This window comes from Ceratotherium simum, chromosome 9, assembly GCF_057802395.1.
Source record: "Ceratotherium simum simum isolate JZ-2026a chromosome 9, ASM5780239v1, whole genome shotgun sequence".
NCBI classification, from domain to species: Eukaryota; Metazoa; Chordata; class Mammalia; order Perissodactyla; family Rhinocerotidae; genus Ceratotherium; species Ceratotherium simum.
This window is the reverse complement of record NC_141908.1, coordinates 76969910-77080422: the sequence shown is the minus strand read 5'-3', so window position 1 is coordinate 77080422 and position 110513 is coordinate 76969910. Positions and strand designations below refer to the sequence as shown.

Sequence of the window (110513 nt, the reverse complement as noted above, 5' to 3'; positions counted from 1 at the left end):
TACAGCAGGAACATGCGATGATTTGGTTGTAGAAATGTTAACGTAGTTTCCACTACATCAGAATTATGCATAGGTGTTTACAGTTTGGGAGTCATAAGGATGAAAAGAGCAATTATTTAATGCTTACACAGTAGAGATGTCTGAACACATAACATACAGTTACCACTAAGTATTAATATGGAATTTACAAAAGAATAAAAAATTAAAAAAGAAGACTGACCTAGGTAACCTAAGTGTAAGGATGGACTTTATTTTTTAAAAAAGTCTTTTGAGGACTACAAATTACAAAGTAAAAGCAGATCACTATGTAGAAACCTAGTGAATACATTTTGCCTGTGCATGAAAACTTTATCAAAGTTATTCACTTAACAATTTCACCCCATTCACAATGATACCAGTTATAATGCTCTTCTTCATAAGGTTACTATACCTTTATTTCAAATTATATTACACGTTATTCCTCAAGATGAATTTTTAAACACCAAATTCTTGGCTCACAAGAATGGCACCTTTGAAAGGGGCAATTTCCACTGAGTCTCCAGTGGCTTTATTCCAAGCTAGTTTCTTTCACCAATCAAAAAAACTTTCAAAATGTTCACTTTTAACATGAAGTCTTTCCACGAAAAAGTGTGGCCACATTTTATTTTCTAATGACTACATATATAGATGGGTAGCAGCAAGAAAAGAAAGATGAAAATGAAAGAGTAGCCATTCAAATAAATGGATCAATTCTCTAGAAGAGATATGTGGCTCATGGCAATCAAAAAAAAATGGCAACTAGGTTTATGTTAGTAGCCAAATGCTTGCGTCATAAGTGAATATGTTAAGAGAATGAAGCTGGGATACATGAATATATCATTATCGCTGCACTTCATTCTTTACGACAAATACTCTATGCCAACAGGAAATATGAGTTATATTTAGAGTCCCAATTAGAACATGCTGACCACTTAACATTTTCAACAATTCACTCGTTATAGTACAGTCATTTCCTTTACTCACAATACTGTATGAGTCCTTTCCTATCAGTCTAAGTGTATGACAAGTGCAAAATACTTTAAATGACAGGCTTTTCCAAGGTACATTTGAAAATGGTTGGATGAAAAGAATACCCATTTGTTTTGCCCAGAAAGATACAAAGTGAATGCAGAAGTTTCTCAATGGGAAAAAGCTCAACTTTCTTCTTCCCACCACCTCTGCCGCATACCATTTCCCAAAAGACCTCACTTTCAAGCTTGTTCTCCATGGCTTCACTAAGGAATGAAAATCAGACAGCAAACAATTGAGCTCAAGGACATCTGAGGTTAAAAATGCAACAAAATATTAACATGCAAGCAATGGTCCAAATACTCAAGATTCATGTTAATGAACTCAATTACTGTCTATGAGATTTCCACTGATGAGCAGGGCTCTGGGCATACCAAATTATCACACAAATCATTGCTTTTTGAGACTTTGGATACTTTTTTTTACAGTTTAATTTGCAAACAGAATTTTTATAACAAATTATTTTTAACCAAATCATATCTTGAAAACTGTTTATATAGAAAACCCAGGGAATAAAATGAACTGTTCATTGTGGAAGGCTTAAATTACATTATTACAGTAGAAAATACAGGAGGTAGAAGATAACTGAAAAGACTAATGCAACATTAGATTCAAATCTACAGCTCCTGTAGCTACTTAAAACATGGTTTTAGAAACTAAACCCAACATTTCCAGTAACTATAGAAACAGTTAAAATAAAATTTGCCATGAAAGCCCTTATATCATGCTTGATATAGGGAGGTAGGAAGATGTAAGAACCAGGACACATGAGACATGACAATTTATCTACAACTCCTGTTTGCTTTACTGAGGGTGTAGTTTCAATATTCAGTCACCTTCTTCAGCTTCAGACTCAGATTCTAGAAAAGGGGAAAAATGCAGTCAAGCATTATATAATATCAGAAAGCAAAAGTTCCCATTTATAACTTTGAGGCTTTTTATTATAGTTAAGGAATTTTATTAATAATGTCCTACTTAAATGAGGGGGATATTCAAAAGTATTCACTTGTAATTCTCGAAATTTATAAATATTTATTAAATATTCTCAAAAATTCCAATTTTCTTCCTAAGAATGTTTAATATTATGGCTGAACCATCAAAATACTTCATTAATTAAATTTTAGTTCTCCTCCCTTGCCTTAAAGTAAATGAGGATTTTCAGGTCTATCATAAATAAACAAAAACCTGTACTTCAGGTACAAAATGGTATCTGAATGAAAGAAGGTAGCATGTGTGGACACATTCTATGATCACATTAAAATTAGTTCTCAGGCTTTACCAAACAAATGGCACAAAGGCAAAGACTTACCTTCTTCAGCATTTTTGAGCCACTCTACAAACTTTTTCATTTGCTCAAGGAAGACACTTTTCCCCTTTGCAACATGTGCATCTTTATACCACTTCAGAATGGGCTCCTCACTCAGGACTTCAGCTATAAAGAAGAGAGCGACCGTTACATTCAGGGAGTCTTCAGATACTCCTCTAACTCAGGCAGAGTTAGAACCCGCCTAAGGTGCAAATACCTACACGACAAAAAAGATCCCACTGAAAGGTTAAGTAAAAATAAATCTGTATTCAAAACTCTCTCAACTAGTTTCTTCAACAAATTAATTTTTAAAGAAAAATAGAAAAGATGAAACGAGAGCCCTACATTAAGAAACTTTTTATCAATTTATTGCCAACATATAAACCTACAACTAGGAACAAAACTTATTAAACCAGTGATTCTCTCAGTTGAAGGCAAATTTACCTCGTGGGGACACCTGATGATGTTTATAGAGACCTTCTTCGTTGTTTCACTGGGAAGAGGTGCCACTGGCACCTACTGGGCAGGTGTCAGGGAAGCTGTTACCCACTCTGCAATGCACAGATAGTCACCTCCAAGAGTTATCTGGCCCAAAATATCAGTAGTACCAAGGCTGAGAAACCTTGTGATAAATGATCAGAGATATCTGATGGATAATTTGTTAATTTTTTTAGGTTTGAAAACAGTACTGTGGTTTTGTTAAAAAGGAAAAAAAAGTCCATGTACTTTACAGATCCATACTGGAAAAATTAAGAATTAAATGAAGATTTCTAGGATTTTCTTTCTAAAGAATCTGAGTGGGAGTAAGTAAGTGGGGGTACATACACTTTCAAAAAACCTAACCACAAACTGATAATCACTGAAGCATGGGCACTCAGGAGTTCATTACCATATTCCTAAAAAAAAAATAGTAGTAATTCTGGGGAGGGGGGTAGACCTCTAAGTTTATAATATAGGAACCAACAAAATCATTCCTGAAAACTAGGTGATAGAAATTATACATGTGCACACAAACTACACTTACTAGGATCAAGGCTGGTCTGATACAGAATAATAAAAAAAAAATCGTTATCACCAATGATAGTACATTAAATACTGCAATGGGCTCTATTGCAACAGAGGTCTTATCTTTGTTAACCACTTGAGATCAACTTTCTGAAACTTCGACCACAAAAAAGGGAACAATAACTGAAACAGGGAGTTCTCCAGAAGCACTCTGAACTGGTCTTGAAAGACAAGTGCAAGTCCACATCGGGTAGTGGGGCAGGTGAAGGGAAGTCGACTTTTCACGGGCCCAAGACTACAGAGATGTGAAGAGTGTGTCCGGGGAGGAGCTGGTTGAGTATAGGAGGCGAAGTCTGAGGCTACATCAAGAAGGCCTTAGATTGTAACTTAAGATTTAGATATGTTTTGATATTAATGCACAAAAAAACCACCCAATTCAATCAGAGACAACTCAGTCCTGTGATTAGAGTACAACATTTTAGGGAGCCAATGTTATGACAACTACTCACTGGAATTATTTTGAGTGTTCTAGGATTTTTATTAAATGTATTCACAAAATTCAAAATTTAAATTACCTTTATAAAAAAGCACCACTATTTTCTGGAAGGCTTTCATGAAATGAATGTTGTCATAGCAGTACTCCTGAATCTTCAGTAACAGAGTCAGCTCAGACTGACCTTGAGTAGTAAAGGCAGCAAGTAGAGGGCTGTATTGCTTTTAAAGGGAGGGGAGAAAAGATTTATTCATTACAATGACCACCCATTACAAAATTCTTAAACACAGAATGTAACTAATTTTTTTTACAATCACTGTGAATTATATTCTGTTTAGTGGAAATTGAGGGGGGAAAAAAGTAAAGCAGAAAATTCGAATAAGCATCTAAGTCAAAAAAGCAATACTGCACCAAGGATTTCAGATAACTGTCAATACAATGTTAATATTTTAGAGAGAAAAAAAAGAATGCTCCTATTTTCCAATATTTCCTCAAAAGCAAACACCAAATTGCAGACTTAAGCTACTTTTAAACATTTGTTTGTTTTTAACCTGTGAAACAGTGGCCCAAGTCAGACTTTTGAAAAGTCACCAACAGTAGTTAACATGTTCTTTGTTGACTTATTGGTGGGTTATCCCTGGGAACCACAGGATGTGATAAATCCTCTTAGAAAAAGTACAGCGACAATTCACTTATCCCCACTTAAAAGAAGAATAATGTTTTGTCAAGGTACAGTTCTAAAAATACCTTCAAGTGCTTGATGGCTTGCTCTGCTACAAGCTCCTCTTTTTTGTTCCATTCCACTGTGCTCATTACACTAGACCAGACTATTCCAATGACAACAGGTTCTGGGATGTTGTTTTTTTTCATCTCCTCCTTGACATACAAAATTATCTGCAAAAGAATATAAATTTAGTAACAGAAATCAGTTTTGATATGTACATACTACACACATCAAACTTAGACCTTTTACAAAAGCATAAGAACACTTTTTCATGCAATTGACAATGACCACATGTGTACCACACGTAATCAGAGAACTTTTAGAACTGAAAGGGATGGAACTCTAGTTCAAACTTGATTTACACATAGGCAAACTAGCTAGGAAAGGATTGAGATGGAAATCAAAGGTCAGTCCATTGGCTTGCACCCTACAAAATCCCCAAGTGTTATAATTTCTGGGCACAAGTAAGTCACTGAGCATGAAAAAGACTGAGGCGAAATCCCAGCATACCCACAGCTACAAATTAAAACCTACTCTGGTGAAACACTTTAACTTTAAAAGTTTCTCAAATGAATAAAAAATTTCTTTGCCAGAAACTTAGTCATATAAATATGATAAACAAAAACATCCTACATCCTTAAACGGATCACCACGGGACATCTGTTCCTGCAGCTCTTTCTGGAGTTCCTTACGAGCTCCTATGGTCTGCTGATTCCGAACATATTCTGAAAGCTCTTTCAAGCCTGCCTCAGTAAAATACTTCGTGAAGTGTTCGACGCTTTGTTTATTGGCAGGAAAAAGTTCCTGAAAGGAGAATTTAATCTAGTTAAATCAGATTAAGAAAAACACTTTCCCTCCTTTCACAGATTAAAAATGAAAAAGTTCCCTTATTACGCTTTCCTCAAGTATTGGCCAGAATGGGAAGGAAGAATGAAAAAAGTTACAAACCATCAGTCTGTTATCCATGCTGACTTTCCGAAGACTTGCAGCCACTGCATTTATATCTTTTTCATTTATCCACGATTTAAAGAGCTTTACAGCAAAAGCTGCTGAAACCCCTGTAGAATGAAAGAGCTTACTTAACAGAAGCACCTTCCAGGACTTCATCTACTTGTATCTCCCCATGTCCTCCCTCCACAGTTCAACCACACAGGATTACTCACTTTAGCCCCAACTTAACTCTAAACTTCCCTCAGCCACTGCTTACCATTTCACTCCAATTTCTCTTTTCTACCATTTCCTAGTTGTATACTCTTAGTCAAGTTACTTGAACTGTTTTCTTTTTTTTTTTTTAAAGATTTTATTTATTTATTTTCCCCCCAAAGCTCCAGTAGATAGTTGTATGTCATAGTTGCACATCCTTCTAGTTGCTGTATGTGGGACGCGGCCTCAGCATGGCCGGAGAAGCGGTGCGTCGGTGCGTGCCCGGGATCCGAACCCGGGCCGCCAGCAGCAGAGCGCACGCACTTAACCACTAAGCCACGGGGCCGGCCCTGAACTGTTTTCTAATGTGTAAAATGAGGGCAGCAATTCTTACACTTGATGGGGTTGTTGTGAGAATTAAAATAAGGCACATTAAGTACTCAGTACTCTAAGTAGTTAAAAAAAAAAGTTTTATTACTGTACAGAATAACTTAACTATGGAAATTACAGTAGGGAATTTATTTTCCTTTTCAGCCTTACGTTTCCCCAATGTCACTTTCTCTATTAAAGATGTTCCCAAGTCTCCAAATTGGAACTGATCTCTTTCTGGGTTTCCACCACAATTCTTTTTCTACTTTATAGTAGAAAAATCCTTTATATAATCCTTTTGTCTAGAGCCTGGGTATTTGCTGTATGCCTAAAAAAAGCCATTAACTCTGGATACCAAAGGTATCCATTAAATGTCTAGTGAATTTGAATGAAACTATTAAGTTTAAGAATAGTTAAAAAACTAAGACTAGGGCCGGCCCCGTGGCTTAGCGGTTAAGTGCGCACGCTCCGCTGCTGGCAGCCCGGGGTTCGGATCCCGGGCGCTAACCGATGCACAGCTTCTCTGGCCATGCTGAGGCCGTGTCCCACATACAGCAACTAGAAGGATGTGCAGCTATGACATACAACTATTTCTGGGGGAAAAAAATAAATAAATAAAATCTTTAAAAAAAAACAACAACTAAGATTATTACACAAGTCAAATCTACATCATCTATACCCTTTTATATCAGTTCATCTTTCATGCTCTTATCTACTCCACCCTCAGCCAAATAACTTTACTAAAGGTTGATTACCTTCTTTGACCAAATTCTCATTATAAAGGCTATTAAGAATGGATGCATTAAGTGTTCCATTAGCCAGAAGAACACCAGTCAACATAGCCAGCTTATTCCTCTCCGACTCTGAAAAACCCTTTAAGAACAGCAGCAGCTATAAAAGCAAACAGTTGAGGGTTAAAAGAGCAATTGTATTATATAAAGAGAAGTAGTAAAACATACTATATTGGTTACAAGTGTGGGGTCTGGGGTCTAACCATCCAAGCTTATATCTCAGTTATAATATTCACTTGGGGCAAGTTACCTAACCTCTGTGCCTCAGTTTCCTCATATGTAAATGTGGATAATAAAACTTGCCTCACAGGGTTTTTGTGAATTTTAAGTGAGTTAATAATTAGAAGAGGGTCCAGTACTTGATAACTGTTGCTATTAAAATTACCAGATTTCCTGCGCACCTATATGTAGAATAACTACATATAGACTCAAATAGCAAGCATGCTTTCTTTTTCTCAATGTGTTTAGCTCTGATCCTCTACCCTCTATCTTTTGAACCAACTCTACTTTGATTTTTAGCCTTTTGCCACTTGTTTGGACACAGAACTAAGAAACAGTGTACAGCAAATTACACTAAATGATATACCCCAAAATCGTATTTCAAAGACAGCCTACCTAAATATGTAAAATTATCTCAAATCTGTGGCAGAATCAGGATTTGGAATTCCCCTCTTTGACCCCAACTTTCGTTTTCCACAAAGCTTACTGCTCCTCATACCTTTTTAACTTCATCTTCAAACCCTTTCTCCAGGTATTTGTAGCGCCTGATTAACTTGTTAAAAACCTATGAAGAATAGTAAAGGAATTTGATGATGACTTCTTACATACAGATGCCAGATTCCTAACAAATTAGGTCTGGGCCATTGAGGTCTCTCCCACAGTATGTCTAGAACAGCAAAGAAGTGAACCTTCTGCTGGAGAGAAAGTTTACAAGCCGTTTACACCAGCTGGGGAAGAGTCTGTCAACTCCCAAACCCTACAATACACCAATGCTGTTAGCACTTTAATAGCCACCCTGCAACAGATTCTTATTGCCAAATATTAAAGCAAGGACGAATTATTGCTCAAATACAAGTCACTTACCCATTTGTAGGATATCAACAGAATAAGATCACAGAATATAGTTCTATTTTCCTAATGACATAGGTAACATTCTCTAGGTTAGATGCACTTGAATTCTTTGCTTACAGTAATATAAACACAACTATGATGAAACCTTTCAATGAGATTTTGATCGATAAGCTAATCTGCCTATAACCAATTCACCTTTAAAAAGTTATATGAAGAGTAAATCAATGACAGAGATCACGACAGGGAACTGATTTTCCTTTCAGTTTAATGTTTTTCTTAAAAATGGATTAATTCCAGAGGAATAAATGTGAAAAGGAGAGCTAATTCAATCTTTTTCTACTTTGTTTTCCTTAACACATCTGAAGTTTCCAATTCATCATATTGCACCAAGAACAGTATCTCAGAATACTGAGAACAATGTTCAACAGAACAATATTGAACCTTCACTTCAAATTCCTTCAATCTTCTACCTGCAACCTCTTAAAACTAGACTATTCTTTAGACATTAATCAGATGGATAACTTAGTAGCTAACTGAAATAATTATGTAAAGTTTCACCTACCTGAGCAAATGCTTGCATGGTCTCTAGGTCTTCCTGTGCTGCGAACACACAGACATCTGTACGCATCATGTCATCTGCCAGTGTACCACCTGGAGCTAAGGCATATTTACAAAAAATTTGCAGTGACTTTCATTTACAACTAATAATCATTTCAACCTTACTTTCTGTAAGGATTCTCATCATGAAATAAAGTGATAAAAATTCTAAGAGATGATCTGAAAGCAAAGTCAATTTCTCAGTAGAACATAGCTGATTGGCTCAATATGTGTGAATAAAGTGAAACAATTTATATGAATAAATAAAATAACCCAATGAAACTCATTGCATTAACCATTCAATAGTGTCAAGTCTTTCACTCAAGTGGTGATGTTCAGAGCCGGTTTTTGATGTGTGACTTTCCATACAGCAAACAACCCTTCAAGCTTCCATAGAAGTTGGGCTATAAAAACCCACAAATTACAGTCTTTACCTTTTAGATATATTCATAAATATTTATGGATAAAATGATATCTGATATATATTTTAAAATACAGGGGAGGGGGATACAGTCAGAGGGAACACAGAGTAAGATTGTTAATAATTGCTGAAGTTGGGTAACAGATCATAAATTCATTCTTACTATTCTCTCTGAAAAATTTTAAGAAAAAACCTCCTTAGTAAATGTTTTAAAAATTATTTTAGGGGCCGGCCCCATGGCTTAGCAGTTAAGTGAACGTGCTCCGCTACTGGCAGCCCGGGTTCTGATCCAGGAGCGCACCAATGCACTGCTTGTCTGGCCACGCTGAGGCGGGGTCCCACATACAGCAACTAGAAGGATGTGCAACTATGACATACAACTATCTACTGGTGCTTTGGGGAGAAAAAGGGAAAAGAAAAAAAAAAAAGAAAAGAAAAAATGAAGAGGATTGGCAATAGATGTTAGCTCAGGGCGGGTCTTCCTCAGCAAAAACAAAAAAGATTTTAAAAACAGGCTTATTGATAGCAGGACTATAAATAGAAAATAGGTATCTTTTATATTTCTTACTACAAACCGGTAATACAATGAAAGAAACACTCATTTGACTAAGCATTAGAATGTATAAACATAAGTTCCTGGTTCCACTACTGAGGAATTGTTTGCGTGCAAGTCACTGAAGCCTTTCTAAGTTTCCATTCTGCATGTATACAAATGGAGTTCTGATTCTATCAGCTTGGCTGGGAAAGTCAATACAATACTACTGTGAAAACTTCTGAAATATTGTAAAGAGCTATGGAAATTACATAACCATCATCACTTGAAGATATATAACTAAGTAGTACACTCTATTAAGACATCCTGAGCTGTTGTGTGTGGAGGCAGAAGTTAGAGCAGCACTGTGCAACAGAAATATAATGTGAGCCACATAATGTAATTTCAAATCTTCTAGTAGCCATATTAAAAATAAAGGGTGAAATTAATTTAATCCAATATGTCAAAAATATTGATTTTAACATTTCAGTATTCAAAATATTATTGAGATGTCTTACATTCTTTTTTATATTAAGTCTTTAAAATCCAAAGTGTATTTTACACTTACAGTACATCTCAGTTTGCACTAGCCACATTCCCAATGATAGATAGCCACATGTGGCTAGTGGCTAATGTATTGAAGAATGTAGGATTAGAGTTTTCAGGTATATAGAAGAAGCATTTTGTAAAACACAAGAGATAAGGGTTTATTCATTAACTGGGAGTGTTCAAACACAGGTTGGAAAAATCGCTGATTGGGGATATTGTAGAGACTTAGGAATCAGAAAGAAAAGTCACCCCCAAATGTTATGGTTCTGTAACAGTTTACAATTATAAAGCTAAACAGAGCAAGGCAATCTGCTAACTTACTATGATCTAGGAGGAAAAAAATGGAAAAAATCCTAATGGGGTAAAAAAACAAAAATAAAGCCACCCCAATTTGGTAGGTTTGTCAAATAGTTCATATTCTGGATTCTACAGAATCTCCATACGTCACACTTCCCACAAAACCCAGACACTTACCCAGCATTCCGCCAGCCACCAGAATGTCAAAGAGTGTTTCTGCATATCGGCGGTAATCAAGTTTTGCTCCAGAAGCATCAAGAAACTTTGCTACTGCTTCCAAATCAGTACCAGTTTCAGTTAAGCCTTGAATAATACAGTCTTGAAACTGAGTAGGGTCAAACCTCTCTTTTTCATCTGGGAGGAAAATCCCAAAAGATTTAGCTTTAAAAGGCTTACCAAATTGCCATGAAACCACCACCTTATGAAGCTGTCGCTACCAAATAAGTTAACTGAATTCAACACAATTTCATTTATTTCAACAGCTGGAAAAAACAAACACAAGCTAGATTACCCAAGACCTGCAACACAAGCAAACACAATAGGAGACTAAATGCACATCCTCTGAAAATGCAGTTTCAGATTTGCATCGGCAAATGCAAGGCAGGACTGCCTCGTCACAAGAATTGTGTGGCTTTCCTCCCACTATTTTTTCACACAAGTCTCATAAGTGAGCGAACTGAGCTAGTGTGTTCCTACTACCAGGAGACCATTTCTAACTGGAATGCTCTCCCATTACCTCTGGGCTTTTCTGGAAGTTAGAACATCCTCTAAATCTCAGGTAAATTTTATTCCTGAGTGAAATTTTGTCCAAACGCTGGAGCTCTTGATTCTTCTTTAAATGCCCATAACACTTTCTATGTTGTTTTTTTTAAATCACTCACTTAGTACTTATTAAGGTAATCTTTAGAATAAGTACGTTTATTGAGTATCCAATATCTGACAATTATCTGTAGCAGACGCCTTGCTTTAATCCTTATAACAACCTTGTGAGGCAGATCTTTTTGTTCCCATAATTCAAAAGGGAGATTGAAGGTCAGAGGATTAGGTAATCAAGAAACTATATTGTGTATAGTTAAAGAGCAAGGGCTCTGGCGTCAGGCCGCCTGATTCAAATCCTGATCATGACTTCCTGAACTGTCTGAATTTGAACAACTAGCCTCATTCTTCATGCCTGAATTTCCCCACCGTCAAGTGGTGATTAGAGTAGTACCTATCTCATGAAATTGTGGTGAGTATTAACTGATATAAATAAAACAGAAAGCACTCAGAACAGTGCCCTGGGTACATACCTAGCCTTTACTGAGCTGCTATCACACCCCATGATAGGATTTGATTTCTCTATCTAGGTTAGATGCTATTTTAATTTTCACACAGCACTAGGGTGTGCTCCTAGACCAACTCCTCCCTGTGAGCCCAGGACTTTCTTGTTTTTAACACTGAAAGGTCTATGTTCTGGGAGCTCTCTTCAGTCCCAGGCGAACTGGGATGGTTGTTCACCCTACCCAGGACCCAATCATCAAGAACTAGGAGGGCATAAGTGACCTCAATCTGGAACTGGGGAAATGACATCTCTTCCTGATGCTAACAACAATAACAAAATTACTTGATACTATATTTACACAAAGGTGATACCAGTAATCCACAAACTCAAGACAACACAGACTCCCCCATTACTGCTGGACTGCCCTGGTTTTTCTGTTCCTCCTCTTGATAAGAGTTGCTGGCTTAAATCCAAATGAATCTGCATAGACTAGTCAAATCACTCTTGGGTCTCCCACTACAAGTGGACACACTATGATTAGAGATTACAAAAGATTCTGTAACATATTATCTCAAAGTGTCTGTTACTCAGGGTAGAAAAACAGTTTATACCCTACTGTTAACCCACCTCTCTCTTTCCCCAAAATCTTCTGTAATATAAGGTCAAAACGTGCTTTTGAACAATAACACTGAAAAGTTTTTGGGAAAATATTAAGCTCAATACAAATATATGAGACCACATCTCATTTCACTTTGTCTCACTAGCTCAATGTCTTACTACGAATTCAGTATTTATCTAAGTACCCACAAATACACAGAAGTAGTTAATACACTTCTATTACCTTTCTTACTAAGTCTGTAAGAAATACTTAATTCCAAAAAATATTACAATGTGAACTCTGTTCCATAATTAACTTCCATAGGTAAAGTCTTCTTTCTCTCTCACAAATCATCACAAAGTTCAGGTGAAGTTACTGATTACATTAGGAGCTCTTCTTTTATAAATTATCCTTTTCCCTCAAGCAAAAGTGTGCTTAAATGAAATTTAGCTAGTGAAAATGGAGCCTGTACTTTGCTGCTTTATCTTTATAGTCAAAAAACCATCCACTAACCTTCTTAGAGATATATATATTGATATCAAAAAACTAAAAGTTCTGAAAAACGCTAGAAAAATTTAAGGGTATATCTGAAATGGCAAGCTCCCTTCTGGCATTTTCTCCTAAGGTTTTAGTACTCAGCAAATACTCTGCCAGAGGAACCAAAATATAAAGTTATTCTGGAAATTTCAAAAAGATATTATTATAACATAAATATTTACCTCTTTTTCTGGTTTTAAAACGCTGGCCTGATAGCGTTGGCTTTTGCTGCTTTTGATTATTCATAAAAGACACCCTATGAAAAGAAAAATAAGGTCTTAAAAATATCAGTGCCATAACATTCATTTTAAAACCAAAGCGTCAAGCCGTGGTCTACCCCATATACATCAAACAGAGCACACTTCCAGGCCGGCAGTATACCTGGGGCAGGCACAAAGAATTACCTCCGCGTAAACTAAATGTAACTTCAAAACCTACATTTCTCCCTCAAAACACCCTCTAAAGATGTAATGTGAGAACCACTTTTAAATGACTTGACAGCGCTACAGCGACTGGTGGCAAACCACCCATCATAAACGTAATTGTTCGGTCTCCTCCTCGTTCCTCTTTAAACTCGCCTACATCTCCCGCTGCTTCTGAGCCCCTCCGAAGGCTAACGGCGATCACCACCACAGTCAGGAGGTGTCCAGGACGCGGCTGTCTGTTTTAGGACACTGTCAAAAGGCGCACCCCCCTCCCCTGCAGCCGTGCCGGGACCGCAGCGGCCGCGCACCGCCCCACCTGCAGGGAGCCGAGGGCGCGCCCGCGCCCCGCACCTACGACCGAGCCTCCCCGGGCACGTGCCTCCCGCCCCCGCCAGGACCCCTGGGCCACGGCGGGGCGCGTCGGGGCCGCCCCCCTTCTCCACTGACCCGGGGGCCGGCGGCCGCCGCGACGAGCGGGCCACAGGCGCCGAGGCGCTCCGCGCCCGGGGCCCCTCCGGCCCGTACATCCGCCCGCCCTCAGCGCAGGAGCGGCGGCGGCGCGGCGCGGCGGTGGTGGCGGCCCCCGCCCCGCCCGCCGGAACCCCACGCGTCCATCACCAAGAGAGGCGGCGGCCGCTTTGTTACCCAGGCCGGGCGGCCCGGGGGGGCCGCCTCGGCACCGCGTCCGCCCCGCGCCCGGCGCTCCCCGGCCCCTCCCGCCCGCGCCGGCCCCCCGCTCAGGCGGCCCCGGCCCTCGAGTCCAGGCGCCGGAGCGGCCCGGCCTCATGCAGGGCCTCCGCCCGGGCCCGCCCGAGCCGGGCCGCCCAGGGCCTGCCGCCGCCCTCGCCCTCCACCCGGCGACGAGGGGCCGCGCCCTCGGCCCGGGACGAGCGGGCGCCGCGCCTCACCGAATTTAAGGCGAAGAGAAAAGAGCCAGAAATGCCCGATGTGGCGGCAACTGCGGCGCTGTCTCCTCTGCGACCGGAACTACCGCGAGGAGGAGGAGGAGGGAAGAGGTGTCACCCCGCCCCGCCACCTCCTCTCGCGAGATTCCCTCTCCGGGCCCTCCCGCTCGCGAACTGGCGCCTCGGCCTCTTCCACTCCTCGGGGTTCGGGGCGGGGAAGTGAGAAAAGGGAGGGGGGATTTTCGAGTCTTCTCATTCCCTTATTGGGCCCAGTTTCCCGGAAACTCATCCTAGCCTGGCCTGTCTTTCTTCCACCGCCGCGCCATCTGGCCTCTCAGCACACGGAGGGGTTGGATGGACGAATATCACCTCCCGCCGGTGTCGAGGAAGTTGGACACGTCCTCCCGGAGTCCCTTGCCCACCGACCCCGCCTCTGGCGCCGGAAGTCGAAGGCCCAGGGTGGGGGCGCTGGGCCCTTGGCCCTTCGTGGCGGAGGCTGAGCTTGGTAACGGGGAATGCGTCTGGCCTGCACGCCGGCCCGGAGAACCCGCTCGGGCGACGTTCGAAGCGGGGCGGCATTGCTCTGCGCTGCTGGCTGTGTGGGGTCGTGCAGTGCCCCTCAGGGGGGACATCCAGGTAGAGGGTTCAGAAGGAAGTTCTGCCCTCCACCACTCCTCCGTGGTCTCTGTCGTTCCTTCCTGAGTGTGGTGGTTGTGGGGACTTGAAGAGCATCAGAATCCCCTGGAGGACTTATTAAAACACGCATTGCTGGGCCTCACCCGCAGAGACGATGTGGCGCTCAAGAATGTGCATTTCTAACAAGTGATACTGGTGCTCTTGGTCTGGGGGCCACACTTTTTTTTTTTAAAGATTTTATTTATTTATTTTTTCCCCCCAAAGCCCCAGTAGATAGTTGTGTGTCATAGCTGCACATCCTTCTAGTTGCTGTATGTGGGACGCGGCCTCAGCATGGCCAGAGAAGCAGCGCGTCGGTGCGAGCCCGGGATCCCAACCCGGGTCGCCAGCAGTGGAGCGCGCTCACTTAACCACCAAGCCACGGGGCCGGCCCAGGGGGCCACACTTTGAGAACCACCGAGTTAGGGGATGTATCATCAGAGAGCTGGGGGAGGACAACATAATTCTTGCGGAAAGTACTGTGGACATTATACAACTACGAATCAAGATGTCCGGTGTCTCCAGGATCTAGCCTCATATTTTTATTTCTTGTTTGTACCTTAGTTGTTTACTTCTCCATCTGCTTCCTTACCCTCCTCCTACCAGAGAAACCCTAAAAACGGGGTTTGTCTCTAAAATCACCTTCCCTGGACCCTGCTTCTCTTTCTTATCAAACATTTTGGCAAGTTAGTCTATATTAGTTGACTTATTTTCCCTAGCAATCTGACCTCTGCCCCTTGCCCCTCCCAACTTCATGGAAAATTACTTTCTCAGAGTTCTTTCCACAAATTATTGCCAAATCCAGTGATTCTTTCATTCTTCACCTTCCTTGCCTCCTCTGAGCATTTAGGGTGTTCCCCATCTTAGAACTTCACCCCACTTGTCCTGGTTACCTCGCGATACTCCTTTGTATTTGCTGGCTCCTCTTTTCTGTACTCACACCTCTTCTTTCCTCATGCTTTCTTACATGGTAGTCTCATACATTCCCAGGGATTTAACTTGTATCTCCCTTTAAAAGAGTTCCAGGGGCCGGCCTCCTGGCGTAGTGGCTAGGTTCGCTCTGCTTCGGTTCACGAGTTTGGAACCCCAGGAGCGGATCTCCACACCGCTCTTTAAGCCATGCTGTGGTGGCATCCCATGTACAAAATAGAGGAAGATGGGCACAGATGTTATCTCAGGGCTGATCTTCCTCAAGCAAAAAGAGGAAGATTGGCAATAGGTGTTAGCTCAGGGCCAATCTTTCTCATGAAAAAAAAAAAGAGTTCCAAATTCATCTATTGAATCGTTAAACAGATATTTGTTGAGTCCAGGCTCTGTGCACTTCCAGGCTGAGGGATCAACAGGGGGAAGGTCCTGAGGTAGGAACCCCTCCTCCCCCACCCCCCTGTTGGAAGAACTGGAGCCTGGTGGGAGCTCATCAGGCAGTGCGGCCCAAGGGAGGAGAAAGAGTCAGATCTCTAAATCCAGTCCCATCGTTTCTCCCAGGCCTCCAATCCACACTGTCGGGTACCTCTACTGGAATGCCCAAGAAACACTTAGTACTAGTGATTATTCCCACAAAACTGTTTTTCTCCCTTCTAAGGTTCTGTAAAACGTGTTTCACTAATAAAAATAATAGCTACTTTAATATAACAGGTATATGTGTCATACATTCTTCTAAACACTTTATATATTAACCTCATTTAATCCTCAAAACTACCATACAATCTAGAAACTATTATTAGCCCCATTTCATAGATGGGAAAACTGAGGCATAGAGAGGTGAAATAACTTGCCCCAGGTCATAAAGCTAGTAAATGGAAGAGCTCAATTCAAACCCAAGCAGTCTGGCTCCATGAGTATAATATCCTGCCTTGCCACCAAGATCTTATTTATTTACTTATCCATTCAACAAATATTTATTGAACTAGAGACCATTAGAGATACAGAGGTGACAAGTTAGACATGTGCCCTCGCAAAGCTTATCTTCTATGTTTGACACATTTCTAAATTCCGTCATCTTTTTCCAGTATCATCTTGATTTAGGCCTCTACTACCCCTAATTAATTGGGACTTGTGCAATAACTTCCTAACTGTGGTATCCCATTCTCCATACTTCCAGAGTAATCTTCTCAAATGCAGCCTGAATCATTTCTCCTGACTGTTTAAATGCCTTGGTTTGTACTCGAGACCAGTGTTTTTCACCTTTACTTCCCATCACGTGGGTGGTTCTTAATCTGTTATTACCATCTGTTGTGGGCTATGTAGTAAGCATTTTTTGACTAAAAACTATATTAAAGTTAGCAAGTTATTTTCCTTAAGAATTAAAGCAGATTGAAGGTTATTATAAGATCATTCTCACTTATTTGCATTCTGATATATATTCTTGGAAGTGAGAGAAGGAGTGGGGTTACTGGGAATCGTATATGGCAGGCAGCCTGTCTTATCTGTGCTTTTCAGGGGTCCCCACGGGAGGAGGTGCTGTGGGGAATGTTTGTAAGTTGTACCATGGCAGAGACAGGTTCCAAACAACTGAACTCTCTGCCTTAGTCAGACTGGACACAATGTGTCTCTCCTCTTCTTGAGATGTCCTTCCCTCACTTTCTACTGTCAAAATCCTACTTACTGTTTCAAGCCTTATCTCAAATACTGCCCTTTCCCTGAAGCCTTCTGAGTCACTGCAACTGACGTGAACACATTCCTTTTTTGAACTTCCTTTGCACTTTGTACTTTCTTTCTAATAGTTGATCTACTTTTGTATTTGCAGTTGTCTTATCTTTTCTCCTGAACTGAAATTCGTGATGGCATTGGCAATTTCTTACTCGTTTTAGTGCTGCCTCAATGTATGGCAAGGAACGTGCTTTAATAAGTATGGAATGAATTTGATCAAGCCAGTACTTCTGTCACAATCATAAACTTGACCCTGGAGGGGGAAGGGCGACAAGGAAGTTCAAGCTGGTTTTCTTACAGAAATGCTGGAAGACAGACATTTAAAGGAGGATCTAGGGGCCGGCCCGGTGACGCAAGCGGTTAAGTGCGCGCGCTCCGCTGCGGCGGTCCGGGGTTCACTGGTTCGGATCCCGGGCGTGCACCGACGCACTGCTTGGCGGGCCATGCTGTGGTGGCGACCCATATAAAGTGGAGGAAGATGGGCGCAGATGTTAGCCCAGGGCCGTCTTCCTCAGCAAAAAAAAAAAAAAAAAAGAGGAGGATTGGCGGATGTTAGCACAGGGCTGATCTCCTCACAAAAAAAAAATAAATAAATAAAGGAGGATCTAGTCCCTGGCTGTTTTTGTGATTTCACGAGTCACTTAACCTCTGTGTAAAATGTGAGAACCGAGGCTTTACGTGATAGTTCAGACTCTTCTAATTCTCATAATTTGGGTTCTATATCTTTTTGTAGCCTTGTTATTGGTATCCTTGAACTGACTGGAGTTCCCAGCAATATACTGTACACCTTCTTGAGAAATTCCGTACTAGTGTAAGTTTAAGGAGAGGAGGAGTAAATCAGATCTTGGAGGAAATATCTGATGAGACGAGGCCCAAGGCTGCCTCAAATTGGCTTTTGTTTTGTTAGTGCTATGCAAGACCTTGTTATTCAGACTTTCAGTAGCTCAGTTAAGAATTCTGCAGTGGCTAACCTTAACTCCAGCATGTAAATAATAAACTTTTTTGGTGAAATATTAGCAATATTGATGACAATGTCGTATGATAATAGTATTTTGGAACTTTTCTTCATCATTGATGGGCCAGATTGGCTTCCCTACTTTGATTCAAGATTTATCTCATGAATGAAAATATTTCATTAATTACTCCTGGCAGTCTTCATAACATTTGTGTAGGATTGGTATTATTTCTTTTAGAAATATTTGATAGAATTTGGCAGTGAAGCCATCAGATCCTGGACTTGCCTTTGTGGAAAGATTTTTAGGTAATAATTCATTCCTTTACTTGTTATAGATCTGTTCAGATTTTCTATTTCTTCATGAGTCAGCTTTGGTAATTTATGTCTTTCTAGGAATTTGTCATTTCATCTAAGCTGTCTAATTTGTTGGCATGAAGTTGTTCATAATATTCTCTTATAATCCTTTTAATATCTGTAAAGTTAGTAGTGATATCCCTTGTTTCGTTCCTGATTTTGGTAATTTGTGTCTTTTTTTTCTTAGTATAGCTAAAGGTTTATCAGTTTTATTGATGTTTTCAAAGAAAGAAAGTCTTTTGGTTTCATTGATTTTTCTCTATTTTTGTTTTTTGTTTTTGGTGAGGAAGATTAGCCCTGAGCTAACATCTGTTGCAAATCCTCCTCTTTTTGCTGAGGAAGATTGGTCCTGGGCTAACATCCGTGCCCATCTTCCTCTACTTTATATGTGGGGTGCCTACCACAGCATGGCCCGATAAGCGGTGCATAGGTTTGCTCCCGGGATCTGAACCTACGAACCCTGGGCTGCCGAAGCAGAGCACTCGAACTTAGCCACGATGTCACCAGGCTGACCCTGGTGTTGTTTTTTATTTCATTGATTTCCACTTTGATCTTTATCATTCCCTTCCAGACAGGAATGCCACAGACCCCCGTTCTTACCTGAAATTTGGCAGTTTTTCATGAATTAAACACTTCTCAATTTCTTGTTGGCCTTTGGTTGATTTCCAGAGTCCCAAAATGATAGTTGTGGACAATTTTGCCCAGTTTTATAGTTGTTTTTCAGTTCTGGTGCTCTAGTGGTTAAGATCTGGTGCTCTCACCACCGTGCCTCGGGTTCATTTCCTGGTCAGGGAACCACACCACCCGTCTATCGGTTGTCACACTCTGGCGGCTGCGTGTTGCTGTGATGCTGAAAGCTATGCCACAGGTACTTCAGCTCCCAGCAGGGTCACCCATGGTGGACAGGCTTCAGCGGAGCTTCCACGCTAGACAGACTAGGAAGAAGGACCTGGCCACTCACTTCTGAAAAAATTGGCCATGGAAACCCTATGACTAGCAGTGGAGCACTGTCTGATAGAGCACCGCAAGAGGAGAGGATGGCGCAGAAAGACCAGGCAGGGCTCCGCTCTGCTGTCCACAGGGGCGCTAGAGTCAGAATCCACTCTAGGATAGTAACAACAAAAGAACAGTTGTTTTTGGAGAGAGGATTTGCTGCCCTCTTCATTCTGCCATTGCTGCAAGTTCCCCATCGTACTTTTGGATTTAAAATTTCGACGTACTTAGATGAAAGGTGCTAGGCGCAACATGTGAACTTGATATTGCTTTTAACATTGGTGGTGGAAATAGATAAATGTTTCTTTTTCAAGGGCAAGTAACAGTACGTCTTTATTTCAACAACTAGGAAGATGCCAAGGGCCTGTTTCAAAAAGCACATTGCTCCTTTGGAAAATGATCTGGGAAAAGTATTTAGACTCATGCTTTGGATGGAAGGTTGTAGAACACCTGATGAACCTGGCTTAAAAACTGTATCATATATATGTACACATGAGTGTGTGGCTAGAAGTATTTCTATAGGCTCCACGGGATTTTTACAATGAAAAACCTTTGAGGTGCAGTGAGCTTTCAAATAATTTCATTTTAGGTGAAAATGTGTTAAATAGTTGCCATGTATCTCATATATACCATTTCTTTCAGTTGCTGCGTAGAATGACTTTAATAGTTATTTGACTATTAATGATATTTACTGTTTATAATATTTGTTATAATCAAGATAATGAAAAATAAAAAGTAAACATTGCTAATTACCTGAACATTTTAGTAAAATTTGGTAAGTTATGCTTTTAAGAGGCTTATTTCTCCCCTTTTAAACAAATGTACTCTCTTATTTAGACTCTTGAGGCATAGGGAGTCAGGAAACCTGGCATTCACCCTCTCTCTCTCTCTCCACATAGGAATGATGGCAGGTTAAGGTGAAAACTCTTTTACTCCTGTAAAGTGTTTATTCAGAAAATAGTTTGAGGTGACTTGCCAAGTAAGTGATATTTTTTTTTTTTCGAGGAAGATTGGCCCTGAGCTAACATCTGTTGCCAATCTTCCTCCTTTTTTTCCTTTTTTCTCCCCAAAGCCCCAGTAGATAGCTGTATGTCATAGTTGTGCATCCTTCTAGTTGCTCTGTGTGGGATGCTGCCTCAGCATGGCTTGATGAGCAGTGTGTAGGTCTGCGTCCATGATCTGAACTGGCGAACCCCGGGCCATCGAAGCGGAGCATGTGAACTAAACCACCAGGCCGGTCCCCCAAGTAAGTAATATTTTGGATGACTGTAATAGCTACTTCTAAGTTATGTAGGCATTCATTAAAAAAATCCCAACAAGGTTAACTGTGATGGCATATGGCATAATTTTTGGCTATAGGATTATTTATGAAGGACTGTTTACTGCTTATTAATTTATATCTCTTAATATATTAAAATGCAACTAAAGAACAAGAAATCTTATTGATGACCCAACATCTCTATTTAGAAAATTATCTCAATTGTATGTTGCTTGGCATATTTGGACTGCCATCTTTCTTTGATGTCTTTTTATGAACCCAAATTTCATTTTTTGGGGGACTCTGTGCGATGTAAAGTCATTTACCCAAAATGAAAAAGCAACTAAACTCAATAGAACTTGGTCACTGCTTTATTGTTATTATTAGTAGTAATAGTAATAGTAGCAGCAGAAGCAGCAGTAATACTACTACTATTAGTGAGCATACTACTGCTCCTACCTGGTGTACACTGCGACTACTCATAGTAATAGAGTAGTCATAGCACACCTTACATTTATAGAGGCTGTTACTTTTTACAGAATATTTTAACATGCATTTTATAATTCTTCACAGAAACTTTGGGAGTAAGCAGGGCTGTTTTACTTTCAAAGTAAGCCAGCTATAATATAATTGATGATGATTATTGTTCCAAAAGAAGGCCGTGGACTGCCATTAAGTAAATTCAACGTTAATTTATCTGATGAGAAAAAGTAGAACCCTTTTTCTTATTATGCATTTCAGGTTCTATTCTTAAAATGCAGTATTAAAACTGTCTTCGAGGATTTCCCACGTCTTTCTTGGGTAAAAATAGTTTTCTTTCAAATCACAGCTTCATTTTTCAGAAACTGACCAGTGAAGAAAGCTGTGGCCTCAGAGGGCATTCTACAGTAAGGCTTGCCCGCGGCAGAGGTTCTCAGCACGAGGCGACTTGCTATAGGAAGTGCGAAAGTGGACGTCTCCATCAGTTCTGTACACCTATTAATGTGACTTCAAGTCACATTTTTAAATACATAAATTCCACGAGGAGTTTTTAGAACGCAGGTAAAAAGGGTTATGAAATAACATTAAGAACGTTGGTGTTTTATGACATTTTGAGAATCAGTTCCCTAGAAAGAACAATATATAAGCAACAGATTTGTCTTTGAGAAATGCATTTGCTGAGAACACGTTAGGAAGGTCTCTGCTTTTCCTCGGCAGAAAAGAGGTAACAATGAAATGTTCTAGGACCTTCACTTTTATTTCCTTTATTCAACAAGTATCCACTAAATACCTACTGTGTGCCTGGTGTGCTGTGATGGAGGTCTGAAGACAGTAAATCATGGTCCTGTGATGTGCACGGACCAGTGAGGGACAGATGATAACAACAAGCATGGTACCACTGTGGATGCACAGATGTGGAGGTTTGTATGAGATGCCATTAGAATGTGGACGGGGGGTGACCAAATCCATGGGACTGGGAAGGAAGGGATGCGCAAAGGATCCTAAGTAGGAGATACTGGAGGTGGGTCTTGAAGGAAGAGAAGTGGTTGGTCAGATGGAGAAGTAGGGGCAAGAAGCAGCACGTGGAAAGGCCTGCAATGTGACAATGGCTGCCAAATTCTAAGAGCAGGGAGCACCTTTGTGCATCTCGTGTAGCGTGTGTGTGTATATATGTCAGTGTATGTTGGGGGAGGGGTGGCAGAGATGAAGTGGGGGTTCGTTTGAGAAGGACCTAGAGGGCTATGCTAAGGAGTTTGGTCTTAATCTGTGTTCTGTTTTCTGTGTGATAATTTACTTAAAAATACTTTAGAAATTTAGTATAAACTATATGATGTATTTAGGCATAAATTAACTTTTATTTATACCCTAGATGTAGTCACTTTGCACCCTAGGTGTAGTTAGTTTGCTTTTGAAGAATCCAGATCATGAATCTGCACGTCAAAATTGGTTCCCCAAACATTTCAAATAATTTTCTAAAACTTCATCTTAAGATTTTGTTAATGGGTATAGGGGATGTTAGAAATAAGATGCATGGTTGTCTAGAAAGATTATGCTCGCCCTATGAACCTTATCTGAAGAAGGTGGAGGGGTCCAGCAGGCTGTGCTGGGAGCAGTGCTCTACATCTGGAGTGCTATTGGTTCTGAGTGCCTTCTTCCCAGAGGATGCTGTCACTTGCTGAACTAGGATAGATGATTCTGTCATCAGAGTGTGATGTCCGCTCAAAGTGAACCTACCATGCAAGATGCTTGGCCTAACTAGTGGAGACTGCCAATACTTATTAAAAGAACCTGTCAATTGCTGTATGTGTCAGTCGCCTAATTGCCTTAGGTCGGTTTGTGACAACCTGGTCAGCAGTGGAGACCACTGGAGATTATCAAGTATGACATCAGCAGGCTGTCAGCATACTTTTTTGTGTGCGTGTGAGGAAGATTGTCCCTGAACTAACATCTGTGCCAATATTCCTCTATTTTCTATGTAGGATGCCACCACAGCCTGGCTTGATGAGTGATGTGTAGGTCTGTGCCAGGGATCCGAACCTGTGAAGCCTGGGCCGCCAAAGCAGAGCATGCGAACTTAACCACTACGCCACTGCCACCGGGCCAGCCCGGGACTGTCAGCGTTTTTGAAAGATCCCTCTGGGGAAGGGAGGAGGGGTGGACTGGAATGGGAGACACCATTGGATTCTATTTTAGCTAAGTTAATCTAACCCTCCTACAACGTGTGTTTTGTGTACTTGCTTCTCTTCCTCTTCTTCCTATAGATTTTTAAACTACCCAGATTCTGGCAATACCCCTTTGGGGTGGTGTATCTGGATAGGGTAGGGATGGGCAGCGGATATGGGAGTTTTGAAAAAGCTCCTTAGCTGGTTCAGATATGTCTACCTCTGCTTCCTCCAGATGGGATATAATGGCATGGCGAGAAGAACATAAGGGCTAAGGAGAGAGGACAGGGATTTTTGTTTCTTTTGTATCCATATCATATCTCTTCAATTTTTATGGATTGTGAGCAACTTGAGAATAGGGTGTATGTTGGGGGAAGTTGAAATAATAAGCTCCCAAACTTTGGTTCATCTAACATTTGGTTAAAAATATAAACTATTGGTCACAATGGTGTTTGTGGAGAAAGGCCTGCAGAGAAAAAAATCAAGTTCTTTGCATTTTCAATGTACTGGTCTGGATAAACCTTGGAGAATATTTATATTCCAGCAATTTCTTGAGCACAACGAACAAAGAGACCAGACAAGTGGTAAAAGGTCATATTTAAATTGATAAAGGCTCTGTTCTTATTATATTTGCTAAAAAAAGGAAGAAGTTTGTCCTTAGTTATACATTGAATGTTAATTACATTGGGCTGTTTGTTCAATGTTCCTTATATTTTCTGCCTGGAATGTAATTGTCTACTGATTACATTTAGTCAATAAATTATATTTGTTGTAGGATAAGAAATTTATTCATTTATTTATTATTATTTTTTTTGTGTGAGGAAGATCAGCCCTGAGCTAACATCCATGCCAATCCTCCTCTTTTTTGCTGAGGAAGACCAGCCCTGAGCTAACATCTATTGCCAATCCTCCTCCTTTTTTTTCCCCCAAGCCCCAGTAGATAGTTGTATGTCATAGTTGCACATCCTCCTAGTTGCTGTCTGTGGGACATGGCCTCAGCATGGCCGGAGAAGCGGTGCGTCCGTGGGCGCCGGGGATCCGAACCCGGGCCGCCAGTAGCAGAGTGCGCGCACTTAACCGCTAAGCCACGGGGCCGGCCCAATTTATTCATTTAAATTGTAAATGAACTATGTTCATCAGATTCATCACTATATAAATTGTGTAGGCTCTTCTGACATATAGAAAAATCTCAGAGTCCTGTGTCTGTTTTTTCATGTCAACGTCTAACTTTAAAAATATGAAACCATGACTGTTGTATAGTATATAGTGAGCAAGTATCAAAGATACAGTCAATGAGGGAGCCAGGGTGGTGAAGCAAGTTCAAAGGAAGATATGAGAAACTAATATGGAAAAAAAGAATGTCAGAATAAGATTGCAGAATTAGACCAAAAAAACCAAAAACCAAATCAAAACTGGTTAACATCTTACAGAGCAGAAAAACCGGAAAACTTTGGGGTTATCTTTTCAACCATGCAGAAATCATTTGCAGTTTATCAATGTTCTGCAAGTTACCCCCATATGAGTTTCCTATTGCTGCTGTAACAAGTTACACAAACAACTTGGTAGCTTAAAACAACACACATTTAGCTTACAGTTCTGGAGGTCAGATTTCCAAAATGGATCACACTGGGCTAAAATCAAGGGGTCAGCAGGGCTGCGTTCCTTCTGGAGACTCTAGGGGAGAATCCACTTCATTACCTTTTCTAACTTCTAGAGACTGCTTATGGCAAGACCTACCTTTTCAGAATCTGAACCCTAATGAATAGTAAATACGTCAAGTTCCATTTCCCTAGAATAGTTCTGTCCAATATAACTTTCAGGGATGATGGCTGTAGTCTCTTCTGTGCTGTTCAATGTGGTACCCGCTAACCACACCTAGCTATTGAGTACTTGAAAGGTGGCCAGGGCAAATAGGGAACTGGACTTTTTCTTTAATTAATTAAAATTTAAATTTAAATAGCCACACGTGACTAGTGGCCACCATATTGGACAGGGCAGCCCTAGAGCATCAGATTACTCTTTAATGGGCTTATGAGACAGTCCTGGAGTATGACATTGAAAGGTCACACAGTATTTTTTTTTTTTGCCTTATTTCTGAGAGTTGGAAAAATTTTCTTAATGTGTGCAAGTAAAATAAATAATGACTCCAACAGATTAAAATCCAATAACAATATGAAGCCTGATTTCTTTGTTAAAGAACTATAGCTTCTTTCTTTTTACTTCCCTTAGACCTCCTGGCTCACCAGTATCTGAGTTACACAATATAGGTTTCATCAATACTTTGAATAGAGCACATTCATTTGCTCTTCCTTAGTCAAACATGTGGAAATATCAGTTTGAGATAGACCCTGTGGTAAAAGATGAGTAAAATGCAGTCCCTGCCAGCAGTCAGTGGGCCTATATTCTAGAAAGGAGGATACACATGTAGACAGATGGTGTGATAGAAGAACCAGGTACAATAAAGGAGGAAGGGTCACTTACACCCAGAACTGGATCTGTTGGCCTCAGCAGGAAGGTTTGTTGGTGTTGAATAGTGTTCCCCCCAAATTCATGTCTACCTGGAACCTCAGAATGTGACTTTGTTTGGAAATAGGGTATTTGCAGATATAATTAGTTAGGATGAGGTCATACTGGATTAGGGTGGGCCCTAAACCTGATGATTGGTGTTTTTATGGGAAAGGAGAGGGAGAGCTGGACACAGCACAGAGAAGGAGGCCACGTGACAATGGAGGCAGAGACGGGAGTGATGCAGTTACAAGCCAAGGAACACTAGGAGCCAGCAGAAGGGGCAAGGAAATCTTCTCCCCTAGAACCCATGGCCTGCCGACTCCCTGATTTCAGACTTTTAGCCTTCAGAACTGTGAGAGAATAAATATTTAAGCCAACTAATTTGCAGTAATCTGTTACAGCAGCCCTAGGAAACTGATACCATTGGAAAGATACTGGCTGGCTGGCAGAATTGAGGGCAGAGCTGAAGAAAAGGGCTTGAGGTGCGTGGGGACAGAGGCTCCTCTGAGGGTCTCAGCAGCAGAGCTTGTGGACTTCCCCTGCACACCTTGGCCACCCAGGCAATCTGTGTATCTTACTCGAGTCCAACTCTCAGGGGAGAGACTCTGACCCAGCTTATCCTGTGCCTTTCCCAGCAGCCCTCCTGGAATGTGGAGTGGAGGACAGGCGACTTCCCAAAGGAAAAGACCCCAGGCAGATACAAACAACAGGGGACCACGCTACACAAAAGACAGTATAGTCCTTTTTGGAAGAAGAAACTGCCCTGTTGAATGCTGCTCTTTTACCCAGTGAGGGTGGGTGGTTACAGATGTTGAGAAAGATTATCCTGGCAGCTGTGTGCAGAATGCTTTGGAGCAAGACCAGCTGGACAGCTGGTGACATCATCTACATGTGACGTTAAGAGAGTATGGGGTGCCTGTCCTGATCTGGTGGCTGTGCCAAGGAAAGAACACTCTTGTTTTGCACTCGGTGGTGTCTTAATATGGACCCATTGAAGGTTGTGTAGGGAGACTGAGAAAATACCTTTATTTTCTGTCTCCAGCTATTTCTGCCTAATTTTTAAGCTATTTTTTGGCGTCTTATAAATCAGAAAGCATATCTTTTCGCTATTTGTCTACCCAATGACATGACACAGATCAAGTGTTCATTTTCACTGTTCCAGGGGTGGAGCTGGGAGCAGGAAATTTTTCCTTACATGAGAGAAAACCCACTTGGAGAACGCAGGCTCAGAAGGCAGAAGTACAAATGCCTCCTGTGCACCCAAGACCCAGGGGGAAGAAACAGGAGGACCCGTAGAGCCAAGATGAGCGTTCAAGGTTACAGTTCCTCACTGTTATAGGCGCCAGGGGACGGCTGACGTGGGGAGGGGGTGGAATTGTCTAGACAGAGAGAGCGGGGAGAGCACCTCGCTCAGCGGGTCCAGCAGGTGTAACACAGAGGCAGGAACCAGGTGCTTGTCCTGTCGCCTTAACATCCTCTAACATTCCGACATTTGGCCTCTGTGTCCCATCCACGTGTGGGACCAGCCAAGAGTAGCTTTAATCTTGACAAAGAGTGGCTGGGCATTCTGGGACCAGCTATTCCTGAAAAACAGTAAAAGTAGCTAATAAAAGTGGCTGCACTCTGTGCTGGTGTGAGAATTGGCTGGATGGGGATGGTGTGAGAGTAAGTCTTTGCACTGTATACCTTTTTCTATCTTTTAACTGTGTGAATGTATTACTTATTCAAAAAATTTAGTAAGTTTCATCCTTCAATAATGCTTATTGAGCCCAAAGAACTGGTTTCAAGTATGTGGTTTCAAATGTGTCTTTTTTAAAAAGTACTTTATTGATATGCATGCCATTCAGATTTTTATGCATCAACTCACATGAAGAATTTTTATTCAGACCTTCTATTTTTAGTCCTTTCTAGTCCTCAACCATGATAAATGGAAAATAAATGCCCAGTAACCATCCTTATCCCTAATAGACCAAATTAAAAAAACATACAAATGATATTTACCATCATTTAAAATGATACAAATGATAAAACAAATTTCTCACATTCATGTTAGATTACCCAGTTAAGGATTTTATTTTCGAGAGCCAAAACTTTTTTTTATTACTTTCAACTTATTTCACACCGGCTACTCCCACTAAGTTCCCCAGCTCTTCTGCTCACGTCTGCAAAAATCTTGCGTAATTTTTGTCCTGCCCGTGACCCTTCTGCTCCCATCTCCTTTCTCTTTGTGCTCCTCTCCCACTTCCTCCTGTGTACTCCTGTGGCCCAGCGGAGCCTCCAAAGTCAGCGGATGGGCAGCTGGGCAGCTGTGTCCCAGTCCCTCCAGCCAGACGTGCTCATTGCCTCCCGTGACCTTCTGCCTCCTCCAGGCCGCACTGCTCGCCTCGTCTTTGCCGTCTCTCCCCATCACCAGGTGCTCTCAGCTCAGCCTCTCCTGCCTCATTCACTTCAGGAGTCACTGCCGATGGAAGCTGGGTGAGTCTCATGCTGTGGATTCTGGCTGGTAGAACAGCAGTGACTTTCTGGTTAAATGAGGCCTAATTCATATGCTGCTTTCTCCTCCTCTGAAGGCCTCTAAAACTCAGATTAATGGAATTGGTGGACCCTGCATGTTTTAAACTGCAACACAGGGGTGATTATAATTCAGAATTCTTTTGCTCTGTGTTACCCACTTCAATATAGGGGAAACTGAGCAATGAAGTATTTCTGAAACTCTGATACCATGTCAAATGATTTTCATAAACAAATTAAAAAAACAAAAGGGTTTGGTGATAATACATTGAAAATGTGTTTCATTGCTTTTTCCCTCCAAGTTCCAAAAGAACGTTAACCAGGTGAATAGCTGATCCACATGAGGAAAATACCACTCCTTTTCTGTCAAATGCACGTACACAGACCCATAGCTAATCCACAGTGAAAACACAACGCAAACCCCTGTAGAACTCTTGCAGTGTTGCTGCTCTGTGGCCACCGACTCAAACACACCTTGGAACAGTAATCACATTTTTCTCTACTGAGAAGTGTCTTTCATTCTATGACCGTACCCCACGTTACCAGTCCAGTTAGATTGGAGGGATGCAGAAAGAAAAAATTTGCTTTTGCTGCAATATTTACATGAGATCTTCAGAAACAAATCAGCATTAAATCAGCATTGCTTATGTGGATCTCTCAGTGTTTGTCTGGGGGCCTCTAGGCCGGAAAGTCTAAGTACATAATTTGTAAATAATGATTCATTTTGTTAATGGAATCAGACTTGAATAATGATTCTAAATTTTGTCATTTTTCTTCCACAACAGTAAAAGAACATGAGTTTGGAGTCCAGTTAGGATTAACAAGCCATCTTTTCACTTGTGAAGAACTGCAACACCTGGAAAAAAAAGAAAGAATAATTACAAAATAAAGTGTGCAAATCCTTCAACTTTTGTGTATAAGGAGAACAATAAATAGTTGAAAAATTAGATTGGTCAGCTTTACGGGTTTGAATAAGGACATTTAGGAAGTTACTTATCTTCCCTTGGCCTCCATGTCTTCATTTATAAAGAAAGAATCTGGATGAGATCAGAAGTGTTCACGCATTTTTAGCAGAGGTTTAAAATGTTATGGAGAACACACACAAATAGATTTTAGTGTGGTATAAATTTAATAAGGTAATGTTTAACACTTGTTAATAAAGCAAGTAAATGAGAACAATTATCTTACTCTGAAGAATGCAAAAATTTGAAATTGCTGGTAAAGGATGAGAGTTAGACTCAGAATGCAATTTATATCTTCATTTTGTTTTAATTGCATAGCATGGAGAAAATTCTGACACACAAAGAGTGGTAAGTGGTAAGCTGGCAAGAGGTTTTTTGGTTTTGTTTTCTGTTTTTTAAATTTGTCTTGCAATCTGAGGATGGTCATCATTTTAAAGTCTGTACAAAAACTTGACAACCCAGTTCATTCACTAGTGGTCTCCAATTTGTTAAAATTTGATATTTAGCACATCTGAGTGTGTGTGTTTGCGTTTAGCTATCCTTCATTGTATACTAGTGTCAGGCACAACGCTATGCACTTTACACACCTTGTTTTATTTAGGAATTGGAGTGGATTTGCCATCAGATCCACATCTAACTTTACTACTTGGAAAGAGAGAGAGAGAATAATTAAAGAGCTCAGGCATTCTGCCCTCCATGCCTGGGTGTATGCTTTTAAATTACTATTTTATAATAATTTAAGGTATTTAAGACATTTAAATGTTGCCTATTGTGATTTTTGTTGTTGTTGCTGTAAAGGAGAAACGAAAAAAACTCATCAATTATTTAGTCTGATTTAGCAAGCATATCAGTGCAAGTTGTTCTCATCTGACAAAGCACAATGGAATTAAACCTATATATGTTAATACTTGTGGGTTGTTTTAGACATTTAATTGGAAAATTGGAGTTTGATGAACAAACGTTTTCTCTGGATCTATGATGTAGTTTTCTTCTGCTTTCAGTTTCTCTGTTGTTGCCTATCAAGTGTGCAGAAAAGCAGAAGCTTAATTTTCTCACAATGAAAATATGTTTCTTTTTTCTGCATATATTTACCAGGTAGTTTTGGCCACCGCTCTGCAGAGCCTTGAGTGCTCTGCATTTGTGTTAGGCAGCTGTGCACAACTGTAGCAGATAAACTCAATGAATACAAGGAGAGAACTCTTCCCCAGAGCACTAGTTAATTATAAATGTAGTAATCAACAGATTCAATTTGGGGTTTTGCACTCAAGATGTAAGTGACTCTCAAAAGAATCAGGGAGTAGGGTCTTTAAAGTATCTTAATGCACAGCATTCTCACTTTTTATTTTATTTTAAAATAAAAGGAAAAACTGCAATGTTGGGTAAAACACCCTGACCTTCCTTTGTCAGCATCCAAAGCCATGTGTGTTTTGTGTTAATGGATTAAAATGTTGGGTAAGATTTAAAAATGAAACTTAATTTACACACTTGTGCAGTCCTGAGGTTCCACAGAACACAGTTTGGAAGCCACTGGACTCGCTGATCTGTTTTTTCTTTTTGAGTAATTTTTCTTTCAGCTTATTGATCTTACCTTTTAGGAAATGGCAGCAGTGTTATGCTATAGGGACAGACCAAGGTTTAAATGTCTTAGGGTCATCTCTTGGGATCTAAGAAAGAAAGCAAATTAAATACTTAATATCATTGCAATATTTCACCAGGAAAATTTTGTCAAATTTGTAGGTTTTGATAAATTTTCTGATGGGAGGAGGCAGGATTTTCCTGGGGAGTGGGACCGTACCATTCCTTTCAAATGACACCTCTGAAAAGACAGTGGGTCGGTGTTGTGATCTCTATTGCACTTACTGTTGCCAAGTAAGAGGGCACTTCGATTAGTTACCTGTCTTCTTTGCTTCCCAGATGTGAGTCCAAAGAATTGTATATCCTATATGTAATGTTTGGGGGAGGGGGCCAGAAAGTGGAAAGTGGTACAGCTGAGAGCTGTTGCTTGCGTTGGAGCCCACAGACCTGGACTCCTCCGCAGTGATCTGAGAGCAGCCCCGTTTACACATTTAGCCAAATGATTTGTGTGGTATGATGCCCTTGCTACTTAAACCCCAGGCTCATTTCACTATCCTGGGCTACACGGCCCTAGACTTTGACTTTTTGTGTGTGTGTGTGTGAGGATGATCTGCCCTGAGCTAACATCTGCCAATCCTCCTCTTTTTACTGAGGAAGACTGGCCCTGGGCTAACATCCATGCCCATCTTCCTCCCCTTTATATGGGACGCCGCCACAGCATGGCTTGACAAGCAGTGCGTGGGTGCGCGCCCAGGATCCGAACCGGCATACCCTGGGCTGCTGCAGCGGAGTGCGCACACTTAACCGCTTGCGCCACCGGGCCAGCCCCAAGACTTTGGCTTCTTATCCTTCTTCCTTGCCGCCCTCAATGCCTGTCTCCTCTGCTGGGAATTCTCCCCCTTAGGTTTGGCGGAGAACATACATTCCTCCCCTCCACTGTTGTCATGTTTTCATTGAAAGGGCTGACTTTTAGTTACAAAGATGTTAAAAACAAAAACTTCCCATAAATCATGGAAAGTTATGATGATTTCGAAAGGCTTTTCTCCTAATATTTATTTCACAAAAATACAAAAAGAAGACAAAAAACAAAAAACCACCTAACTCCTAAGGGTCAGGATATCTTCCCAAATTCTATTCTGTTTGCACTTCATCTGTATCGAAATGTAAATAGAGGGCTAGTCCCTTCTCAAAGGGACTCCCCTTATCTCTGCTTCACTGCTCTGCGGACTTGCTTGGCTAACGTATTTAGAATCCGCCTGTTCCACCAGGGCTGGGCTGGATCCTGGACAAAGCTCCTCAGTCCAGTCTGAGGTAGACTCAGGTCAACTCTTCTGCTAAAGATGATGGGAATTTTCAGTCTCTTCCAAAACCTGCATCCTATTCTCTTCCCTGAACCTGGGCTCCTGGGTTACCCTTCTGCTTCGGGACTGAGATCGATGCTCATTCTGCTGCTGTCCTGCCCTTCTTGGGTCTCACCTACTCCCAAGCTCCTTGGGTGAGGACACAACTTTCTGTTTTGGTGTCCAAATCCCAGCCCTGGGACTTAAGCTGCTCTTCATTGGCCTTTGGTGACCTCCATCCCTTTACCTTCTCTCTCGCTTAGTGCCGTCATCCTCTTCCTCCCCACTCCTCTTTCTCCCTTGGTGGTTCTTGAAAGCTATAATTAAGGCAATATATTCACTATGTTTGTCAAGACTGATTCTGCTTTTAGTTAAATCTCAGCTTCTGAGATATAACTGGGCCCAGTCTCATTGGTCTCAAGGCCTCGTGTCAGTGCTAGTTGCCATCAAGCCAGGATTCTTTATCATCATCATCGTGCAGTAAAGCATTAACTCAGCAGGCTGGGCTTGTCCAAACCCTGCACATTCTCCAGAAAGGTTTAGCCCTTGACCAGCTCCTGGGGGATAGCACCTAAGCCCTTGAAATATCCTGTTTGATAAGAGTGTCTTTGTTTATCTGGGTCCTGGGGCCACGTGGTATCATGTGACCTCTGGAAGGGCTGGACACTGAGTAACTAAGGTCAGCTACGCAGGAGACCTATGCCTATGTGACTGGTCCCTAATAAGCAGCCTGGACACCACGGCTCTGGTGAGCTTCCCAGGTTGGCGATACTGTGTGCATCTTCTCATGCATTGTTGCTGGGAGAATTAAGTGCTGTCTGTGGGACTCCACTGGAAGGGGACAACTGGAAGCTTGCACCTGGTTTCTCCTGGACTCTGCCCTATATGCCTTTCTCCTTTGCTGATGTTTATCTGTATCCTTTCTCTTTCATAAACCATAACTATGAATATAACAGCTTTGTGAATTCTGTGAGTCCATCTAATGAATCTTTGAACCTGACAGTGGTCTTGGGGACTTCTGACTCAATCTTCTTCTTCATCATCATCATCATCATCATCATCAATTATTGTTGACCGCTTACTATATGTGACACCTGATAAATGCTGTTCATGTGTCGTCTTATTCAAATCTTATAACAACCCTGTAATTAGAATTATTCCCTCCACACACATCTCTCCCCATTTTATAGATAAGGAAACTGAGTGATCAGAGAAGTTAAATAAATCATCAAAGGTAGAGCTGGGATTCCCACCCAGGTCCCTCTGACTCCAGGGCCTCGTCTAACCACTAAGCAAACACTGTGCATCCTCACTCCTTTCCCTGACCAGAGAAGAAGGCTGCCTGTTTCCTGCTTCACATTCTGCATCACTTATTCCCCTCTCTTAATCTGAGGAATGTCTCTAGCTTTGCCCTCTTCCTTTTTAGGTGCCCTCCCTATATCTCTCTTTTCCCAACTTCTCCCAGCTAAAGGAATAACCTTCCAGAGACTAGGTAGGAGAGTTTTTAGATACAAAAATATACATTCAATCACAGTATCAGATAACCGCCCCCCCCAGAAGTAAGAAAGTGTCACCAAGTATTGCAGAGGACAGATCTCTGCATCCCGGGACAAGCATGTCCAATGTGGAACCGGTTTCACAGCCTATTAGCCTGCCAATAAAACCTCTTCCAAGACAGTGTATGAGGCAGGAGGAGAAGAACGTGGTGAAGACTGAGAGAGCACACACCTGTCTGTGTGTGTGTGTATGGAGGGGTGCGTGTGTGCACGCACAACTGATGGGAACAGGACCGTAGGCTCAGCATTCCGAGGAAGACGCCCTGGCGGTCTCCACCCTGCGTGTCTCCGGAGTCGTGCAGTGTGCGTCTGTTCCGTCTCACGGAATCCACGTGACTGAGGTGTACCTGTCCTGCCCTAAGGCCCTGCTGATGATCTGTGGCTTGGCTTTCAGCACAACAGGCTGGAGTCTGAATGTTTCTACATGTTGTGGGGGTAGGTTCCCAAACCATAAGGAAAGCGAATGCAATCTTGTAGGACTGCCAGTCCATCTCACCCAGCTCAGACAAAGGCAAGGCTATGCACAGGCACGGGGTTGGGGACTAGCGTTCGGGGGCGAAGCAGCTGAGAGAAGGGTAGGTAAACCAGGCTGCCTGCAGCCCAGGAAATGTTCACACGCCTCTCCTACATCTGGCAGGAAGGGCTCCCTTTACTGAACTAAACAGGTGGCACTTTTAATGCTGCCAACTCTCACCGAGTGTGGGCGTCTAGAAATGCAAAAGAGGCAGGGAGGGAAAATGAGACATGGGGATGACGTGGGGGGGGGGAGAGTAGGTAGAGGAAGGCTGTAGAAGGGTTTGCAGAGGGGACAGGTAAAGGCCTTCAGAAACTAGACATTGGCCAACCTTACAGAATAACAGGGCAGGACAGGCTTGGCCATTTGGAACTGGGTACTGGTCTAGAATGAAGGGACTTTCTCCCATTAAGTTACTACAAAATCAAGCCTCAGCCTCGCACATGACAGCCATTTGTTGTGGTTGCAGGGATTCATTATGAGTCAGCGGTATAAAGCTGCCCCTACAGAATGCAGGGTGAGCTGAACTTGTTTACAAACTTGTTTCCCAGCTGAGCTGTCTGATTCTAGCTTCCAGGGACCAGAAACCGAATCTGCTAATGGGCTTTCCGTGGCCTCCCACTCAGGCAGCCCGTACACACTGCGGTGTTGTCATTCCGCTACCTGCATACATACTTTTTGCAGCTGTTGGTAACAAGGTAACAAGGTTTTTGTATTTGTCCTACTGCCAAATTCACCAAGGCAGTATTTTTCTAATTTTTAAGGCTGTGGAACCCTTCATGTCTCTGAATCCTAAAGATTTTTTAAAAAATGAAATCACTATTTCTGAGGAAAAATCCAAATTTGAAAGTGTTAATTAGGTAGATTCTGTATATCTCTAAGGGAAATTTCCTTTTTCTTTCTTGTGGAATTTTAAGTGACTATAAAAACATATTTTTCAAGAAATACATTTTTCTTCCTCCCATCACCCAAAAGGAAATTATGCATAGAAATAATGTTTTTGGCTGTGCCTGGCTGAGTCAAGCTGCTCTGCTGGGCTCAGGGCAGAAACCACCACCAGCAACATTGTTCTGGCCAGGAGTTACCCCCCTGAGAAAGGGCCTCTGGAGAAAAGCAATAATCAACAACTCTGACCAAGGTCACCAAAGCCACAAGAAACTTTTGATACAGTAAATGCTTGTGCAAATAGTAGAACCTTTTGTAACAAAAATGCTCCAGCCTTAGCCTTCTTACCCAAGCCTGCTTTTTGTTGAGGCTTAAAGCTAATTATCCCTGAAAATGGGGCTGCTAGTCTAAAGAGTTGCTTTTTGTGCCCTCAGCGGGTTGACTTGACTTAATGTGGAAACTCTTTTTATGCCTTTGGGAGAGGCATATTTTCAAGAAGGTGATTAATAGTTACGGGTATTTGGTGGAGACTTTAATATTTGCAGAATGACTTGTATTTACACAGAATTTTTACATGCATTATTTTATTTAATTCCAAAGGAAAAGTACTGAGTGTTTAACCATCATTTCTGTTTAAGAAATGGATGTAGGCAGGCTGTTCTTTACCTTGCAGTTATAAGGAGTTATTGAAGGAGGAGGGTTTGGACTTTCCACTGCTCCTGTTCTAGTACATAGACATTCTGACCTTCTCACCCTCTTATTTGCCAGAACAAATTGTGTTTCGACAACAGTATTCCAAGGCCAAATACAAAGAGTGTTAGTATCTATGTTTCTCACAGACATTTTTTTTGCATAGTACAGTATTGTATGCCAATGTGAATCATTATATATTTCAGTTAAAAACCGTGTTTGGTTGGATCAAATGTAAATTCTGATACAGGCTCAGATCTGTTCCAAGATGTTTTAAAGAGCCAGTCTGTGTGAGGAGCCAGGCTGTGGGAACTTCGGGAGGCCTCCTGTGTGCACGAATCGTAATTGCTAAAGATCTGAAGAAGCAGACCTGGATCGTGAGAGAGGCTAGTTGCAGGAAAGCCGCTGATTGGAAGGAGGACAATGCAGGTTCCACCCGGCGGGTGTGAAGATAAGTGGTGTGGCCACAAATGGGTATTTCTTTGATCACTCTGCCAGGGAGAACACCAATGGCAGCCTTTTCTACCAGAGAGGCAAGATCAGAGACTTAGGAAGAAGGCTGTTTGAGTCCATCGAAATTGCCGCAGGGCCTTTGCACAAGCCATTCTCTGCCTGGAACACACCATTACCAGCTTTATGCTTGCTCTCTCACTTCATTCAGGCCTTGGCTCAAGTGTGAACAACCCAGAGAAAGCTTCTCTAATGAACTATTTAAAATACTCTAAAATAATCTCTCCATCATGTTCTAGCCCTACTCTTCTCTTTTGCTTCGCAGTGTTATCACCACCTGAAATTATATGGTGTGTTTACTTGTTTACTGTCTGGTTTCCCCAAGAAAATGTAAGCTGCACGCGGCAGATCGACTGGCTCGCCATTTCTTCAGTTCCCCAGGAGTGCTGGGCACATGGAAGGTGCTGAATAAATACGTTAGATGAATGAATGATTGTATGAATTTGTATGATCATTTGATGAATGATCAAAGCTGGGGCCACACCTGTGACCCCTTTAACTTTAAGAAAAGGTGAAGGCTAGCCTAGAAAAGTTTTGTTCTATTGACGCACAGGGATAATCCAGCATCAGCCAAGCATTTATAGTTTACAGTAATTGTCTTTCTCTCCTACTACGTCATCTCAACTCGAGAGCAGGCACCTGTGAGTCTGGTTCACCACGGTACTCCTGGTACCTCAAACTATGCAAGAAGGAGAGTATCAAATTAATTTCTTAGATTTGATTAAAATATGAGAGGTGAGTAGGGGTCAGCCAGGTAAGCAAAAGAAAGAAGATGGTTCCAAGCAGAGGGGAGAGCATGGTGAAGGTCTCTGTCCTTGATGCGGGGAACAGACAGAGGAAGGCAGGTGTGGCTGGTGTGGAGAGAAGGTGGGGTGGGGTACCATGCGTGGCTGGAGAAGTGGGTGGGGCCGGCCTTGCCGGACTTTGCAGGTTTATAGGCCAGGCAGGGCAAGTTAAAAAGGTTTATCTTTAACCCAAGAGCAATGGGAACCATTCGTCTTTGTGTACGTGCTAGGGTGACATGATCATATTTGTCACACCACAAACCTCTGGCTGCAGTGGGTGTAAGGAGACCATCAGGAGACTGCTGTGACACAGGCTGGAGAGATGGTAGTTGGACTCAGGGCCTCTAGAAGTAAGTTCCATGAAGGTAAAGATCACTCTGTTTCCTTCACTGCTGTATTCCCAGCGCCCAGAACAATGCCTGGCACCTCTTAGAGACTCAACCAATGTTGGTTTAATGAATGAGTAATATAGTGGCTAGAAATAGACTTATGTAAGAAACTGTCAGGGGTTAAAATTAACAGGACCTGGTGAAGGACTGGCTACGAGTATCAGAGAGAAACGTTAGGCGAGGTTTCCGGTTTGTGTCACTATATGGATGGAGGAGTATTGCTATTTCCTGTGACAGGAAGAGGCAGAAGAATCTACATTTTGTGTGTTTCTGGTCCTCTTTTTTAAAACTGAGAGGGGGGCTTCCTCCTCTCTGCTTCCCTTGGGAGGCCCAGTCAAGGCAGCTTCTGGTATCCTCTCTGTGTTGGTGAACAGCCGAGATGGGGTCTGGAGGCCAGAACAGACAAACTCTTGGATCACTGAAGTCTTGTCAAGAATTTGAAAAAGTCTATTTCTCATGGTTTCAAATATATGTGAGGTCAGTGGAATGGCCAGGAATGTTGTGGGTCAGGCAGAGTCTGAGGGATAAATGGTCGCTCTCAACGTGGTCTATGTAGCCTTAATAACAGGGCGCTGATTATGAAGAAGTGAAACATTCTGCCCTGCTCCTGCCTCCAAAATTTATTCCAGGGGCTGCAAATACAGATCATGAGTTTTGGGGATAAATGACTTTGGTCAGCTATTTTCTTTTTGGATTTAAGCAACAATTTTTTTGTGTGATATTGCATGGGAAAAGTATCTTCTTGATCCAGATTTCCTGTGTATGAAGGCTCAACAGTCACTCCCAATTATGCTGTTCAAATCTTTCCCAACACTTACATCAGAGATATCCCAATTTTGTAAAACGAGTGTATAAATGAGATATATTATACATATAAAGATATATGAATTAAAAGATGGTTAAAATGGCTACAGTTTCCTGGTTAGTGGGATTATGGCCGATTTTAACTTTCATCTTATTCTTGTCAGCATTTTCTGATTTTTCCATAAGGGACATGTATTACTGTTATAAAGATAAAAAACAATACATGTTACTAAAATGAGGTTTATAATATCAAGTATAGATTATAACATGAGGTGATGTTAAGAAGCCACGTATCTATTTATGAGTATTTTAGAAAATGTGAGATTACTCTCATACTGACTCTGAGCATTTGATTGATGGGTGTACAAATTAGTAGATGAGTTATATCCATGTAGACATAATAAATTAGTCTTATCAAAGAAACCAGCAGACTTGGGAGAAAATATGGCCTTATCACATGGACCAGGTAACCGGCAGGCTGAGTCCCAGACAGTGAATGCAATCAAAGTGATTCCCTTCCACTGCATGTGACAGAGCGACTTTGCGGACAACTGGACTAATAAAAACAGCCTGAAATCTTGGAAATTAAGGATTTCATTTTCTAGGAGCCAGGCCATTTGAAGACTGAAAATGTTAAGCCTGGGTGAGAAAGGAAGATTAGAAGTATCTTTTTGTTGTGTTGTGTTTTTGGTTTCCATACTCTGCCCTGTTCCAGAAAAGGATTTTTATTACTGCAAAGTGTGACTGAGAACATTTTTTTAAAGGTGAGGAGTGCTTATGCTTTTGGGGCCGATCCCGCAGTTACGGTGTCCCTAGTACAGATGGGAACGGGCAGAGACGGCCCTCTAGGCCAAAATCAGCCCAAGAAGGAGTTCCCAGGGTGGGGTGCTGTTCTCTGGCCTGGCCATCTGGGGAGGGACTGCCCCGGGGCAGGTGACTGGAGTCCTTTCTGTGGGCAGTGCAATCAGTGGGTGTCAGTCTGAGGGGCAGAACTGTCGCGGGAGACGTGGAGGAGATACAGGGTGGTCGGCATTATTGAAGAACAAGAAATGGGGAGTCGGATTTGGAGCCGGGAAGAGGACTGGATGACGCAGCGAGAGGAAATGCATAATTACGACACTTGCTCTTTGCGCAATATTACTGTGTCCTGCGCCACATGGTTCTTTCACTCCACGCCCGGCTGTTTTGAAGAGGTCAGTTAGGTATTTGGGCTTTTTTTAGTCCAGATAGGAAAATACAAATTTCTTTTGAGAAGTGGAGAAGCAATTCTTTTCTCTCTAGGAAGCAACATACTATCCTGGAGTTAAATGGTCTGGGTTTGAATCCTGACCTTGGGCAAATTACTATTCCTCAGTTTCCTCAATAGTAAAATGGAGAAAATAATAGTAGTTACCTGATAGAGTAGTAGATTGACTACTGAGATAATCTGTGTAAACTATTGAGTACGGGGCTTGTCAATGCGAACTACATTACTATTTATACTAGGACGCCAGGAGGACGTCAGCACAGGGTGGCCTCAGGGGCCTCAGCAACGCTGCGACTCTCAACGTCCGGCAGGTTGGGAATGCTGTGTGCTGTGTGTCTGGAGGGCCCCCAAGGCCTCTCTCCTGGCTGGGAGGTGTTGTCGTGACATGGAATCATGTGGAAAAGCAGTAGCCACTAATGAGATCATGTTATTGCTAAACGAAGGACAGGCTGTGTGTGCTCTGTATAGGGGATATGGAAAGGGACAGAAGGACAGGCTGTGTGTGCTCTGTATAGGGGACACAGAAAGGGACAGGACAGGCTGTGTATGCTCTGTATAGGGGATATGGAAAGGGACAGAAGGACAGGCTGTGTGTGCTCTGTATAGGGGACACAGAAAGGGACAGGAGGACAGGCTGTGTATGCTCTGTGTAGGGGACACGGAAAGGGACAGAAGGACAGGCTGTGTGTGCTCTGTATAGGGGACACAGAAAGGGACAGTGTCAAATACAGACGCATGACACACAGGTTACTTGCTGTGGGTGTTTCTGTTGAGGTGTAGGATAGATTAGGTGGGACAGAGGGAGGAAATACAGCAGTTTGGTGAAATCACCCAGTTGTTTCACATTTAGCTGTTAGTTGGATGCATGATAGATTATCCTACTTCAGGGTTGCCAAGAGATCAAATTAAATAACAGACGGGGAAATGCTTTTTAAAAAGTTAGAATTGTTACATATACCAAAGATATTTGTGTGATTTCTTTCTATCATCTTATAGTTTGATTAGCTTATATCTGATAATCTGATCTGGCACAGATCAGATTATAAAGCTACTGAAGAGTCTAGGCAGCAGGAAACAGAAAAGTCACCTGTGAGGACAACAGACAGTAATTCCGTACCATCTCTGTGAAGCGGTCTGCACAGGCCATTCGAACCCATTCTGGCGCTGCGGGGCTCCTCACTGTGAAGTCCTCGGCTACGTCTCTTTCTCTGCGTGCTGTGGCCACAGCATCAGCGATGGCGAAGAACACAGATGACCCCAGAAACATCCCCGACTCGCCCAGGCCCTGTAAGAAAGCACATTTGTTTTGAAGCTTCTACACTAGACTACAAGCCGCTATAGGTTATGAACAGGTCTTGTTCACCATTGTATCCCCAGCCCCTAGCACAGTGTCTTGCACACAATAATTCTCAATAAATGTTTGTTGACTGAATGAAATTTGAGTACTCTTAAAAATCTCAGAGCCGGCCCCGTGGCTTGGCGGTTGGGTGCGCACGCTCCACTACTGGCGGCCGGGGTTCGGATCCCGGGCACGCGCCGACGCACCGCTTCTCCGGCCATGCTGAGGCCGCGTCCCACATACAGCAACTAGAAGGATGTGCAGCTATGACATACAACTATCTACTGGGGCTTTGGGGAGGAAAAAAAGGAGGAGGATTGGCAATAGATGTTAGCTCAGAGCCGGTCTGCCTCAGCAAAAAGAGGAGGATTAGCATGGATGTTAGCTCACAGCTGGTCTTCTTCACACACACAAAAAAATCTCAGTCTCACCAGAACTGCCCATATCTTTAATCTTGTCTGGGTTAAATCTTTGTTAAACAGGAAAGGTGTCTGTGTGTGTGGGGGGCGGGGAGGGTAAGGGGAAGATACCCTATTTAGAAAAGCATATTCAATAGATTGAACTGGCCAACTTCACGAGCAGAGAGAAAAATGCCTCATCACGACTCCAGGTCAGGGGAGGCAGGGGACTCTAGAAGGAAGAGTACCGTCTTTGGTACCAGAGGATGGGTTGCAAGCCCATCATATGCAAGGAATAGTCAGGCAATACAAATGAGTGATGCAGGCAGATGCAGGACAATGAGGAATAGTGGGGATTATGGTGAAGCAGGAATACCCCACATCCTGTCTAACGGGGCAGCTGTTCTTCAGTTCTAGCTAACTGTTGCCTTCCAGGAATACAGCCAAAATTACCAGATCATCCCATTTTTTTTTTTTTTTTTTTTTGGTGAGGAAGATTCGCCCTGAGATAACATCTGTGCCAATCTTCCTCTATTTTGTATGTGGGATGCCTCCGCAGCATGGCTGATGAGTGGAGTAGGTCTGCGACCGGGATCTGAATCCACGAACCCGGGCTGCTGAAGCGGAGCACACGGAACTTTAACCACTCGGCCACGGGGCCGGCCCCCTAGATCATCCAATTTTTTAAGAGAATTTAGATATTCTTATTCTAATGTAAAATTTCCTGACTTTTCAAAACACGATGTAGGCCACGGAAAACATATCTCAGGCTAGACTCGGCCAGTGGGCCTCTGCTTTGAAACCCCTGAGCTTGAGAGACAGTGTGCATCCTGGCTCTTCCTCTCTGTTTCTCTGGGAGAGATTCTCTCTCCAAGCCCCTGTCCTTTATCAGTGAAATTCAGGCAATGACACTCACCTGACAGGGTGCTGTGACGTTCGGGAAGCGCAAAAGGACCCAGTGCAGCGCCTGGTACCAGGTAGGTCCCTGTTATTATTCCTTAGCACACTCCGAGGGGTACCTGCACACCCAGGATTCCCCGAGGGCCTCCTGGGAATGGCTGGTCACAACCACAAGGACTTGGGGTCCTGCCTGCGCTGTTACTCTCGGGGGCCTGAAAGCTGCTCTCCGTCTCTCTGAGCTTCCTTTTTGCCTTTTCCCCTTTGAGTGATTTCTGGCCCAATGAGAATCCGAAGGTGCTGCTGACCCCCGCCCACCATCCCTCCATCACCATGTGCCTGGAGGAAGTTCCTGGGCTGACAGCGGGATCCAGTTTGGAAATGCTAAAGTTCCTGCAGATATATGTGGACTCATTTTTTTAAATATCAATTTGCCATCCCTAGTAAGAAGTTTCCCAAAAGATTTTAAAGAAAATTTTACAATATATCTCAAACCTAAATGAAGCATCTACAGCGAGAGTGGTTTTCACGTAATCTGCATACAGCAGTGCAGACAAATGCTGACCTTTATTTTAACTTGCAATTTCACTACTTTGGCAACTACTAAGCCTTGGTGTCTTCGCTTCCTGACACTACTGACATTTTGGGCCAGGTAATTCTTCGTCGTGGGGAATATCTTGTGCGTTGAAGGCTGCTTAGCAGCATCCCTGTCCCCTGCCCATAGTAGTAACACGTCCCGCAAATGTGACAACCAGAGATGTCTCCAGACATCACCACATGTTCCCTGGGGGACAAAACCGCCCCCCACCCCAGTTGAGAACCACTGCTCTAGATCTATTTCTGGGTGTGGCTGAGGACCCTGTGCCCCTCAGAGGGGAGTGATTTGCCTAAGAGGACAGGGTGTTGGTGTGGCTGGGGCAGGACCCCAGGAATAGTGAGGCCTCAGTCCAGGACCCTTCCCACCCTGCCACTGCTTTCTAGATTTCAGGAGCATCGTGCCTTCAACCCCATTTAATGGTTTAGTCTTCAGGTTCTTAAGTGAAAATGTTATTCTATCAAATCAAAGCTTTTTCCTGAATTTTAGAGTTTCCAGTGAAAGAGGATATTAATAAAAAAACTCTTGGTCTGGGATTGCCACTGGGTGGATCATTTACCGTCACTGAATCTCACTTTTCTCTAGGTGGTTCATCTCCAAATTCTAACAGTCTGGAGTGATTTGGTCCTGATACTGGTTGACATCTGTTTTTCACTTTGTCCTGCTTTCACTTCCAGTGCTGCCTGCCCCACCACATCGCACAGGGGCAGGTTTAGGGGCTTACCTTGGATGAATAGATGGTTAGTGGGGTTTGTGATGACGGCAACAAGGAGACATTGAACTCCTCTGGGACGTCAGTGATGGTTGGGATTTTGTACTCATCTGGGCCTCGAGAGTACAGGACCCCTTCTGGGGAATATTTCAGCTCTTCAGTGGTATAAAGGCCCATTCCCTGAATGAAAGAGCCTTCAATCTGAAGGGGAAAAAGGTCAAGCTGTGATACTGTGTGCATTTTAGAAGGCCTTTCCCTACCCCATAATGACGCTCAGGAGGCGGCATCCATCAATGTGGGCCAGCACCTACCTGTCCAATATCAATGGCTGGATTTAGGCTGCAACATGCATCCATGACGATGTCCGTTCTGATTTTCTGCCAAAAATTAAAATTACCTCACTATAAAAACTTGAATTAAAACAATTTTTGAAGGTTTACTCAGATGGTCTCCAATTATTCCAGAACTCCTGCTGGTTAATTGACACACATTGAACCTCATCAACGTTAGGGGTGGTAAGACATCTGTTAAGCTCTTTAAATTTAGTGCCAGGACTATTGATGACCCCAGAAGACCTTTTGCATTCATGGTTTCGATTCCTTTTCAGTGACTCCAAAACCCATGGCATGTTGGTGTTTGAGTGGCACTTAGTAAGTAATTGAACAGCTTGTTCATCTGATTCTCGACCTGGATTTGTTGTTCTAATATAATCTACGATCTCATGAGGGTTTGACGTAGGCGGTATTATGCGGTATTACATTTTACTGAGGAAATCATATAGCCATAGTGGCATGCCTGAATTTGGGGATTTGCGAGATCTTGGATTGTATTACGGACAAACGCTGAGACAACCTTTGACTTGGCTAATCTGCTTCCTTCCCAGGGAAACATCACACTCATCTGGCCCTTCTACTTTGGCAATGGGCTTGTGCAAGCGGGTTGTTAAGGAGCCACAGAAAGCCCTAAGCGGAGGCCGGCCCCGTGGCGTAGTGGTTAAGTGCTCGCGCTCTGCTGCTGGCGGCCCGGGTTCGGATCCCGGGTGCGCACCGACACACCGCTTGTCAGGCCGTGCTGTGGCGGCGTCCCGTATAAAGCGGAGGAAGATTGGCACGGATGTTAGCTCAGGGCCAGCCTTCCTTAAGCAAAAAGAGGAAGACTGGCATGGATGTTAGCTCAGGGCTGATCTTCCTCGCGCACATACACACACACACACTAAATAAATAAATATTAAAAAAAAAAGAGAAAGCCCTAAGTGCCTGTGGTCTATCTCAGGAATGTCTCTGGGCTTTCCTTCTGCCCCCACGTCCGGTGTTTGTTCTGACAATGTCATCATTCTCTGTTTAGGCTCAATACCGGGGGTCCTACTTTCTATCTAGCCCTTTGGATGGGCAGTTCTCTTCTGACTCAAATGTTGGCCTCTCGGACAACCTACTATGGGCTTTGGGACCAGCCTTCCTCCATTCTCAACCTGGAGCGGGCAGGAGACTGGATACACCTCAGAGTGGGCCTTCGATTTACCCGAAACCTGGTGTATTTCGCACGCTGGGTGTTGGACGACGGGAAGAGATGGTTGTGCACTCACTGAGTTGTCAGATGCTCTAGTGCAGCCACCACAAGCAGCCAGCAGCAATAAGGCCTGTCGTTTGATTTCTCTGATTTCTCTTTAATTAAGAGTTTTGTCTCTTTAAGGAATAAACTATTTCAGGGGGCCAAACTGATACTGAAATGACTGAGCCTTAAGCTGTAATAAGGAAGGCAAAGGGAAGATCACATTTTAACTTTTCAGGCACCATAAATTCTGGAAGATCTCCAGGAGGTTCATTTCTTCAGGGATTTATACCGAGGCCCTCAGGTGGAATTGCCAGATAAAATAAGTATGTCCCAAATATTGCATGAAGCATATTTATACCACAAAATTATTTGTTATTTATCTGAAATTCAAGTTTAACTAGGAATCCTCTATTTTTTTTTTTTTTTTTTTTTTGCTGAGGAAGATTGACCCTGAGCTAACATTTGTGCCAATCTTCCTCTATTTTGTATGTGGGCTGCCACCACAGCATGGCCACTGATGAGTGATGTGGGTCCGTGCCTGGGAACCGAACCCAGGCTGCCGAAGCAGAGCGTGCTGAACTTAACCACTAGGCCACCAGGGCTGGCCCAGGGAGTCCTCTATTTTTATTTGCTAAATTTGACAACACCACCTTCAGGGTGGAGAATCAGAAAACTAGCTGATTTCTAAAAACAGCTTCCCACCTACTGTGGAGCCTCAAAGGGGTTACGGATGTGCCAAGACACTGACACTTGGGCTTTTGTGGGGGCCTGAGGCAGGACCCCCAGGCTGGCCACCTGCCACCATGTCTTCCTTGTTTGTAACAGTGTGCTCTGCAAGAATTATCATCATCTGTGTATACCATGATGTGAAAAACATTCAGAAACACAGTTTTAAAATAATCATATGAGCAACCTGTGATCCTAATTTTATGAGTTTACTTCTTCACAACAATCTATATGAAAATGGAGACGTGATATTAATCTACTCTAAGGACAAACTTGAGTGGAATGTGAGGGCAACTGCTTTCCAGATATCCCTTCATTTACTGTATTTTTTATCTTATTCATATAATATTTCAGCAGTGGACAAATTAACCAACAATGGGGCAATGAAAGACATTTTGATAAAATTTTCAAGTCAGTATTTGCAAAGTTCTTTCTATGTTACATGACTTGACCATTTTTATTTTGGATTCGAGAGGATGTTGGAATAATTTGTGTATGGAATTTAGATGTGTCATCAGTCCATCCTATACATGTCCTAACAATTTACTATACTTTGGATTATACTATATTCTATTTAAGGTTTCTGTAATCTCTCTGTTCCCAGATGGTACCTGGGATATATTCATGGCTTTATGCTTTATGGCGGAAATTGTTAACTTTTGGTTAAATATGGCTCCCTCCCTCCAATAAGTGGTCTCTTGGATGCACAATTAAATAGCAAACACAAAAATTATTTTCACACCTGCCCGCCACCTCTAATCTATGCTCTTAGGACCAGTAGTACCCTTGGGATAACTGACTTTGGAGAAACATTATCACATTGCCACGTGCTTTCAAAATGTTTACTCAAGACAATTTACTAAATTACCTATTCCTTCAAATTAGATAACTTGACCTTCTTTTAGGAATACAACCTTTTATTGGGAAAACCTTTGGAAAGTGATTTTGTTTTCTGAAATGCAATAAAAAACTTAATGCATTTTAGGCTGTCATGAGCAATTCCTTTTTGACTGCTTCTTTGTAAGTGGAAATTCAGGATAAAGCTGGATCTGTAGACATTCCCATGGAATTGAAAGAATCTTTTCTTGTTATACAAGTACTACATAATGAAATTGGGCTATTAACACGCAATGCAATTCTGTTCTTGTTGCTTTAACTTGCCAAGAGGAAGTTACATTCAACTTACCCTGTGAGCTCCTGTCAGGCAGTCGATTTCCACCTCAGAGCAGGCTGCTCCGTAGACATAGTAGGGAAAGGGGTCTCCCTCCCCCTTCTCCCAGTCCATGAAGGCCTTGTAGCCCCTGAGAGAAGAAAGAGAGCACTTTATGGGGGGGTGGGGTGGTGGTGCAATGTTGATTCATTTTAAGTTACCAGAGTTTTATGATAGCATTTCATTAGATTGATGTCCATTCCAACTGCTTTTAAACTCCTTTAAACAGCTACCTGTGTTTACAATCTAGCCAGTTCCAGCAACACTGTCACTTCCCTCCATTTTACTTTATTTTTATTTATTTATTTATTTTTGTGAGGAAGATTGGCCCTGAGCTAACATCTGTGCCCATCTTCCTCCACTTTGTATATGGGATGCCGCCACAGCATGGCTTGATACGCGGTGCGCAGGGCTGGGCCGGGGATCAAGCGGAGCGCATACACTTAACTGCTACGCCACTGGGCCGGCCCCCTCCCTCTATTTTAAAGAGGATGCAGTTACGATGCCCAAAAGAGAGAGAAGCCGATGACTGTTTTGGTCCAGACCTCACAGGGTATCTGTATCTTGATGGTTCAGGGTTTGAACTGTCATTCTGCAGCTGGGGATGATCTGGGGACGATCATCCTAGCCACCTCCTCCTGCCCAGCAAGGAGCTTCCAAATGGGAAGGTTTTACGGCACAGGGAGGGAAATTTATAAAATTGAGTTGCAAGGTATTTCTAATGATATCTTTTTATTTTATTTTTATTTATTTATTTATTTATTTTTAATAATTTTATTTATTTATGTTTCCCCCAAAGCCCCAGTGGATAGTTGTATGTCATAGTTGCACATCCTTCTAGTTGCTGTATGCGGGACGCGGCCTCAGCATGGCCGGAGAAGCGGTGCGTCGGTGCGCGCCCGGGGTCCGAACCCGGGCCGCCAGCAGCGGAGCGCGCGCACTTAACCGCTAAGCCACGGGGCCGGCCCATCTAATGATATCTTTTTACTACTTAAAATAAAGAATATTATTATTCCACAATAAAGAATAGTAAATAATGATTAGATATTGTAAGTCATGTTTTTAATTTTTTCCTTTTTTTTACCCTATAGGGGTATTTTTGTTATTTAGTACTTCTTTGGACATAGCTCGAAGGCCTATGTGAAGTCATAGAATTTGGGGCCTAGAAGAGTCCTCAGAGATCACATAATAACAACTTATTTTACAAATGAGGGACCTGAGGCCTGGAGTGACTGGGTCACTTCATATTTTCTAGCTAAGTCAAGACATTATTGTAATTTTTACCTGAAGTATCCAGTGGCTGAAAGACTGATTCTTCGTTCAAAAGCAGCTTCTATCTGCAAAATGGGCATATTTAGTTAAAATAAATGTACCATCTGATAGGCGAAAATGAAAATATTCTATGTATCAAAATTGATATCTGATCATTGTGGTTGGCGCTTTGTTACCAATAATAGAACTCATCATAATGTTTTTTCCTCAGCTAGTACACTAACAATTTTCTTCTGATTGAGTTCAGAAGTCTGAATTAGACAAATAAAATAGAATCTTGCTGCACATCCATGATACAGGGGCTTAGTTCACAAGGGATTTCGGGCTTCATTTCTAAATGTTAGAACTCTAGTCAGTGTGTGTGTGAGTGTGAGGTAATTGTTCTAAAGAAATAAGTAACAGGATATTGTCAAGTTGAAAAACAAGTCATTTCCCTTGAGACATATTCCATAGCAATTAGGCCTTTTAGTTTTCCCCCTTCCTACACAAGACATCAATATTTTTTGGTGGCTTAGGAAGGCTCAGACTATTCCTCCTCGTCCTTATTTAAGCAGCGTGGGTAAGGGTGTTCTTCATCCGCTTCCTTGCCTCCCCTCAGTGACGCGTTCCCTGGGCGCTCTCTTCATACACACCTGGTGTTCATCGTGGAGCAGCATCTCAACCTCTGGTGACCCTGCCCTTTCGTGGAAATCCGCTCCTAGAAGAGCTGTCTCTATAGTGCGGCTGTGCACGGCCGTGGTGCTCTCAGCACTAGTTTGGACTGTTTCCTCATTTGTAGTAACAATGCAGTGGAGCACTTACCCAGTCTTCCCATGTACCTTCTGGATTTTTCTTAATGATGGGCTCAAGGCGTTTCAGGAGGATCTGACAAGCATTCTTGAAGGAGTAAAGAAGTGAATCCCCATTAGAGAGGAGCCCAGTGGTTAGGATTTGTGCGGAAGAATATTAATTGATTAGGTCAGTGAATGCTTATGGAGTGCCTGATCCTGACACTTTGGGGACATAGAGACAATAACAACATAGCCCCTGACCTTGAGGAGAGTGTCAGTTACTGGAGGGGTTTTTCCTTCCTGGTTCACTTCCTGTGAAAATATAGGCTTGGCTGAATTTCTACTTTCAGGTCCCCTTTCTAAGAATATTCATGTTCTTAATTCTTTTTTCTCTTTTTCTACATTTTTGACTTAGACATTCTTTTGTATTGTATTTCTATTTTGTATTTTCCAGACATTAAAATAAATGGAACAAAACATCTTATTTTCATTCACATTTGTGTCTTCCCATTTGAATAATTGGAAAACGACATGCCAGTGTCCCTCTGGGTCTAAAACATTATTCAACTCTCTGTCCCTCCTTCCATCTGTTCATCCATCCACCATCAGACTACCACAACGAAGGCCTTGGCTTTGGATGTGAAGTAAGAAAATAATTAAATTTGTTTTTATAATAACCTAGATCTACAAAATTTCTGATACTCAAAACAGAAACCTAAAACTCAATATCCTAGAAGATGGAGTAACACTTAGTTTGGGCTGACAACTCCCGTACACACTGAGCTATTCCCGTCTTGTGTTTGATTCCACCCCAAATTGGATCTCACGAATTTGAGGTTTCCCACACATTTGTTCTGAGTCAAAAGAGTCTCTGGTTTTTGAGCCCTAGGAGATATCGCCACAAAGCTAAGATGGATTTGAAAGTGGCTGCTCTTGGTAGCATAAGTGCAGTGTCCTGGGAGTGAGGAAATATGCCTCTCCACGAGGTCCCAAAGGAAAAGGAGACAGTTTATAAGAGAAACAGGACAAATAGACATTACTTCAAAAGTACATATAATCAGATATCTGAATTAAAGAATATGAAGTCACAGTTCCATTCTGAAAAAGTGGAAATTTAGCAGGTTTTTTTTTTTTTTTTTTTTTAACATCTGTTAGAAAATAAGTACAAAGAAAAAGGCTGAGTAGAAAAGGCTCTGGTAGAATTCCACTGCTGCAGACACTTTAATTGCACCACATCAGCCTGCCTGGGGTTCGGCCTGCCTACGTGCCTGCAGGAACTTGTTTGTGTCAGGGGAACGTGCACAGCTCTGCATTTCTTGGTACCCAGATTTCTTCTTTCTGTGTCTCCCAGGGACAGACACCGCCCTCTCACCAAACCCGCTCTCCCCTCTTCTACGGTGGCTGGGCACATGGTTTCCCACGACTCTATATTTTCCTACCTCCCCTGAGCTAAATGTGGCCTGAAACGGGTTCTGCTAGTGGATAACAGTGGAAGGACTTGCAGCATTGCAGGTCTGGCATTCACACTCTTTCCCTTCTCTGGCTCACTGGACTGACGATGCTCAGGGCAACCTCGAAAGCTGCATGTTGAAGAAGGAGGAATCACCATCAGTCCGGGTGCTTGAAGGACGGAACACTCCCTCCAACTGTTATGTTGCAAGAAAAGGACTTGTGTTTCAGCCACTATATTCTGGGTCTGTTGGTCACCTCCGTTTAGACGACTCCAACTAACACACTCTCCTGACTTTTTGGTGATCCCAAGCCTATGTTTAGGGACATAGATGACTTTTCTGAAGCCAAACACTTGTGCCTGTATCCAGCTAAGAAAACCAGAGATGTGGAAAAAGTACCCATGAAAGACAGACAAGAGGAAGCACCTGCACAGCTCTGCCATTGACATCCGAACCGATGGATGCTGCGGTCGCAATGGTATTAGGCACCGTGGCTGTACTTGTTTCACAGATGTGCATATAAGACATGGGTATTTTCAATTCACGGCTGGCCACCTAGAGAAAAATAAATATTTTCAAGTCCAGTAAGGACTTCTATGAAGATTTGAGTCATTATTTTTCTTAATAAAAAAATTACTATTTTTATTATATCCACGATATCCTTTAAAACCTAAAATAGGGCCGGCCCTGTGGCTTGGCCGTTAAGTGCATGCACTCCGCTGCTGGCGGCCCAGGTTCGGATCCCAGGTGCGCACCGACGCACCGCTTCTCCGGCCATGCTGAGGCCGTGTCCCACATACAGTAACTAGAAGGATGTGCAGCTATGACATACAACTATCTACTGGGGCTTTGGGGGGAAAACATAAATAAATAAAATTAGAAAAAAAAAAACCCTAAAATAATATGTCTTATAAAAATTAAAACCACTTTTTAGCAGGTGTTTTAAAGCGTTGTTTTGGTCATATTCCACAGTAGTTCTTCCATTCAAATTTGATGCATTTAAGATGTTGAGGGTTTCCTTTTTTCTAAGTTTTACATGCGTAGGGAGTAGGCCAAGTTAAGATTTTCAGACTCATTTGGTGACAGTGCAGAAAGAGAGACAGAGATTGAGAGAGAAAGAGAGAGAGAGAGATTAGACTGACTGACTTAGTTTGTTCTTAAATCTGTCAGTATCAGTATCAGATGAACGCGGTTGACCCTGAGGCCCTGTCTTCTTTTGCACCCTCGTCCCCACCTAAACTTTAGCTTCCTCCTCTTTCCTTCTCTTTGTTCCACTTGCTTGTATTCCTCTAGGATTTGCTGTTCACTTTTTTCTTTTCTGTTCTTTTCCTTCCAGTTTCCCTAGCAGACACATGTGGAAATTAAGATATTTAATCAAGAAGAAATAAAAAAGAAAGAAAGGGAGGGAAGGAAGGAAAAGAAAAAAGCATTATTTTGGCTGCTGTCTTCCTGTTTTTGCACACTTCTCCAGATGTCTGCAGGTATGACCCTGTCCCCAAATGCCAGTCTTCAGACTCATGCCATTCAATGATTAAGTTTCCCCAGATACAGAAATGGAAGAAAAAAGGGCAATTTCATTGGTTCTTGGTGATAAAAATCCAAAGGGAATTTAATGGGTCACACAACTGGGAAGGACAGATGGAGCCAGTGTCACCCATGTCTTCATCTAGGGGCTTTATGGTCTCATCAGGGGCCCCTCGAAGCCTCTCATGTTTGCTTTTCTTTCTATGATGGCCATGTTGTTTCCAACAGCAGACAGGCTTCCTCCATGGCACAGAATTGCTCTGACAAGCCCTGGCCTATAGCAGAGTGGCTAAACCACCACAAGGAAGCGATAGCTCCTTTCTCCTGGTATCCACACATCAGTCCTAGGAAAGGACTCTGATTGGCCTTCCTTGGCCATGTGCTTTCTTTCTGGACCAATCCCTGTAGCCAGTGGGATTCAGGAACCATGATTGACCAGACCTAGGTCCTGTACCTATATCTGCGGCAGGCGTTGGGGCAAGGAAGGGGATGGGGCTAAAAAGCACCAGAATTGAGGAGTCCTTCAGAACTATATGGAACGTGGGAGGTATAGTCCAAAGGAGCTGAGGGGCTGGGTAGTCAAAAGCTAAATATGTGCACGATAAAAATCTAATAAATTTGTTATAGAGTTAAATTTATTCAATTTAAAGGATTATTCTTTTTTCTCCTGAGATCTTCCTACTTTGTGTGTATGTGTGTGTTAAAATAGCCTTTAAAAATTACAGGATGATAACAGTTGATGAAACCCTGTCCTTACTTGTCAAAATAATACGTTAGCAACCTAGTGTTGTCCAAAATTTAAAAATTATACACACTGGTCTCAGAATAGACAAGCTGAGAAACTCCTGCTCCAGGTAAGCCTGCATGGCGCACCTCCCACAGCGCTCCAGGGGCTCGTTATGGATTGGTGAAGGGTTGTCTTCACCAACAACCACCTCCAACCAGAAACTCCAGGAGTATTTGCACATGCGTGGGATTTCTGCCACCTCAGCCATTCTATTTGATATGTAAGAAGCTTTTCAACTAAATCGTCAAGATCTTAGGGTTTGAATCCAGGTAGTTGTCATTTACCCTAAAATTAGTGCCATATGTCAGTCATGTCAACAATGTATAGAGATTAACGACTTTATTTCTTACCTGTAGCATTTTGGTGTGAATACCTTGTCCCAGTTCATTGCCTCCATGTGTGACCAATACAGACCCGTCTGTGTAGATGTGAACCAGGGCAGCTGCCTAGTAAAACAAGCCAGAAGGCACAGCTCAGTGCAAGGGAAGTTCAATGTAAGAAATAAGGTAGTGGAACACCAGTCTTATGGAGCAGAGAGGGTCAGAGAGGCAAGCTTTCCTGGTAGGATTCTGCAGTTTAGCTGTTTTGTACAAAAGTCACCTGTAAAGAACACTCCTACTTAGGAACCTGGTTTTAGTAGGAGCCCCTTTGGATCCTTTGGGAGTTGTGAGTACTGGTTCCAACTATTTGAAAGCCACTCCCCTGCTTAAAATCTCTGGCTGACCTCTCACCTAGCTAATTAAACATTTGTAAGTACTTGCACATGTTACATGCCAACCTGTGCTCTGCTCTAGATGTATAAAGATGAATGAGATGTGGTTCTTCCTCAACAGCAGAGTAGCTCAAAACGTAGTGAGGGGACAGGCTGGAAAGCATGACATTACAGTGCAGAATAATTGTAAGATAATGGGTGTGGCACAAGGGGTCCTGGGAGACCTGAGAGGACAGATCCCACTGCTTCTGCGGAGCTCAGGGAAGGGTTCCCCAAAGTGACAACTGAGTGGAATCACGAAGGGAAGGATGGTTCACCACTGGGCAAGGTGGGCAGAAACTCCCCACTGTCTGCAAGGGCAGCTCTGCTCCTTATTACAACATGAGGCCCTTTGGGGTTTTTCCAATTTCATCCCTGTCTTTTCCCGCCTGCCCCTCAGTCTCCTGTGTGCTCCTTCCTGACCTGGCCTCTTGCTGATGCTGTTCCCTCTTCTTGGCTGGAACCCAGGGTCTCCATTGTTAAAACTTCCCCAATGCTTCTCATTCCCCCCTGGGGAAGATCAATGACCCGCTTCTCTGCACTTCCTCTTACAGGGGTGTACTGGGTTGACTAGTGTCCCCCCCCCCGCCCCCTACCCCATATGCAGGTCCACCTGGCACCTCAGAGTGTAACCTTATTTGGAAATAGTCTTTGCAGATGTAATTAGTTAGGAGGAGGTCATCCAGGATTAGGGTGGGCCCTAAATTCAATGCCCAGTGTCCTTATAAGAAGGCCATGTGAAGACACACAGTGAAGATGGCCGTGTGAAGACAGAGGCAGAGGTTGGAGGTCTGTAGCCACAAGTCAAGGAAGACCCGGAGCCACCAGAAGCTGGAAGAGGCAAGGAAGGACTCTTTCCTGGAGGCTTCAGAAGGAGCATGGCCCTGCTGACACCTTGGTTTTAAACTTCTAGCCTCTAGCCCTGTGAGAGGATAAATGTGTTGCTTTAAGCCGCTCAGTCTTTGGTACCTTCTTACGGCAGCCACAGGAAATGGACACAGGCTTTTCTGTGTGAGTCTCGTGGAGGAAGGTACCTGGTTGTGTTCGGCTTTGTGTCCTACAGAGAATTTTGAGCAGGTCTGAATCACAGGGCCACTAAATAAATGTTTGCTAAATTGGATGAATAGAAATGCGGTATTTTTCCTTCCCAGAGGAGGAGCAGCGGGAGGAGGAGGAGGAGGAATTAGGACTCTGGTCTATTCCTGGCTCGTGAGGCCCGGAGGCCCAGGATGGCTTGGAGGAGCTCTGGGGTCTCACGGCTTGTAGGTGCTAATAATAGTAGCTATTCACTGGGGGCCTTTCAACTCCCTCTGAGAACAGGGCTTCTCATGCCTCGTTTAGAGGGGAGGTGTTCCAGCTTTGTGAGTCATCGGCTGACCTGGAATAACACACTTCATTTAGCTCCCAGCTGCTGATTCTCAGTGCATCAATTTAGAACTCTGTGGGGAAGCTGGAGACCTTTCAAATGGAGACTTAAAGTCATTGCTTAATTTAAAGATTTTTTTGTGTGGCAAGATGAGAAGTTAGCTTCCCTGGAAGAGGACAGAGAGTTGGCTGTGGTTTAGGTAAGGAGCAGCCTACAGGTGAGGGGAGGTGTGATAGATAAAAAATACATATGTGGTCTTTGTCTCTGGTTCTTGGCACAGAGCTCCTAAAACACATGGAATTTACTGTCTTTTGTATGCTAATGAGATGACTCTTGCGGGAAGCCTAGATCGTTTGGGGGGGGGGGATGTTTGCCAGAAAAACCAACCATGTGGTTAGATGGTTCCATCGTTCATGCCCCCCATCCCTCCACCTTCCCCCTCCTCACCCCTCGCCCCTGCCAGGAGGAGAGAGGGACTAGAGATTGAGTTCAATCACCAATGGCCAAAGACTTAATCGTGCCTATGTAATGACACCTCCATAAACCCCCTCAAACGACTGAGTTCGGGGAGCTTCTGGGCTGGTGAACACATCCACTAGCTGGATGGCCCGCTGGAGGGAGACGGCATGGAAGCTTCGCGCTCCCTCTCCTATATCTTGCCCTATGAATCTCTTCCATTTGGCTGTTCTTGGGATGTATCCTTTATAATAAACTGGTAATAATCATAAGTAAAGTGCTTTCTTGAGTTCTGTAGTTCTAGCAAATTATCAAACCTGAGGGGGTGGGTAGTGGAAAACCCAGAATTTGTAGTTGGCCGGGCAGAAGTGTGGGTAGCCTGGGCACTCCATGTGCGCTGGTGTCTGATGGGACTCAGCCCTTGACCTGTGGGCTCTGTGCTAACTCTGGGTAGTTGGTGTCAGAACTGAATTGAATTGTTAGACACCCAGCTGGTGTTGGAGAATTGGTGTAGAAAAGACACAACATGTGGTGTCAGAGAAGAAAACCAACAGGCGACTCTCCAGGATCTCTTATGCTGTCGGTTCAGTCCTGGCTTGTAGACGTGACAGTTGACCTTCCTGTGTCTCTTTATAGGAGGGGCCCGCTGGACCTAACGGGAGTGTGCCCCGGGACTCTGAGAGCCCTACCTGCCAGCGGAGCCACGGCCCTGAGAGGCGTGTCTGAGCTCTCCTGGGGAGGGGTTGGGCCGCCTGGAGAACCACACAGTGCTCCAGGAACCCTGCCAGGCGCTCTACAGTCACTCTCTCATCGAACCCTCGTTAATCCTAAAATAGGATTATTACTCTCATTTCATAATTGAAGAAGCTGAGGCTCAGAGAGGTTCAAGAACTTGCTAATGTCACACAGCTAGTAAGCGGCAGGGCCAAGGATTTCTCAGGTTTTCCTGACTCCAGTCGATTAGGGATTTGGGGCAACTGCTTTATTCCCTAAGGATTCCCTTTGGCAGGGCACCTTTGTGGGGGTGTGTGTGTGTGTGTGTCTATTGGCTGCCAGTAGTTAGGTATAAGTGGAAGAATGCTTTGCATGGCATACACATAAGGGAGATCTAATGCATTTTTAGATTTAGATTTTAGATTTTAGGTTTAGATTTAGATCTATGCATTTAAGATTTTTCCAGTTGCTGAGTTTTCTGCTTTTGGTGGACAATAATGGGGAAGCAACAACCTTCCCCAGTTTCCTAAACAGCTTTCCTGTGTATGACCCGTTGGGATTGCTGGGAGGACTCGTCTGTACCAGTCCTGGTGCCCTCTAACAGACTCACCCACACGCCACCCTTCTGCCTCCCGTCTGGAGGGGCCTCTGAATGATTTGCTTCTTCCTTTCACACATTTACTTGGAAGGATTTCTGGACCCACACTCCCACTTTCCCACCAGAACTGACACAGATTGCTGGGCGGGGTGTCTCGAAACAGCCAGCTGGTCAGGGCAAAACGGAAGACGTAGCAGGTGCGCTAGGGGCGCTGCGGAGTTTGGGGCACGGACCAGGAGAAGTGCCCTTCCCGCCCATGCCAGGAGACCCTGAGCTCCCAAAGCACAGCACCACAGCCCTGTGGGCTCCTGCTCCCTTTCTGAAGAGTGGGGCTCCACGGGGGGTCAGTGCTCTGTCTTGGCAGCTATGCACTTCAGGTCTCCTGCTTGCTGATGCTGTTTTCTGCCATTGAGGCCTTTTTCTACTGCACTGTGTTAAAAGTGCTTGCAGTTGGGGGCTGCTCAGGAGAGTTCTGTACATTTCTCCCAGGTTCCGAGGCGGGGTGGGGGGGTGCTCAGTGCCCTGGAAATGTGACACTCTCCCAAAGTCAACACAAGCTGACTGGGCCAGGAGTGTGTCTGACATGAGGGTTACATCCCATATCCACGAGTCTTACCTGATGAAAGCTTGTTGCAGCAAAGCCAACGGAAAACTTCATGGGGACAACAGCCAGGCCTTTCTTCTTCCAATAATTCTTCTTATTGAACTCTTCTACTTGCCTTCTTCTGCTGTGAAAGGAGGACTTGTCCAGACATTCGTTCCAACATCTTATCAGTGTCTCAGGGTTGAACGCTTGTTTGTAGATGGTTTTATCAACTGTTTTGTACATGTTTTTCTCCCTAATCTGAAATGGGTGGGAAATGGAGTCAATGGTTCTGGTGAGACAGAAATAGACCGCAGCACAGAGACTTGAAAAGCCTGCCTACTAGGGCACAAACTTTGAGGGGAGAAGACAGGGTCTTTCTTCTTTTTCTTTGCAAAGCATGTGCTTTTGCCAAAACAATGGAGGTGATTTCTCATCTCTTCTTCAATGCACGGTCAGGGTCTCTCCCTCCTGGAAGTGGAGGTTGGTGGTGGCGACTGGCCTGTGAAGGGCAGTGGGATAAGGGGCCTAGGGAGGCAGATTTTTCTTTTTTTCTTAAAGGTTCAGAGGATGGAGCAGAGTTGGTAGACAGTCTATAAAAGCAAGGATTTGTTGTCACAACTGAAGATTTGTTCTGCTAGAGAGGAAGAGCATTGCCGCTAATGACAGGTAGCAAGTCCTCTCTACGCCTTCCGATTGCCTTTGGAATGTGGAGTCAAACCTTTTTCAAAGTGTGTTTGAATATGGGTGCGTCTAATGTCCTGGGAGCCTGCAGCACTTGACAAAGAAGAAGAGTCTACTGAGATATGCTGGGGAGTTTTTCATTATCTCCACCTCACTCTAATAACAATAAAAGAATTATGACTATTAGCAGCAACACTGGAATAATACTATCCAGTTTATGAAAGTGAATATTTTAACGAATGCTAACTCACCTGAGTCTTGCAGGAACTCTGTGAGGTGAGTCATACAGCCCTCATTTTATAGATAAGGAAACTGAGCCACAAAGAGTTTGCCTCTCCTTGTTCAGGCTCTTCCATTGGCCTAGCTTATCTTTCCAGTATCTGTGCCTGTCATTCCTCAAAGCCTCTCTCAAGTGCCATCTTCTCCAGAAAGTTCTTCCTGACTCCCCACCCCCCAGGCCAATGTGATGTCTTCCCTGGTCTAGCATACTGTACCCACTGTGTACCTTCTAGGGTATCGCACAAAACTGTATTTTTGGAGGGCATTCTTTTGGCATTATCTCAAAAGTTTTCAAGTGCACCAGCAGTTCCTCTTCTGTAAATTTATCCCAAAGATATAGACAATAGGGTAAAGATACACCCTTGGTACATCTGTACTAAGATGTTTATTGCAACGTCATTTTAATAGCCTAAAATGAGTAACAACCTGAATGTGTAGCAATAGTGGAGTGGCTAAATAAGTTATGGTACATCCATATTCCATAGTACTATTCAGTCATGAAAAAGGATGAAGCAGATCATTCTGCTGACATGGGAAGATGGCATACTGTCAGGTAGAAAAAGCAGGGTGCAGAATAATATGCGTATGATGGTCCCGTTTTGGTAAATAACTATATACTTGCACATACATATTATAAATCAATGTCTATGTATGTGTGTATGAATACAGATCGGTGGATAAACATAGAGAAAGGGCCAGAACAATAAATGTGGAACTGTTTACAATGATTACTCTCAACCAGTAGGGACGGGGGTTGAGTAAGGGGATGTTCACTTTTTGCTTGAATTACTTCATTGTGGTTTGAATTTTGAAAAGAGAAATTATTTTTGTACAAATTAAAAAAGAAAGAAAGAAAAAGAGAAATCTTTACACAAGGAGGGAGGACAATGCGGGAAGTGAGTTTTTTTAGGTAGCTCTTAATTTATCTTGAATTCTGAGCCAGGGCTAATTTCTGTGGTTCCTCTAGGGTGTTTCCTCAGGGAGCTGGTTCCGCACCTGGTCTGATTGTTGAGCAACCTTGGTTATGACCTTGATTGCAACCTTACCTTTTCTGGCAGAAGCCGGCATTTGGCTGCCACAGCTGTGATGCAAGACTCTGTTACCAGGGTGCCTTGTGGGAAGCCAAATCCTCGAAAGGCCGTGTTGGATGGTAAATTTGTCATGCATGCACGGCCCCGGAACCTGAGGTTGCGGATTTTATACGCATTTTCCAGCTTTAGTATAAGAAATTCTGTTACCTAAAGTAAAAGGAGATATTCACATATGCTGGACGACACTTTTTTTTTCCTCTAGAAGTCAAGTACAGTGTTGAACTGCTTGTGAAACTTGGTAAGTACTTGACGAAACATGATCCATAGAGACTCATCTAGAAATTCTGCATTCCACTCACAATCAAGGACAGGGCTGATTTCTGAGGCAAGTACCTGCTCCGAGTCATCCAGCGCGCACCCGCCGTTAATGAAGCACTCGATGTCGAGAGCTCTGATTCGCCCGCTGTTCATGAACCCCACCTGTCACCAAATGATAGACATTTTATGATATGGTGAAAATTTACATGCCAAGTTGGAGCCACAGCCCAGCTCCACGACTGGGCAGGACTGAAGACAGACTCTGCCCCCGTCTGCTCTGGGGTGTCCCACACCTGGCAATTCCCTTGTTTTTCAGTGCGTGGCTAACAAAGACCTTCTCTGACCTGAATTTTGCTGAGCTCTTTTCTTTCAACGTGTAATTTTCTAGCTTCACAGTCAGTACGGAACCCTAAAGTCCTTGCTTGCCTCCCAGCATATAATTCCTACCCTCTTCTTCCTTATTCTTGGAAGATTCTCCTTCACTTTTTACCGCTTTTCCTTCTAATTTAGTCTGTGGTTTTCCCCCTTGTGGAAAAGTCTCTGGAATTCCAGAGTGCATTGGAATGAATCACAGTGCATCTTTTTTTTTTTTTAATCACTGCAACATTTTTTAGTTAAATTAATTTTTAAATTTTATTGAGGTCACGTTGGTTGTGACTCAGTTGATGATTATAACTACGTAAATTTCAGGTGTACATCATTATATTTCAGCTTCTGTACAGACTGCATTGTGTTCACCACCTAAAGTCTAGTTTTCATCCGTTACCATACACATGTGCCCCTTTACCTCTTTTGCTCCCCCCCACACCCTTCCCCTCTGGTAAGCACCAATCTGTTCTCTGTATCTCTGTGTGTGTTTATCTTCCACATATGAGTTAAATCTCTTGGTATTTGTTACGAAGGCAGGCCTCGGAGTGGGGATGGAAGCAGGAGCATGACTGCTCTCAGGTTACAGAGCTGGTGAGGCGCTGTGTCATCTGTTAAGGATACAGCAAACGTGAGCTAGTGCTGTGGTTACTGAGGGGGCTCCAGGAAGCCCCATGGCTTGAAGTTGCCATCCCCTCCCACCCACCCAGACTAGTCTGTCTGCACAGTCAGATTGAGAAGAAAAATTCCCACTATCTATTGTAGTTCAACCAAAACAGGACCGGCCTGGGGCTGGCCTCGAGGCATAGCAGTTAAGTGTGAGCGCTCTGCTGCTGGCAGCCGGTTCCCATGCTGGGCGCGCACCGACTCACCGCTTGTCAGGCCATGCTGTGTCGGGGTTCCACATAAAGTGGAGGAAGATGGGCATGGATGTTAGCTCAGGGCCAGTCTTCCTCAGCAAAAAGAGGAGGATTGGCATGGATGGTAGCTCAGGGCTGATCTTCCTCACACACACACAAAAAACAAAAAGGGACTGGCCTGGTCCCTTTGCCTTTCTGAAAACAGGGATAAATACGCCTGAAGGAACCGTACAACTATGTTATCACTGACTCCAAGGGAAACGTTGGATAATAAACCAGAGCTGTTAAGAAATATAGGAAAAGCCACAAATTCAGAATTTATGGTAATTTTGACAAACACTAGGCTGAAGTTTACCTTTGACTTTTCATGAAGAATTGCTAAGCAGAATAGTCCTATAAATAAAGTGGCAGAGAGAATTCTTAAACTGCTTAATATAAACTTTTCAAGAATTTTGGAAGAATGTATTCACACATAAACAGCTCTTATGCTAATTTACAAATAGTTATGAATAACTACGCAAAACTTTGTTAGGTAGGTTTGAATGAGGATATATATACATACACACACATATATTATATTGGAAGTAAAATTATATTTCTTTAAAAATAAAATTTGGAGTTTTCAAAAAGTCTGATTATTTCCTTCTTTTAATTATATTTTATATTATATTTTATAATTACCAAAATATTTATAGTCTAGAATTTTCTTATTAAGTACTAGTACTAAAACAGTCCCATGATATATGGGACTATGATATAACTATGATATAAATAAAGCCTGATTTATAATCTAGGCCAAAACCAAAGAACTCAACAACCACATAACACTAACTGCCATGCTCTAAGAGTGCACCTCTACATCGCTCCTGGTGCTAGAAGATAATAATAGCTGTGAGTATTAACTTATGTGCAGTTGAAGGCAAATAAACAGTTTAATGGCCAACTGTGGTCCTTTCCTATCTAATTATAAGAACTACCAGTGCTGGTGGAAGAATAAAATTGTGCTGTGGCATGGAAAGCTGTGGCTTTTTTTTTTTTTTTTTTTGTGAGGAGGACTAGCCCTGAGCTAACATCTGAAGCCAATCCCCCCCCCCTTTTTTTTTTCTTGAGGAGGATTGGCCCTGAGCTAACATCCATGGCCATCTTCCTCCACTTTATATGGGACGCCGCCACAGTATGGCTTAATAAGCGGTGCGTCGGTGTGCGCCCAGGATCCGAACCCGCGAAACCCCAGCCGCCGCAGCGGAGCGCGCACACTTAACCTCTTGTGCCACCGGGCCGGCCCCTGTGGCTTTAATAATACAGGGAGTATAATAATTTAGTAATCTAAGCAATGACAAAATCAGAAACTCTAGCTACGTATAGGCTATAAGCAATTCCCAAACAAAGCATATTTGATATAGAAACATTACATTAGAACTATCCTAACAACTCAGTCACAAATTTGAAAAGTAGTGTTGCTGTTAACCAATTGCCAAGTATTTTTAATAGTGTTTATGCTATAGTTGCATAAAAGTACAATGAACGAGGTCTGGAAAAAATTTTAAATTGTTTCACTAGTTAGTGGATTCTTTTCCCTGTTTGCAAAGTGCTTTTGTATCACTTTCATAACCACTCACTGGAAACATTTGTAAAAAATGATTTTGCAGTTAAAATGGTCAAATTGTTTCCAAACATTTCTACTGCAAAATAGTATTTTTATAGTCAAGAAGTTTTGGTATAATAATGTTTATAGCTTCTTCCACTTTTTTTTTTTTTGTCTTTGTAAATTCTCATTCCTTCAATAGCATTTTTATCATTATTTGAAATTGTATTTTTGTCACTCAGCTTCTTCATAATTCTAGACCAGATTTATTTAAAGTTCCTCATAAAATGTTAGGACTATCTAAAAACACAGCGTCCTCATTTAATATTTTAGATTATTGTTTGTTTTTAGAATTTAGCAAAATCAAAATAATAGAAACAGATAAAACCATTAAAATAAAAATGAGGTATTTTAATAAGTTCATCCTTAATACTCACTTTATATTTTCCAAATAATGGGTGTCTTCCCCCAGTTATTAACATATCATCTTCACGATCAAGAACAAGACGAATGGGGTAACCAGTTCTAAACAGGACACATCTTAGTCAGATTCTCCATCCATCCCACTCACCCACCCATCCATCCACCCATCTGCCATCCACCCACCTATTTATCCATCTTCTCATTTAACTATCTCCTCACCCATCCATCTATCTACCTTTCTACCCATCTATCCACCATCCATTTTCCTCTTCATTTATCAACCATTCATTTAAATATCCATCCAGGCCACATATATTTATTGAGTGCATACCGTGTGCTAGGCACTGATCTGAATTAATGTGTGACTAAATTACTATTGTTGCTGTGGGCTATAACTCAATGGTTGGAGATCTAGTTAAAGGGATTAATGTCATATGTCAGTTAACTTGTGTTCTTTTTTTTTTTTTTTAAAGATTTTATTTATTTATTTATTTTCCCCCCAAAGCCCCAGTACATAGTTGTATGTCACAGCTGCACATTCTTCTAGTTGCTGTATGTGGGACACAGCCTCAGCATGGCCGGAGAAGCGCTGTGTGCCCGGGATCTGAACCCGGGCCGCCAGCAGTGGAGTGCGCGTGTGCTTAACTGCTAAGCCACGGGGCCGGCCCTTAACTTGTGTTCTTATGGCCCTCACCCAGATCCAGCCATTTTGCTATAAGCTAGTGCAAACTTAACAACACAACTGGAAAAACAAGGCCAACCACTCGTCCTAGGATGTCTGGGTTAGCATCTTCGTTTTCACCCACGAGTGCTACTCTGTTGGCCAAATTGGGCCCTTGGGTAGCTAGGGGCTTCAGCCTTTCTGAATCTTTAGGGCAGAGGTTCCCAGGCTTTAAAGCACAGAAGCATCATCTGGAGTGCTGGTGAAAATGCAGATTCGTGGGCCTTAGTACTAGGATTCTGATTCAACAGGTTAGGGAGGCACGCTAGAACCTGCATTTTTCTCAGAGGTTCTGATGCAGGTATCTTCAAGGTACATGTTGAAAACCACGATTCTAGGGCAGGGTTTCCTGGTCTTCTTGAGTGGCAAGGATCACCAGGAGCATCAGTTACATGTACAGTTTCTGGGTCTATCCCCCAGTGATTCTGATTCAGTGAGTCTGGGATGGGGAGGCAGGAATTTCTATGAGCTCAGGAGACTCTTATTATCAGCACTTTGGGAACACTGCTCTGGGGACCACTTAATGCATGGCAGGTGTGTGCTAAGGCAGGGTTGTAGCTTACAACGCTGGTTCCAACACTTGGCTGCACAGTGGAACCCCTGGGGAAGTCTTAAAACATACTGATGGCTGGGCCAGTATTGGGGCAGCCAAGGCAATGGGATTTAAATGCTCCACAGATGATTCTAACGTACAGTCATGTCTGAGAAGTCGTAGAGGCACAAAGCCTGGTGGGAATATGATGAACTGATTAGCTCTTGCTTAGTCTCTGCTGGGTATGAATAGAGGGGGTTCATTATGGGAAGAACTGGAGACAGGATTCAGATCCTGCCTTTTCCCATCTCTCATTGCAGAATGAGACACATATCTCAGTGCCTCGGGACCCAGCTCTGAAGTACACAGAGGTTGTCAAAGGGAGCAAGGCCTTTGAACTTGGCAGGCTTACTGGGGCTCTGACAAAGTAACAAAGAAGCAGCCATAGAAAGTGAACAAGGAATAGGAAAGCCAGCACTATGAACAGCATGAACAGCGAGGGAGCGAGCCTTCTGGTTGAGGTTAGCCCAGGAGCTCTCTTTGAGGAGGTCATCCGTCCGTGTCGAGCCAACATTGAAGAGCCAGACCTTCCCAGGTGCAGGGAGGCAGAGGGTGGGAGCCTTTCTTTCCTCACCGCACCCCGCCTGCAGCTGAGAGAAGGAAGGAAAAGTAGGGGAGCAGCCTCCCCCTTGAAACTCCACACGGGCAGGTGACGTGCTCCACCACTAAAAGGGTCACCTTTCCTGAAGCTCAGGGACAGGGCAGCCCCAGCCCTGGAGGTGCTCAACTAGTAATACCACTTTTCCTTTTACAGCAAATTAGCCTATTCCAACTCCTATGTACGTCTGATGTTTCCAATAACTCTAGGAGGGTGGGTATTATTATCTACAATAATAAAGAAAAAGACACAGGAGGTTGAGTTGCCCAAGGACACTCAGGTGGTTATGACAGCAGCCCAAGTGACTGATCTGCCCTCAGCTGTGTGCATTTTACACCCTCCTGTGTCCCAAGTGCACTTACTTGATGGCGCCCACAGCTGCAATAGCCCCGAATACAGCTGGTCTTCCCACCTTCCCACCAAAACCTCCACCCACTCGCTTTACATGACAGGTGATCCTGTTGATGGGGATGTTTAGAGTAGAGGACACTGTTTTCTGCAAAAGTGAGATAATGGGAAAGTTTTACAAGAGTGAAATGGCAAAGAAGCCTTTTGTTTCCTGAAACACGGCATCACGACAAAATTCACTCACATCTACTCTCAGTAAAAAAACCCAAGATCGTCTGCATCTATCTTGCTGTGCTCTTTTGAATTCACAAACACCGTTAATCTTCACAGAACAGACTTTCCAGCAGAAAAACGGTATTTTCCAGAAGGGAAACTGTCGGAATCCTGGATTCCTGTCAGAAGCTGTAATCCTAGCCAAATGCCCAGACCTCATGTCCCAACAAGGTGGAAACCAGCAAGCTCCTGACAGCCCACTAAAGAAGAAGACGTGCTCGCAGCTAAAACCTAGAGCACTTTGTGACCGGGGAAAGGAAAATGTGCCATAAAGCGATGTGTTTACTCCATAGATTGTCTGTAATGATTATTTTAGAGAAAAATCAAGTACAGATATAATTTAGTGCTCTCATCCAATCACAGAGCTCCTTTAAGCATGGTGCAAATGAATGTACTCTTTAAAGCGAATGTGGCTGCTCTTTTATTTACTGGACAAGACCAGAACAAATATAAGGGTTCTGGGTCTTCGCTGCTCTGTGATGCCCACTACCTGGATTCTAGGTTTCTGCAGGTAAACCGGCTGCCACCTGTGAGGCTGTGTGTCTTGAAGGTGGTGATGGAATGAGGAAGGTGAGGAGGCGGGGCCGTCCTGGACCTCACCTGCACGTGGGCCGGATCCTGTGCTGACACATAAATGTCCAGTTCTTTGTCCTCTGTCTTTGGAATAACAAGCACTCTCTGTGTCTCCATGTAAAAATGCTCCTGTCCTCCAACATGGACCTCTCCTGTGGAGCGCAAGCACAGGGAAAGTCCTGGAGGTTGTGCTGGCTGGAAACTGCCACGCGGGGAACTCAAGAGCAAGTGGGACATGGACCGGCCAGCCTGGCCTTGTCCTGACCAAGGAACCAATGGATCCGGCATTTGTCCTGTGTCAGCTGAGGCCGATCTGTTCCAGAGACTACAGTTCTGGACAACAAGTTGCGAGTGTCCGGTTCCGCTCACTTTGCCCTTGATTAATCAAATTCTTAGGAGTTTTTCCTCTATTTGTTCTGTTGCTCCCTACCCTGCACCCCTCAAAACAACACAGACACAGACACACAGACACACACACAATCTGAGAGGAAGAGATATGAGAAATTTGGCAAAGTGCGAAGACATGAGAGGATGGTCTTTCTGAGGTGAAATCACATGCTCCTAATGTCTGCTTCAGAATAGAATCTCTCAGAGGTTCTATTAAATATCTGGAGTTGCTTACCTTCAACAATTTGATCGACTTTTTCAAATGCCTCCTCAATGTTTCCTTGTTCAAGTTTCTTTTCAGGGCACAGGAATGAGTTGTGTTTTATGGCATCCTGAGTGACAGGAAAAAACCACAAAAGCCAATTCTTTTTATTTTTTCCTTCCACTGGCAGTTTTTTCTTAATCAAAAGCCAGTAAACTCCTGAAAATCGCCATCTACTAGGACATATGAAAGGAGTCGTGAAGCCAGAGAGTACCAGAGAGTACTAGAGCCGTGGACTTGCCACAGACGAGACGCCAGAGGGAATGTCTTCTGGAGCAGAGAAAACCAACAAGAAGGATTAGAGAAATGTTAAGAATTGAGATCTGGGGACACCATGGTGGTCCAGGATGACAACTTCTCATTTCTCATTTTCAATGTGGGTCTCCAGGGACAGGTGACAGGTCCAAATGCAGTGTGGGTGAGGTTCTGGGCCCTTCCTGTTCACCCGCTGCCTGAAGAAGAGTAGTGGTGTCAGACCGAGGTAGGTCATGTACAAGAACCTCTAACTCAGGGATCTGAAAGAACCGAGGCCGTCTAGAGGGAGAAGATTCAAGTCCTAATGCGTCTCTGGTCAAGAAAGCCCAAGAGACACTGTAGGAAGTTGCTCATTTCTTTGAGCAACTCATATCTCATAAGGGCCTTCTAGCCTTTTTTTCTGTTTTCTTTCTGACAATAACATGAACTAACTCACACTGAAGACCGGAAGCCCTCCCGTTCTGAGGTCTGTGGACTGACCCACTGATCCTTGTTTAACCTTTAGACTCAAGGGGATTTTCCATCCTTCAGAATGAGGCCTGTCCCCTGTGTTCTTCCTCTCCAATAGCCGTAAAGCCCATTGCCTTTCTTGCTAATGATGATGATGATAATAATGAAGCAGCGAATATTTACTGAGTGCTTGTTCTGTGTCAAGCACTGTACAATATACAGTGTATTTATGTGTATTCTCACATTAATTCTATTATTGTCTCCACTTTCCAGATGAAGAAACTGGACTTACAGAACTTAAAATAACATTCTCAAAGTCATGCTTCAAATAAGTGATGGAGGCAGCTTTCAAGCCCAGGCTTAGTTTTCAGAAACATCTTGCCGATTAATGAATACTTGATTTCTCAAAGCAGCAGAAAATGAATAATATAGTTGAATTTTTCATTTTCTGCTACACCAAGATCTCAGTAAGTCACCCTGGTGCATGTGGAAGTTGCTCTACAGTAAATGTGTCATAAGGTAGTATCATCTTATTATAATATATGCTGTATCTAGTGAGCGCTAACTGTGTGCCAGGCTCTGGGCTAAGTGCTTTACACATATTAACTCATCCTGTCTTACAACAACCTGATGAGGTAGGCATTATGATTATTACCTCCATTTTATAGATGAGGACACCATGGCACAGACAGGTTAAGTAATTTGCCTAAGGTCACACAGCTAGTTAGTGGTGCAGCCAGGATTCAAACCCGGCAGTTTGGTTCTAGAACCTATGTTTTCACCGCTACCCTACACTGACTGTCATATATAGTCACATAAATGAATGAATGAATGGATGGATGAATAAATATTGGTATACACAACTATTTTGTTACCTACTTTTGTTCACAAAAAATTTTTTTGCTGACTCTGGACAGTCCTATTCTGAGGGAGCTCTAGATCTCTAACTACTCTGAGTCCCAGGATATTTCATAGATGTGTCCTCTGGGTGCCATTTCTCCCTTGAAGATATGGGTAGAATTAAAGTTTCAAAAACCCATGTTAGGATCCTAGTCCAACCCTAGGAAGGGGACTGAGCCAAGAAAAATGCCTTGGACTACTTGCAAATCCGACAAAAGGGGAATTTGGAAGAAACATGACCTTTTTAATAAATACTTTGAATATTGAGCAAGTTGTACCTTTTAGGAACATTAAAAAAATGTTCAAATGGTTCACTAGGGCCTTTGAAAATTTTTATTTTCTGTCACAAGCAATCAAATAAGTAAGCTTTTCTCAACTCAATTACTCTGAATTTGTTCTTCATTGAGTTAGAAACTGGAAACCTTAGTCCACATCTGACTTTTCTGTTCTAACTTCATTATTTTTTTCTGGGAACAGCATTTGCATTCCATCATCTAGACCCAGAAACAAGAGTGGAAATTTGTGTGGAATTCCATCATGAAAGTCCCACTGCTTTTGGGCTCCATCTTGAAAATATCATTGTTCCCCATATCCATTCTCAGCATCCTCCTCAAGTAATAGACTCTCCAATATCTAGTGGATACCTGGCCGCCTGGAATGACATCTACATTTCCCAGCTCCCTTGCAGTTAAGTGTGGCATGGGACTAGGTTCCAACCAATGCGATGTAGGAAGGTATGGGAACTTCTGGGAAGTGTCCTTAAAGGGACATGCCCTTCTTCATCACCTCATTCTCTCTGCTGTCTGGAATGTGGACTTAATGACCAGAGCTTCAGTAGTCATTGTGGACCAAAGTGTGACCTGGAGAATGGAAACCACGCATAACGGAGAAACTAGATAGAAGGAACCTGGATCCCTGACACACAGAACCCCATATAAGCCCTCGACTGACCACTTCTAGACTTTTTGAATGTGAGAGAGAAACTCCTATTATTATTTTTTTTCTGTTTCTTGGAGCCAAAGCTAATTTCAATTCATACAAGTAATATCTTCCAGAGAAAGTTGATTTTTCCAGAGCAAGCCAGTGACAAGAAAAAATTAGAGCCCTGAATTAGTCTTGCATTAAGAAATTTACAAAGGTAGTTTTGATTCTACAACCTTACAGGAGAGACCGGCCAGCCCTGCTTACCTTGATGGTTAAGATTACGGGCTCCAGATCTTCGTAGGTGATCTTTATCTTTTCAATTGCATGCTTTGCCTGTACATCTGTCTCTGCAACCACAGCACAGATGATCTGGCCCACGCAAAGTACCTGTGGAAAGTACGTGCATGAAGCCGGCAGAAAATTCTGGGTAGAAGTAGGCTTAGCTCAACCTTACCAGTGGCTGCTGTCTTAGTTATCATTCTTGAGCAATAATAACTACACCGGAGTCACATTCAATTACAAGAGCTTGGGGGAAAAATTTTTAATTAAAAAAATAATTTAAATAATATGGATGGTTCCACTGGCCATTTTACTCAATGAATGTAAGCCCCAGAGTGGATGTGAGATTGGCTGTGACTTGAATCTGCTCCGTCCTCTGTCAGGCTTGGTTCACATATATCACTTTCATGGAGTCATTTTCCAGTTTAAAGATAAGGAAAGTATTTTTTGTACAACATGGTTCCTGTTATGAACTGAGCTGTGTCCCCTCCCAAATTCACATGTGGAAGCCCTAATCTCCAGTGCGACTGTGTTTGGAAATAGAGAATTTAAAGAGGCCCTTCAGGTAAATGAGGTCATACGGGTGGAGGTAGAATTCAATATGACTGATGTCCTTATGAGAAGAGGAAGAGATAGCAGGGAGGCTCGTGCACAGGGACAGGACAGGTGAGGACATAAGGAGAAGGCAGCCGTCTACAAGCCAGGACCAGAGGCCTCAGGAGAAACCAAACCTGCCAGCACCCTGATCCCGGACTTTCCAGCCTCCAGGACTGTGAGAGAAGAAATTTGTCTTTTAAGCCACCCAGCCTGTGGTATTTTGTTGTGGCGGCCTGAGCAGACAATACAGCTCCTAAATGAAAGCCAGCCTCTTCATCTGGAGTTCAACCAAAAGAACAGTGGAGGAGAAACAGTCTGTGTGGGACTCACTGCGATGTGACAATAGCAGCTGACACTGTGAGCTGTCACATGCCAAGTATTGGTGTCAGCACTTTACACACATGACCTCATTCAAATCTCACAACAACACGACGAGGTGGGTGCTACGATCGTTCCCACTTGCAGATGATGATACCAAGGGCACACAGCTAGTGGGTGGTGGGGCTGGAAAAGGAGCCAAGGTCATCCGGCTCCAACAGCAATGCTCAATGAACGATCGTGGAATTGAATTGAAGGTCAGATGTGGCAAGGGCAACTTTACTAAAAGTGGATTGTGTGATGGTAGGCGGGAGGTGGGGGGCGGGGTTGATCTAGGAAGGGAGGGAGTTCGGTACAAATAACAGAGAGTGGCTGTATGATTTGTCCTCTCCTTTCTAGATCTGTCTAGGGTAGTCTAACCTGATCCGGGTCAGTGCCTGCATTTATTCTTCAGGTGAGGGTAAACGGGCTCAAGAGCACACAGTGGGAAACTAGGACTTGTTTTTCTGTAATAAGTTTCCTCTTTTTTTTTTTTTTTTTAAGATTTTATTTTTATTTATTTTTTCCCCCCAACGCCCCAGTAGATAGTTGTGTGTCATAGCTGCACAGCCTTCTAGTTGCTGTATGTGGGACGCGGCCTCAGCATGGCCGGAGAAGCGGCGCGTCGGTGTGAGCCCGGGATCCCAACCCGGGCCGCCAGCAGTGGAGCGCGCTCACTTAACCACTAAGCCACCGGGCCGGCCCTAAGTTTCCTCTTTATTACGTTATTTCCTGCCTCCAGAATAGCAGGCCCATCTGAATAAAGACAGTGGGGGTAGAGAGAAGCTGGAAGAATTGGCACCTCTACCTCCGATGGCAGAAATTGCTGGGAGGAGATGGAAAGCTGGCCGGAGGTGGTACCTTGGTGATAATCTGTACAAAGTCATCTGGGAAGGCATGTTCTGTACCTCATCCACAGCCAATAATTTGTCGTCTTCGGCACCATTGGTACCTGGAATGTCCTCCGCTGTTATCACATCAACCACCCCAGGTAGTTCAAGGGCCTTGGACAAATCAACCGATCTGAAAAAAGAGAAATATTTAAGAAGTAGAAATCAGCAAGTTTTGAGGCCCCAAACCTTTGACGGAGGGAGAGAGCATGGCTGAAAATCAAAATATATAACAACTGGTCCAGCTTAGGCCCTGACCAATCAAAGCTGACCCACCATAGAAGGGCCCAGAAGGCCCCCCACTGGGCCAGGGGTAACATTTTAGCTGCTGGGAAGGGAGCTTGAGGAGGGGCCAGTGTGGCTGTGGCAAGGGGCATCTTAGGAAGCTTAGGATAGTGGCCATTTACATGCAGTAATGAAGGACTTCAGTGTTTTATCAGTAGCAGAATTTTGGCCCTGCTCAGAGTGACTGCTTTGAGCCCAGCCCGAGGCTGCAGCAGGGAGATGAGGTGTTGGGAGGTTAAAATGGAAGCAAGGGGCTCAAACTATGGTTTTTGATCTTCTTTCATGCTGGTTATTTCTGGATACTCTCCCTTCCTCCTCCTGGGGCTGGTGACCTTTTCTTTACTCTTCCCATTTTAGATTCTTTGGGTTTAGGAGGGAGAACGAGCACATTCCTCTGAGGGAGTCCCCAGATGTGCTTTTAAAAGGCTTTTTGAAAGCTTTTCATTTACTTACACGATTTGTTTTTCTTTTCTTTCTTTTTTGGTGAGGAAGATCAGCCCTGAGCTAACATCCCTTGCCAATCTTCCTCTTTTTTGCTGAGGAAGATTAGCCCTGAGCTAACATCTGTGCCCATCTTCCTCCATATTGGATATAGGATGTCACCACACGTGGCTTGATAAGCAGTGGATAGGTCCGCACCTGGGATTCGAACCTGCGAACCCCAGGCCGCCGAAGCACAACACGCAAACTTAACTACTATGCCACCGGACTGGCCCACTTACATGATTTTTGCATGAGCTCTGGTACTGGTCACCAAAGCCATGGAAAGTTCTTTATCCACCGTGGGGATGTCATCACAGAATATGGCTTCACCTGTGGCATGTTTGAGACCTGACAGGTGCATGATGGGGCGTCCGACTGGATCTTGGAGGGGTTGGTGAGAATCCACATTCTGCAGAGGAAGACATGAGAAGCCCTGGACAGCTTTAACCTCAGAAGTGGCCTGGCCAATCACCAACACTCCTGCTTCAGGACTGAGAAACCAGACGGTCACCCTCGGGCAACAGACAGTGCCGTGGGTCAGATGATGAGTGTGATAATTTTGTGATGTAACTAGACTGGGGACTTGTCATTTCAGCTATGTGGCAATGCCTTAGACAGGGCCAACCTTTGGGCAAAATTGTGAAGTAGGGGAAGGGGCACCGGCTTCTCCTTTTGGCACCTTCCCACGTGGTGCCTGGACCCCTTTCTTCTGGCATTCAGAGGGTCTCCCTGCCCTGCTTTCTTACCTTTCCAATGATCGACCTGTTCACGTGGAAAATGATCATGATGATGAGGCCTACAGTGACCTAATTTCTGAGGGGAGGGGACTAAAATCTAAGCCAAAAGTCTGCTGATGGACTTGAGCAGGGTCTCTGGGGAGGGAGGAGGAGCAAACCGTGGTGGAGTCCACCCAGATCCGGATGAAGGTGCCTTGGCTGCCCCTGTTAGTGGCACAAAAACATCCCAGGGAGTGTGAAGGGATGGAGAAGTGTTTCTTCTGGAACTCTTCTCAGGGAAGATCTGTGTGTGGAGATGGGGTGAGGGGAGGGGTTGTGCTCTGAAATAGAGACTGTCTAAATTGTCCTTCAGGAAGGGTGTGTTCAGTTACTTGCAGGGTTCTTGTTTTGCTGACTGGAGATTAAACATTTGCTATTAGGGCTGGAGGCCATTCTCCTGCTCTGTGCTTTCCCCACACCTGGCTTAGCTGCTGGTCACACAACTGCCCAAAGTGAAGACACTATCAGTTATGAGTCAGACGGTCAGCTGCTCCAGGGCGGTTCAGCCTTGAGAGCATCTAGCAGTAGCTCAGGCCTGATCTTAGCACCTCCCTGACGTGGCCCAAACAAAAGGCCAATATTCTAGCAAAACTGGAAAGTCAGAACCAGAAACCACAACTCTGAAGAGCTGGCTTATTCACACAGCTATCACTTATCTCTCAGTTTCTCAGTTTCCATTAAATTAAACTCACTGACCTGGTACCTTTGGACTCCCTGGGGTACTGTGGCCGGGAAATCTTCTAGAGCACTTAGGAATCGGTCTGAAATTTCAGGAAAATGATGGCTGTCCTAAGAGGTAATTCAAAACAATAAAGAGAAGCTGATTAGTGGATGATTAAGCTGGGCTTTGATTTACGTGAAAATGACTTGGGTCAAGTATCTGAGAAACGGCAGGGCCAGGGTAGCCTGGAAAACCCAAATCCACATTGCCCCCAGGATTTCACTTTTTATCTGAACGTTTCTTGCCCTCCCTCCCATTCCACATGGTGTGGAACTGGACTGACTGGTTTGAATCTGATCTCAAGTCACCCTGAGGAGGGAGAGGTGAGCTGGCCAGCAGAGGCAGGAGGAGAAGCCAGAAAATTTTGGGCTGGATAAGCCATCCCAGAACGGGCTGGAGTTCATTGTACACAAAGAGCCCAAATCCTGATGGTTTTTCTCAGCAACTCAGCTTTCCTGGGAGAGCAGTAAAATCGGGAAGTCTCTCTGGGCCTCACTGAAACACATCAAGTGTCTTGATTCAGAAATTGAATGGCAGCAAGGATTAGCTTGGTGAATGTGGCTGGTGAGGGGCTTCATGGAGTAAATGAAAACCAGATCCTTTAGGAACACTGGACTGCGGGGTGGGATGCGGTTGGGGGACAGGGGGTATTATCGTGGTCAGAGGAGGAAAGAGAGAGAGAGAGAGAGAATGTTTTGCTTTGCTTAACTTATTCCAGAAGTTTACAATCAGAAAATCTAGAGAGAAGTTACTTAAATATTAGCATACAAATAAGTTTTAGTATTTTTGAAAAATAAAATTTAATTTTACATTTCATATTGAGTATAAAATTCTAGAATAGGCAAAGCTAATCTATAGTCCACAAAGCAGATCAGCCGTTGCCTGAGGGTTGACTGCAGAGGGGCTAAAGGAGACTTTTTGGGGTGATGGAAATGCTCTATATCTTGTTTGAGGTGGTGGCTACACAGGTTTGCACATTTGTTAAAACTCACTGAATTTAAATAGGTGCATTTTGTTGCACGTAATTATCCCTCAATAAAGTTGATTTTAAAAGAAAACAAATTGCACACCAGAGGCAGGGGCACCGTGCTGTCTCACTGCTCCGGCCACAGCAAACATCTATGGCTGGAAGATGGTCTGCACCCTGAGCCACAGGGAGTAGCCCTTCAGCGCTGCATCCCGGCAGGAGGGATGGCTGGGAACTGACAAGGCCCGACCCAGAACAGGTGACAGGTAATGTCGCAGGCTGCCCAGAGACAGTCCGCAAAAGCAGGGGGAAAGCTGGGAGCTCACGCTGCAAGGAGCACAGAAAAGCCAGAGCACTTCCAGGCACAGAGGGCAGCCTCACCAGCCTCTTCAGTTCCTGCAGAACCTCTAGGTAGAATTTGAAGAGGAAGCTGACCAGCAGAGTCCTCTTGAACTCCACGCTGCCCCCTGGAGCCCAGCCTGGGAGGGAGACTTCATCCAGAAGCAGCCTGCAGGCCTCGTCCAGCATCAGCTCATTCCAGCGCCTGGTGGGGTGGAGGCAGGAAGGAACCAGTTAAAGAGCAGTTTCAACTGAGTGGCATGTGCTGGGTATTGGATGGGGATAATTTGGAGACCCCAGAGGCTCCTTTTAGGAGTTGGAAGGGAACTTAGAAATCACCTCACCAAGCCATTCAGCAAAACCGATGCCTGGGAGGCTGCACCGAGTGGCCCGAGTGGCCCGAGGGTCACGGCAGAGTGGGGATGGGACCTGTTCCATTGCAACATGAACCAAGCATGTTCAAGAGCCAGAAGGTACTGGAACCAGGCATTCAATAAATAGACCATTAGGGCCAATTCCATTATGAACCGGACAGGACTCAGACTTGGACGCTGCCTTGAGTGAGGGAGAAGAAGAGTGCACCCAGGCAGCAGGAGTGGTAGGTGCCACTTGGACGCTGCCCAGGGTGGGTTTGCCAGAGTGTTGATGTGCACAAGACAACAAGGCTGCACACAGTCCTGGGCCTTTTTTGTTGAATCTCTCACCCAAAGAGTGGTGCCTAACTAATCAAAGTCAAAGAAGGTTTGATTCATTTAGCAAAACTACAGAGGGAACAAGCAGTCATTCTGTACATAGGAGTTTCCATCCTCCCAGCGCTTTATCAAAACTTGCTGGAGCCAAGTTTCCAGTTGTTTTTTTTTTTTTTTTTTGGGTGAGGAAGATTGGCCCTGAGCTAACATCTGTTGCCGATCTTTCTCTATTTTGTACGTGGGGTGCCGCCACAGCATGGCTTGATGAGCAATGTGTAGGCCCATGCCCGGGATCCAAACCCACTGACGTGGAGCACGGGAACTCAACCACTACACCACTGGGCCAGCCCCTCCACTTGTTTTTTTGATGCCAAGTTTCACCCTCGGGGTGCAGAGTTTGTTGCTTACCACCCTAGAAGCTGCTGGCAGGACTTATGTGCACTGACTGTGGCATCCCCGACCCCTCCATAGGCAATGCTCAGGTCCTCGATGGCATCTGTGCCTTCTTTGAGGAGGACTCGCATGCCAGCATTCACGTGGGCCAAGGCGTTTTGCTGGCACTGAGCCTGTCGGAAGGCTGACACAAATTCCCACTGGGGAGACAAAAACCATCTGAGGTCATTTGATATGTCAAAACTTTGACATGGTTTCTGCTTTTTGGTGCCACTAATTAATCACTTAGACTCAATCTAAAGGATCACAAAAGACACTTGGCACCATCAGAGATAACTTGGCTGCCTTCTCGTTCAAAGTGAGAATGGCAAGCTCCCAAGGTCCATCCCCGATGCCCAAGACCCTCAGGAACAGGGGTCACTGTGCGTTTGTCCTCTGAGACCAGGATGCCTCACACAGAACACCTGGGTCATTCCACGCGGCCTGACTTCTAGGCGCCCTTCCCTCTCGTCTTCAGATGTCTTTGTCCCCACTAGGACAGAGGAACACCCCCCAACACAAGTGCTTTTAAATGTGACTTAAAGTGCGAAAGAGACCGACCACATTTCTTGGTTTGTAGAAACTATCACTTTTCGATTTTGCAAAGCTCATAAAGGAGTCAAGTAGAACTTTCCAACAGTGGACTAGGGTATCTTGTATCAGGAACACGAGTCACAAGGGTGATGGCTGCCCCACGGACCCCTTGGCACCATGACTGCTGGTGTGCGGACCTGGGGTTAATGGAGATGGCCTGTGCCCCAAGGGTGTTTCATCTGTGAGGCCACTGAGGGTGCTGGGTTTGAGTCTGCCTGTTTTCTGTCTGGGGCCTTGATGCAGATGCACATTTGACTGAGAACATATTTCCAAGTTCTCATTCCAAAGGAAAAAGAAGTGAAGCTCCTACATGGCCGAAGGCAGGACTTAATATAAGACTTTCTGAGTAACCAAGCCAAGTCCTGGCTTTTGATCTGTGTGTGCGTATGTGTGTGTGTGTGTGCGTGTGTGTGTGTGCGTGTGTGTGTGTGTGTGTTGCATTGCCTCTCTTGGGGAGAATGTCTTCTTAGATTGGATTCAGGTACAGTTTTGGGGAGAGGCCCAGGGAACAGGGAGTGAGGACAGAGGGCCCCTCCTATCACTCCCAGGATCCTGAGTTAGCCAATGTCTGGAGGCCCCCAGGTTCCTGTGACCTGCTGGGGTTAGCGGGAGTGCGGCGTGGGGAGGCCCGCCCCCAGCCTCCCTCTCCTTGTGGGTCAGGCAGAGCAGCTCATTCCATAGCTAGAGAGCTTCATTTCCGCCTCCCAGGGTCGATCCATGGACACCAAGAGGCGTGGAAGCACGACTGTGGGCCTTCACAGGCCCCACTCCACAGCTGAAACAACAACCCCAAACCCACACCCGGAGCAGCCTGCCCGAGGGTGTGTGAGGGCCTTGGTGCCGGGCCAGTCCACAGTGGACAGGAAACAGGTTTTCAGGGCAGAGTTATTTTCCTTCCATCTGCTTTCAGATTTCCAAAGATGACTAGACTCAGTTATGAAAAGGGAAAAACAACTCGCAGAGGCGACCGGTGAAGTCTTACCTTTTGAGAGTGGGGGATATACACAGACTCCAAAATTTCCTCTGGCTTAAGGTCTGCACTTGCCAAGCCAGCAAGAAAATCTCTGTTTAGAGGAATCTTCCGTGTACCTTCTGTTGAAGAAAATGACATTTCTGCACAGTTGCAACAAGGAACTTGAGATTATTCTGTACTTTAAATGCCAGAAGCAAAGACAAAAAGGTCACCTTCCCTGCACCGAATGACGCAGAGGTCTGAGTCTGTGACCGTTCAGGGCTCCCCATACCCCTCCTCAGGGGGACAGACACGCTCTGTGAGCTGCGGCTCCTCTGCCCCCACGGCCTTCAGGCCTGTGTGGTTATCTTTCAGCAGAGGCTGGTTGACTAAACGTAACTCGTTCGATACTAAGATCAAGGTAACGGCGTAATTTAGGCTGAGACAGGGTTTGTGTCCACTACCAGCAGAGTTCAAATCATTGGATTTGCTTTTTTGTTCTTGCTGCTGCTTTTGGCTCCTAAGCCAGATACCCACACCTTTAGAGCAGAGAGAACAATTCACAAAACCTCCTTTCAGCCCAATTGTCACCACTTAGTGGCCAGAGCCGTGCTCTCCGGCTTTAGAAAGTGGCCTGTTTTTTCATTTTGGTTTCCTTTGCCGTGCAGAAGCTTTTCAGTCGGATGTAGAAATGAGTCAGAGAAAGACAAACACCATATGATTTCACTCATATGTGGAAGATAAACACAGAGAGATGGAGAACAGATTGGTGGTTACCAGAGGGGAAGGGGGGCGAAAGGGCTAAAGGGACACATATGTATGGCCATGGATGAAAACTAGACTATCGGTGGTGAACAGGATGCAGCCTATACAGAAACTGAACTATAATAATGTACACCTGAAACTTACATAATGGTATAAGCCAATGTGACCTCAATAAAGTAATTAAAGAATGAAAAAAATGTGGTTTGTGGCTCCCCAGGAGGTGCAGGAGGACATCACACTACAGCCCTGCGGATCTGCAGGTTCTCGTCCTGGCACACAGGCACGTGCTGAGTGGATGGAGAGTGTGGTCCAGAGGGAGGCCGGAGCGCCAAGGAGCCCCGGCTGACCTCTGCTGCCTGCCCTGCGGCGGGGTCAGCCAGCTCATCCACTGGCCTCACCAGGGCTGGGCGGCGCTCAGGGTGGAGTGGCTTTGGCAGAGCTGGGAAAACAGAGACTGTCAGCTGTTTTCCAACAGCCCAGGAGAGGAACCCTACTACTGTCATTCCTACTAGTGTCGGAGGGGCCCTGCAGGGGGCCGGGCTGTCCTGATGCCCCAGAGTCTTGGCTTCTCCCCTGGTCTTCGGGGTCAAGCTGGGGTCGTCCTGGACAACAGACCCAGAAGACTCAGCAAAATGGCTGTTGGGGCCGTGCAGGGGTGAGGTCTTTCCTCTCCTCCTCCCTGGGTGGGCCCCATGCAAAGCGGAATGGGGGCGAGAGAGCTTGTCCTCTGCCACCAAGTCTCGCCCAGCACTTCTGAGTTCCCGCCAGTCGGGATGGGGTTGTGTTATTCAACAAACCCTTGGGAGGCTGCGGGGCCTGTGACACAATTCCTGGAGGGACACCCCCACTGAAGCTCACGTGGGGTGGCTTGTATACGCTCCCCCTGACCCCAGAGCCTGGGCCGTGTCAGCCCATAGCAGGGGTAAATGACTGCCCCACTGAGTGGGATGGACAGAGGGAGTGGGCATTCGATGAGTTGTGAGGGTGGGGGGGTGGGGGAGGGGGGAAGCGATGGGAGTGGGGAGTCAGAGGCCCTGGGGAGGCAGCCTGATGGGGAACAGGCAAGCACACCCATCTGGAAATCAGACAGATGGGGGCTCCTAGACAGGGAGACAAGGGTAGTTTAGCATGGAGCAGCTCCAAGCCAGCATGTAAAATTAATCATTGCCTTCCTCCTGCCCCAGGGAGCCCGGGTGTCTGCAGGGTGTCCTCACCGGACTTGGGGTTCTCACACAGCAGCTGGGGTGTGGGCATGAAGAGGAGGAGGGAGTGGTCCTCAGACCACAGAGAGCCTTCACCTCTGCCTCTGCACTCCACCCTGGCTGACGCGCGGGCGGAGCTGCGGTCGGGTGGGTGTTGCGTGTGGCGAGTGGTGCCAGAGGAAGCACTGGCACCTCCTCACCCTCAGTGTGCCTTCCCCCAGGAGCCAGAGCTCCCCGTGGTGGGCTGAGACCAGAGACCTGGGCTCTCTCTGACTTAGAGCAATTCCTTAAAAAAGACAAACAATCCTTAGGTGCTCTTCAGAGTGTCCCGGGCAGCCTACCTTCTGATATCACGTTGAGGGTAGTGTTGCCCACGGCCAGAACTGGATTCAGATCCGAAGAGCAGTGCCGGCTTACAATGTGTCCCCCTAAGGACTAAGGAGAGAGAGTACAGCCTCGGTCATTCTGTCCCTCATCCTACGCCCCACAAGCGCCTGCTTAGGGTCCTCTCTGGTAGTGAAAGGGCCCAGAGGAGTCTCGGTCTCCTTTGTGGAGGAGACTCTGTTCAGACTGTCAGGGAGGACCCCCTCCCACCTGCCACTTTGGATGGAGAGAAGAGTTGATGGTAACTAACACTCGCATGGCATTTGGTAAGTTCCATCTGCTGTCTAACCTCTCACATGTTTACCGACTTAATCCTCACAACAACCCAGTGAGATTGATGCCATTATCCCTGTTTCACAGATGAAGACACTGGGGCACTGAGCAAGTCTGAAACTTGACCGAGGTCTCCCAGCTAGGAAGGGGCAGGACTGGGATTCAAACCCAAGCAGCGGGGCTCAGCGGCAATTCTGAATCACCTCCTTCTCAGCCAGGGATACAGTGCAGGTGGCCACGCTGCCGGGTACAGAGGTGCCGTCCTGCCAAGGGTATGCAGCATCTCGGTCTCATGTCACATGGCCTCTGAAAGTGCTGGACTGCACGTGGGCCCTGCTGGGTCCTGGGCATCCCCACCATTGGGAGAGAGCTGCCTTCTTCCTCATCTTGGGAGACTCCGCTTGGCTCTGGCTGAGCCTGTAGCATCTCAGAACTTGGGAGGGAAATGACCGGCCATTCAACTCAATACTCTCCTCCGGCATAGTGATGGCATCTACAGTGACCACCAGGTAGCTGTGGTCTGGGCTGGAACATTGGTGAGGACCTGGAACCCCCCTTCCTCTATGAACAGCTTGATTTTAAAGTTCTTGTTTCCACGGAGCTGAAATCTGCCTCCCTGGACTCTCACCCATCGATCATGATTCTGCCGTTTGTGAGCATATGAAATAAGTCACATCTGTCCCCAGGAGTCTATAGATACTTGAAAGAGGCTCTCATGATCCCTCTGACTGTCCCCACCTCTGCCATTTCTCTTTCTGATGTGGTTTCCAACCCCTCACTCTCCTGCCACTGTCTCCTTGCCAGGCTCCAGGGTGTCAACCAGAGTGCTTGACAGGGGTAAGGATATTTTGGAATCATGTGAAGAGCTTTTTCAAAGGTAGCATGTCCTCCCCCGATTCCCCATATCCCAAGGATCTCTAATACACCATTTGGGGTATGTAGGAGAGGGAGCACGTGTATTTGGAAAACCTAACTATGTCTCTTCTGCTCTCTTCTGAGGTCAAAAATAACCAGACCTTAAAGTGTGCCTCCCAGATCTGAGCATCATTCTCCAGCTGTGGTCTGAATGGTCTGGAGTAGAGAAGGCTACCCTCTTTATTTTAGGTACTATACTTCTGTTAATGCAGCCTAAGACTAAATTAGATTCTTTGACAGTCTTATCATGAAATTAGCAAAACCATGACATCTTTTTGCCACCTATATTGCTACTTAGCTATTCTATTGAATTTGACTTAGAGTTCTCTCTTTTTTTTTAAAGGCTACAGTTTTTTTTTTTTGAGGAAGATTGGCCCTGAGCTAACATCTATTGCCAATCTTCCTCTTTTTCTTTTTTCTCCCCAAAGCCCCAGTACATAGTTGTATATCCTAGTTGTAGGTCCTTCTAGTTCTTCTATGTGGGCTGCTGCCCCAGCATGGCTTGATGAGTGGTGAGTAGATCCACGCCCAGGATCCGAACCAGCGAACCCTGGGCCGCTGAAGCAGAATGCACAAATTTAACTGCTATGCCACCAGGCTGGCCCCCTGAATTTGACTTAGAGTCTTCTTTTAAATGTGTCATTAAATAACGTTTGTTAAATATTACATAGTTATTGATTGTGCCTATCGTTTCAATCTGTTGAGACTCTTTCTCATACGGATTCTGCCAGTGCCTATTTCAACATTTCAGTGCAGTTAAGGAAGAGCGGCGTTGTGCCCAATGATTGGCCCAGAAAACATACCGCCATGTTCCGGATCTGCTGGCCCGCCAGACTCTTCAGGTGCCTCAGGAGGGCTCGGTATGTCTGAGTTTTCTCTTCTGGGAGCTCGGAAACCCTTTCAGCCAGGATGTCCTTCACCTGGGCCAGACTGCAGCTGGCACCTATTGTCAGTCCTGGAGAGCAAATTGTTTTCACAGGTGACCTCGGAGGAGCAGCTGAACTGCAGTCAGGCACCAGGGCCTTCTGTTCGGCTGGTGCAGCGGCTCTCTGCACTGGCTGCACAGAGAGCATCGGGAACTCAGAAACAGCACAGATGCCCCACTCGCAGATTGTAAATCGGACCCTCTGGGCATGGGGCTTTTGAAAGGCTCCCAGGTACCTCTCCAGTGCGGCCAGCATTAGGAACCCCTGGGCTGGCCGACACTCTTCTCCAGACGAAGGCAAGGAAAGAGAGCCCAGAGAGAAGGAATAACAGTAACAACTTGCAGGTGGCAGACCCTCCTAGAACTTTCCGTGACCCCCTCCTGACTACCACAGTGAAGCTCTGCAAAGCTGTTTTGTGATTAAGGGGGATAAATCTGATGGCATTAAAATAATGACAAAGGTCTTCCAGCTGCCGAAGTTCTCTCAAATCAGTGATGCTGTGACTGCGCATGTGCGCTCTGCAGCAGATCTTGATACTCAGCATTGTCGACAACCAGTTGCTGAGGGGCACCGGCCAGCCAGCATGAACACGGCCCAGGTGAGGAGCTGCCCAGGTGTCATGTTGGTTGTTGCTGGGGGTCCCCAGGGAGGGGCCAGGGAAGCAGGAGCAGTGGGACAGCATCCCGGAGGATTGGGGCAACGCTATTTGCTAACTGGCCGGGAGGTAATTTGAAGATTGAACCACTGTTGGTGGTGCCTGCGAGTATCGGCAGGATATTAGCACAAGGGTTTCTCTATGGTAGGGATGTAAGGTTCAGATCCATCTTTGAAAGGGAAGGAGTCACCCAAACCACCAGGAGATGGCTTAGTCAGCCTTTTTTTAAAGTTAAGCCTTCACGTCCCTGGGGTTTGCAGAATGAATCACTGACCCGTAGAGTCAGATTTGACATCACTTCCAGGGCGGGGTCTAACTACAGTTAGTCTGTTTTTATCAGGTTGCAGGCTGGGCTTTAATTTTTCTCCTGTGGATTAATCTTTGAGAATATTTCACCCTCCCACATTGCTTTATTTTATCAATATTAAAAATGTGCTTGGCACAATACTTCCCCCACCCCTGCTGACGCACCCAAATACCCCCCTCCGTCCCCCCCACCCCTTCAATCAGCTCAGCTAACCTAACTGAGCAGGGAAACCACTGGCTGCTCTGCTCCTTCCTATCCTTACTGGAAGCAAATCTAAGCTGCTCCTCCTCCCTGGAATGTCCCAACCTGGAGGCTTCACACTGTTTCTGTTTTAGTGTCTCATAAAAGGCACTCCGCAACGCGTAACTTGGGACCCCAGCCCAGGCCCAGCAGCAATGGGCTGTTGCTTCCTATCACTGTGGTTCCCTGGAGCATGGTCTTGAACTTCTGCAAAAATCCTGGCCTGATCTTTGCCCACAAGAGCACCGGGAAGACCAGGCTTGTTTCCTGTCATCCAGTTCCTCCTGCCCTAGACCCAGAGCCTTATTAGTTGGGAAGAAATAAAAAATAGAAAGACTCATTATTATTATTATTACCTTTTTAAGGTCAGGAGCATCAGAGAGACCAGCATGACTATCTCTTATCTGACCAGGGGGGGAAAAGGGCAGGTCAGCCCCAGGGCAGGGGAAAATGCCGGCTATCTGCTCTGCTGCCTGCGTCCTCATGAGCACAGACTTCAAACTCCGGTTGAGGCCAGGCGATTGATTTTGGGGCTTTCGTCCGGCTCTTTCCACTGCTCACATTACCCCTGCCCTTTGTGCCAGGCGTGACACAGCTGTCCAGAGACAATTCTATTCACTGTGCTTCTGTTCATATTTATTCCATCTTTGGTCACACACCGAGCTCATACTTCAGTGGAGTGGAGCTTTCATTTTGATTCTCGGAACACGAATTTTGTTTAGTTCTGTGCTTCTTAGAGTTCATGGGGCCGTGGGGTAAAGATGCAGCTGGTTTCTGGAGCACTAACTACTACAAGAGTATGAGAAAGAAATGCATACCGAACCACACAGGTAGGTGATACGGATTAGTTTGCAAAATTTGAACAAACATGAGCCGTCACAGAAATCTATTTCCCGGGGATGCTGGCTGGGGCAGGAGAGGGCCATCTGACTCCAGAGTACCCTTCCCCTACCAGTGTCCTTCCATCTTCTGGGCTTAGGAAGTTTGGGAATCCTGGAAACTCCCCTGGAGGCCACTAGAGGGTACTCACGCCTTAATTTTAAGAAGCCCTGAGGAAGACACGTTGTTTCCTCAGGTTTCAGAAGCTGGCTCTACTTTGCCTGCAGAGTCCAAACTGAGCAGTCCCTTCAAATAACCAATTGGACAGGCTGTGGGGTGGGCCCGGGGGATGGGGACTGGCAATAATGGAAAGGGTTCTGAGCTGGAAGTGGGAGATGTGAGGTCTGGTGACCCGACCACCAGCCGGTTTGGGGACCTTGGGCAACTCCACTTTCCTTTTGCATCTCGGCTTTCTCATCTATAAAATGAAGGATTGTGGTTACATTGAGCATTTTGAATTGTGCCCTGAAGGGCCCTCTCAGGGGCGGATATGGGGGGCTCGGTGACAGGGGGATGGTGGAAAGTGTTCCCCCTCCTTCAAACAGAGCAGCTTATTTTCATTTACTTATTTTATTTAAGATTTGCTTGAAGATAGGCTTGTGGTGCTGAAGAGAATTTTGGAAACCATGGCCTAAATGATGCCTGGGCTGAGGAATAGGGGAAGGGCTTCCCTGTCTTAACCTTCTGCTTAAACTAGTTGCCTAGCCTCCCAATCCACTCTTTTCATCGTTCCCTCTCCCTCTGCCATCACCAAGATTTCAGGTACACCTAAGCACATTCCCTCATTTTCAGAGCGGCATTCAGATGTGCTACCTGAATTGTCCTGGGGCTGAAGCTATGAAGCCGCGGTGCTGGGCAAAACCAGGAAGGGTCCGTTCCCTTGCAAGTAGGAGGGGGAGGTTGGGGAAGGGTTGGCTCGCTGGTCTGCAGCACAGTCTGAGTTTGGCTAATGATGGTTGGCAGCCAGGAGGGTGGGACTCCTGGATGGCAGTGATACAGCCAAGGCGGGTCTGCTGTCCTTTCCGACCCTCACAAACACACAGTAGCCTACCGGTCAGTCTTGCCTAAAGCCTTCAGTTTGGCCAACCTCCTTGTTGCCTAAGTTAGGGCAGTCATTGTTTCTACTGCGTCCCAAATGCCACACATTCGTTCGTTTTTCTGTTATGTCATTTGTCAGTCGTTGACTGGGCACTTACATGCAGGGTCAGTCCTTATACGCATGTCCTCATATGCTAGGAGCTCTGGGGATGAGGAAAGGGGCAAATGAGGTTTCTTTTGTCAAAGGGTTTGCTGTGTGTCTTGAAGGCAAAGTCTTGCATGTTTCCTTCCTACTTCTTGCGTGCCGCTTCATTGATGTAGCATTTGCACCGAGTGGGCTCTTAAGGATGTTGTAAGTGACTGGGGGTGCTTGCCCGGGCAGGTCTTTGTCCCTCTTTGCCCCTTGCCCCTGTCTCCGCGAGACAAGTAGCATTCAAGTGCCAGATTATATTTCTCCTACTGTCCCCCTGCAAACATCCTCCCTCCCTGGCATTGACGATTCAACCAATGGATAGCACCAGTTCTCTCTCACTGTCTTCCTGTCAAAGTGACACTGCAAATTTATTGTCTCTAGGTCACTACGGCATTTTATAGAATCCTGCAGGTCTGCAAGGTCCTGAATGATATCATCTTAGTACTTCATCTTCTGTGCAAAGTTTTGATAGTAAAGCTTCATGGTGGGGATGTACTATCACATAAGAAAAATGATGAAGAGGAAATAGGCCAGACAAGACAAATGGAGGAGGCTCCAAACTATTCGGCAAGTGTAAGTTCACTGCAGGGATGGGGTCATTGATATTTTGCTAAGAGCACCAGGAACTCACCGTCACTGGTTTTGGACACCATACTCAGCTCAGAAATCCTAGCAGGAGAGAGGAGAACTGGGTGAAAATGTCCTTGAGACTTCATTGCAGGTCCTGGAAAGTAAATATATATTTTAGACAGAGTTAGCAAAGAGAAAATGCCTTTTTTGGCATTGAAATTTTCCCATTAAAAATATTCTGATACTAATTTTAAAAATTGACAATAAACGTGAATAGATGTGAAAGCAGTGGCCATACACCCTGCCAAGTAAATTTATAGAGCATGTTCTCTCACGATACATATTTATTTATACACTCACTACACGTGTATAAAAATCGGAAATAAAATGGATGAAAGCTTCTAAAAAAACCATGTCCTTCAACAATAGAATGGACCAGCAGATCATGCCATAGTCTTGCAAGGGAATCCAGCACAGCTGCGTGTGACGATGTGGGCAAATCTTAGGTCAAGAATGTTGAATGAACAAAGCAAATTGCGGAAGAATAATACCATGTCAGTCTATTCATGAGTGAGTTCAAAAATACGCAAAACTAAATGACTTATTGCTTAGGGATGCAAATATATGCAGTAAAAGAAGAGACTGATCAACATCGTATTCAGCTAACGAGAGCCTCTGAGAGGAAGGGACGGGAAGGGGATGTGGTTTGGGAGGGGCCTTCAAAGTTCTCGGCCAAGTTCTCATTCTTAAACTGGGTGGGGTGATAACTGGGTGCGCACTGTTAGTATATCCACACGTATTTTATAAAATTCTATTATATCTACTCCCTATTTAACAAACACAAAAAAGGACAAGATAAATGACTAAAAAAGTTCTAATACTTTTGCCCCCACCTCTAGGGGTCACCCTGCACACTGCCAGAGTATATGTACATCCAACCTTGGAGACCGTTTTTCTTGTATTATAATATAATAATATTGTATTACAATTTTATATTGTTATTATAATACATACAACCATATAATTATGTCTAATTATAATTATATATTATAATGTAATAGTATATTTTTATAATATATTATTATAATCTTATTATTATAAAGGATGAGATTTTTATCCTTAGACAGTAGTTTCTGTAGACTGAGAGCAGAGGAGACAGGAAGTCCAGCTCCGTATCAGTGGTGGCCTGAGGACCGTTGTCGTCACTCACCCAGTGAGGTGTTGCCCAGGATGAGAGGGGCTTCGGGGTGCTTTACTTTCAGCTCCAGGAGATCCTTGAGGGTCCCAGGGGAGATCCAGGTCACCCTCTCTCCATGAAAGGTCAGGGTTCGTTTTTCTGGATTCTCCGCCATTCTCTAAGGGCAAATGACAAGTGTGTGTGCACACCTGTCTTCCTGGGTTATTCAAGATCCCAGGCGAAGGTATGTTCCTCTAGAGAGATTTCAAGGGGCCTGGGGTCCACTTGACCTAAAAGATACTCACTACACCCATTGGCTATGCCTGAATTTCCATAACTAGATATTTACTCCTTTAGCTTAAGACTTGTTAACATGTAGCTCTTTGGAGACAAGTGACAATATAAGCTGGCACCTGTCATTGACTCTTCAGTATCGATTAATTTAACATAATTTAGTATCATGGCTTTGAAAATCATAATTATACTAATGATCCTAAATTAATATCTTCAGCCTGGGCTTATCCTCTGAAATCCTAATGCATACATCTGAATGAGTACTTGATGTCTCCTCCCAGATGTGTAATAGGCATCTCAAATTTAACATGTCCCAAACTGAGCTCCTCATATCCCATCCCCTTCTAAGCCCTGAAAAGGACCCCCCAGGAGGAAAAATACCCTACTCCTCTGGAGATCTTCCTGGGACCTGGGATCGCTGCTCCGTCCCTTGCCCCTCTGAAGGCTATTGCCATCCCAGCCTCCAGAACATCCCAGTGCCGTCACAACGTTAACAGGAGCATAGTCCTCCTCTGTCCAGCCTCCCTGATAGCTCTCATTTCACACAGAGTAAAAGCCCTAAGGCTGGCATGGCCCCCCCAACCCCAAGGCTTTCTGACCTCCCGTTCTCGCACTGTTCGGACCTTTGCACTTGCTGTGCCCACTGCCTGGATTGTTCTTCCTCCACGTATCTCTGTGGCTGGCTCCCGCACCTCCTTCAGGACTTTCTTCAGATGTTACCTTCTCGGAGAAGTCTTCTCTGGCCAGGATGTTTAAAATTGCAACTCCTGCATCCCCTCCCCCTTCTCTGTTTTATTTTTTTCTTCTTCTCACTTGCTAACACACTATATATCTCTTATCTCTTATCTTCTTATCATCTGTCTCTCCCAGAAGATTACAAACCCCTCCAGGGCAAGTCTTTTTAGTTTTGTTCCCTGCTGTATGTTCAGTACCTGGAACAGTGCCTGGCACATTGCTGAATGAATAAATATTTGTTGAATGAGGGAATGAACACATCAGAACCCCTTCAGAAATAGGTATTTTATAGAATGGGCTCACTGAATGGCCTAGAAGAAAGACAGAGATGCTGACAGAGGGGAGGGTGAGGAATGGGGGCCCTGGAAGTGCTCCTTGGCGTCAACATAGTGGACTGGCTGGAAAGACCAAGGCAGGAGCTGAGCAGAGCTGCGTCGCTGGGGACAGGCAACAGGAACACACTCTAGACGACAATGATGAGAGTAATGATGATGTTGTTTAAAACATAGCCTGAGCTGAGGCCTGGGCATGTGTCTAGGGCCTGACACGGGGCTTGGTGGGCTGGGCAGGGACAGGCGTCTTGAGCTGATCAAACATTTCCACAATTTGACAATTTCACAGGAAGGAAAGGGTGGTTTTAGAAAACTGATTTTATAACCAGTGACATTTAAACAAGCACATAAAACACCCCACTCATCTTACCAAGAGTTCTGGGGGAAATATGAGCTCCTGGGTAGGGTCCAAGGGCTGGAACTCCTCTTTCGCAAATAGCTCCATGCAAATCTTTATAAAGGACAGAAGAAGATGGCTCTGTCAGCCCAGCTCAACTGGAAACAGCATCATAACTCTTTAATTAGGCAAAATGAACACAGTAATAACTCTCCTACTCTCTTTGTGCAGGGAAATAGTTCAAACCAAATGGTTTTAAATAAGAATTTTCTGTACGAAAATACTGATTTGCCACTAATATGATACTAAAGAAAAGAGTATTCTGTGAAATACTTCAAACAGTATCTTGTGAAACACCAAGACAGTCTATGAAAAACTATCAGAGGTCAAATAAGTTTGGAAAATCCTCTCCACTGTGTCCCAACCACCATCCTCTCATCTGTCGTCAGGATTCAAAATGCTAAAAGCTCTGGTAAGTCCTGCAGTTTAAGTAAAAATGACTCTAAACACACATACCCATGTGTCAACACACACACATGCCCCACTAACTCGAATAACAATAGTTATCATTTATGGAGGGCTTACATTCCAAGTGTTTTTATATGTGTTAATTTATTTAATCCTCACAACAATTGTACAAAGAAAGTAAATTTTTATCTTCATTTTACTGATTAGGAAACTAAAGCACAGTGAAAAGTTACCAACACTGTACTTCTGCCTGAATCAAAGATGTTTTAGCTTTGGAGACATCTGTTTTATTTCCAGAACACACTCCTGAAGAGTAAGGAGAATGGGGAGAGCTGTGGGATGCAGGACTAGGTCTGTGTCACAGAGCAGAGTGCGGGGGGATGTCGGGGCAGACAGATCTGTTCATTCTCAGCTCCGCCACGACATTGACCCTTCCCATGAGAAAGAACTCAACCTTTCTAAAGGTTAACTGGAAATAATGCCTATTTTGAAGGGTGATTGTCACAATTAGGTGAAATGGCCTGACATTTGCCCACCCCCTCTGTGTCTCTCTGAGGTCTTCCCAGTTTCCAGAATGAAAATTTGCAATTGTTCCTATATAGTTTCTTGGCAGGACCCCAGACTGAGCATCACAGGCCAATATCTGAATGATTAGTTTTTGTGTTGGAATTAGACGTATAGGCAGTACCTAGGAGCAATAATGTGGTGTTTCTCTAAAACCTAGAAATAAGATTGTATCTGAGAATTAAAATGTAAAACAAACATAATGAATCAGAGCTGAGGAATTAAAAGTTCCCCTGAACAGGTGCCAGGCCGAGACTTAACAGTTACCCAATGGAAGATACTAACACAGCATAAAGAGAAGGGAGAGTCTGGGGCAGATGCCTGCCGGCCAGCGGGTCTTCCCTGGTGAGAGAGAGGAGTCTTCTGTGACGTGACTCTCAAGATGACCCAACTGCTCTGTATCCACACTCGCCAAGCAACCTTCTCATTATACTGTGGCCTCGTATGTGTGTTTTCTTATGGGGAAAGGACATGTGGCTCAGGGATCATAAGATCCACTTTATGACTGTGTTTCTCTTTATAAATGAATATTGTGGCATATTCCAGTTTAAATATCATGTTCTTCTGAGTTCGGTTAGAGTGAGTCAGGTGGTCCCCAGAGCACAATCATTGCCCATAAGGTGACAGTGGGAGGCCAAGAATGGGAACAAGGTAGGTCTGATGGATAGAAACAGATACAGGAGGGAGATGATGGGCTCAGTGTCATTTAAGGCTGGATCTTTTCTCTCGGATTCCCTTGTCTACAGGGAGCCGACTCTATTTTATCCTGTATTCCAACTTCTCTAAGTAATTCTTTTAAGAACTTGGCAGTGGGTCTCTTTTGGAAACAAGTATCTCTGAGAGAGCAAAGCGGGGGACTGGGATGTTTCAGGCTGGACTTCCCAGCTGCGGGGCCGTGAACTCCCCACGTGCCTTTGGGTCGGCTCTCAGCCTTCCTGAGGCTGCAATGCCCTCTCTCTACAAAGGAGGAGACACGGTGACAGAGCAGGACCAGGCTATTTCCCCCTGAGCATGGGACTCATCCTAGTTGGGGAGGTCTTTTGTCTCCTGTCTGAGCGGATTTTCTGTTGTTCAGCCTCCCAGAGCACGAAGGGGCGAGTCAGAGCGCAGGCTGTGCGTCCCCGCTTTACCCGGCTCCTGGTGAGAAGTGCTGTGTCCACGCAGGCACTCTAGACTTTTGTAAGGAAAGTGGAGAATGACCACCCAAACCAACCAGCGCAGCTTCCGCACCAGGCCAGCCCTCCGCAACACCCTCGGGGGGAGGATGACACAAAGGACTCACGTCACTTTGCCTGCCCAGCGAGGAGGCGTCATTTTCTCCCTGATCCAAGCAGCATGTTCCTCTTCCTTTCTGTTGACAGCCACTTGACTCCTAGGAAGGTGAAATGCTTTGAGATGAAAAACTTTTAAATAGATAACTGGGTGTGTGCCTCAAAAAGTTTGGCAATTTAAATGAGACTCCAGGCGGTTTTAGCCGCTTGTGGTGGTTTCTACTGGAACAGAGATGATCACAAGGTCTTGCTTCTTTTGCTTTATTTTTTTCCAAAAATAAAATGATATATATAGAATATATAAAATGATATATAATATATACAAAAATATAAACTATAATATATAATGTAAGGCAATAATATAGAATATAGAGAAGCACAAATGAAATAAACTATCATGACCCTGTTCCGCTGATAATATTTGTACAAAATATATATTTGTGCTATATTTATAGTACATTATACTTTTTATTTTGCCTTTTTATTTATTTGCTATTGTTTTGTTCGTTTATTTGCGTATTTTAAAATTTCTATTGTGAGTCTTTTTCCGTATCATTAAAACGTCTTTAAAATATAACTTTGCTGATTGTGTCAAGTTCATCTTTTGGCTATTTCATAATATATTTGTAAAATTTGCTATTGATGTATTATTAGGTTTTCCCCTACATTTTATAACTATAAATAACATAATGAACATTTCTGTTCATTACATGTACAGTTTTGTGTACATCTCTGAATTTTTTCTTAGATACATTCCTAGTGGTAGAACTAATTGAGAAGATGCTTCTTAGGGCAATAACAGATTATTCATTCTCTAGCATATATAAGATTCAACAACACTGAATGTTATCATTTATATAAGGACCTTAAAAAAAGAAAGAGAAAAAGAAAAGAAAAAAGAAAATTGAAAAAAAAGAAAACGGTTTTGATAACCAAATCTCCCAGACTTTTGGGATCTGCATGGGCCTGAACGGATAATCAATGGATTTTAAAGCAGGTGTCCATTGCCAGCTTTTTCGTTTCCCATTTCCTCCACACTTACCTCTTGTATCTTCTTCCTCAAATTATTTCTCCTAAGTATCTAGCAAAATACTCTTCTAGATACCCCACTTCTCTGTCTCTGCCCAAATCTTCTCAATTCTGTCCAAGAAGCAAAACCAACTGGGCCAGGTGAGTAGCACTTCTTCTCTTCTCCGACACTCTGAGAGCTTCCACGGTGGGCCGTGAGTCAATGACAACAGAAAAGCCGGTCTTCTCCCTGCCTGGTGGATACGAGCCTTGGGGGCTCACTCCCTTCACCCACTAAAGAACTGGGGACTGCTGGCTATAAGGTGGGTCTCCGACCACATTTTTGCCTTTATTCCCAGGGTCTGTGACTAGAAAGATGATAACATCCACATTCCAGAAGGAGAGAGGCTTCCTTTAACTTCCTTTATTTGTATTTCACAAGTGCTTTTCCATTTACACCAGCAATCTGATGGGTTTAGAAGCTGAACATTTTCTTTCTCAGCTCGTCACCTTTGGCTCCCCCGTGTGGCCGTGGAAGTCTGGGACACGCGTACACCAGCCTGTCTCTGGGGAGTGGGACCCTCCTGCAGGTCCACTTCCAGGTCCACCTCTACTATTTGTGGAGCTAGGGCAAGAGTGCAAACGGAGGCCCCCTGCCGCCCTTCTCTTCCCACTCTGGCTCTGTCTGTACTGCGAGGGGCCTCAAGCACCATGTGACCCCAGCCTGAAAGTCTCGGCTCTTCCATTCCCTCCAAAAACTGCCAGTCCTTGGCCACCCTTTGCCCTAGGGGTGGACACGCTGGCAGTCATGATCTGCCTTAGGAAGGTGGACTCAGGAAGAGGCTTGGGTCAGGCCTGAGAATGGGGTCAAGACCATACCAGGAGCACGATCTAGAAAAGAGGTAAGGGCTCCAGGTGAACTAGTCACCTTGGCCCTGCAGCCTCCTGAGAATGACTGGAGGAGGACCAGCAAGGGGCCCTCTAAAATGTGGAGTCCCCCTTGCTTGGGTCTAAGAGCCCTACTGCCCACATCCATCCTGCCCTCAGCAGAGGGTGCGGTCAGATGAGCCGGTCGGGTCTCCTGTGAAACGCTCTTCATTTCCTCAACAGCATCCTCAGTAACAGTAGTAACTGTTTGTCCAGTTCTTATTAAGCGCCAAGCAATACTCCACTACATGCTTTGCCCGTGATTTCTCATCTGCTCTTGGCAGCAGCCCAGTGAGGTATCCCCATCTTGTAGAGGAAACTCCCTGTGCTCTTGTATTTGGGATGAATTTTGGATTCCACTCTGCATGCTCCGCCTTTTTACCTTCTCGCACTTTCCCCACTGGTCTGGAGTCTTGGAACACACCTCGTTTCCTCAAAGCAAACTCCACCCTGTGCGTGTCTCCTTGGGTTTGCCGGAGCCCTCCTACCTGTTCTGTCTGATGCCTCGCTTAGCAAGTCAGGAAGACGTCTGGACGGCTGGTTAGGCCACGACTTCCCTGCGTGCTGTGATGCGGAACACCAGAGGAGGTGTCGCGTTCACCCTGTCCTCAACGAACAGCTAGACCTCCCGTGAGTCGGTTGGAGCTAACTCACTTGATCCCTCTTATGGTCTGTTTAGATGGCCTAAAACAGTCAACTCCTGTATTCCCAGCCTTGGCCAGCCGTCACTGGCTCTTGCTCTGTAGGGTGTCCCCATGGTCACCTACTTACCGCGCAGAAGGTCTGTCCACTCGCGAGAATTGGCCGATACCCAGTGCAGCGGCAAAGGTTACCTAACCAGAGAAGAAGCATGGTTATCAGTGGGCTGTATTTTTACTGGTTTCTTTTGCAAGTTAAAACAGACCCAGGCGGATTTTTTTTTTTTTGAGAGTATTTAAATATCTGCCAGACTGTTCAGTGCTTTTTTTCTCTTCTTTGAATGTTGTGGGGTGGGGGTGGGGGTGGGGGTGGGGGGGCCGGCCGCCCTGTGGCGTAGCAGTTAAGTGCGCGGGCTCTGCTGCTGGAGGCCTGGGTTCGGATCCCTGGTGTGCACAGATGCACCGCTTGTCAGGCCATGCTGTGGCGGCCTCCCACATAAAGTGGAGGAAGATGGGCACAGATGTTAGCCCAGGGCCAGGCTTCCTCAGCAAAAAGAGGAGGATCGCATGGATGTTAGCTCAGAGGGACCCAATCTTCCTCACACAGACACACACAGAAGAATATTATCCTTCCCACCACCTCAACTCCAAGTTTTATTCTCTGTCCTAAAGAAGATGATGGTCTTTCTGGTGAGCTCACTTGCATCCATCTTTTAATTTATTCATTCATTCATTGTGTATCTATTGACAACACCTACATTCCAGACACTATGTAACCTATGGGGATCCTAAGACAAGAAACTGTAGGTCATTTCTCAGGCACCATAGGAGCGAACGATCTGCCTTGGACCATTTGTTAGAAGTGCTCCTCAGTGGATTTTAGGTCACTGCATCAGAATTTCCTGGGGATATTTTTTTTAAAATGTAGATCCCTGGCCCCTTCTCCAATTCTCCTGAATCAGAACACCCAGCGGTGGGCCCAGGAATCTGCATTTAAGAGGTCTGCAGGTAATCCTGTTGCACTGTAGTTTGAGAACCCTAGGTTTCCAAGGATGAAGGTGTGTGTGGGGGGTGGAGGAGGGTCGGTGTGGAATAGAGTTCATCCGGGGAGGCTTCATAAGGAAGCCCAGGCTTGAAGGATGAACAATCAATGGGTTGGTGGAAAGCGGGGAAGGGATATTTGGGGTTCACAGAGCAGCACTAGCAAAGGTGCAGAAGTGGAATCATGCAGAGCAGTTGAGGGTTGACAGGAGACTGGCCAGAGGAGTCATGGAGCAGAGGGGGAAGCATGAGGTAGCGAGGCCAGTAGTTGGACTTCTCCGAGTGCCTGGTGAGGAAGGGTGGGCTTGGCCACGCTCGATGCGGGTGGGAGCTGTTGATGTTTATTGATCCTGCAAAAGGGATATGTCTATGAATTCCTCTTCAGCAACTTAACTCAAGAGAATTGAAGAAGGGCCTCAGATCTGCATTTTCAACAAATATCCCATTAAGTTACTAAATACCCCACCCTGTAGTAACCCATTGCAAAATTTAAAGGATCCTTTCAATATGTGAAGTGCTCTGTTATGGGTTAAATTGTGTCCCCTCAAAAGATTTGTTGAGATCCTAACTTCTGTATCCTGTGAGTATGACCTTATTTGGAAATAGGGTCTCTGCGGATGTGCTCAAGTTAAACTGAGGTCACAATGGATTGGGTGGGCCCTAACCCAGTGACTGGTGTCCTTAGAGGAAGAGGGCAATTTGGACACAGACACACAGAGGAGAGGCCATGAGAAGATGGAGGCAGAGATGGGAGTGATGAATCTATAAGTCAAGGAATGCCAGGAGACTGTCAACCCCCAGAAGCTCGGAAGAGGCAAGGAAGAATCCTCTAGAGCTTTCTGAGGGAGCATGGCCATGCTGACACCTTGATTTCAGACTTCTAGTGTCCAGAACCGTGAAAGAATAAATTCCTGTTGTTTTAACCCACCCGGTTTGTGGTACTTTGTTACAACAGCCCTAACGAAGGCCACCAAATAAGTCGCTGTGTAGAGAAGTGGGGTGTCAAGATGGGGGTGTGGTCCAGGTGCAGTGTGTTCTGTGCAGTCCGCTCCAGCAAGTGCTCTGATAAGTGGGGTACAGCCTGACATCCTTCTCTGCTCCCGGGTGAACTGTAGCTACTTAGAAGCAACCGAGGGGGCCTTGAGTGGGGCTGGGATGACGCTGTGGGTTGGAGGAGACTGAGGTCCGCACTTTCAAAGGTCCACACTTCCAAAGGTCCACACTTCCCACTTGGCTGCGGGTGGGTGGGTTTTCTCTGTGTCAGACCTACCTCCCAGGGCTTCCATGAGCTGCTCCTCTGAGGGGTGCGGGTGGTTCCTGAGCAGCGTGTACATGGACATCACCATCCCCGGGGTGCAGAACCCGCACTGGGTGCCATGGCTCTTGGCAATCCTCTCCTGGAAGGACACGTGCAGTCACAGGCCCTGCCTTCCTGCTGCCTCCATCTCTCACCAGGGCCCACATGCTGTGCCTCCCTTGTCACAGCAGAACCCAGCCCTGAGAAGCACTCCGCCCGTTGCTTAGAGATGGCCAGTGCCCCCTTTCCTGTGCTGTCCCTGGAGGAGGTGACCCAGAAGCCCTATTCTATCGCTACAATCAATTCTCAAGCTCGAATGCCCAGATCCTTCTAATTGGGAATTAGCAGTGTGTACCCTCCATTCCCAGTGTGAGAAGAATTCTCCAGAAATCAGTAATTATAAGGAAAGTATGTGTAAGTTTCAAAAACAGGTTTCTGGAACACCTGTACATTTTAGTTCTGGCCATGGGGCTACCTCTTTTTGATTAACTTGGAGACTATTTACTGTTGACCTTTACTTTCTTCTTTAAATTCATTTGTGTTGGCTCAAAAGGAGCTCTAGTTTCAAAGGTCCAAGATTTTGGTCTGTGTCCTAGATCCTTGCTATTTAAAGTATAGTCCCCGGACCAGCAGTGCGGGTTCTGCCTGGGAGCTTGTAGGAAGTGCAGAATCTCAGACCTCTGCTCCAAACCTCCTGACTCAGAATCTGCGTGTGTAACAAGCTCCCAGCTGATTCTCGGCACACTGAAGTTTGGGAAGCCCTGCTCTAGATTTCAGAATACAACCCTAGGATTCAGTTTCATCGACCTTGCTGTGAATGTCCTCTCTGACCTCCTCAGAGACTCTAGTAAACGCTGATGGGTCCTTTGTCTTTGCTGACCTTCCTGGAATTGATTCTCATATAGGTAAACCCAGAGACTCTCTGGGCTCCTTCTGCTTGGAAGGACTCGCAGGGTTGGTGGATCTGGGCCTATGATGCTCCGAACCTTGTGACAATGACAGAGGAGTTGATGTCTTTTCTGCCAATGCAGGTCACAGTCCTCTTAAAACCAGCCTCTGTGTTCCAGCTTCAAGTTAAGATTTGGAGAAACAATTGTCCTCGTGCTCTGGTACAGTCACTCTCAATTCTGATTTTACTCCCCAGACCTCCATGCCACAGAGAATAACCCTGAATTTTACCCTGTTAGCCTCAGAGACATTTTATTCTATGCATAACATCCCTTGTACAACATTTATTCCACAGCATAGTCCAATAGGCATTAATCAATGTTTTGAAAATCCTGCTTATCATTCAAGTAGAAAAAGTAAGAAAAAAGATGATTGTCTAATAAAATGTGGATGGATTTCCAGCTTTCTTTTAAATCACTTAACAGATATTATTATTGCCGTGATCAATACGCATCCAAAACTTCTACTTACCTGACCACCACCTAGGAGCCCAGGCAGTACAGTCAGCGCAGCATTGGTTAAAGAGATACAGTCAAGAAGTCAGAAAATTAGGATGTGCTCTTACCTGCACGGGGTGAAGCCTGGTTTTGATGCTTCCAACACCTTCTACAGTGGTGACGGCAGCTCCATACAGAGAGCAGATGGGCACCAGGCACGCGGTGACGGAAGAGTGTCTTTGTATGAGAAGCACAAGGAGAAACAAGAGCAGTGACACCGTTCAGCCTCATGGGCAGCAGGAAACCCCCCAAGTCTCTCATTCAGCCTAGGGGATGGGGAGCTGGAGGGGTTACAGGGAGGAGCAATTTAGAGTCCTCTCTGCTGACTGTATCATCTGTCAGAATTGGAGATCCTTAGGGTGACTGTGGGCATTCTGAACTTCAGAAAAACTCTCCAAGCCCAGAACAGACCCACCTGGGTCTGGACTCAGTGGGAATAGACTCCTGTCACCAGGAGTGAGGCTGGACCTCAGCTAGTGTTCATTAGGACATTGATCCCATAATAGGCCAAAGGCACATCTCTGTCTTTTACCCACATTTGAGAATTTTTTTGCTTGTTAATTTTAAGCTGTCTGTATAAGGTTACTCAGCAGTGTTGGGTGGCCTGTGTTCCGAGGCCATTTCTTGATTTCTTGGGCCAGTGGATTTGGGAGCAGCCCAAGTCCTGGAATCTGGCCCTTAATTAAAGGATGGAATCATGGCCCAGGTCTCTGCAGAGCCCAACAGTAGAAGAGGCATTAGCTTCAGAGCCAGAAAATGTGGGGTCAAGTCCTGGTTCTACAGTTTACTGGTTGTATGACCTTGAACAAGTCACTTCATCTCTTTGAGCCTCAGTTTTCTCATCTGTAAAATGAATGGTTGGCCTAATTGGGGTTTCTTAACCTGAGATGCACAGATGGCCTTTGGGAGGTCCACGATCTCCCTGAAACTGTGTACAAAATATAATTAGTTTATGTATTTTCTGAGTAGAGGGCTCATAGCTTTTATCAGATTTTCAGAGAGCTCTAAGATCTAGAGAGGGTGAGAATCACAAGACTGGAAGGTCCTTAGAGATCTTCAGCTGTGAGATGAGAATACAAGCCTGGCAAAGAAACAAAGCCCTCCTCTGGCTTCTGGGCAGGATACCTTATCTTCCCAGACACGGGGTCATGCTTAGACACCATCACGGTGCAGGCCCCACAGCCTCCTCTTCCGCAGGCGTACTTGGTTCCCGTGAGGCGTACTGGAAGGGGGTGGTCAAGGAAAAGATTCCAAGGTGGACATGTCACCTCCATTATGGCTGCCTCCCTGGGGTGTTGCTAGCTAGGAAGGTCTTCTTTGGGGGGTGAGGTGCAGATCTGAGAAGTCAGTCGCCTGCCTCCAGGTCTCAGTAAAGTCCACTCCATACCTTATTAGCTGTGTGACACTGGAGGTATTAACCTCTCCCTGCCTGTTTTCTCACTTGCAAAGAGGGAAAAGTAATCTACTTGATCTTCACAGGTTTACATAAGCATCTTGTAGGATAATGGATGAAAAAGCCATTTGAAAGATCCTATTTCCATCACAGATGTTCTTCTGGGTTCCAATCATGTGATTGGAAGAACTGATTTTTAGCAGTCTTGTTAGTTTTGCCCAGTGACTAGTATTACATTTGAAAGCAAGCGAGTGAGCCTTTGGAGAAAACACCCATCCTTATTACCACATCCCACCTTGAATGCCCCTGGGCTCCTGCTCCTGTATGTGTAATTGTCCAGGTCCAATCCCAGATCTAAGCTGAGCCTCCATCCCTTCTCTTTCGTCATGCTTCTCCCTGTGTGGTCCATTTCCACGCAGATTACGGGACTGGGTGTAGTTCACTAGAACGGCTAAGACAACTTCGGAGTCACTGACTTTTTTATTTGAAAGCCATGGGCTTGTTCATCTAAATTAAGTCATAACTCAAATGCTTCTCAGAGAGGTTATGTCAACGGGTGGGGTGGGCTGGGTGTAACTGGAACACTCATGCCCCATTTTAGATAGAGGACTATCCCTCTATCTGCTCAGCTCCAAGAAGTCTGCTCCCACGCAGGAATGACTATCTTCTCATTTTTCATGAGAAGTTGAAAAATCTCAGTTTCTAAAAATATGAGATTTCCTAATTTTCAAATATTGATGACTAATTAAAAACCATGTGGGCTTTTAAACAAAACTTGTCTAGGGGCTGATTTCATCAATTTGTAATTTTTTCTCATTATTTTTTTTTTTGGCTTTTCTGAGAGATCCATTAGATTTACCAATTACAATATGTGTGCAGTTATGAAGATCTAAATTTCAGAATATAAAATGGTGTAAGAAAACAGATGTAGGGAAAGGCAGTCTTTTCCTGTGACACAGGCTCTCCCAGAGGGTAGAGAGTTTGGGTTCCCTCCAGGGCAGGGTACATGAGACACAAATATCCATTACACAACTGCCTGCTGGGGACCTGGGGCCCTTACGGGAATAATTGGTGCTGAAGTAAAGAGCTTAGCTTCTATTTCACTGCTATTAAATCAAGATATAAGAAACTCTGGGGAAACTTCATCCTCTCCAAATAGCCCAAGTAACTTAAGACCCTTAAAACCATTGCCAAAAGCAAACAGAGAGAGCGAGGGCCGAGGGGCTGACTATTTGGGGACGGGGAGGTTTGACCAGTTCTCCTGATCACAGCTGGCCTAAGTTTCAAGGCAAACATAGACACAAGAAGACATGATCAAAAGGGTCCAGTTCTTTCGCAGGAAGGTCAGCAGAGTGACTTCTGGGTCTGCATTCCTTTCTAGCACCTGCATTGGAAACAGAAAGGAGATTATCATGGGGATTGAATCAGTGACCCGGTGGAATGTCTGTTGTGTCTGGATTTAGGTATTGGGGTATAATATTAGGCCGGATTTCATCTGGCCCGTTTTTTGTGCTCTGAGGGTAAACAACTTTTGCACACGTTTACAGAACAGGAGACTCACCCAGCAAGTGTGGCAACATTGGTCTTATCCATTGTTAGATCTGGGAACCGCTGCTGTGTAAAGAGGCCCCGGGGAGCTGGGTTCTTCACGTTTGTTCTTCTCTCTATTTTTGTGGAATCTTCCAACCCAGTCTTTTGTACTCTTGAAATATTTCAAACTGGGGAGGCACCTGGATGCTGTGTGTGCGAGTGCACGTGTGCGTGTGTGTGTGTGTATGTGTAATGAATGTCTTGGAGGGAAGAAAATTGGGTAGGAAGAATTTCTGTTCTGGCACCTCTGATTCACCACTAGTGGGGAGTATGTTTGATGACATCAGGGATCTGAAGTGTTGGTGGCGGTGGGGGAGCGGTGGGGAGAGTTGCTGTCACCCTGGAGAGGCCCCAAAGTGTGCCAGTCCCCTCACTGGCAGAGTGGCTGCTGGTGAGCCTCGTTGCCCCAGCTCAGGACCCAGGGATGCTCTGGTGCAACATGGACGTTCCTCCCTCCCTCATCTTGAAAAGGGGGGATTTAGCACCCAAAGCCATGGAGGGACCTTCTTTGGTGCTTCTTTCTCGTTTGCTTTTTTTGGGATATTTCCTTTGACTGTGTTTTGGGGTGTCCTGAAAATACCTTCAGCCATTCTGTTGTATCCGAGGGAAGGAAGATACAGTGGATATTCATGTTAGGTTTTTCCTTTCTTCCCAGAGGAAAAACATGAACTTGTATAGACCCAAAGAATAAAAAAGTGCAGGAAGATGCTTCCAAGTTGAGAAATTAAAATCCAACTATTTTCTGGATCTCTAGGGGGCTCCAATCAATGAAAGAAGCCCTCCTCTGCCTGCCCTTACTCACACCTCAGTTCCTGTAGAAGCATTTATTGAGAATGTAGTTGGATAGCTGACTCCCACTCCTACCACACACACCTACATTTCCTCTAACCCTTGACTTATTCTCTATTCTGGCTGCAGCCACCTCATTCTGGGCTCATGACTCAGAAGGGATGTGGAACAGAAAATAGAGGAAGGAGCCTCCAGAGCCTGGGCCAGTGGGATCAGCAAGGGACTCCACTTATGAGTGATCATTTTGGAAGAAGGTATGGTGGTTGTTGGCTGTGGAGACTGGATGCGGGAGAGAGAGTTAGAAGTGAAATGACGAGAACACAGAGGTTCTATATTCTATCTCATTTCTTGGGCCCAGCCTTGGGGTGTGGGTGGACACGACCAAATCTCAGTAAGTCCCGGGTTTGGGGGATTGGAGGGCGGAGGGGCCCTGGAGGAGAGGTGGCAAGACCCCAGAGAAGCCATGTGCCTTGGGAGCCACAGAATGGTTTCCCTGAGAGACAGAGAGAGACGCACGAGAGGAGTGGGCCTGACGAGGGCACTGAGGGTTAACCAGTGGCCTGCGTGGATTGATGGTGAGGCCTGGTGGGAGGATGCCAGGAAAAGAGACAATGGATGAGCCCCCTCTTCTTGTCATACATGTTCCCCCTGGAACTTAGGGGCAACCCAGGGGAAGAGGGGGACTGGAAATGGACTGCAGTTACATTTCAACCAATTCTGTATAATGGAGACTCAACAGAAAAATTAAGCTGATGAATAGAAAAATAAAGAAAGCTCCATTTCTTGTCCTCTTGAGTTTGAGGATCAAGTAACGTTACTAGATAAAGTGCTTCCCATGTATCAGGTCCAGTGCTCAGTGCTTTATAAGCCCTGAGGGGGTTCCTAATCAATGAAAGAAGGGTCTCTCTTTTCATCTTTACAAAAACCACAGGAAGTGGACTCTAAAGAGGGGTGCTCTGAGAGTCAGGGAGTTGAAGTAACTTGCATAAGGTTATAGCGTAAATGCAGAGCCAGGTTGGAACCCAGACTGTCTGACACCAGGCACGTGCGTTTGACCCCAAAGCTTTACCGCCTCCCCACATTCCCAGAGGCTGAGCTCTGGCTGAGGGGGAACAGGCCAAATTTGTATGGGTTCTATTCCCTGGCTTCTAGTCCCTGACTGGAGGGGGCTCAACCCAAATGGGCCACAAGCGCTCCCCTCGAGGGTGTGGTCTATGGTGTCACTCAGCACTTACCTTCCTCCCGTTTACGAAGAAAATCAACTCATCAGATCTCGACGGGCAAGGCATTGCACCTGTAAAGAAGTTTCACCTTACAACTCTAGGTGGCAATACTCCTTGGCACCAGCCACAGAAATGAGCAGAAAGGATTTAGATCCAAGCAACTGAAATCCCTCCCTTCGTAGAAGCCGGCAGGGCAGCATGGAGCCCCAGAGAGCAGAGCAGGGGGTGGAGACTTCCTTGCTCCCTGGCCTTTTAAGTCTAGGGCACCTGTGTGGCCCAGCCTCTTATCTCGTGTCTCACTCTGCCTCCCACCAATCCTGGCTTCAAAGTTTGCTCCATATACAGCCCACATCTCTTCTTGCTTTTTCTGAGGTTGACAGGCTTCAGAGTGAAAACCATAAACAACAATCTAAGCTTCAACCCACTCTGCACAATGACTCAGCCCCAGGAATGTATCCTGGATGGATTCTGTTCTTCTTAGAAAGAGCTAGAAGTGGGCTTTCTGAGACCACCCACTTTTCCAACTTTTTCATTATTTTTAGCTGCAGAAATGGGAAATCATACAGACAAGCCCAGTCTGTGTCTAGTTAACGTGGAGGTGGGGTGTTGCATCTACCCAGCCCCTCTATACCCGTCATACTTCCTCTCCAGCCACAGGATGGTTCCACTGGAAAGTAGTGACCTAGTCAAGGCAACCACTTTACAGATAAATAAACTGAGGCCCAGATAGGTGAGATCAGTGGCTCAGGTCATGCAGGAAGTAAGTGGCAAAGCAGGAACTAAAGCCAAGATCTCCTGGCTTAAAACATCTGTAAGTGTATAGACAGCTACTCTACTAAAAAGAAAAATGTCCTTTTAGATCTTTCTGAACATCTCCAGCTAGATATCTGTAGATAGAACCAAGCGGTTCTTATTCTTTCAGCTAAAGTAATGCCCAGGACTTTGCTTCACTGTGGGTGAAGCAGGGAGCTGCTCCTGTCTGGTTTTAGGAGAGGAGGCAAGACTTCTTGTTCCCCAACCCTTCCTGGGCACACCATCCTGAGAGTCAGCCTTCGTCTTAGGTGAATCACCATGGGACAAGGCCTCAGGCAGAGACCACAAAGACCTGGCATTCTCTTGACCTGGCTAACTGAGGAAGATCCTCTTTCCCACTTGGCCCAGATGTGGCTTCAGAATCCTTCCCTCCACAGAGCTATTCCAGAAAACACTCCTGAACATGGAGTTGGTAGCTTCCAACTTTCTTTACAATTCTAGTGCCTGGGTCCCGAGCATACCCGTCTTCATACACCCATGGAGTCAAGTGTTTACACACCTGTGCAGGTGTGTGGGCGTGTGTGTGGCTGTTTCACGTGTATTAAAAGGTTGCTGAATAAATCCACAACGGGGTCATGAGAGCAGAAGTTGGAGATCACGCTGTGAATTAGGTAGGACCTTCAGATAAGCCTTTTTGATCATGTCACTGCTGCTGAAAATACCACCAGTAGCTCTCTGAGGCTTGGAACATAAGGTCCAAACTCCTTAGTGCAGTGTGCAAAGCCCTCCACAATCTGTGTTTCTAGCCTCAGAGTTTCTTGTACTTAAAAAAAAAAATCTCCTGTTCCAGTCAAACTACTCTTCTCATCGTCATTCTTCTGCTTAAACCTGGCATTTCTCTACTTGAAACCTTCCAAGGGCCTCCCATTGCACTGAGCAAAACCCCATATGCTTTTTAAGGAGGCCCTGACGGATTGGCCCTACCCACCCCTCTGGGCACATCATCAGCCACTTTCTCCCTTGTTCACAGCCTCTGACACATTGGCCTTTCCCCTGCTTCTTGCGTGTGCTAAATTCTCTCCTGTCCAAGGCCCTGGTGCGTGTTATCCATTCTGCATTGACTTCTCTTGTCTGACTTCGGCATGGCTGGTGCCTTCCTGTGGTTTGGGTCTGAGTGCTTCCCTGATCACCAGTCTGAAGTAGCACCTCCCTGTCTGCTGCCACCTCCTTCATTTTCCCCACAGCTCTCATTACCACCCAACACGGATACTTGCTCACCTCTTTATTTGCTTTCTCCACTAGAATGTAAACTCCATGAGAGCGAGGTTGTTACTTTCAACTCACTGCTGTATCCCTGGGCCTAGAATGGTGCCGACCACAGACTTAGTGCCCAGGAGTATCTGCTGAATGACTGAAGGAGGCTCTTCACGTCTGCATTGGTAACAACCCTGTTTCTGTCTCTCTGTGATTGCCCTCCTTCCCTCTTTATCTGCCATCAGAAAGTGGCATCAAACCTCCCTTTTCTCCTTTCTCTCAGTTCCAAAAACATTTGCAGATCCAACCAATTGCTCCTTTACTTTTCATTTAATAAACCAGGAACCAGGTAACTGGTCTCTTATCTGCCATAAATAGTTGGTTATCTTGTCAATGTCTGTGTCTCATTTTCCCAATTAGGTAATAAGCTCCTGGGAGTTAGAATAGCTACTTGTATCCCCCACAATGCTCCACATGAATGACAGTTTGTTCATTGAGGGGTTAATAAATGCTTGACTCGCTACCTAAAGTACTTTACATGAAGGAGGCATTAGTGATTCCTTCCTTCATTCATTCAACCGGTAGTTACTGAGCACCTGCCTGGCATGAGGCACTGTGATAAGTGGTAGAGGCACAGCGGAAAACCAGATCTGCGAGTTTTCTTCCTCCAAGGAGTTTGTGGTTAACATGAGAGACAATTAATATGGGATTAAATCGTTACCATTGTAAGAAGCTTTGTTTTGGGGAGAGGGATCGGGGCGGGCCTGAGGAGGGACATGAGGCTAAAAGGAGAGGAGGACTTGACTCTGTGGGAATGCGGGGAGGCAGGCGGGGAGAGATAGCGGCAGTGGAGACAGAGGCTCTTCTGATGGACGCTTCCACTTAGGGGAGAACGCCGTGGGGGTTGTACTGAAGGGCCCACGTCTGTTCACCATCTCACTCTGCCCTTTAAAAGAGGGAAACCAGTGCCCAGAGAGCACACAACTCCCATGTACAGGAGCCCGGACGCTGCCAACGAAAAGCATGAATTATGGTGTTTCAAAATATCTATAGGCATAAATCTTTCAGCGTCAACCTAAAGTATAAGCACTGAATGTAGAACAGTTTTAGAGTGCCAACGTCGGATTATGGTATTAGAGTTGGAAGATATACGAGTACTTTGGATTAGGGAACCAAACACACTCACTGCTGGGAAACTGGAAGCTGCTCTCAAACGGCCTTGGAGAAGGGTTCTTCAAGCCTGTTTCAGCCTGGGAAGCTTCTGTTTGAATGAAATCATGTGAAGTGTAAACAAATTGAACAAAAACTTCCTGCTTGGCCCAGAGGGCTGAGGTGAGGCCTGAGGTCCTCTGGTCTTCTCTCCTTCAGAAACTTCCGGGGCTCTGGGGAGCTCTGGTGAAAGGTCACCCACTTCAGGGTGGACAAAATGTCAACCATGCTATGAGGGCAGGACGTGTCCCCACCAAGCCTGTCTGACTCTCAGGTCTTATTCAAGCAACCACTGCTTTTGTCTGTTTTTTTCTTTAATGAAAAGGGAAGACCAAATTTCTTCACTTTTACATGGATTGTTCTGGTGGGCGAAAGACACTCCATGTATATTGGCTGAGGTGCTTGTGTGTTTGTTATAAAAACGGGTCTTATAAGTCATGTCAAAGAATCTCTGTTACCAATGAAAGAATTAATGTTGGAAATGACACTGCTGTCCCCCATAATTCAAGCAACCTTATTTTTGGAAAAAGTTGTAATGAATCCTGCTTGCTGATGTCAGTGGAAAAGTCCTGGCCACTGCTTGGGTGTCCCTGGGTGTTGCTGTCTGTTTTGAGCTCTGCAAAACCCAAAGATGGAACACAGGCTGATAGTGGGCACTGTTTAGCCCCTTGGGTTGGTCATTCAATGCCCAGGTTCCAGACCCTCCATTCTCACCCTTTTTGACTATAAGGTCCCTTCCCTTCCCCTCCAATCTTTCGGCTTTTGCTGAGCCAGGCAGCTGCTGGACTTATGGGAAGCTGGGGGCCAGAGAGGCCTTGGGCTGTGTGGAGAGGGGTTCTCTCTCCCACAGGCTGGCAGAGTGCCTGGAAATCCAAACCCTGAAAACTGGGGATCTGGAGGACAGCTTGGTCCTTTAGGGTAGGGGTGGGGCATGGAGAGCAAGTTTGACATTGGTGTGAGCAGGAGGTCAGGAGTGCTAGATGTGTTGGCTGAGTCCCTTCCGCCCCTGGGTCTGGGCGATATGAGGAGTCAGGAGAGCTACAGGCTGCAAGGCCTCCTCCAGTTTCCTCAACAAGCACTGTCAGCCTTGCTGCTTCCACCCTGCCAGCCCGCGGGCAGTAGATCCGGGTCACCTTGCCTTTGATAGCCTGTGGCTGGTGCCTCTTAGGGTACTCCAATAATTAGGCTGGAGCCCTGGGGAGCTGACAAATAAAGAAAGTTTAAGGGGGCCTATTGTGGATTGCACTGTATTCCCTAATGTGATCTTATTTGGAAATTGTGTCTTTGTAGATGTAGTCAAATTCAGATGAGGTCATATTGGATTAGGGTGGGCCCTAAATCCAATGACTAATGTCCTTATAAGGAGAGGGAGATTTGGAGACACACAGACGCACAAGGAGGGAAGACAGCCATGTGAGGATGGAGGCAGAGATTGGGGTGATGTGTCTACCAGCCAAGGAACGCCAAGGATTGCTGGCAACCACCACCAGCTAGGGAGAGGTGAGGAAGACTTCTTCCCCAGAGTCTTCAGAGGGAGTATGACCCTGTCCACAGGTTGATTTCAGACTTCTAGCCTTCAGAACTGTGAGAATAAAATTCTGTTGTTTTAAGCCAGCCAATGTGTGGCATTTTGCTAGGGCAGCCCAGGGAAACTCATACAAACCTGATTTAGAGAGACGAAGATCATTCAAGACAGACAGAACACACACTCAGCAAAAGACAGCTGTTGGAGGAGACAACCGTCAATTCGAATTAAAAAAAAGGACCTTAAAGTGCAGCCCAGATGAGGGGCTTTCTTCCTTCACAGGCCCAGAGTGCAGGGACTTGGGAGGCAGAGCGATTTCAAAGGAGGGGCTACTGCTGCCCTGCGCCACCTTGCCTTGTGGGATCCCTCCCTGCTGGCCCCGTGAGGCCAGGTCCTTTGGCTGGCCTTGCAGTGGGGTCTCCACCTGCCTGCAGAGTGCATGAGCCAAGCGGTGGTGTGGCTACTTCTGCCTAGGTTTGGAAGGATGGAGCTGCCTGGAGCCCCTTGGAACCCAAGCAGAGAACTGCTGTGGGGATGAGGCCACCACAGAGAGTCCCCACTAGGGCAATGCCTGGAAGGGCTGAGGGAGTGGGGCTGCCTGGAGCCTTGGGGCTCCTGCCCAGCAAAGCTGAGGGGGCAGGACCGTTGCCCAGTGGGTCCTGAAGGCAGATGCAGCTTTAGTGGGCCTGGAAGGTAGAGCATCTACCAAAGAAGATTATTCTCGAGATTATTCTCTTAAGGATTTGGACTTGCTTGGGACCTGTCATCTCTTTCTTTCCTATTTCTTGCTTTGGAATAGGAATGTCTACCCTATGACTGTCCCACCATTGTATTTTTGGAGCACATACCACATATGATTTCATAGGTTCATAGCTGGAGAGCAATTTGCCTACATATGAGAACATAAATTGGGGGGCCAGGGGCAGAATTCTGTGGCTTGAATGTTTGTGTCTCCCCAGATTCACATGTTGAATCCTAACCCCCAATGTGATGGTATTAGGAGGTGGGGCCTTTGGGAGGTGATTAGGTCATGAGGGTGGAGCCCTCATATATGGGATTAGTGCTGTCGTTAAAGAGACCCCAGAGAGCTCCCTTGCCCCTTTCACCATGTGAGGACGTAGCAAGAAGATGGCAGTCTGTGAACCAGGAAGCAGGTGCTCACCAGATCCCAAATCTGTTGGTGCCTTGATCTTGAACTTCCCATCCTCTAGAACTGTTAGAAACAAGTGTTTGTTGTTTAGAAGTCACCTAGTCTATGGAGTTTTGTTACAATCTTGAATGGACTAAGACAAACCTCTAAAAAGACTTTCTCAAGAAAAAAACCAACCAACCAACCAACCAACTAACAAACAATTCAGTAGATGGGGATGGTCACTATTGAGACCCAAATTAGTGACCTGGAAAAGAAAGTGAAATAAATATCTCTATGCACAGAGCAAAGACACAGAGAGTAGAAATCATGAAGGGCAGGATGAGAGACCTGGGGCTTCAATGCAAGAGACCTAAAGTATGAAGAATGGGACAGTAAAAGGAGCAAAAGGAACAGGCAGCCACTAAACATTCGAAGACACTTGCTCTGGGCTGAGGAGAGATCTGAATGGAGACAGTGGCACTGTGCCTCAAGTTCCGGGCTGGGCTGAAGAGAAGGGCGCCACCTAATGTTGCCGGATGCCATGGTTGAGCTCCAAGGATAAACAGAATATCTGATACGGGACTAAGCTAAAAGATCAAGTTTTCTACGGAGGAAAAAGAATCAGCTTGGCATCTAACTCCCTGGCTGCCACAGTGGACACCAGAGGGCAGGAAACCAGCAGCTGCAGGTTTCTGAGAGGCAAGAAGGGCAGTGGAGACCTGTCAGTGGAGACCTGTCAGTGGAGCAAAATATCCTCTTCCTGCTGGGGGAAAGACCAGCCGTCCGAGGGAAAGAATCAAGCAAGAATAACTCAGATATGAAAGGTGAAGAGGGGGGACGGCTAAGTGGATAGGGCAGGCTAGTTGGGAAAGTGTGACATAAATGCTAAAAAGAGCCATTCCATAAGGGAAATTCAGCTAATAGTCTAGAACTAAAATAGACAACAGCCTCAGCAACTGACAGGTGGGGGCTGATGGAGAGAGGGTGAAAAGTAAAAGAGCTCCTAAAGTATTATTTTATTGGGGCAAAAGGTGAAAATACAGGGACAGATGGGGCAGGAGGCCAGGAGAGAGTAACTTTTCATGGGGGACATATTTGGTATCTTGTTTTCAAAAAGTAATAGAGAAATACACACCTATTTAATTAATTAATTAATTAATTAATTTATATTATTTTATTGAGGTCACATCTGTTTATTAAAGTAGGTAAATGGAAGTGTACAACTAATGTTACAGTAGAACTTCGAAATTAACAAGAGAAGGAATAGAATTACTCATCACTTGTACAAACCAGCAAAATAAAGAAAAGGAAAAAATGGGAACCATGGTTTAAAATATATAACATTTTATATTATACATTATACATGATACATACATATTACAGATACATATGTATCATGTATAATATGTACTTTATATTTTGTGTTATTATATGTATAAATAACTAGAAAAAATTAAAACATTTAAATAATTATAAGAAATATAAATGAAATGAATTCTACCACTTAAAAATAATGACTAGCAGATTGGATTAGAAAAAAACACCAAAGCCTAGATATATACTATTTACAAGAAACATGTTTAAAGTGATAAAGAAAGGATAGAAACAAAGACAGGTCAACGAGGTAACAGGCAAATGTAAACAATAAGACAACTTACTATGGAAGAGAATGGAAAAGATTAAAGCTCTATCATTGAACAAATGAATTTACAGATGAATTTTATGTAATCATTAAGATAATGCCAATGTTAGTTAAACACTCCCGGGCCATATACAAATGGAAATTCTCTCCAATTCATCTTATAAACCTAGTAAAATTTTAATACCAAAACCCAACACCGACAGTACAAAAAAATTGTAGAACTGTTCTGCTTATGAATATAGATATAGTGTTACCCCCTCGTCTGCCGAGGATAGTTCCAAGACCCCCAGTGGATGCCTGAAACCATGGATAGTACTGAACCCTATATGCAGTATACTACGTTTTTTCCTATATGTATAT

The 110513-nt window shown here is 44.7% G+C and overlaps 2 protein-coding genes and 1 long non-coding RNA gene across 3 annotated transcripts in view; 1 reads left to right on the top strand and 2 right to left on the bottom strand.

Annotated features, from left to right (window-relative positions):
* BZW1 (basic leucine zipper and W2 domains 1) overlaps positions 1-14225 on the bottom strand; it is a 14903-nt gene extending 678 nt beyond the window's left edge. Inside the window, exons 1-12 of the mRNA XM_087435572.1 lie at positions 14075-14225; positions 12924-12997; positions 10523-10699; positions 8512-8606; positions 7597-7662; positions 6843-6978; positions 5524-5633; positions 5209-5379; positions 4599-4745; positions 3934-4072; positions 2357-2479; positions 1-1907 (exon numbers count right to left, since the gene is read on the bottom strand). The exon at positions 1-1907 is cut by the window's left edge and continues 678 nt beyond it. Coding sequence (XP_087291698.1) covers positions 1876-1907; positions 2357-2479; positions 3934-4072; positions 4599-4745; positions 5209-5379; positions 5524-5633; positions 6843-6978; positions 7597-7662; positions 8512-8606; positions 10523-10699; positions 12924-12987 — 1260 coding nt within the window. The 5' untranslated portion in view covers positions 12988-12997; positions 14075-14225 and the 3' untranslated portion in view covers positions 1-1875. The remainder of the gene's footprint in view (positions 1908-2356; positions 2480-3933; positions 4073-4598; positions 4746-5208; positions 5380-5523; positions 5634-6842; positions 6979-7596; positions 7663-8511; positions 8607-10522; positions 10700-12923; positions 12998-14074) is intronic.
* Positions 14226-27933: 13708 nt separating this feature from the next.
* On the bottom strand, positions 27934-102704 carry LOC101389789 (aldehyde oxidase 2). Its single transcript, XM_087435571.1, has 36 exons — positions 102651-102704; positions 100339-100420; positions 98769-98865; positions 97712-97820; positions 96172-96298; positions 93994-94055; positions 91299-91388; positions 89018-89098; positions 87320-87464; positions 86171-86263; positions 82105-82256; positions 80071-80164; positions 77793-77902; positions 76193-76377; positions 75123-75300; positions 73765-73857; positions 72532-72701; positions 71543-71657; positions 69666-69788; positions 66846-66942; positions 66251-66375; positions 65392-65525; positions 63133-63220; positions 59960-60046; positions 59582-59773; positions 57606-57833; positions 53455-53550; positions 51220-51348; positions 49374-49448; positions 48585-48637; positions 47277-47391; positions 44125-44190; positions 43826-44014; positions 40990-41157; positions 31167-31242; positions 27934-29472 (listed from the first exon to the last, which is right to left on the bottom strand). The coding sequence occupies exons 1-35, from the start codon at positions 102702-102704 to the stop codon at positions 31189-31191; spliced, it is 4056 nt and encodes a 1351-aa protein (XP_087291697.1). The 3' UTR covers positions 27934-29472; positions 31167-31188.
* Positions 28476-29563, top strand: LOC147916348 (uncharacterized). The gene is made up of 2 exons (XR_015553251.1): positions 28476-28580; positions 29402-29563. It is a non-coding gene; the product is annotated as an uncharacterized LOC147916348 (long non-coding RNA).
* Positions 102705-110513: the final 7809 nt, after the last annotated feature.

Coding starts and splice junctions, on each gene's coding strand:
- LOC101389789 (XM_087435571.1), bottom strand. CDS start 102,704: ATGCCTTGCCCGTCGAGATCTGATGAGTTGATTTTCTTCGTAAACGGG. Junction 100,421..102,650: donor TCTTCGTAAACGGGAGGAAG/GTAAGTGCTGAG, acceptor TTTCCAATGCAG/GTGCTAGAAAGGAATGCAGA. Junction 97,821..98,768: donor CCCGTGTCTGGGAAGATAAG/GTATCCTGCCCA, acceptor TCTCATACAAAG/ACACTCTTCCGTCACCGCGT.